This window comes from Alosa pseudoharengus, unplaced genomic scaffold (genome assembly GCF_046254945.1).
Source record: "Alosa pseudoharengus isolate Yale_2024_CS ecotype anadromous, Long Island Sound unplaced genomic scaffold, YU_APseudo_1.1 YU_APseudo_1.1_scf_1, whole genome shotgun sequence".
In the NCBI taxonomy this organism is placed as follows: domain Eukaryota; kingdom Metazoa; phylum Chordata; class Actinopteri; order Clupeiformes; family Clupeidae; genus Alosa; species Alosa pseudoharengus.
In genome coordinates this window covers 60,240,998-60,385,176 of record NW_027468564.1, presented here as the reverse complement: position 1 = coordinate 60,385,176, position 144,179 = coordinate 60,240,998, and the positions used below count along the sequence as shown (strand labels likewise).

Genomic DNA, 144,179 nt, shown 5'->3' with positions numbered 1-144,179 from the left:
ATGCATAATGCTATTTCAAACATATATTGCAGTGGTATAGGTATAAGTGTGCATTTATAACTGGAAAAAATGAAACATATATATTGTTATTTCAAACATGTTTGGTGCCGTGTGTAGTTTGAACAGATAATAATGGAGATTGAATAATTTTATTTCTTGAATTAAAACGAATGTATATACTGTAAGTTATAACTGATTATAAAGGTTGTTGGAATTTTGCCATATCATTGCAACTTTATTTTGTAATTATTTCAAGGTTCTTGGATATTACAAGGTTGTTGGAATGGGTTTTTATTGCAATTATATCCCAACTATATTTCAATATCATTCTGATGTTTTAGCCATGTTATCCCTATGATATTGCAATGCTATTCATACGTTTGTTGGAATGGTTTTTGCCAGGGCATTGAAATGATGTTGCATCGTTATGATATACTTATTTCAAGGTTCTTGGAATGGTTCTGCTAAGTTTTTGCAAGATAACACAAAGTTATACCATACTGATGTCAATGTCCTTGGGATGTTTTTGCCATATTATTGCAATGATATTCCAAGGCTGTTTCCAATATTATTATGTATTTATTACAATGTTGTTGGAATTGGTTTTTATTGCAATTATATCCCAACCATATTTCAAAGTCCTTCTGATGTTTTAGCCATGTTATCACAATGATATTGCAATAATGTATATGCTTATTACAAGTGTTTTGGAAGGGTTTTGCCAGGTCACTGCAATGACGTTGCATCGTTATGATATACTTATTTCAATGTTCTTGGAATGGTTCTGCTAAGCTTTTGTTTTTGCAATGATAATGCAAGGTTATTTGCAATATTATTATGTACATATTACAAGGTTGGTGGAAGGTTTTTTTTTAAATGCAATTATATCCCAACCGTATTTCAAAGTCCTTCTGGTGTTTTAGCCATGTTATCGCTATGATATTGCAATGCTATTATATACGTATTACAAGTTTGTTGGAATGGTTTTTGCCAGGTCAATGCAATGATGTTGCATCGTTATGATATACTTCTTTTAAGGTTCTTGGAATGGTTCTGCTAAGTTTTTGTAAGGTAATCACAATGTTATACCATACTGATTTCAAGGTCCTTGGGATGTTTTTGCCATATTATTGCAATGATATTGGAAGGTTGTTTGCAATATTATTATGTACTTATTACAAGGTTGTTGGAATTGGTTTTTATTGCAATTATATCCAAACTATATTTCAAAGTCCTTCTGATGTTTTTGCCATGTTATCACAATGATATTGCAATGCTATTATATGCTTATTACAAGTATTTTGGAATGGTTTTGCCAGGTCATTGCAATGACGTTGCATCGTTATGATATAATTATTTCAGTGTTCTTGGAATGGTTCTGCTGTTTTTGTTTTTGCAATGATAAAGCCATATCATTGCAATATTTGCAATATTATTATGTACATATTACAAGGTTTGTAAGGGTTTTTTAATGCAATATTAAGCCAATTTTCAACACTAAAATACTGTTTTCATGTTAAACAGTTCAGTACTGTAATTAGCAATGCATTGTGGGCTGCTTAACGGAGCAACAGGACAGAAACAAAACAGTATGCTGATGTTTTAAATTACAGGACACTACAGTATTTTTTGGAAACTGAGAGGTTTTGCTGGGGAATCTGGAATACGGTCAGAAGTTTGACACGTTAGTCTTTTACTGCTGGGTCAATTTTCTTTAAAAAAAAGTTACAGAAATACAGAAATAATTTGCCATCAACTCATTGAGGGACTTCATGAACAATAATTTGGATAGATTTTCCAGAAGTTTCCAGAGTTTTTATCGCTAGGGATTTGATTTGGATGACATGTGCTACACATCATCAAATATTCTTCATCTAAATACATCGGGTCTGACATACAAATTAAACGGTAAGTCTAGATTGATAGATACTTTATTGATCCCCAGGAGTAGTAGTTGGCACTCGGCAGATGGAGGGATAGCAGGAAAATAGCATTAGCTTTCGTAGCATTATTATAAACGTGTAGTTAGGCCTACTTTGTCGGTGTTGAAATTAGATGTCATGTTGATTTCTGTAGTTGCAAGATTTGACACTTTGACAGCATTTTATTCTCATTTGAAAACACACATTAGAGAGAGGACACTGTAACAAGAGTTTTACAGTTTTACAGTCGGAAACATAAAAATGGTGCCGAGCAGGGGCGCAACTACCCATTTTTGAGGGGTATGCAACAACAATATTGGCGCCCCCCCCCCCCCCCCACCCAAAAAAAAAAAAAAACACAAACTAATGCAAAACAAAAGACCAATAATTTACACTATACACACTATTACTGTGTATTAGTGTCTATTGAATATGTTTTTAAAGAAATGCTGCCAATTTGATGTTTAACTTGATGTTATACTTGATAAGTATGCTGCCCTACAAAGGCAAAAGGCAGTAACTGCATTTTTGGTCAAAAATGAGTTATTGTCATTTTTGGGACTTCCTTAATCATGTGGATAAATATCTATACTCAATTTGACTGTTTTTTCGAAAAAATAGAGGGTTGTGTTCTCCCAAAACCATACTGCCGTACAAAGGCAAAAGGCAGTAACTGACCAGTGTCAAACTGAGAAAAAATACTTTTGTTTTGTCTACAAAAATGTAGAGCAATGAAAATCTGGTGACATGTTGCCCTGATGAAGAAATGTGTGTATATAAAAAATCGTTTGCTCAAAGTTGACCTTCAACCCTTATTTGTCAGATACTGTACTCTGCCTTTATATTATGTACTAAAAATAAGGAGTCGTGCAAAGGCAAAAGGCAGTAACTGGGGCATTGAGGAGACAAAGAAAGAAGACTGTAAAAAAACTTTGTCCATTTATGCCCCCCAATAGAAGGGCTTTCTGGCTCTCACTTCTTGTGGAGGAGTGACAGCATAATTCAAGTCAAGTTTATTGCATCCAAAACAATGGAAATTACATTGCTTATGTTATGCCCACTGTCATAAGAAACCTCAATTCACTTGTTTTTATCTCCATACTGCCCTACAAAGCCAAAAGGCAGTAACTGCATTTTTTGTCGAAAATGAGTTAATGTCATTTTTGGGATATTAAAGACTTCCTTTATCAAGTGGATAAATATCTATACTCAATTTGACTGTTTTTTAAAAAAAATAGAGGGTTGTGTTCACCATAACTCCCAAAACCATACAAGCAACCATGGCAGAGAGCCACAACTGCAGTTACTGTTCTTTGGCTTTGTTCTTTGACGTGCAAGTACAGTTACCATACTCTGCCTTTGGTAGCAAATATTGATTATATGTCAGTTACTGCCTTTTGCCTTTGCACGACTTGCAGAGTACAGTATCTGACAAATAAGGGTCAAAGGTCAACATTGAGCACAAGTTTTTTTATATACACACATTTCTTCATCAGGGCAACAATTCACCAGATTTTCATTGCTCTACCTATAATAAATTTGTGTACACAAAACAAAAAACTTTAAAGTCATTTTTCTCAGTTTGACACTCTGGTCAGTTACTGCCTTTTGGCTTTGTAGGGCAGCATACATGGATTGTAAACCATCCATTAATTTGATATCTTTGCGTTCTCTTTCAAATAAATTATTGTTTTTAATTATCAGAGATAGTTGTTGTATTTATTCATACTGTACACTCTTGTGTCACCTATCTGCAGTCACCCTGTTGGTTTTGCTGCACACAAAATTGAAGTTCTTTAGTTCTTTTGTCTCCAACTGAATACACTCCCAGCACTGGATAGCAACAACTAAATGTCTTAAGTAATGTCTGTCATCTTAAACAAATGCCATGATTTAGACCTTATTGAAGGTGTTCAGTTAATGATCTTCTATATGGTGGTAAGCAAATATTGATTATTTGTCAGTTACTGCCTTTTGCCTTTGCACGACTCCTTATTTTTAGTACATAATACAAAGGCAGAGTACAGTATCTGACAAATAAGGGTCAAAGGTCAGCTTTGAGCACAATATTTTTTAATATACACACATTTCTTCATCAGGGCAACAAGTCACCAGATTTTCATTGCTCTACCTATAATACATTTGTGTAGACAAAACAAAAACTTTAAAGTCATTTTTCTCAGTTTGACACTCTGGTCAGTTACTGCCTTTTGGCTTTGTAGGCACTCTAGCCTTGTTTGTTTGCACCACATTGACAACACAATATTGAGTTATTGGAGCCTTCATTGTTAGGATATGGAAAAATGTTACTGCTAGCATGACATTTCTGTTCTGTTGGCCATTAAAAGTGCAGTATGAGCATGGTAGCCACCTAGCTATCTGAATGGAATAGACTATGTTTCAATCGGTATTATGCTTAACAAACGCTAGTTAGTCTGTTAACATTCATATTTGCAAGACTCCAAGTACAGACGTCATCACTTTAAATCCTACCTGTTGCCTTTCATCGTCCACTTATTTAACTGCTGTTGAATCCCTTGACCTGCCATCTCTTTTTCCCTCTTTCTTTTTCTATTTTTAGTCGTCAACAGCTTTTTTTTTTGCTCTATCCATTTTTTTCCATAGACGGCAACTCACTAGGCCTATCTGCTCGCCCAGCACTCACGGCGCCCCCACTCCCTCTTCTATGTCAAAATTCTATAATGGAATCTTATGAGATAGGGCGCCTACTCTAGCCTGTTAGTCCTCTAAAATGTTATAGAACATTGAGAAAAAGTTGAAATGATTTAGAAACGGACAGCAGTAGTTACATATAGAAAATACCAAATATATTACCATCGCTTTGGCGCCCCCACGGAGCTGCGCCCCTATATAGCGCATACCCACTTTTTGTGCCACTGGTGCCGAGGACAGTCCGTTGTGAATCCTAGTGTTTCCCATGAGAGTGAACAATATCAGTCTGATATGCAGATTGATCCTCCCCGTGATGAACAAGAGATTTACCCAGAAATTTTCAGGAAATACATGATATAAGCCATTTGCTTTTCAAACTAAAAGACAAGTTGATTACACTTGGGATTTCTGAAGCTGACACAAACAATGTGATTGAAGTCATGAAAACTGAGGATCTCTTTAGGACCTGCAACACGCAACCTCTGAAAACTGATCTGAAAAGAAAACAGTTTTCAAGAACAGCTTCAACTATGTTGAGCCAGTTCAAATCTGTCTAGGTCAGACGAGGCAGGTAAAGAGTGTTTTGCCCAGTATGTTCCTATTAAACAGACAATTGATTCTCTATTCTATTACCAATTAGTGCAGGAACCTTAAAGATCTTGAGCTCAATGGTGTTACCCTGTCTGATGAAAAGGTCTACAAGGGAACTCTGTGTGCCATTGCAGGTGACAACCTGGGCTCACATAGCATAGGCTTTGTGGAGAACTTAGATGCAGATCCTCTTATCCAGGTCACAAAACACACAGTGCAGTCATACAATGGTCATGTTCAGAGCAGTGAAGGGCAGTCTACATCTAGTGGAGGTGTTTTGACTCTGTGTTTAATACGCTCAAATACTTCCATGTATGTCAGCCAGGGTTGCCTCCATGTCTTGGCCACGATCTTTTTGAAGGCATTGTATCCTCTGATCTGGCACTGTACATAAACCATCTTGTTAAGGTGAATAAAATTATAGCCTACACCTAAGGCTGATGATACATGGGGCAACATTTTCAGCAATTTTCATTATTGTGCTTCTGGCATGTTCTCATTGATATTGGGCAACAGTTTCTTTTCTGGAGAACTTTATCATCAGTAGGAAAGTTGTCATGATTATCCAATCAGAATAAATGGAACTGTTTATGTGGTTGCCCAGCAACATTGCTCAAGAAGTAGCCCCATGATATCCTTAAGAGTTTTGATTGATGAATATTGCATTGCCGAATCAAAACCTTTCCTGACAATCCACTGAAGCCCAAACATCATTATGTCAGTCATTATCCTGAGCTCATTATCCAGTTTGGGCCACTTATTCGCTTATTGACTTTAAGATTCGAGAGCAAACACACATATTTTAAGCAGTGTTTGAGAAAATTGCACAACTTTAAGAATCCATGTTCTACTCTTGCATCAGCTTCTGCAGGACTTTCTGAGTGCTGGTACCTTCTTCCCTCCAGTTGTTTCCGTGGAGAGGGGCACACAGTTTTTCTCGGAGATGTAATCAGAGAGGCAGTTGCACATCATAATTTTGAGTAAACAAACACTCTGATAGCCAATGAAGTAACTGTGAAGGGGACAACATACAGAAAGAACATGCTCATTGTGATTGATGATGATGAGGAGCTAAGGATTCAGCAGTATATTTTATTGCTGAAAAGTATCATGTCCGGCATATTCCTGGCATGGGAGTTTACAGCCTCACACTGATGTAGATGCTACTGTTGTATTAATCGGTAGAAATTGCTAGATTACTATCCCTTGCCTGAGTACATTGTCCATGGCACACCACTGATAATTCTTCACCATTCTTTCCCTCTAGTCCAGAATGATGGCGAACATGAGTGAAGAAATCAAAGAGATCATCTGCAAGACTTTGCCAAATCTGTCTGAAAAGACCCAGTTGAAAATAATATTGATAATAATATCTTCACAACTGAGGCTTGGAGTCAAAAGAAGAATTAAAATATATTCAACAGGAAGACATTGCTGATCTGTTACCTGTTATCCAGCGCCGAAAACTCCTGGATGCATTTAAATTAGGTAATGTATGGTTAATTTACGGTTCCTGGGAAGACGGAGGAAAAAAAGATCGGTTTAGTACGTGTGGACTAGGCCTTAGTGTGGCAATCTCTTGTTATATTCTCTTGTTTATTCAGATGTGACATTTATTTGTCTAAAACTACATAATGTACCTTTAAACTTTTCAAATATGCCTAATATAAGGAGAGTTAAGTAGACTTTTGGCCAGATGTCTGCAGTGATTGATATAGCTTACTATGTCCTAATTCTTTTTTTGTTTGTTTGTTTTTTGTTTGTTTTTTAGAAACCGAGACATTTAAATTGGATTTGGAAGTCATTCCAACTTCGTCACCACTGAATAGTGATTGGTCGGTGTCTGGGTCTTCATTACCATCATTATGCACTCCACCTAATTCTAGCTCATCACAGCTATCGACCATTTCATCATGTTCAAGCTAATCAAGAAACAGTGAGCCAAGCAACAGACCTTCCACGTCTCAGATACTGAAACATTCCAGGGGCCCTATTTATAAAGCGTTCTTACGCACAGATTTGATCTTAGACGTACCTTGCGTGCGCTCAAATCCATGCCAACGCTCAGATTTATAAAAACCGTCTTTGACGTGGAAAAGTGCTTATCTCCACGTCAGGTTCAAACTTGACGTACGACCATTTCCTTGTGGTAATGCCGGGGTACTGCAAGTAATCTGAGGTCTAAGTGCGATGCATTTTCAAAATTCCAAGACCAACGATCTCATGTCTTTCTTTGCCGTTTTTGGACGCAGCTTAATATTTCATGGTTTGGCATAAAACTGCTAATGAGAACTATAGCCCACTTAAGAAAGTGAAAAGACGTATAGCTTACTTATTTCACAATATCTAAAAAAAAACCACCAAGACCTACGATAGAATAATTGAAACATTCTTACAGGTGATCTAGTATATTTAGTGTTCTCACCAATCTAATATTGACCATCAAATGTCCAATTGCCCTCGTTTAGGAGAGGACGGCATTCAAAAGGCATTCAAACAGTTTGATAATGTTGGTGGTTATTGTGCAGTATTGGGAATATAGTATAGAATACAGTATTGGGAATATAGTATAGAATACAGTTTTGAATGTTAAAAGTGAATAAACTTTTTTGAGAGGTGGATAAACTCTAGTAAGAGGTGGGTAGGCGTAAACTCTATTTCTGAAATTTCAAGATCAGATGAATCTTGAATAATGTAGGATAACATATAAAGGTAAGCCTAAAGCAAACAATAAAGGACAATGTTTAAACCATTGGACTAATGTCAATAATTTGAAAGAAAATGATAAAAGAAAGATATGCACAATGAATGAAAAATTACCGGCGAACTAGGCTACTTTTTCAGCAAAAACATAGCCTACCCTAAAAGAAACGTTAAGCCTACATGACATATCACGCTTATTAGTCCTCTGTTTTGTAGGCTAAATCAGCATATTATCCTGGGTCATATTGGAAACGTACAGTAGCCTACTGTACCATAACGTACAGGATTATATAGGCCTAGAGGTCTTTCCTTCATAAACTAGGCCTACCCATTTTTTTTCTACAAAGTAGGCCTAAACATACGAAATGTGGATTATTCGTTTTCTCTGAATCACACGTACAATCATTTCAGAAATGATCTAAGATCAAATGAAGGATGGTTTCTACGCAACCCTTTTATGAATGAGGCCCCAGAAGTAGCCTATTAAAGTCCTCCAAGGCCTTGCCGCGGAGGGAACCACTATTATGTGCTGTGGTTCATAGGCTGCTGTTGAAAATGAGTGCATCATGCACACTGTCTAGACATGAAATAAAAAATAATTTGGACAATATTTGACAGATTTTGAAATTTGACAAAAATCTGTTTCCTGTCCTGACTGCAAACATCATGCGAAAACTAAGAAAATCTGAAAAGTACGAAAAAAAATCGGAATTTCTTTTTAACATTTTTTGCCCTAGTTCATGCATTTCACATGTCTAGACGTGAAATAAAAAATAATTTGTCAAAAATCGGTCTCGTCCTGACCGCAGAAACGCTAAAGATAGGTCTAAAAGTACCGGGGCATTTAATTAAAGATGAATAATTTTTTTTTTTAACCAAAGACAGCAATGCACTATCAATGGGATATAATCAATTCTACTATACGTATGGCGTACATGGAGAAAATAAGAATAAGTCTTACTCAATGGGAAACAGAAATGCCATGGGTCAGTACAGCCAACCTGATCCATTGTAGTGTTGTACAGTGCACCGATACTACAAAAGTATCGCAATACTCTGAAATTAAAAATGTCACGATACCTAATTTGATTAGTATCGATACTTTTTAAAATGAATGTGTTCGTTTAAATTAACATGCATGTGCGGAAGGCATGCTTTTAGTGCCTCCTCCGTCTGTGCGTCATTTCTCCTCACACACGTCGTGCCATAAACAGCGACATATTGCTACTAGTTTAAGTGCTGTTGTAACACATAATAATAGGCTAACATCAAGTTTGCATCTCTCAAGTTTGTGTTGCTAACATATCTAGGCTATGGGATTTAGGTAATTTAGGCCTACTATTGGGTCATTTAGAAATAGGCTACGCAACCATGGCAAAGACTTTTACACCTGGAGAGAGCTCCTTGCTCATTATCCCGCTAGCTCGGGTCATGTCTCATTCGTGGAGAAGTCACTGAAATCATTAATGAACATTGCAAGACACTTAGCTCTTCTATGATCCCAGAAAGATTTTCTTCGACTTGTTAGTTTTTTGAACATTTATTTTATCTACTGACATAGAAAAAATAATGAATTGCATCCACATATCCATACGCACTATGCGCAACTATTATTCTCCACTAGCCTAATACCGTGAGGCTGAGGGCTAATTAACTCTCACGTATTTCTTAAAGTGACAGGCACTCAATTACACTATACACAACCAATGTGCACTCAATTAGCAATACACACCACATTAAAGATATAATGTGTAATACTTTAAAAATCAATATAAAGTATACATATTCATTTGATGCAGATTATAAAATACCATTATTAACAAAATAACTTAAATGAATTCCAAAATATATCAAATAGAAACATATTTCATAAGCCATCATTTTCCGTTTGTGTTTGTGTGTGTGTGGAGAGTCAAGCAGAAGAAGGATGGCCACTGGTGTGGTGATCACACTATATTCAATATTACTGATGACGTGGGTGGGGGCCCTCAAATCAAATACATTTTTTAAAGTGCCCATATTATGACTATTTTTCAACAAGTTAAAATAGGTTTTTGAGTTCCAGAAAACATGTTTCTGAAGTTGTTTGCTGGAAATAGCTTGTAGGAAAATATTCTTACCTACCTCTATTACACTCTTTTTCAGCAAAGTGTGCTGTTTCTGCTGCTCATTACATATTAAATCAAAATCAACACATGCCTGCAGCCTAGCCTGACCATCTTTGCTTTGCTTCATACTTTATATCAATAATGCTAAATATTACCCAACAACTACTGTGCAAAGGTTTAAGATTGTATCTACATTATGAGATATGTAGGCTTAAAAAAACAGTTAAAACTCGTAGGCTTGGTGTGGAGAGGTGGGGTGTTGATTATGCAACGTCTGAAACACGCCAATTCAAAATCAATAACACGGTTAGCTTGCTAGCTAGCTATCTAACAGTGGAATTTCAGTAGCCTACAACATTTCTTAGCTACATTGCTACATTGCTTAGCTATCTCACCTAGTTGTAGGAAATGGAATTAGATGGAATTAGAATGAATCCCATGGACAAACAGATAACTCTTACACCAACCTTATTTTGTGCCTTTTATTCACGTTTGTTCAACGACTTAGTAAGTATAAATCCTTTTCCCTGCCCACTTCGATGCAGCTCCATAGGTTTCCATTATATCCACGTAACGTAATTGCCCTAAAAGGAGGTGGTGGGTGGGAATATTGAAATGTTTCGGCTTGTGACGTCAAAAGCCTTGCTGATTTTGACCAGCTCACCCTGGAGGCTGAAGGCAGGATACATCCAGAAACCCTTATCTCACTCAAAACAAGTTGGTATGCGTGTGGAAGCACCAGAGACACACAATAACACATCAAATCCAAGAAAAAGGGATTTTTTCATAATATGGGAACTTTAAAAAGTATCGAAGTAGTATCAAAATCGCAATTCTTGACCTGGTATCGGTATCGAAACAATAATCTTGCTATCGTGACAACACTAATCCATTGACAGTCTCTTTGCCATTTTGGAGGGAGAATTATATTTTGGATTGGAACGATCCAAAGATGGAGTAATTGTACAATTTAGATCTCCTCCAAAAATGAGAGAATGGGAATTGAGACTTGGCATTGATGCTATCACTCTTTCTATAAATCTCTCATCGTCCCAATTAGGAGCATATACATTCACTTACTTACCCATGCTTTCCTTAATCTGAGCTGATCTATGCCCTGATAGCACAGGGGCATTGAATCCACGTTGAATCAACCTCCGCCGCTTCAAACAAACGTGGATTCAACGCCCCTCAACGCCCCTTTGCTATGCTGAGGTATGCTGGGGAGGAAGCACAAAGAAGAAGGATGCTGGGCGACTACCCAGCTAACACATGACATTGCAGCAACGTCGCCATAAAGTTGTCATTTGGTCACAGCGACATTACCTTCTGGCTACGTTGTTGCAACGTCACAGCTACTTTGCAAGACAATGTTGTCACTTGGTACCATTAGTGACATTGCAGCGACGTTGTGACCTGTGGTCCGTTGCACAAAAGCAGAATTAAGACATCCGGGATAAGTTACTGAGCTGCGCTCAATGAATCCAAAACAAGAGCGTACAGGCTTAATTGGTTGCACAAAGACCAAGCCAGGATGAGCAGACACGGATTCATCAAGCCAGGTGAAACCTATCCTGGATAAGTGCGCGCTCACGGCTCCCTCAAATAGACCCCGCCACCGATCACAGATTCACTGATTCACCATGGCAACTAGCGGCTTCATTGCTTCTTCTACGGTGTGAAGTAGGTAGCGATAGCCTTTTCACAACAGCAACAAACAGCAACACCTCTGTTTAGGAGAATATTGCAACTACTTCCGTGACCACCACGTGCGAAATGGTTAGGCACTCCCGTGATGTCACATTGTCGCATGACAAGTCGGGAATGGCGAGTATGTAAAAGTTAATTGATGATCACAAACGTTTAAATAATGACAATGGGTCTAGGTATATGTGATAACAATGTGTAATGGGCAGTGGAATAATTATTGGTTTCCGTTTGTGGTGACTGCTGACTGAGATAAGGGATGAGATTAAATAGATCCTGGAACTTAGCCTGGTCTGGAGCAGGCTAGCTCCAAAGAATAAATCGCCATGGTAACTTATACCATAACATATCCTGCTGCCCCCTATCCCGCTCTTGTGCAACTGGATCACGGATAAATTGAGCCAGGATAACCAAGATATCCCGGCTTAATCCCTTATCCTAGTTTTGTGCAATAGGCCCCAGGTCAGCATTATACCTATTGGTCGGGGATCGAACCAGCAACCCTTCGGTTTCAAGTCCTGACCAGTAGGCCATGACTGCCCCAAATTAGTTAGAAATATCCACCATAATGTATTCAGATGTATATGGGGAAATGTATTGGTAATATTTGTAAAGATATATGTATATGCACAATATATGTACATATATGAGACCATGCACATACAATGTATGCACAATACATATGTGGTGATACAGTATATACAGTATATGTATAGTACATGTAACATCTAAAATATATGAGTACTTACAGTTTTTCTCAGTTGCTAAAACACTAAAACCCATTGGCGGAAGAAAGTTCTCAGTTGCTTGAACTCATTAAGCTAATTATTCAGTCTGTTGTCACAATTTTTAGAAAAACTTTAAACACTCATTCTCAAAACACATTCTGCACTAATGCTTATGTACTGTATCCAGACTGGTAAACACAAGTGGCAAAAATGAAATACAAATAGACATACACATATCATCGATTAAACACAACCACTCAAAATTTATTTCACTTGTTTCAAATGATGTGACAAAACCAATATACGCCAGTTCAGAGAGCAAACAGGTTGTTGAAGGTGGGAAATGAAAATGGATAGAAGAAACTATGTAAGAAGACGAGTGCATATGCAAAGTGGGGGATGAGGAGGAAGAGGAGGATGGCAAGAAAGAGGATTTTTATTGGACACTGTGCATTGTAGGCTGTATACTGTACAATACTGTAAACAAATCGTACGGCCCTGAACATTGTGCTTTCCATTTTTTTACAGTACTGACTGCTCAATAGATTTTGACTGGTGCAAGTTCATATCAACAAAGAACAAGAATCAAAGGACAAGTTTGTGAGATGCAGGATACTGTAAAAATAGAGGTTCAAGGAGGAGGAAGAACAAAAAAATGCAAAGAGCAAAGTAAAGTAGTAATTTCTACTTGATGTTTCCTGTTTTTAGGGGGGAAGTTTGATTTTGCAAGAGGAGTCAGAGGTTTTGTAAATAGTGCTTGTAAATAGGGTTTTGTGTTTAATGCTTTAAGAAAATGGAGCAAGGGTTCAGAAATTGTGTTTTAGCAATTCAAAAAAACTGTAATTGTTGTCATTTGTGTTTACCAGTATGGATGACATGTGCATTAGAGTTCAGAATGTGTTTTGAGCATGCGAATGTGTTTAGAGTTTTGCTGAAAAGTGTAAGTGGGATCTGCAAATTGTGTTTTACCATGTGAAATGGTTTAAGGTATTGACAACAGACTGAACAATTACAGTAGCTAAATGAGTTCAGGCAACTGAGAACCTTCTTCAGCCAATGGGTTTTAGTGTTTTAGCAACTGAGAAAAACGGTGAAAAACTGTAAAAAATTGTTATTGATTTTGAAACAATATGGTTGAAAAAGTTTAGTTTGGCTCAACTCTTACTGATGTTTTGAACAATAAATTGAATAGTTTATTTTAAAAAAAAGAAACCGTGGACGTGAAACTACTAGTTCTAACCCAGTATAAAAGTCCAGCTGACAATTCCATCGTGTATCTTGTCGGAGGACATAAGCATGAATGGTTGAAAATCCGCTACACACATAAGGTAAGTTCATACATAGACTGTATGTAATTAATAGCAAAATGGATAACCTTGAAGATGTGATCTGATGTTACATAGGTTGTCTCTCTCCCACAGTAACAGTAATATCACCCGGATCAAAGCATTCGCTGTGCCTACAGGTATTAATTGGCCTATGTACAAGTGCTGTAAGAAGGGTAGTTGTCATGTAAGGCACACACTATAATTTTATTATTGTTGCGGTTACGGATTGGCAAGTTACGTTGCGGTTACGTAATGAAACCTTCCACTTGCGACGTTGCCGCAATGTTGCCTGAAGTTGTTGTTAAGGACTGGCGACGTCGGTAACTTACGTTATGGTTACGAAACGGCAACTTTCAATTCCATGTTGCTACAACGTAACCTGATGTTGCAGATATGGATTGGAAACGTTGGGGAGTTACGTTGCGGTTACAAATTGTCACCTTTCACTTTGCATGTTGTGGCAACGTTGCTAAACAGGACTGGTGGCGTCGGTAACTTACGTTACGGTTACGGAACGGCAACTTTCAACTCCACGTTGCTGCAACGTCACCTGATGTTGCGGTTACGGAGTGGCGACGTTGGGGAGTTACGTTGCAGTTACGAATTGTCACCTTTCACTTTGCATGTTGTGGCAACGTTGCTGAACAGGACTGGTGGCGTCAGTAACTTACGTTACGGTTACGAAACGGCACCTTACGTAACTTAATGTTGCAGTTACGGATTGGCAACGTTGGGGAGTGACGTTGCGGTTACGAATTCTCACCTTTCACTTTGCATGTTGTGGCAACGTTGGATACGACGTTGTGGCAATGTATTGGGTCATTCAGTTACATTGCAGCAACGTACTGGCAACGTAACTGTGCTAGCAGGGTAGACAGGCTAGTAAGGAAAGCTGGCTCTGTCATGGGGGCTGAACTGGAGTGCATCACTTCAATATCAGATAAAAGGACCCTGAACAAACTGATCAATTTATTTTTATTTTTAACTACATTTTTAATTTATCCTTGTCTCAGCAGAAGGTGCCTAACCTGTGGAAAATGTCTACTATAGTCCCTGTTGGCAAAACTAAACATCCGAAATCCTTAAATGACTTCAGGCCTTAGACATTAGTTATGAAGTCATTCGAAAAATTGATCAGAGCCGAACTGCTGAAAGCTACTGAACACCACTGGACCCACTGCAGTTCGCATATAGGACCAAGAGAGGGGTTCAGGATGCCACCATAACTCTGTTGAATTACATCTATAAACACCTTGAGAGCCCAAAAAATCATGTTAGATTGATGTTTGTTGACTTCTCATCCGCCTTCAATACTATTCAGCCACACCTACTAATCCAGAGACTAAGGGATAACTTTGGTCTGGAAGGTAGTATTGGTGGCTGGATTTTGGATTTTCTTACATTGAGGACACAAAGAGTCAGGGTAAATGGCCATTTCTCTGATCTATCTGTAACATATACTGGCTCACCTCAAGGGTGCGTTCTCTCTCCCCTGCTGTACATAATGTACACAAATGATTGCCGTAGCAATTTTGAAAACCATCATATATTGAAGTTTGCGGATGACACAGTTATAGTGAGCCTGTTAAATAGCACGGAAACATCGCATGGTCCTGTGGTTGATTACTTTTTAAAATGGTGTCAGGAATCTTTTTTATCCTTAAATGTTTTAAAGACAAAGGACATGTGCATTGATTTTAGAAGTGTGCAGCCTTCTCCGGATATCATAGTGATTCATGGTCAGACAGTCAAATCTGTAGAGTCTTATAAGTACTTAGGCACCTTTCTTGACAACAAGCTGACATTTGAGAAAAATACTGACTCGATCTATAAGAAAAGCCAGCAGCGTCTTTTTTGTCTTAGAAAACTCTCCAAATTCCAGGTTTACTCTACCCTGATGACTATGTTTTATCGTTCTTTTATTGAGTCTGTTATTACATTCTCCTTTATTTGTTGGTTTCAGTCCTTGAGGGTAAAGGAGAGGAACCTGCTAAACAAGGTTAGTGTTAGTAGCAAAATTATGGGGCTTGGACAAGAAACTTTACAGGATCTCTACAACAAACAGCTATTTAAGAAAGCAAACTCCATCTTGTCTGACTGTTCTCATCCTCTACATCAACAGTTTCAGTTTCTACCATCAGGTTCATTGCTCAGACTCCCATTTGCCAAAACAAATAGTTTTAGAAGGAACAAACACTCCTTTGTTCCTTCTGCTGTCTTCTAAACGCGAGGAGGTAGTTTACCCACCTATGATAATGATGTGCACCATGTTATTTATTATATTATGTGTATTTATGTATTTTTTGTAATTTTGTGGGCTCGTACTGCTGCAAAACTAATTGCCCCACTGGGGGACAAATAAAGGCATTACATTACATTACATCAACATCTTGGACAATGAATGTCATCCACTCCACAGCACTATTATGAAGCAAAAGAGCTTGATCAGCTGGAGACTTTGCTCACTGCCATGCACAACTGAGAGGCTGAGGAAGTCATTTTTCCCCAGGGCCATTGAACTGTTCAATGCTTCACTAAAGGGAAGAGGAGATATAGACTTAACACATTTTTCTAATTTCTCTCCTTGGTTCTGAAAATTCAATAGGAGTGCATGTACTTATCTACAAAACTCCCAACATCTGTCAATTTACATAAGTATGAAAGTGGCATACATTTTAGATAATAATTACAGCCAGTGTGCTTTTATCAATTAACAGCAGAGTACCTAGTTATCGTGCAGTCTAGGTCGATTCCTCTGAAATTGTATTAAGTCCATCGCCTCCCTTCACTCGTTGGACCGAATACGCTTGGTGTAGAATTCCTGCGCTTCGTCTGGTGATTCAATGGTAAGCAGTCTCTTCCCCCAGAATCTCTCTCAGGTGGGCTGGATACACCAGGCGGAACTCATACTTCTCTCATACAACTTATTTATTTAACTTTGTTGAACGCCCTGAGTTTTTTCGCCAAGATAGCACTCATTCGGGATAAAACCGAAGGCTAGTATCGTGGAACTGAACCTCATGCTTCCTTGCACTGCTTCTTTTTGTTGAAAGCTTCGAAAACACACCACAAATGCGCTATCAGGCTTCCCGTGCACTGGTTTGAGTTATAGACGTGCTAGAAGTGCTATTTCAAGAAAAAGTCGTTGTATAAGGGTCTAGAGGCATTTCCTTAGTACAATTTGGGAACAAAACTTTTTTATCATAATTAACATGTGCTGAATCCAACTAGCCCTGTTCCCAAGCAGAATTTTGAGTTTTTGACCATCTAATTAGCATAAACAAAATGGCTGCCAAAATGGCGATTTTGGGCACTTTTTTCGGACGGGCATCATTATGTAAATAAATTAATATTGTTCACATCTGTGCATCTCAGAAATCTCCCGTGGGCAATAAATAAAAGGTAAAGGCTATAAAAAATATAAAAATGCAAAAATTATCACCTTATTATACTCTTGACTATGTTTACGGTCCTCTTTGGCAAAGAGTGTGGCCTGACTTGGTAAACATCTTCTTCGTGGTGGGTGGACACATGTTTGGAGTTTAAAATCATTGGAGTTCCTTTGAACTAATCATGAACAACCATAGAAATATCAGTAGAATATCGCTATGTTTAAGTGTAATAAAGTGTGTACATTTATAAATATAAATAGAATACTATGGGTGGGATAGGGGCAAAATGTTCGCCTCCTTGTCCCTGTGAAGGTTGCCATGGAAATGGACAACTCAACAGGCACAGGCAAGGAGGCACTGGGGGGGGGGGGGGGGCGTTGATGGAGGGGTGTGAGGAACCAGTGATGCGCTGAGCAGTTTTCACCATCCTCTGCCGTCCTTTCCAGTCGGAGGCAGAGCAGTTGCCATACCATACTGTGACACAGTTGGTGAGGATGCTCTCAATGGTGCAGCGGTAGAGGTTTAGAAGTTCACCAGGATCTGAGGATAGAGGTTGTGTTCTTTAGTCTCTTCAGGAAGAAGAGATGCTGGTGAGCCTTCTTGATCAAGGTAGAGGAGTTGAGGGTCCAAGAGGGGTCCATAGAGATGTGGACACCCAGAAACATGAACTGGTGACATGCTCCACCTCAGTCCTGTTGATGAGGATGGGGCTTTGTGTGCTTGCTTTTTGACTTCCTGAAGTCCACAATGAGGTCTTTGGTCCTCTTGGTGTTGAGAGCCAGGTTGTTGTCAGTGCTCCGCGATGTTTAGGTGCTGGACCTCCTCCCTGCAGGCTGTCTCATTATTGTTGCTGATGAGAGCAATCACCGTAGTGTTGTCTGCAACCTTGACAATGGTGTTAGAGCCATGTACATGTAACCTGCGTTGTGTTGAACCTGCGCGAATCAGCCCTGCACATGCCCGGACTCGAACCCGCGAACAGCAGCACCTCGGGATCGGGAGGCGAGCGCGCTAACAATTGAGCCAATAGCCCAGGCTCGCATGCCAGCAGCACTCTTGAGGCGTCGGGGAGTGAGGTTTACCTACGTTCCACAAGCACAGCTAAGCTAGCTGGCATCCGTTACAGGAGGGCTCAGCACACGCCAGGGTGAGGGTTGAGTGGGTGAGGTTATCTAATCTAACAGACTGCTGTTGGTTAGGAAGTCCAGAATCTAGTTTCAGAGGGAGGTATTGATGTCTAGTTCACTCAGTTTGGTGATCAGTTTGGAGGGGATAATGGTGTTAAATGCTGAACTGAAGTCAATGAACAGCATTCTCACATAGGTGTTGCTATTGTCAAGGAGGGACAGGGCAGATGGCATCCTCTGTGCTCCTGTCTGGCAAATTCTCTTGAAGCATTCTATACTGCAAACAAAATCTACCTCTGGGTACAAATAAAGTAACTTAAACTTGAACTTGCACTAGTTATACAATTATTAATCTAGCTATTAATTCACAGGACATGCAATCATTTTACTAACACAAATAGTATGAAGAAATATTGGTAACACTTTATGGTAAAGGTACATGAATTATCATGAATTCATGCATGAATTAATTCATGATTTATGCATTACTTCATTCCTTTATATAATAATAATAATAATAATAATAAGCTTTATTTGTTTCATACACAGAATGCAGCTCAAAGTGCTTTACATTTGAAGCATGTAACAAAATAATAGTCAGTCAGTCATTATCAATCACATTTCTTCATTGCTGGGGCCGTTTATGATCCACTCAGCAACATATCAAAAATATAGAAAATGACATGTCATAAGACTGGCAGCCTTAACCCTCTTACCCCCCACAAGCACGCCATATGGCAACTGTGGCAAGGAAAAACTCCCATATTCCAGGAAGAAAATGTTACTTTTGGTTTGACCTGGGGCCTCATTTATAAAAGGGTTGCGTAGAAACCATCCTTCCTTTGATCTTAGATCATTTCTGAAATGATCGTACGTGTGATTCAGAGAAAACGAACGTACGCACAAAAAAACGTGCGTACGCCACCCTTCCAGATGTGCCCATTATAAATCAAAAATGAACGTCAACTTGTGCGCAGCCGGATGGTTTTAGGTCTCCGCCCTGTAAACACCCCCTCATCAATATCATTAGCATATGTGTTAATGAAATCAATGGCCTAAAAGCTGTAGCTCAACTCACGTATTGTCATCTGATCTTGGGCACTGCCAGTCAAAAAAAGCAAACAGGTGCGCGCTCTGCACCTCTTTATGCAACTCCGACGCAACACTTAATATGAAGATGCCCTGCTTTCAGAGGATAACTTCCGTCCCATAAATAGAGTTTAGGCCTACACACCTCTTATTAGAGTTTATCCACCTCTCAAAAAAGTTTATTCACTTTTAACATTCAAAACTGTATGATCAAATACTATCCTATATTCCCAATACTGCACAATAACCTCCAACATTATCAAACTGTTCGAATGCCTTTTTGAATGCCTTCCTCTCCTAAACGAGGGCAATTGGACATTTGATGGTTAATATTAGATTGGTGAAAACACTAAATATACTAGATCACCTGTAAGAATGTTTCAATTATTCTATCGTAGGTCTTGGTGTTTTTTTTTTTAGATATTGTGAAATAAGTAAGCTATACGTCTTTTCAATTTCTTAAGTGGGCTATAGTTCTCATTAGCAGTTTTATGCCAAACCATGAAACAATAAGCTGCGTCCAAAAACGTCTTTAAAAATCTTCTGATATTGATCATGCATATGGCAAAGAAAGACATGAGATCGTTGGTCTTGGAATTTTGAAAATGCATCGCACTTAGACCTCAGATTACTTGCAAGTACCCCGGCATTACCACAAGGAAATGGTCGTACGTCAAGTTTGAACCTGACGTGGAGATAAGCACTTTTCCACGTCAAAGACGGTTTTTATAAATCTGAGCGTTGGCATGGATTTTAGCGTCTAAGATCAAATCTGTGCGTAAGAACGCTTTATAAATGAGGCCCCTGGTGTGCCAAGTTCCCCAGATTACTAAGAACAATATCTCGCTTTAGTTTTGGTCCCACCAAAAGTACCTCTGTTTTGTCATCATTTAGTTTCAGAAAATGTTTGCTCATCCACTGATTGATGGAGGTTAGGCATGCAGTGAGGGAGCAAAGGCCATCTGGGTTAGTTGGCTCCACAGAAACATACAATTGGGTATCATCTGCGTAGCTATGGAAGTTTACATTATATGCTGACTTATGACATTTCCCAATGGAAGCATATATAGGGAGAATAGCAGGGGACCAAGGCAGCTCCCCTGGGCCACACCAAAAGGCAAGTCATGTTTTTCAGATACATGATCTCCTAGACTGATATAAAAATCTCTGCCAGTAATGTAGGTTTGAAACCAGTTTAGAGCATTATCAGAGAGACCCATCCACTTCGCAAGGCGGTGAATTAGGATGCTATGATCAATGGTGTACAAATGCCGCACTCAAATCCAGAAGAATAAGGATTGAGACTTTGTTTGAGTCAGTAGCCAGTCTGAGATCATTGACTATTTTACTAGAGCCGTTTCTGTGCTGTGATTTGATCTAAAACCTGATTGGAATTTTTCAAGGATACTGTTTTCGTTGAGGAAGGTATTTAACGGATTACAAACAACGTTTTCAAATACTTTGCTCAGGAACGGTAGATTTGATATAGGCCTGTAGTTGCTCAGATTGGTGTGCTCGAGATTTGACTTTTTAAGTAAAGGTTTCACAACAGCGGTTTTAAAAGCAGTTGGAAATATACCTGTTTCTAATGAGGTATTTATTACCTTGAGAATAAAGGGAGCTAAGCTATCATATACTTTTTTGAGGAATCTAGTAGGGATTGGGATCTAAAACACATGTTGAGGAGCCGGTTTGAGTTATAATTTTATCAAGCTCAGATTGAGTAATATTGCTAAAGGACCTTCATTTTGGGGGGCTGTTTTTGGGTGTACTATCAAACATATTACTTGTGTTACCAATAGCCTCCCTTATAGAAATTGCTTTGTTTTTGAAGAAGTCTGCAAATTCTTCGCATCTTAGAGAGGATGCCTGACTGAGTGTATCAAAAGGTGTTTGATGCAATAGCCTATCAATGGTAGAGAACACCCTAGAGTTTCCACTGTTTTCAGCAATTACCTTAGAGAAGTGGTTCCTTCTCTCATTCCGAATAGCTCAATTATAATTGGCTATTTTTTCTTTTAGAATGGCACGGTGAACCTGTAACTTAGTTTTTCTCCATGTTCTCTCAGCTTTTCTACATGATCATGGATATTTTCGTTCATCCAAGGTGTCAGTTTGCTACAGGGCCTTTTTTTAGTCTTTAAGGGTGCCACTCTATCAAGCATAGTGCCTAATTCATGATTGAGAGCCTCTACCATTTGATCAATGGGATGATGTAAAATATCTAAATGTATGGAGTCTATAAGAGCTATGAACTGCTGTTCTGCTCTTATAGAGTCCAAGAGTCGCGATTTGAGTGCAATTTCGGGATGAATTTTTGGAGTATGTAGTACTATATTAAAAGATACACAATTATGATCAGACATATTTATATCATTTACTGATAAGTCTGTGACTTCTATCCCTCTAGAAATGACTAGATCGAGGGTGTTGCCAAGGTTGTGGGTGGGTCCTGTAACATGCTGCTTTAGCTCTAAACTGTCCAACACATTAAGGAACTTACTGGCTTTAGCATCAAGTTGTCTTATTGACATGAATATTAAAGTCGCCATTTACAATTATCCGATCATAGCTAGTGATGATGAGCGACATAAGTTCAGAAAACTGGTCGAGAAAGCCAGCCCATAGTTTAGGAGGGCGGTGTAAGGTTAATTAGAAGTACAGCTGGGTCAGCCTTCAGAGTGAGGGCAATGTACTCAAAGGAAGCGAATTCACCAAAGTTGACTCTAGTGCAACTATATTTGTTTGAGAGAATGGAGGCAATTCCACCACCTCGTTTGCCTTGTCTAATTGAGTGGAAGAAATTATAATTTGGGGGACAAGTTTCAACAAGAACAGCTTCGCTGTCTGAAGTCAGCCAGGTTTCAACAAGAAACAGAAAATCCAATTGTTTTTCACTAATAAAATCATTGATTGCAAAGGTTTTGGTAGTAAGTGCACCTATATTCAGTAAACCCATGTTGCTGAAAATGCCTCTGGCTTTTGAGGAATATGCTGAGGTATGGAAAGAAGATTTGTTAGGTTTCTAGTTTTTGTCTTTTCTTTTTACTATACGTTTGGTAGAAATCAACGTTGGAATAGAACTATAAGCATAAGTCATGCATGAAGCAGCTTGATCTATGGTAGTAGTATTGTATGTTACCCTGCAGAAAACATTCTCAGACCCATCCACATGTATAATGCCATTCGAATCAATACTTGGGGGGCGTGAATCTGTAATATTTTCTACAGAATGTCAATGCCTCAGTGTGGACGCTATGTTGTCAGAGCCTGGCTCCATGTTGGTTTGTGTTCATTTATAGTCTATGAATCATCAGGAATTGACATGAATTCATATACTCTCATTCATGATATCCTCATGTATGAATAACACATCAACTAAAGCATGAGGTGTGATGGGTATATCATTATGAGTTATGATTTCTTAAGCATGATCATCATGATTACATGAATTTTAGGATAATTGCTCATGCATTCATGTCTGTGGCCCCTCAAATAAAGTAGTGAATAATGACATGTACTCCGAGACTACATACATTACCAACCCAATTCGCTTCAATTATGTAAATGTAATGTAAATCAGGTTTTATGGCCAAGTATACTTGGGTATACAAGGAATTTGGTCTCTGCATGTATCCCATCCGTGAATTAGTGAACACACAGGTCACACATTGAAGCATACATTAACCTGGAGCAGTGAGCTGCCTTGCTACAGTGCTGCTCGGGGAGCAGTGAGGGGTTAGGTGCCTTGCTCAAGGGCACTTCAGCCGTGGATGTGGGCATGGGAGACTAGTGCTCAACCTTTCCACCACCCACATTTTTCCTACTGGTCGGGGATCAAACCGGCAACCCTTTGGTTTCAAGCCCGAAGACCTAACCAGTAGACCACAATTTTAAACTTTACATTTCATCACTACACATCTTTCTTGACCCTCAAAAAACATAAGTCTCATTCGTCAAATACCGTGTGCCTGCTCAGTTTTTAACAATTATATTTTTCAAAAGTTTTTTCAGGTAATTAACATGGGCATAATACTAGATTTTTTTTCTTTTTTTCACAGCCTGTATCCTTGATCTATTGGCCAAGGAAGATGTCTGTGAACAATATGAATTAATTTACATGGTATAATGACATCCGCCCAATGAAAGTGCCCAAAATCGCCATTTTGGCAACCATTTTCTTTATGCTAATTTGATGGTCATAAACTCAAAATTCAGCTTGGGAACAGGGCTAGTTGGATTCAGCACACCTTAATTATGTTAAAAAGTCCTGTTCCCAACTTTTACTAAAAAATGCCTCTAGGAAGCACATATCTCAAAAATATCACCTGTCTATTATGGATCGATGAGCTCTCTCCAATTCATGTGGCTCAGTGAAAACGCTCGACCTCAGACATTTCATAGTAGCTGAAGTAGCTCTTCCATTAATTTTACTGGATCTTTGCCTTTCTCACTGCCCTCCGGAATGTTTACAATTCTGAACATGTGATCTGTTTTCAAGATCATCCACCCGATCTAACAATTCCTGATTTGCTACTTTCAGCGTTTTTATAGTTGCTTCAGCAGTGTTCAAGCGCTCAAAGTTATAGCCTCCTTGGAAATGTACTCTTTTAGAACAGACCTCTGCTTAGCTAGTTCAGTCACAAGTTGAGGCATGGATACCATATCTTCCACCTTGCCACTAGCATTGTCCTCCGCCATAACTGAAGGTTTGCTAGCAAGACTAGCCTGCCGTGTCAACAGTGTTTGTTGTGAGGATTTCTGTTTGCCACTCATTTCAGCAGTAACATAAAGCGTAGGCCTAGTAAACATTATCTTGAAAATGTATGATCCCACAAAACCACAAATTTAAGACTAGGGTGGTGTTAAAACAGTATAATTTCACAAGTTCACTGGGAGCTTTGTAATGCGTGTCTCACCCCACAACGCCATACCGTAAGTCCCCCTATGAGGCATTTTTTGACTGATGCAACTTATACTCCCGATTGACTTATAGTCCGGAAAAGCTGTATGGCTTCATTCTCCTAACAAAACAACCTTACTTATACTCACTAACCATTCCCTGTCCAGTACTGTAATATCTTATGCATATTGCCAGTCTAACATAAATAATGTCCGAAGACATGGAAATGACAATGTGACTGTTGAATAACAATGTTGCCAGTAACATTATGATTTTATTCCATTCCCTTACTATGTACCTGTTGCATTTTATTAAGACATTACATACAATTTCTTTATTATTACGCATAGATCATAATAAAAGAAGCAGTACAACCTTTGCAAGACAAGAGTATCAAACGCCCAACAATTTGTGATTTCATATTTTTTGGGTTAGAGTCAGTGTTTCAGGCATAATAAGAAACATTCATCTACTCTACATGAAAACATAACAGTAAAACTTTAACTTTGTCATAAAATGTAAAAATGTCAAAGCTATACATTTATTCAAACAAAATTACCTGAAAATGTGGACAGTTAAAGAGGCGTGTAGTATAATAATAATAATAGTTAGGCCACCTTATATGTTTATGTTGTATACGTTTTGCTTTATCAACGTCACAAAGACGACATATATGCCATTGTCTTCATTAGAATACAACCAAATACAGGAAATATGTAAACAGTACTTAAAAACACCCACAAAAATGTAGGTGAAGACGCTTTGAATATAACATATGGCTGTGCCTTTCATAATGTACCTGAGCAATGAGCTTGTCAAGCTGTAGCTAATTGATGAGGTATTCGTCTTCCCAGTTCTGACACCAGTGTATCATGGCCAGAATCAGCTGGCTCCCTCAACAGTCTCAACATTGCTAGATTGGTCAACAATGCACAAATGCACAACAAATGTATTGGTTGTCCAATACAAAGGTCATATTTTTGTGCTTGTTAATACTGTATACATATTTGCTGTATCTTATGGCTGTATTCTAATAAGGACAGTGAGAATAAATATATGTGGTCATACTAAAACACTAAATTAAATGGTGGTCTAAGACTCACTCACTCACATATGTCTGAACTACAACTGAGTATAGATGTTTGACAAAGGCTGAGATATTGAGCAACTGATAGTGGAGTCTGTGGCTTGGTTTCCCTCATGCTGGTCTGGCTTGGTCTTGTTGAAGCATAAACATTCAACTAAAGTACATCAGCCTGGACTGCGTTCTGTGTTTGTTCTTCCTCTTCTTTGCGGCGCATGGCCTCAATCACTGCCATTTCTTTGGCTTCCTTTTTCTGGTTTCGAGCCTCAAACTGGAGCCTAGTGAAAGTGAATAAACAAAACTGTAAGTAACAACATTTACATGTGTAGCAGGTAGGACGTAGACAGCGGGAATTGCGCCTTGATTGAATCAGGTGGTGGCCGCTTGGCGCTACACCTTTAAATCCAGCAAACTTCCGATGTCTCTCATTAGTGTGTTTCGCTACCCAGACTCTTGGTTCCTTGGACTCTTGGTTGGTTGTACAAGTTGATGTGAGTTCCTCATGCTTAAATGTATTTTAGCCTCCTTGTAAAAACATGGTTGGCATGGATCTGATTTGACTCAGACTATTGCATTGTTTTGTAGCTTGGCCTGGTGTTTGTGCGGTTACTCAGTGCTGTGGTTACGTCCAGCTCCTTGCCTGCTTTTACACATGAGCAACGTTCAGCTTTTCTATCCTTAGGCACTGGCCGTAATGAATTCACATTCATTCACGTTCTGTCTATTACAGTCACCGGTTTAGAGTGTGATCACCACAAACTTGCTGAGTGCTGTTTGTTGTGCCGAGAATGTAAGGTCACTGGCTTCCTTTCTCCCTTGTGTGTACGCAAGCTCATTGATGCATAGGCTGCAAATTAGGCATAGGTTTGATTTGACCTATATAATTGCTTGTATGATATCGTAGCCATGTTTTCTTTGCAAGAGGACCGTTGTACGCCAACTTGGCCACTGTTTTTCCTGTGCCCTGTTTGTTAGTATTCAGTTGTGTGTGTGAGCGTGTGTGTGGGAGGGAGGCCCACCGTGTTGCCCATCAGTCTCTCCCTTGTGTGTGTTGCTGTATGTTTCATGTTTGTATGTTGTATGTTGTATGTAATGTTTGTATTCTAGGCCATTGGGTTATTGCAATATTCTGGAGGGGTAACAATCTTGTGTGGTCACTGGATTGCTGAGTATAAATTATTTGTGCGTGTGACCTGTGATGTGCCCTATATTTTCTGTGTTTGCTAATTGAATCTTGCTGAATCTTTATTGAGTGCTATTTATTCAAACACCTTGATTTTGCACTTTGTTTTCCCCGTCCCTGAGTTTGTTGCCCAGAGGCCTGTCTGTTTTTAATGTGTACATCTAACTTGAGAAGAAGAACAAAATAAACTGTTTTTACTTTTATAATACTCCTGTCCCTCTCGCTCCACTTATTTTATTGGTATAGCCTGCTTGTAACATCTAAAACTCAGATTGTTCAACCTGTGATATAAAACTGAAAATGAGTTCAAACTTTGGTTTGGTAGCAAAATTATGTTAATCGGAGGAGTTTTGAGTAAGACTATTGATTGCATTACAAACAATTATAGGATTATAAAATGGCAAAATGACTTATAGCTTGTAGCAGCAGGCATGGAGCCACATAAAAATAAATCACAATTTTCAAACCAATGACAGGGCTCAAAATAGCATTACACTTCAGTTGTATTGTGGGCAGTGATCGTAATAACAACGTTACAAATAAACAGCGTTACTACCTTTTTTCAGTAACAGGTAAACTAACTAATTGCTGCTTCAACTCTGTTACAACACCGTTTCTGTTACTGACAATAAAATGTGCCACGTCACTATCGCCTAATGAAGCTCATTGGAGCTGCAAAGTTTTTTTTTTTTCATATATTGTTGTTTTTAATATTTTGTCACTCGCAACCTACGTCTGTCCCTGTCAAATACAGTTGCATTTTCAGCTCTGAACAAAACCGTTCAAGAGTTATCTAAGCAAAAGTTGAACGTGCTTTTTGTTTCATTCGACCCTCATGGTCAGGACAAATGAAGTAGGCATGGGGGACGAAAGAAACATACAGTTTAAGCTGTGTACTTCCCACAACTTCTATATTTGACAACATATCATGAATGGTACTTCAAATAGGTGTTATTTTAGATAGATTAACAATTACCTGTTAACAACTTCTTGCCGTCATTGTGATGCACGTTTCTCGCGGTTATAAAAATATCATGCAATATGCCATTTTTGTATAGTTAGAACAATACATGTTTCCAATTATATCATGTTTCTATAGTGTTACATGTTATTTCACTGTGTTTTTACGTGGGTTAGAGCACCACACACACACACACATATATACTATATATATATGTATATGAGAGCTTTTAGTTAACTCATCTTATCTTGTAGACTACTTTTTCAGATTATTCTACATTTGACTGTTGTTATTAGAGCTGCAGCCAGCCAGAAGCAGATGGGCTCCCCCTATTAAGTCGGGTTCTACTCAAGGTTTCTTCCAGGTATATGGGAGTTTTTCCTGTTGCCATATGGTGTGCTTGTAGGGGGTTAAGGGTTAAGGCTGCCAATCTTCCAGTTGTTGTGTATAAATTCATATAACCACAACAAATACTACGGCTAACTGCTTAGAGTCCACATCAACAGGGCCCTAGCGCGTCGTGCCTACCAACACCTCTTAGCTGTTGTAGAATCAGAGTAACCTACAGTCTCTCGGGGCTTATTGCTTAATTGTAGTCCTAAAATCATGTTATTTGAGAGTAATATGCTTTCTAATCAGCGTCAACATTATGGCATAGTTGGGGCTAGTGCATCATCATGTAACTTTAGCTAGCTGCATTATTCTGAACTGCTTGCAATATTCTTGTTTGTTTTTGATGTCAGTTGTTTTCATTTGACAATTTCATTTAAAAACCTGTTAGTATATATAACCTGTAAGTAAGTTTGTTTTCTAGTACCAATTTGCTTGTTAGGTAAGCATTACATTAGGCAAGTCAGTGTAGCATACCGAAGCTGAATAATGAGTGAAATACAAGAGAAATGTAATTAACTCATTGCCTTTCCTAGGGTAAGGCAGTTTGTAAAGAACAATTTTAGCTTGCTAACTTCTAAATTTATCATAACTTTTGAAAGGTTAAGGATATTCCAATTCAGTCTTTTTTGTTAAATAGCACACAACTTGCTGAACATGTTATACACACTATATTTTTCTCCATCTTGTAGAGAAATATTATGAAAATTCATTTTTATGTGAATGAAATTACATTTTGACAAATGTTGGATATACATTTGGGGAGGATTTTCAAAGACTGTTCATTACTATATCAACATTACCATATGTATGTTACATAATTTCATAGAACTGATCCTTCTGATTACAATGGTATGTATATCCCATTGATGGTATGTATTATACTCAAGAAATAAGGTTTTTGTGTGAGGTCATCCAGCACCAAAGATGGAATGTTCGGCACGGACACGACAGGGTTAAAGTGATCCTCGACCCTTAGCTTGTGGTTGTGCTTGGCCTTTTTGATGTCCCTCTTCAGGTTAGCCCTAAATGAGCTATAGGGCTAAGCATCACCTGATCTGAAGGCGATGTTGCGTGCCTTCAGTCTCACTGTTCATCTATGGTGATTGGTTCCAGAACGGAGGAGGCGCATAAGTCAATGTCTGCGACGGACTGAATATTAAGAAAACATCTTCTTCATCGATTTGACAACACATGCACAGCATTTAGAAAACGCACAGTAAATTCAGACAACACTACCCATTATAGAAACACGATGCACATTCACGCAACACAACGGAAGTGTTTCCAGAGTAGGGATGGGCATAATTAATCGATCGATAGTTGATCATTAAGAATTTCGTTGATCACGTTAATTTGTTGTCGATTAAACTAATGCAGGTTGCGTTACATAGTCTTGAAGCAATTAAATGAATCACTGTGTGGCAGCAATTAAACATTATACCACCCGGGAACAATATTTTAAGTCAAGTCAAGTTTTATTTTTAAAGCGCATTCAACATGCACAGAGTGCAACCCAAAGCGCTCCACAAACAAGACACATAACAACAAGACAAAAGATGCCGGATGGAGCAGCGTAGTCGCCAGCGTGCCCATGACATCAAGACATGACAAATACATTCAAAAAATAACAAATACAAAAAATGCCGGACGGAGCGGCATTGTCGCCAGCGTACCCGTGACACCAAGACATACAGCTAAGACAGACAACAAAACAAATAAACAAATAAAAAGTAAAAAAAAAGAAAAGAAAAAGAAAATATATTTAAAAAGGGGGAAAAGTGATTAAAATTAGTCCAATTTCCAAACCAGCTGAAAATGTCCAAGGGCAATGATGACCCGAGCTGTGTCTTCACAACCGATGCAACGCCAACAAAGTTGCAACTGACCAACCCGGTGAATTCACTGGCAGTCTGGAGATAACGTTAACGTTAGGCCTTGTAGACTTCAGTCTGGAGATCACTGGAAGCACAGTCTGAAGTAGTGGGCGATCGTGTAGATCCGCAATTCGGTGGACTTTTAACAGCAACCGTTTGTTGCTCCTTGAGATTGCAGCTCTTCACCGTTAACGTTAGTCTGCAGTTGGCATGGCAGCTCGCAGGTCAGCAACAGCTCAGCCACGGCAGATCTTTCGCAGAGTAGCCTAGGTCCAGCTGTCCTGAGAGATCCCCTCGACCAGACAGTGAAGTGCACCGTTCACGGATGGATGGAAGGATGTCAGAGGCCCAGTCTGCAGTTGGCATGGCAGCTTGCAGGTCAGCAACAGCTCGGCGGCCACGGCAGATCTTTTCGCAGAGTAGCCTAGCCTAGCCCAGCTGTCCCGAGAGATCCCCTCGACCAGACAGTGAAGTGCAGCACCGCTTACGGATGGATGGAAGGATGTCCAAGGAGGCCCAGCTAGGGCAAAAGCTAGCCATAGCAAGCTCCCAATAGACAAACGTCAACGACATCAGCTGACTTAGAAGTAGTAAAAAGGACTAAGAATAACACGAAAACTATCAAAAATAACGTAAATAAATAGGTAAAACATTTAACTAGACAAACCAATACAAAAAAATAAACATGACATTACATAAAATTACGAGCATTACATAAAAACAAACAAAAACATGATGCCAGACGGAGCGGCGTCTCGCCAGCGTCCCCGTAACCTAGCAACTTGGTTAATATTTTTATTGGTTAATAATATTTGACGCTATATAGGCTACTCAGTTATCTACGAGCTTCGATGAAGAGTTCACGGTGAAGTGTGGCGTGGGACCATTTTATCGTTTAAAAAACGATAACGTTAGTTCACTGCAAACACTGCGATGTAATAATTGCCTACCAGTAGGGCTATCAGTGCACGAGCAATAGAAGACATGGTTTCGATTTAACTCAATGAAATAAGAGCTCTTAATATTTTATATTGTTGGTTGGTTTAATACCTTGTTGTCAATGAAAAGTCGTTGTCCTACACCATGGGTCTCCAACACGTCGCTCTCAAGCTCAGTCGCTTGCCGTCCCCTTCTGCTTGCAGGCTGAAGCAGTAGGCCTATGCTACTACATTTAAATTGTTGGCGCTACTGGAGGCATTCCAGCCTACGAATTTAATAAAGTAAATCATGCAATTCAAACTCAATTTAGGCTACTTGGCTACGCAATAAGATTTCCATTACAGCACAGCACACTTTTTGAATGAATGAAAGCGGCTGCCTTGTCTCGCAATAAACAGCGGCTGAAAATCTCGACTCTTTCAACTATACAAAATGTAATAGTGAGCAATCAAATACCCCCCAGTTTTTTCTAATCCCAAACCAAACGGAAAATCTTCTGCTTTTGATAGCGGTATGTGCTCCAAATGAAACGCATGTCTCAAAACGCACGTAGAAATAAAGGCCTGCTCAATATAGCCTACTTCTGCCCCAAATAAAGCCCTGTGCTTTGCGCAGCCTAAGTAAATAAAATACCCCGGCCATAATTTAAGGATTTACGGCAGTTATTTTTTTACGAGGCTTTGTTAAATAGCCTAATTAGGCTAATCTCTCACCCTCTTTCTCGACTCCCTGCCTGAAACTGAGAGAACGTTTTGACAAAACCTGTCAGCTCTAAGCATTATTATGTTTTTGGTTAAGTTATTGTTTAACATGATTCTTTTTTATAATTTATTATTTTGGAACAAACGAGGGTCTCTGTTTAATCTGAACTCTGGCTCGCATTCCGCTGCTTTAGAGCACGCAGCGCAGCGCTTAATATCTTCCAAGTTTAGCCTAACCGAACGTCCAGTTTAACTGCCACAAGTTATTCTTCTTGTGATAAAGATTTCATCGAGGAAAAACACTGTAGCGTGACTTTACAATGTGAAGATGTGATAATAAATAGATATAAATCAGACTCATGATTTATTATTAACCCTTAGAACCCGATTGACGCAAAGTGCGTCAAAAAACACACCCTTTCTTCTCTGTTACATTGCTCTGAAACGGTTCATCGCAGCGAGATGAAACCTTTATTGCACGAAGGAGCAGAAGTGGGGCTTTCCAACGAGACTCTGTATGATCAAGTATGAAAATTAAAAAAAATCATGAAATTAAATCAAATTGCATCATATTTACAGTCTATACTTCTCTGTGTTCACCTGCACACACATTACTCTAGTTTGAATTACTCGCGAACCCGTGATCACATCGATATGGCAAGCATATCAGATGAAAGAGGGGGCACAGAGCTATCCATTGGTACCATGTTTATCGATCCTTCTGGCTTATAAAACCAGACGAAGTGACTGCAAAATAATAACGTCATGTACACAAACCAACTGCACACTCATTACTCTCTAGTTTGAATTACTCGCGGACCCGTGATCGCTAAGATATGCCACGCATGTCAGATGAAAGAGGATAGCAGAGCTATCATTTGATACCAAGTACATCCTTTTGGGTTATAAAACAGACGAAGTGACAGCAAAATAATAACTTCATATAGCTGGACTTACACGTTTTTGTCTGTTCTTGTGGCAAATCATGTTTATAATCCAATGCTATCATGTGTTTCTCTATGGCAAAGCATGTTCATATTCCGGTTTTGAGATCCTAGCAAATGGATGGCATCCAATTCAAGGCTCACATTGCATCCCAATTTGTTCAACAAATAAACACCTTTTTTGCCTTTACTTTGTTCATGGCAATGCAGTAAAAAGTTGAGAATTATTATGACTGCATACACACAGGCACGCAGGCTAACACGCAACCTCGTGTCAAGTCAGGTCAGATCAGTGTCACAGATATGGAGCGCAGAAAGGTCATTTTTCATCACTAAATAAAAAATGGCATTTATTTCCGTAAATCACACAGCAAATATTTCTGTAAATTGCTCAGCCCCAGAGTATCCCTCCAACATGGCAATTATATTGCCCGATTCAGGACAGTCTGCCCTACACACACATGAAATGCATGTAGAGCTGTGAGCTTGCTGTGGTGAGATACATGTCGAAATATAAGAATTTTTATAATACACTTTTTATATTTTAATTCTTTAAAAATCAAAATAAAATCAATGCTAGTATTAATACATGAAATGATGGCAGATCTGAATAGCCTAGACTCTCCTGAAAAAAACAATATATAATATATGTGTGTGGCACTTACAATGACCAGAATAAATCCTTATGAATAAAGGTAGTGAAAATGCCCTAAAAACAGCTTAGGGTTCTAAGGGTTAAGAGATTTTTAATCATATAACTGCTTAAATCCAGCTTGCTCTAAAACAAATAAAAATGTGCAAATGCTGCAAGATAATGATAGACAACCAGTGTGAAACAAGTTAGACTTAGAAGCTTAGAATTGAAGTGTTTTCTTAATTAAAAGCATAAATTGTTTTTTTCTAGAATAATCTGTTATGATTTTGCTTAAACTTAGAGTGTTTTTTCTTAAATATATATAAGTATATAAAGTATATAAAGTTTGCTTATAAAACTTAAAATGTTTTGCTACATAAAATGTGTTTGCTTAGATATAAAAAGGTTGTGTTAGAATTAAAGTGTGTTACTGTATGCTAAATGAGATGTGCTTTGAACAAAATGTAAAGACAGAATGTAAGAACATAATGTACCAGCTGTAAGAAACTTTGTCAGCAAAACAAAAAGCTGACTCGCAACCAAACAAAAACAAAAAAGCAGAACCAATATTTCATGGCAAGACACAATACCAAATTTGGACATGTTCTGTCTGACCGAGAGGGGTATAAAAAGAGAACGGCCCCTTGTTCAGGGCTTTTTGATCTTCTTTTTTTCTTTGGATCGAGCATTTTGCTTTTAGACTTAGACAGTTTTCTTTCTTTGTATTTTTTTTTATTTGTATTTAATAAAAGTAAAAATGATTAGGGGTTTTGTAAAAAGACCGTCTAGCGTTTTCTCGTATTTTTCTGCCTCTCCTGTGTTGCTGAGAACCGCGGACGCCTTGCAACAGGGGCTCTGCCCCAAAAACCCTCGCTCCGGGTGAGTAAGCGTCCGTTTGAGGGCTACTTTCTAAGACACTGTATATGGGCAAAAAATATACTGCGCACGCACTGACACACACAGGAGTAGTGAACTCAGCCAGGCATTTAGGAAGGAAAGTCCTATGCTCCAGGGCAGACAAAAAACCAAATGGGCTTTGTTAGCAAATTTATTTGTTGTGAAAAATTGTTTGTGAAACTAAGGTCTAGGACCCGTTGTGGTCTAAACGCACATCACACACCCAAGCGAGGATACGGAAATCTGTCTGATAAATACATGTGTATTTAGAGATAGGACTTAAATGGTTATAGATCTGTTGTGGTCAATTGAAGTTCTTATATGTTACAAGAATTGTCATAAAAAGGAGCTTTAATTTAATTTTGACAAGAATCCCCAAATAATAGGGTAGTTGATTTTCTCTCAAATCTGGACGGCCAGACGAACGTCCGTAGTGAGTTTCTGACCTCTCTCAGATTTTGATGACAAACAACTCTTGCAAATACAGCTCTGAATTTCTTCCTGAAGTTAACCACATTTTGAAGTACGAACCAAGGGAATAGGGAACAGCGACTATGAGATAGAAAGTGACTCTGAAGCAGGGCTTTGAACCGATTTTTTTTTCCAATCGGTTCGTTCCGAACAGAAACGGAATTATAACGTTTCCGGTTATGAGTTCCACCAATAAATTGACGTTCCCGAACCGGTTAGAACAAAAAAATACTGTTCCCGGAACGGTTAATTTCGTTCCTGTCAGCTGTTTAATGCTATAGAATTATGTCACATCTTTCTCATCCAGCTTAAACCAAATGTAATAATATTACAACCATTATTACATAATAATAATTATATTATTAATAATAATAATAATTAAATAGGCCTACAATTATTTCAAATGTGTAGTTTATTGTTAAAAGAGAAAATTTCCACACAAACGTAACAACATTATTAAGACACATGGTTATGTCACTCGGGCAACAACAAATTGCAACTGTCGTCGGGGGAAAGGCCATCCAGTAGGCCTAATCAGGGGCGCCTGCAGGAATTAATGCTATGGTACACACACCCATCACCCCCCCCCCCCCGCAAAAAAAATCACTCGTGAACAATATTTGTCCGTTTTAGGTCCGTGCATTGGTCAGCAAAAAAGTAGCCTACATAGCATAACAACATCCACATGCAATAATACAACGACAATGTCTACAATGACCTATTCATTTGGACAACTTGATACAGCCCTATACAGGCTAAAGTTACCTTTAGTTTTGTTCTAGCGTAACGTGACGTCTGGCTTTAGCGCAGTCTAACGTTCTGACAAGCACACCAATTGCCTACCTTGCCCATCTGGAATAACTCCTAGCTTTGCTGCCACCATCCTTTCTGTTTTCATTGTTTAAACTTGTGATATCCATGATGAGTATTGAGTTAGTGAATTAGCTCAACATTGTGTGCTGATAACCATATATAGATAGCCGAGTAAAAGAAAACAACAAGTAGCCTATTGCGTGTCTGCGTGCGTATTCTCTCTCCTGCTCAAACAAAATGCGTGCATGTTAATTTTGATAACGTGTTCACTAACTTTACGTAATAGATGGTAAATAGCCCAATGGCATGCAGCTAAAGGGATACTGTGCATATTTGGGAAGGTAGGCCAATTTGGTGTGAATACACACACACAAGGGAAATGTTCTGTTATTGAGTAGCTTGATGGTACGCACAGTGCGTACGGACGTACACCTGCAGGCGCGCCTGGGCCTAATGTTCGCTAGTCCATTATTAACGTGGAGTCGACAAATATAGCTATTGATATTGTGTTTGGAATGAACGTTTTAATTAACGATGGATCGTAATTCACCTCTTATTTAAGATGTGGAGTGGAGACTTTGTAATCCATCGCTCTCTCTCCATTCAGTCAGTGAATGTCTGATGTGATGTCACACAGGAAGTGAACCTCAGCCTTCATGGTAACGTGCGCAGGAAAATAATGACTTTTTTTTTTTTTTTAGTTAATTAGGCAACGAAAACTTTGAGGAACGAAATAAAACCGGTATTAACCGGTTACAATTATTTTAAATAAGTGTTCCTGTTCCAGAACATAAAAAATAATAACGTTTCCGGTTTCGTTTCTGTTCCCTGTAAAATACAAAAAGTTCCCGGTTTTCGTTTTCGTTCCTTGAACCGGTTCAAAGCCCTGCTCTGAAGTAGTCCACCTTCCTCAGCCCCCAAACCCCAAATTAGGGAATTTGATTCAGATAGAGAAAACCTCTCAACAAAGTCAACCCTATCGTACATCCTAAACCCGTTGAAAAGGTGCCCTCGCATGAGACACATACACTGAAAGATACTTCCTCTTTTACCCTGTGATATTATCACAGTCCGAAGACAATTACACACAGTAGTAGCGATCTCAACTGTGTTAAAGGGAATCCCTTTAGACACCAGAGTAGTCACAAAACGCATACCTCCTCTTTTACCCTGTGAAATCCTCACAGTCCGAAGACGAGCGCACCCACACCTACAGGAGTAGCGATCTCTACTGTGTTACGGGAGCCCCGTAGACACCAGAGTGGACACAAAACGTGACAACACGCTGGGCTCTATTGTGCGTCCCAGCGCAATTGACTTTGTATACTCGCGCTTTTGTCTTTCCTATTTTGCAGTCAGCGCATATTGGAATTTTCCCTCCACAGGTACATGCCTGTAAATTAGGGAATTCGATTGCGCCCACCGGGGTGGTTCAGCGAAAAGACGGGGCGTGTTCTGGCGCAAACGTTCACTGTTGATATTTTGCAGTTTCAGAAAACAATTCCGCCACAGACCAGGAACTCCCTGGTCTAAAGTCTGTGATGCTATATGTGCAGATGCTATTTTAAGGGCGCATGGATGACCACAGGCCTGCATGAATGAATGCGTTGCACACTAATCTACAGACACCCCCGTGCACAGACGGAAACATTCAAAGCCTTGATAATATTTGTCCATTTCCCGGTAGTACAACATCTACATGCAAAATCTTTACAACAACAACGCCTAATTATGACCTATTCATTTGGACAACTTTATACAGCCCTATAAAGGCTAAAGTTACCTTTAGTTTTGTTCCAATTTACCGTTGTGTATGGCTTTAAACATCGCGTGCGCTTTAACATCAGCCTAAGCATTATTCCAGCTGCGCTAAGGTTTTAAGCACCACAATTTTGCCTACCTTGTTGTAGCCCATCTGAAATAACTCCAAGCTTTGTTATGTTCCCTCCATCCTTTCGTTATTTTCAAAAAACTTTTTATATCCATGATCGCCAAAGTCTTGAGTTAGTGAATTAACCAACCAAATTAACCTGTTAACCAGCAAATAGTACAAGAAAGCAGCAAGTATGGCTACAATTTCTGTAGTTGCTGCACCCATTCATTGTTATTCTCTCTCCTGCTCAAACGAATGTTGTGCGTGCATTAAGTTGATGATAAAGTGTTTACAAACTCTACTTAACAGAAAATATTGTAAATAGCCTACTGTCATGCAGTTAATGGGATATGTGCAGAGTTGAAAGTTAGGTAAACTTGGAAACTGTTTCTCACAGGCCGCCTGTGCTGCGCAACGCACACTTCGCTCCACTCATCTATACAACGTAGGCTAGTTCCCATTTCGCTAAACCATACATAATTTCAAAGAAAAATATTACCACTTGAGGGAAATCAGTGTGGTGTCCATTAAGATGTGAAAAAATAGGCATAAATCTAGCGTACACATTTTCACGAATCACGGATGTGTTGATGACATAAATTAGGAAATATTAGATGACTTAAGGAGACGTGATGTTGAATTGCATGCCGATGCCATTTAACCCAAATGCCCCAGCGGCAGCACGGGAGAGAAGAGATTAACTGACAGAAGATATGCATTGTCTATAGAGAGGTAATGTTAGATTAGGCTACATTGTACATAGCAAAAATATCACCATGCATTCATAATCTCGTGATTCAGTGAGAGTGATCCCAAAACATCGGAAAGTATGTCTTTGTGACAATTCTGTATTACATTTTGTCAAGAGGAAAAATCAATAGCTGACAGTTCCTAACTGAACAGTAAAATTAAAGCGCTGTGAATGCTCCTGGCTGCACCTGGCAAATACGCCACCGTAATAGCAATCAGCTATGGAACAAGCGTGCCTGTTGTTAAAGGGAATGTGAGATGACGCCCTGATTGGTTTATTGCATGTTACGCCCAAACCACACCCATGATTAATGTAGCTACTTCAGACCACCCCATTTTAGATTTGCGTCGGGCGCAACGGTCAAATATCCCGCCGGTAAAATAGCATCAACGCCCAAAATTTGCCCACAAAGTGACTTGCGTTTTGCGCAAAGACACTTCCGTTTCAGACCGTTAAAATATAGCCCGCTGTATTTTTGTATTTTCATTGCATTTTTAAATTTATAAAAAGTTAAATAAATAATTAATTTTAATATAGGCCTAGAAATATTAATGATTAATCAATAGTCGATCGTTAATTCTCCCGACGATCGACTAAGAAAATGTAATCGAATGCCCATCCCTATTCCAGAGGATACTTAAAAGTGATGAACACATCTGGATACAGCTTAGTGCAAATTAATTAAATGGGCATGTTACATGCACACTTGAGGCCAAAAATGTCTACAGCAAGTATTCTGGAAGGTTGTTGTAATGTATTTAATTTAAACATGCACAGATCACTTTTGCACGCTATCTGCTAGTTTCTTTGTCTCCCTCTCCCTCTAATTTAAGTAAGCTAGTTGAACTGCATTATTCTTTATCCTGCACTGCCACCTACTGTTACAAAAGGCAAATGTAACTGTGTTGGTTTTAATATCTTAATGGCATTCACTTACGTTTGAGCTTATTTGCTCATGTCCAGATGTGTCCATTACTTTTAAATATCGTCCGGAAACACTTCTGTTGTGTTGTGTGGATATGCACGTTTTCCAAATGCTGCGTATGCATTGTCAAATCAATGAAAATTATTTTTTTTTTTAAATTGTTTGTGCTTTGTCAATTTGCATGTATTTTCTTAATATGAAGGGTGATCAGATTGCATGTTCTGGGTATCTTCGTCATATGGAGAGGTGTGTAGCAGTAGGGAGGCATCACTTACCTGTTTTCAATTATTCTCTGAACAATATCATCTGTAGTTAAGCCATTGCCACTGTCCACTGTCCGGAATATTCCCCTTTTTTTTGGCTCCTGTGTGAGGAAGGAAAGGGTTGCATTAAGTAATTTTTTTCTGTGGTGAAACCTTTTCCATGTTCAAGTAAGGCATTTAATTACACTGTAACTGGGTTGTTGACGTGATATGGCATTTCCATAGTGATATGGAAACGTGTTGACGTGATATGGCATTTTATAGGGCTCTTTCTGTCACACCAAAGGACATTTAAGTTTTTGTGTATCAGACCCCGTTTACACGAAGGGAAAACGCAGATATTCCCCTGCGGTTTGGCCTCTCGTTTATACCAAAACCCCGTTTTTATTACAGAAAACGATTATTTCTAAAACCTCCGGAGTGGAGATTTCTGATAACGCCGGTTATGTGCTGCCGTGTCAACAGGGATAAACGGAGTTTTAGCTTCTTAAACGTCACATTATGTGCCAGAAAATCCTTAACGTCATGTGAGCGCCTGATGTTTACAGTTTCTTTGGCTACTGATCAGGATTATCATGGATGCTGTTAAGGTGCTACTAATTTTTACTTTTGTGCAAACGCTTCTGGCCTGTTTGCATTTGCAACAACTGCTCTACATGGAGGAGCAGAGGCGAAGGATCGCACGGAGGTCAGCATTTTTACTGCTCGTGTTAGTCGTTGGTGTCGATTCTGAGGATTTTGATTGGCCAGCATGGCTTTATTCCTTTCCCTACACTGCCACCCATAGGTTTGGCATAGTTATTATGGTGCTCGACAGCGTATTTTATGCGGGTTGATGTAAAGACAAGTTTTTTGAAAACAATGTTGTGTGCACGATGTTATTATTGAAAACGGAGGGGGGGAAATATTCGTTTCTCTAAATACCCGGCTATGTGTAAATGTGGCCTCAGTTAGTTCAGCTAGTGTTGCATGGTCATTATCATTAGCAGTTGGTAATGGGCTCCTTCAACTAAATGTAGTACATGTATGGAAGCCCATTTCCGCCGTGTAAAAGAAAAAGAATGCAGGTCACAACTCATTTTTTCACATCTCATTATTTACAGATAGTATCTGATTATTTTGAGATAACATTTTGATATTTTGAGATAACTTCTCATTATTCTGAGATATTCTCCAAAATTTCGATATTTTCGTGATATGAAATGTTTGCGCCGCCACCTCCCTCTGAGATTGCAAATGCACCCTCTTATCACTATACTCTACTGCCAATAGTCAGTTGGATGAACGAAGTTACCAGCGAGACTTGCAGCGAATGGCTGTGTAGCCTAAATAGTAGTGAATAGTCAGCTGGAGAAGTTAATGAAGTTACCAGTGAGAGGGGAGTAAGGGTGTTTTTTGACCAACAGAGTAGCGTAGTAATATAAGGCATTAACATATATTTTACACATTTCAATAATGAGCGTTACAATGCATTTTAACAGCAATGCTTTTTATACAAATTTATGCAAATTTGCCAACAACACAATGAGATCTGCAGAGGAGAAAAATTCCGGATCTGTGAAAACAATATGCTTTTGTCACATGTGATGCACAATCTAGACATGGCAGAAAGCGATGCACCCACGGATATCACCACTAGTGCTGGGCGATAAAACGATAGCGATATGTATCGCAATAGACATGTAATGACATCAATAAAAAATATGTTCGATAGAACATTCCATATTTAATAGCAACACACACCTCCCGCCTTATGTTGTCCATAAATAAATAGGCTAAATATATCTTGCATTGTAGCTAGTATATGCAACTCTACCAGAGTAGGCATAGAAGTAGGCCTACCTCAACACAGACTCTCAATGAGTCCTTGCCCTGTGCACTCTCTCTCTCTCCCACTCAACAGGCGCATCCCTCTCAGCATGCACATGTAATCCAAACATTCACAATCGTGCAAAACGACTGGCTAAATTGGTATTAAATCCGGTTAGCATCATTAGTACGCTGCACAAATTTGTTCAAAACTGTTGCATTCAAATTGACTGCTAAGTTTTAATCATCTCAATCCCGATGCAAATGGAAAAACAATTTTCCAAGAATCAAACGGGCCTGTCCCAAGGAGAAAAAGTATTCATTTGAAACTTAAATGGGGAAACTGAACAGTCTACCAGTAGACTATGATACACTAGCAAATTAAGCTACTTTGTTTACAATATTTCCAGGCCAGTGCTGCTTTTCATTCAGACTTATGTGCACATTTATTTATTTGAGTGTTTTTCATGATTGTGTTGCTATTTCTTTTCCCTGTTGCTTTGATTGATAACTGAGGTGATTAAAATCAGAGGAAGGTTAAGTTTAAAATAAAAGTGTTTAAATGTAACTTTTTTTCCCTTCTGGTCCTTATCTGAAATAGATTTAAAACGAAAAAAAAAAAAACAATAATTATCGATATGAACTGATATGAAATACTTATATCGTGATACAGTTTTCAGCCACATCGCCCAGCCCTAATCACCACCATTTAAGAAGCGATGTGTGGAAAGTTTTTTTGCCAAATATGCATTGTGGACATGTGAATAACATCATTACCATAACGAATGAATGATCTGTGAGGTTTGACCCATGTCAATCAATGCATGACAAATTTATCACACATTTCTTGTTTATATGGCGAGGTATGTAAATATCATGTCGCTATTTCAGCACAAACACACAAAGACGTGCGCGGAAGTGATGTGAGCCACAGTTTTGCACAAATTGAAGCAGAAATACACCAAATGTTGAAAAAAAAGTTCACATGTGATAGTCTTGGGTCTGTTATTCACCTATTCTAATTCTGAAGGAGAATATCTGCCTTTTGGAAAATATGATCGATTGTCTATTGACAGTGATTAACGGTACGTATGTGAATGGAGGTGCGTCTTTGCGACAGTGTCCACTAAGCATACCATGCTTATTTTGACCCTCTGCTCAACATAGCTGGAGGTGCCAGTGGTAATAGTGATAATAGTGTCCGTAATGGACATGATACAGACAGAAGTAGGGCTCTGAAGAACTACAAAGTTCCCTGCGATAGGAACTGATTTGACCAGGCTACTTTATTGTATAGTAGCATAGGGTTTGTGGTTATAACTATTGTTATAGTTTACTATTGTTGGTTTACATGTGACTGTTTTCCTGTTCATTTGTTACGTGGGTGAAATGACAAAAAATAAATGAAAACTGCTTAAATATGTTATGATGTCATAATATGCAAATTAGATGAGTAAAAGTACTAGACCCTATGCAGTCTGGTTTCAAGAGTGGTCATTCTACTGAAACTGCTTTTCTGTCTGTGACTGAAGCATTGAGAGTAGCTTAGCTAAGTCCGTTGCTCAGTCATCAGTATTAATTCTACTAGATTTATCTGCAGCCTTTGATGCTGTTAACCATGACATTCTCCTTTCTATACTATCTGAACTGGGAATTTCTGGAAAAACTCTTGACTGGTTTGAATCTTACCTTAAAGGGCGTTCTTTCAACGTGTCTTGGCAGGGACAGGTATCTAAGTCTCATGACCTCACCACAGGTGTGCCTCAGGGATCAGTATTAGGACCCTTGCTTTTCTCTATTTACACCACTTCTGCCCTACAAAGGCTAAGAGCAGTATCTGCACTTCTTCAAAAAAATTTTTTTGCACAAATAGTACATAAAAGGATACAAGGATACAAGGAAGTTTATTGTCACATGCATATAGTTACTGGAAGTAAGAAATGCAGTGAAATTATGTCTGGTGTCAGCCTATTTGTGCATTTATGGGGGGGGGGGGTAAAAAGTGCAGTAGAAGAGGGGTTTAGTAGATTAAGTGGCAAGGGCTGCATAAGAAAAGTGGGGGAGGATTGGGATTGGGGGGGCACCAACAAGGAGCACCCAAGAGCAACAGGAGCAAGGAAAAACTCCCTTACCAAGGAAGAAACCTTGGGCAGATTCACGGCTCAAGGGGCTAACCCAACTGCCAGGGGTCTTGGTGTGTGTGTTGGGGGGATGACAAGGGAGATGGGATAGTGTGCTGTGTATGTGGGGAGAGGGCAGTGTGCAATATGTGTGTTGGAGAAGCTTCCTCATGAGACAATGTGCTGTGTATTGGGGGGGGGGGCAGTGTGCTGTAAGTATGTTGGGGATGTGTGTTGGAGAAGCTTTCTGATGAACTGTACTGTATGTATGATGTATGTGAGTGATGACAGTGAAGATGTGTGTGTGGGCGGGAGGGGAGTGGAGCAGTGACTGTGCATGGTCTGCTCTTCAATCTGTTAAAATTTCATATGGCTACCTAATAAATTTCTTATACATTTCTTCTCATTTTTAGTTTGCAGTTTGTATAGAAAAGTAGAGTGAAACCAAGGCAGAGTGCAGTATCTGCCCCTTACTGCCTTGATTTCACTTGCCATTACTGCATTCTGTTTTACTTGCCCTTACTCTAATAGGGTAACAACTCACTTGAAACTGTGTTGGACTGGGGATACGTGGTGGTGGAACTGAATGTGCTCCTTATAGACCTATAAATACGTGTTTGTAAAATGTTGTTTACTTGTTTTAATTTTTAATTTTATAGGCCCATCTTCTCTTTTGTTTTTTATGTTACTTGTAGTGTACAACTGTTAAGTAGTGTACAACTGTTTTCCTTGATTTTGACATTTGTTTTTACTGCGGTGACGGTCAGTGTTTGAGTGTTTATGTTGTGAAACTTTCAATAAAAAGGGAAAGTTTGGAACAACCAACAGTCTTCCTAGATCTGGCCAAACACAACAAAAATAAAACTGGACTGGTCAGCCAACACAGATGCACTGTATCAGAAAGGGCAGAGTCGGCTTTAGTTCCTGAGGAGGCTCCTCTGGATGTTTTACCAGTCTGTCATTGCCATTGTCCTCTTTTATGCTGTGGTGTGCTGGGGAGGCAGCATTAAGAAGAGGGACGCTGGGCGATTGAACAGGCTGGTAAGGAAAGCTGGCTTTGTTGTTGGCATTGAGCTGGAGTGCTGGCGATCATAGACAATGACCGCTACCCAATACACAGCAGCATGCTTAATAAACAGAGGAGCATGTTCAGTGGCAGACTTCTGTCACTGTCAAGCTCAACAGACAGGTTGAGGAGGTCCTTTGTCCCCAGGGTCATGAGCCTATCTCTCTCAGCCCCTACCATCATATCACTTTGTCTGCTGTCCACCTGACTGTTTTACAGGCTATATTAGTCCTTCTACACAATCTGGACTGTGGTCATAACATCTACACTTTATAACTTATTCCCTGTTATATATTGTTCTTAATATATTCTTTTTCTTGTTTGTTAAGCAATTATTATGTTTACTTTATTGTATGTTCATAGTCATAGTTAATATTTAATAACAAGCAAGTTACAAGCAAGCAACTTTTGGACTACCACCATAGCACATTATCATGGTCAATGCATCACATGGTCAGTCCATACCGGACCTTTGTAATCACTTCACATGCTCTTCAATATTTAAATTTCTGTGAGTGATTATTATGTATGTGAGATATATGTGTGAATGTGTGTTTCTTGTGTTATGGTTGTAGCTACTGGATGCCTTAATGCCCATTTTCCATATTATTATGTCACCCTTTTTTTCATAGTTTGGCTGGTCCTGCAACTTGCAGTCTGGTGCGACTTATATATAATTTAACATGTTTTTAAATTTTAATTCATACTGACTGACATGAACCAAGGAGTAAACATTACCATCTACAGCCGCGAGAGGGCGCTCTAAGCTTGTGGAATGCAGAGTCGTATATATATATTTTAAAACGCACATATTTTTTTCTCTCTTGCTCTGAGAACATTTGCTCTGCTCTACATCGCCCAAAATGCTTGATTGCATTCTCCTCATATTTAGCTACATTTTCATGTACCACATCATCACCAGCGTTCAGTGGAGCGACTTATAGTCTGGAAAATACGGTATCTATCTATCTATCTAATTATTAACATCTCATTTATTTTATTAGAGGGGATGCATCCCCTCTATTGACATCCGGTGGCTTATTATTATTATTATTAGAGGGGATGCATCCCCTCTATTGAAATCCGATGGCTTCTTCTTCTTATTATTATATTATTCTTTTTAACCTTTTTGTGCGCACTATTCAGCTTGAACCGCTTAACGTACAAACTTGGTTGAGTTTCATTTTTGAGAAGTTCATACTTTTTGAGATATTTGCAATTAAATGTGTATTTTTTCCCCTATAGACTTGAATAGAGGCTGATTTGTAGGGCATCTAAGCAACAAGCATGTTTGAGGGAAATGGCCACTAAAAGGGCAGATTTGAGCAACCCGTGGAGCCATGCAGCTCGGAATCAAGCATGGGAAAGACAACCTTAACAGCAATGGGGGATCTGTTTGGAGACATCTACACAAGAGTGAATGACGTCGAAAGCAACCTCTTACAAGAGATGATGACTTATGAAAAGAAACCACCATTGCCAGCTGACAGTGATCCGCTTTTGTGGTGGAAGATTGAAAGTACAAATACCCCCACCTTGCGCAGCTGGCTAAGAAGTACCTGAGTGTCCCTGGGACATCAGTGTGGTCGGAGCACGTCTTCTCAACAGCTGGACATATAGTGAATAAAAAACGCTCTGCTGTGGACCCAAAAATGTTGACACACACAATGAGAGAAATTCCCACACATGTTACAGCGCTGTCTGATAATCTAATAATAGAGCTGCCTGAATGCGGGACTATTGACTGGACGGACCAACTCTGACTTCAATTGAACCCCATGCAGACACAGACACACACACACACACACACACACACACACACACACACACACACACACACGCACACAAGCACACACGCGCGCGCGCATGGACCAATTTGCCTCTCTCATTGCTGAAGTCAAATTATAGCCTGGGAGGTGCTTCTACATCAGAGGTTCCCAAACTGTGAGGCGCGCCTCCCCTGGGGGGCGCCAAATGATTTGAGGGGAAGCGCGGAAGGTTGATTCAAAAAAGAAGGGAAATCGTTTATTTCATGTTAGAACTATCTATGTTTTAGAAGAGATGTATACTAAATCTTTGGGATAGTGGAAAGTATTATTGATCCCTATCCTGAGTGAGAATGTATTGTGCCAAACTTCATAACGTAGGCTAATTTAGCAACAGTGCCGCCAGCCGAGCTAGCTGCAAGTTACCAGTGAACAGTAACTTGCAGCTCCAAGCGGATTTGCCTTACAACACTGTTTACAGCTCTTCGAGTCACGGTAAAATACATTTTTTGTTAGGCTACATAGCTAATTTAGATAAACTTATGGTGTGGTTGGTTGCGTTTCTTTAGGAATCCGCCGCCTTGGTTTGTATAGAAATGAATATTAAGTGACAGATACACGTAAGAGGTTGGACATACGTGGCGGTAATATGTGACGTTCCGATAGCTAACTTAAAATGGACAGATTTGTCACATTTTATCGCTGCCAGCCCGAGCCTGATATGGGCAACAAAGCCAAACGTCGAAAATATGTTGAAAACTAATTGCATTGCATACCATAGTATAGCAACTATTTAAGTGGCTTAACTGAAGTGAATATCATTATTTGAAAATGATTGGAGTTTGGGAACCCATGTTCTACATCAACCGCGATCTACATGAAAGGAAAACAAACGTTTAGCGATCAGGAACCGTCAGGAATTTTGTAAACACAGAAGGATGACAGCCTATAACGCTAGAGAACATGGATGTGTTCTCCATTTGAGGAACGTTATAATCAAATGCGGACGTAAACAGACAGATACAGACACGGAGCGCATAGTAGGCCCACTTTCACTTTTTAGTGTGCGTATTCAGTACGTGAAAGATAACAATAGTAGCAAAACAGCAATCAAATATTAGCCTACATGGCAATGAGTTTTGTTTTCAAATGTTTTCATGCATGTCTAGATAACGGGTGAGGAATGTTTAGGAGACAGGCAATCGTAAATCTTCAAATTATGGCTGGGGTCTTTTTATTTAGGCTGCGCAAAACACACACTTTATTTGGGGCATGGCTTACTTTTTGATTATATTGCTAAATATCGGGACTGATGACCACTGAAATCTGTGGGGTATTTGATGGTTCACTACTAAGTTTCATGTATGAAAGGGTGTTGGGATTTCCATCCACTTATTGCGAGATAAGGCAAAATAAATTTTGTTATTTTTTTAATTAACTCATTGAGTGCCAAAAACGTAATATTACGTTTTTAGCTTTTTTTTTAAATTACGAAACTAGACATTCTAACACACCGTATATGTGATTTTGGGAACTCTGTGATGAATGGAAATGAAATATATGACGATCGAAAAAACTCATGAAAACGCACAATCTGGACATTTTATCATAACTCGGTTGCCGCTTTGGGTCGAATCAGTGACGCTTGCATGTCAGCTCAAAACCAGGCCATTTTCGTGGGTCTATCACTAGGTGGCAGTCTCGCCAGGTCTCTCTGATCACTTCCCGGAAGGTTTACAGGCAACACTTCATATTACATGAAAGACGTTTTATCTCCATTTCTAGAAAAAAACTGCGATTTTGATGAAAACTAGCCACTGTTTAGCTTGGGATTTCTCAGGAACAGAGGCGTGGCGCTGGCACTCTAGGACAAAGCTTTCGAAAACAGCTTGGCATTCAATGAGTTAACCCTTAGAACCCTAAGCTGTTTTTAGGGCATTTTCACTACCTTTATTCATAAGGATTTATTCTGGTCATTGTAAGTGCCACACACATATATTATATATTGTCTTTTTCAGGAGAGTCTAGGCTATTCAGATCTGTCATCATTTCATGTATTAATACTAGCATTGATTTTATTTTGATTTTTAAAGAATTAAAATAAAAAAAGTGTATTATAAAAATTATTATATTTCGACATGTATCTCACCACAGCAAGTTCACATTTCATGTGTGTGTAGGGCAGACTGTCCTGAATCGGGCTATATAATTGCCATGTTGGAGGGATACTCTGGGGCTGAGCAATTTACAGAAATATTTGCTGTGTGATTTTCGGAAATAAATGGCATTTTTTATTTAGTGATGAAAATCTGCGCTCCATATCTGTGACACGAACTGATCTGACTTGACTTGACCCGTTGCGTGTTAGCCTGCGTGCCTGTGTGTATGCAGTCATAATAATTCTCAACTTTTTACTGCATTGCCATGAACAAAGTAAAGGCAAAAAGGTGTTTATTTGTTGAACAAATTGGGATGCAATGTGAGCCTTGAATTGGATGCCATGCAGGAATTTGCTAGGATCTCAAAACCGGAATATGAACATGCTTTGCCATAGAGAAACACATGATAGCATTGGATTATAAACATGCTTTGCCACAAGAACAGACAAAAACGTGGGGTAAGTCCAGCTATATGAAATTATTATTTTGCTGTCACTTCGTCTGTTTTATAACTCAGAAGGATGTACTTGGTATCAAATGATAGCTCTGAGTCTCTTCTTTCATCTGACATGCGTGGCATATCTATGCGATCACGGGTCCGCGAGTAATTCAAACGAGAGTAATGAGTGTGCAGCGTTGGTTTGTGTACATGACGTTATTATTTTGCAGTCACTTCGTCTGGTTTTATAAGCCAGAAGGATCGATAAACATGGTGCCAATGGATAGCCCTGTGCCCCCTCTTTCATCTGATATGCTTGCCATATCGATGCGATCACGGGTTTGCGAGTAATTCAAACTAGAGTAATGTGTGTGCAGGTGAACGCAGAGAAGTATAGACTGTAAATATGATGCAATTTGATTTAATTTCATGATATTTTTTAATTTTCATAACTTGATCGTACAGACAAGTGTGTAGTCTCGTTGGAAAGCCCCACTTCTGCTCTGTCGTGCAATAAAGGTTTCATCTCGCTGCGATGAACCGTTCCGGAGCAATGTAACAGAGAAGAAAGGGTGTGTTTTTTGACGCACTTTGCGTCAATCGGGTTCTAAGGGTTAAGCATGATTTACTTTCTTATAAAATTCGTAGGCTGATGCCTGGCAGCAACAATTGTGTTTAAATGTAGGTTACTGCTTCAGCCTCTGGCAAGCGGGGGCGGCATGCAACTGGTAGCTTGAGAGCAACGTGTCAGAGACTCATGGTGTAAGACAATGACTTTTCATTGGCAACAATATTAAACCAACCAACAATATAAAATATTAAGAAGAGCTCTTTTATGAATTAAATTGAAACAAAACTATTACTGGCCTTTTATTTGTCCGATTCTGAGGCCCAAACAGAATCCTGGCCATACCGGTAATTTGAGGATTATTTCAGGATTATTTCAGGCATAGTGCAACCACTAATCTCTGACTGAAAGTGCACAGAACTTGTGCATTTGAGAGCGCTCTCTCGTGGCTAGACAGTAATGTTTCATGTAGGGTTCATGTCAGTTAATATGAATTAACATTTAAAAGCATGGTCAATTATATATTTTTTCATATATAAGTCGCAACTGACTATCAGTCGCAGGGCCAGCCAAACTATGAAAAAAAGTGCGACTTATAGTCCGGAAAATACGGTACTCATATTTGACTGAACATTTCATTTTACAGCTCTAACTTTGCGGAAAAAATATTGGGATATATATTGTATATCGATATTCAACCTAAATATATCGGGATATGAGTTTTGGTCCATATCGCCCAGCCCTAGGGTCAAATGTGAGAAAACACTGGTAAAGAGGGTATTTTGCCTAATTTTTTGGGTGCTGATTCTGAATATCATATTTACTTAGCTGATTTTTTTGTTTTAAACCTGCTAATTAGCATGTGTGGCCTAAAACTGGCCTCCATAGGCAACATAGAACGGGCGAATAGGGTAAAAATGTTAACTCCTTGATATTCTTATGAAACTTTACTAGTTGATTATTTATGTAGAGATAATATTTTTTGCATTACAAGTTTTCTGAAAATATATGTTTATGGATGTAATTTAACAATATCTCATTAATTATGCACTAATTTGCATACATTTCAATTACAGACATCTGAATATTGGATAGTTAACATTAAATGTAGCCATTAAATGTAACATTCAGGTTTGTCTTCAGAACTTTTTCTGGATTCAGAGCCTTAAAAGAATGGCTTGTTCAAGCGCCAGTCCTAGGTTATGCCGATTTCAGTCGTCCCTTTATCTTAGAGATGGATGCAAGCCATGCAGGATTAGGGGCAGTTCTGTCACAGGAGAAGGATAGGTTACGGCAACCAATAGCCTTTGCTAGCCGGGGCTTGCGGCCAAGTGAGAGGAACATGTCAAATTATAGTGCCATGAAACTCAAACTCCTTGCAGTCAAGTGGGCAATCACAGCTGCAGTCAGCGAAACTGGGCGCTCTGGAACATTGTTGGGTTTCTCAGCTTGCCCTCTTCATTACAACATCAAATATCGTCCTGGGACAGCTAATCGCGATGCCGATACCCTTTCTAGGCTTCCCACAAGCCCCACTAACACTTTGCGATCTGTGTCACACGGCCTGGACGTCCACCTGCCGCTTGCCATAGCCAACATGCAAGCCTCGAGTGCACCTATCCAAGACTCTTGGATGACAGAATCTTGTATGGTGGACACCATCCCTGGTCGAACCAAAAGAGACCTGAAAGTCCTGCAAGGGACTGATCCCTGTATTTCCAGATACCTGTGGTTTTGGTGACAGGGACGACCACATACCCGTTAAGACAAGTGGAGTGAACCAAAGGAAGTCCACAGTTGATAAAGCAGTGGTCCCAGATACAGGAAGTGGATGGGACCTTGTACCGACTACCGAGCGATCCAGGCTCCTCCTTCCAGGGATCCAGTGCTGCAGCTTTTACTGCCAAAGGTGTTGCAAGTCGAAGTGCCTACACAACAACTACGGCCATCTGGGGGTGGACAGGACCACAGATTTGATATGCCAGAGGTGCTACTGGCCCCAGATGGCATGAGGTGCAAAAGTGGTGTTCTGAGTGTGAGCACTGTGTGGTTGATAAAGCAAAGACAACCCAAACCAGAACCTTCTTCGGAAATCTATTAGCCACTAAGCCTTTGTAGATAATCTCCATTGACTTTACTCTCTTGGATTGGGCTAGCACAGGACAAGAGAATGTTCTGGTAGTCACAAATGTTTTCTCAAAGTTTACCCAGGCCTTTCCCACCCCTGATCAGAGCGCTTCCACCGTAGCTAAGATTCTAACTGAGAGATGGTTCTATGTGTATGGCGTGCCAAGGAGAATCCACTCTGATCAGGTCTGATCATATTGTTGCCGAGAGGAATCCCAGCCTATGAATTCAATAACAAAATATATCATGCATAATTAAACATTACCGCGATTTAGGCTACTTGGGTATGGCTTAAGGCTTGGCTACACAGTGGTAACGAAAATCGAAATCTGTTTTTGATAGCCTACCGGTGCCGCTCCACAAAACGAACAAATATCTTCATTTGCTGTCTACATTATTGTCAGTGTTGGGGGTAACGCAACTACGCAAATCAAAACAGTGTCTTGTGCAAGAAGTGTTCATGCAGACTACAACTGGCGTGGTGTAGCCTACACAACTTTGTTCAAAATTGATGCATTCAAGTTAACTTTGCAAAGTTAGTGTTATAGCCTACTTATCACTAGGGATCGACCAATTATCGGCCTGGCCGATTATTAGGGCCGATATTTAGCATTTTTATAATAATCGGTATCGGTCATTTTTTCCACCGATAAGCCGATATTGAAATGGATAAAGAATGAAACGCGCTACTTTGTCTGTAAAGCATCTCTCACTCCCTGCATTTGCTACTCTGTGGTCAAGAGCATTGTCCCGCCCACTACACCGTTTGATTTGTTAGTTAGCACGAATGCAGCCAATCAGGATCGAAGACACAGACAAAGTTTAGGATTCTCACTGAGGCAGACTGTAGACTGGGCTTCAGCTGTACGGAGCTATTTTTCGAAGGTAAGGAAGGTAGCCTACATTGCTGAAGTTGCAATGAATTACAATCATCTACACGGAAGTTACAAAAACACCACTTTGTAAGCTATTGTCTCTTTGATCCGGATCAATAAGTAAAGCACCCACTTCGTTCATTTAGCGAATTCCCGATATATGCACGTTACTGATGCTGTTTACTAGTTAGCCTACAAACTCGGGTGCTGCGTGTCGGGGGAGTTCTCTGCCTCCGCCTCGTTCGTTAATTGTGAATAACGGGACACCTCGGCGGACATAGTACAGACAAGTCCTAAATTATGCGATAGGGAACGTCAAAAAGTCTAATTGCTCCTTTTTGAAACGGACTGTCAGAAAAGACAACATGCACCCAGGGCCAGCCGTAATTTAATCGGACCTGAACTAAATCGCGTCCTGAGCTTTAGGCTCTCAAAAGTGTAGCTTGTAGCCTACACATGGACACAGATTGCATACTTAAATAGCCTAAGAACTATTTTAAAACTGTTTTGTTAAACTATTCAACCGTAACACTTGCCATCACGCATGCAACTCTTCCTCTCCCTCTCTCGTGCACTCACACACACGATGGCAAAGCATCCTCTTTGTGACAGGTCCCTTAACAAGCACATAGCCCATTGTGTAGGCCTAAGTCTATGAAAATAATTGCTATCACTTAGCTCTTGGATTAACATGATACACAGGATTTACACTTGCAAGTGATGCAAGTTGATAGACAATTGTGTATCAAAAGAAGAAAGAAAAGTTTGCATAATTAAATGCTTTTAAATTAATTTTTTGCAGCATATCGCCTTTACTACCTACAGGTACCCCCCTTTTTGACAACTGACATATCGGTTTTACATATCGGTTATCGGCCTCCTGTTTTGGTAATAATTGATATCGGTATCGGCCCTGAAAAAACCATATCGGTCGATCCCTACTTATCACAACGTTGTCAATCGCAAACGCTAATTTATTCTAACATCTCTATACGGAACTACCTGCTTCATTTGCAGAGGACGAAGAGAAAGCACCTTTTTGATAATTGAGCCAGTAGAGAAATAACTGTTCAGAATTAATCTGTAGCCTTGGGTAGGTTTCTGCAGAAAACAATGTTGTTGGCGATTTAATACTATCTAGCGACGTTTTTAACAGGCTACGCAATAGAGGCTTAGACAACTATGACCCACGTTTTGGTTTCGTAAATTAATTTCCCCTACTTCTTGACTGCAATGTAGTCAATTGACTGCTTGACGTCATTTTTATTTTTCTGTACAATAAACAAATACACCTGCTTTATGCCGCAGAATTACATTCATATTTGGCTGACTTCTGCAGACACGCAAAAAAACACTGCTACTTCCTTCCCCATATTCCACTGATCACACATCAGGGGTGCATTTCCCAAAAGCTAACTACGCTTAACCCAGATTCAAACTTTTGGACAGGGGACTAATAACTGCTGCGCAACGGCGGCTGTCATCAGCTGCCCTTAACGCACTGCGCCACAAAATTGACGGCGTGTATGGGTGAATAGGGGATAAATAACATTAGCAATAGAGTACACAACTGTTTCACCAGCACATTTAAATGACACGTGTTAAACGTTAATTCAAAGCAGTGGTTAATTTACGAGGTCAGTCTATATGAACCTATGAATTCATTTGATGACCCTGAGAAAAACAGATTTCACGGATTAAACTAAGGTAGTCCATCATTAAGTCTCTGTTATGGGCAGGTGTGCCCGTTCACGTACTACTAAACGTCATTAACCACCTTAGTCCAGACTACTTTTATGAAGCCTATACAGTAGATCACCTGCCACATTCTCACTTGCAATAGAAAGAGGCAATAGCCTTTGGTCAAGTATTGAGTATAAAGCAATTAAGATAGTAGCCTATACAAAAAGTACTTCATACAATCATAAAAATATGTTAAAACGAATAGCAATTTGCAACTTGACAAAACACTGGATTAAATATCGTAGGCACAGGAGAAAACTTGTACATCCATTGGCCCGTGGGGAGATCACATGCCAGTTGCCTCTCCCATCAGTGCTATGACTCGTTCGGCTGTGAGCTTGTTTCGCCTAAAAAAAACTCTATTGCAGATATCAATGCGTCTTTGTTCATGGGTTTGGCCTCACAGCAGAGGCTTAGACAACTATGACCCACGTTTTGGTTTCGTAATTTGCCCTACTTATTGACTGCAATGTAGTCAATTGACTGCTTTTTATTTTTCTGTACAATAAACAAATACATCTGCTTTATGCCGCATAATAGAACGGGGACATTTTGGAGAGAATAGAGAATGTACACACGCAAGAATCTGTAGGCTATTTGTGGCTGGTTACCCCGCAAATAATGTTTAATGCATTAACTCAAGACGTCAAACATTTTCAAAACAATACAAACAGAAAGGATGCAGCAGGCAGCAAATGTAGAAGAGTCATTTCCAGTGGAAGAACAAAATACTGAATGAAGCCCAAAGATATGAAGGCATATCTGGCAAGTTGTTATTTTTTGAAGATGTAAATGGTTGGGCTATAGGTCTAGTTTGCAAGAAGGAGACATAAAGCGTGAGCATGCCACACTATCCACAGCTGTGGTAGTGGGGGTAGGAGGATTACTGTTAGCACAGGATTTATATAATATTCTTCAACAGAAGGCCTGCCTCGAATGCAGGCTTGCCCAAAAAAAAGGCCTGTGGTTTGCGCAGCCTACAGTAAGTAGGTCTTAGTGAGTTAGGAGTCCTCTAGACTTCTTTTAAGCTGTCACAGAGGTGGAAAGTTGCATTCGTTGGGGGCAGGGCCGGATTAACAATTCATAGACCCTTGGGAACAAATGTCTGATGGCCCCCCCTGCCCCCCAGCCAACATGAATCGGGCGGTCAGTTAATAGGCCCATTTAAGGCACGAGCGCATCTGTGAGGCCAAGCCTCACCAAGTAGCCCGTTTGTTTGCAACTAACATTACATTTAATTAAACTGCTTATAGGCTATGCCGAAATAGTTTCAACATTTTGAATATCAGTGTCGGGTGAATTAGGAAATGCCTTATGGCTGAAAGCTGCTTGGGATCCCCCCTGTCAAGCAATAACCATACAAAAAGTTAAAAACAGATGACATGATGCGCGTCACTGACATAATGCGCAAATAATATTGCCTAGATATTCCAATATATTAGAATACATGTGTTTATTTTAGAGGGGATATTCGAACGTCATTTTTGAGCAATTTTGACAGCCCTAGTCCACTGTAGGCTACGCCAATCGTCTATTAACACCTTCCACCTAACCCCGGTGAGTGGAGGTCGCTATAATGCGTGTGAAATAGCACCATTGAGTAGCCTATGCGAAATAGCCTTAAAATCGTTCCGGTGTTGTGTGCCCTCTGGTTTCTCCACCTACTGGTTTCCTTGCAGCAGTTGTCAGACTGTAGAAATCTGGGGTATTTCTGTATGTATTCTGATGTGTTCATCTGTGTTCATCTGAGTTACTTTTGTGTTACTTTTGTGTATAGTAGAGACGTGGAGAGGTACATGCCATTGTTTCACTCCCTAGTTCTAATCCTTAGGCGCCTGTGTGGCTGCACATAGGATTTACCATCAACAGGTCAGACTGCCATGTTAATGGCCGTAGTGATAGCATGGGCAGAATGAGATATCACCTTGTTATTGCTAGTACTTTTCCTATTATTTTTGAGCTATGGCTGGTACCTTCCACGTTGGCATGATTTACGTTGATATGATTTTAGTATAACAGGCTTTGTCTCAGGTTTGGACTTCGAGACGGATCGAGGAAGCGACTCGGGGAGCATCTTATGCCAAGACGCTCAGCAGCAGCCCGCTTCTACTAACTACCACACCTGTTAGACTCTGTGCAGTTTTACTGTTTGAGACTTAGCCTGTGCTCGGTTAGTGAGTGTTGTACCATCTACAATAAATTCTTTGATCACCGATCCTGATCCAGCCGTCAAGCTTTATTGACCATCTTCAATACAGACATCAGAACTAAAACACAACGCAAAACGATCGTGAATCCAACAGACATTCACAAACAAGTTGTTTTAGGCGGTTTGAAGTCGCTTTTCATATGCCATGAGCGCTCGGCTACATTACAGCCACTTGGACAAAAGACATGTAAAAAAATATATGTTTTGAAAACTAGCATTAAACTGGATTCGATCCCGCAAAAGCAACACACGCATGACTCTCCATCCTGATTCCCTACTCTTTGATCCAACTAATATGTTAGGCAAATCAATTAACTATTGTAGGCTACCATTAATTAATAACGTAGGCAACACCCAGGTAACATGTTGTCCAGGCTATCTGAAACAAGGGGTTGCCTCTCATCTACAACAACTGGTTACCTTGGGCTGCTACAGTCGTCAGTGCACTGTGCACAGTAGGCCTATGCTACTCTTTGTGGTTGATCAACTAAAAATAAAAGATGTATTTGGTGATGACGTTATTGTAGGCCTAGTAGGCCTAAATTCTGAGAAATTAAATGGTACGAGAAACGATCTACATAGCGCACCAGACCGCGATGTCTTCAAGGGTTGAATGAAGGGAGTTTGCAAAAATTAGTGTATCTTTCAAGTCAATAAACATTCTTAATTTTCGAATGTCTTTTGTCAGGGAACATCTGACTTTTAAAAACCATAGGCCTGGTAGTCGCTCAGACAAGGAGTTATAAGATAAAGGCAATACCATTTGTGTCACCTAATACAGTTCAGTGAATTAGCAAGATACCATCAGAAGCCAACAATCATAAGCACCTGTGCGCGCGCGCTCTCTCCCCTCCGCATGAAGCTGTCTGCGTGTTGTAGGCTAGATTTGCGTGAGTTCTTTCTATCTGCTTTACTTTTGTGAGTTGCGACCACCTAGGCTATGTTATAGACGTTCTATGAGGTACCAGTGTTTAGCTGTGTCACAAAACAATAAGCTTCCAAATGATGTCTGTCTATCATCGTTGCACTCGGAGAAAACCAGAATGTTTAATTTGTCCTGCGTTTCTTCTACGGCTGCAAACGGGATTCACTCGCCGTTAACCAAATATTTCTTTATTAGGGCAGGGCAGGCATATTTCTGGCTATTAAATTATTTCTAAACCAGTCTGCTAAAGTCTGTAGTGAAGTCTGTGTAGGGTTTTCCAGCTCCATTTCTTTTTACGAGACACCTTGCTCACTTGAGACCTCTGCCAGTTGTTGCAGCGTTGCTGCAGCGTCACTGGAAAAATACAAATTAAAGTCGCGTGATGCTGCGTGATCCCGCGCGCGGACTGCGAGGGAAGCTGGCCAAGTCGAAGCACTGCCCACTGTACATTGTCCTCATAATTGTCTTCAGCCCATCCATTAGACTCTATTTTTTCAAACTTTTTCTGAAATGCCTCATGAAATGTGCAACTATTACATTTGCCTAGCTTTTAAAGCCTGCTGTTGTGACCACGCTTGGGTAGGTAGTTTTGTGCTTTGAAGAAAGCATTTTAAGTTTGCTAGCTAGCAAAACTGGCTAATTTACATGTAAATAAAACACAGTGTTTCCTATACGTTGAGTAATCTGTGGCGGGGCGCCACAAAATCAAAATCGGGGCCCCGGCCATGGCGCGACTGACTGAAAAAAAAAAAAAAATCAAAATCGGCCGCCACACATTAATGTTCTTTGTTGTACTATTTAAACTAAAGATAAAATCCTTTCATTGAGCTGTGCTTTTTACGCACGCAGCCTTTTCTTGCCCTGCCCTGCTCTCTCTCGTAACGAGCCAGCTGCCCCTCCTCTGCTTGTGCATTTAACAAAACATTAACGATTGTTGAATGATTGTTGTTGCCACATAGAAGCATTGCATAGAAGACGAGGGGCTAAATTGCTATTAAATTCACTTAGCATCGTGACAATGCTGCGCAAATTTGTTGAAAACTGTTGCATCAGAGTTAACTCTGTTAAGGTCACAACATAGTACATTGAGGAGACTAAACTAAATTAAGTTATGCAATCAAGCAGTATCTCAAAGATAACTTTAGAATACTGTTTGGATGTCCAGTTTAGCATGCTTACTTACAGCTGCTTGTCAATTTCGTCACTCATGCAGGGCTTATTTTATTGACTCTGACACTGAATGTTTGCAAAATCCCGATGTAAATGGAAAAGTGTTTTCCAAGACTCCAAAGTGCTTGTCCCAAGGAGAAGTATGAACCTTTATTTTAACTAACTAGGTAGACAACGTTATAAATGGCATCCACACATCAGCAGCCTTTTAACTGTGTTACAATTGCAAGGGTTCCCTCACGAACGTCTTAAAGTGACAGGCACTCAGGCACTTAGACCTATACCCCCCAACCCCTTGTCCAAGTCATGCTACCGCCACAAATTCAATCAAATTCTGTGGGAATCACTGAAACGAGTAGCCTAAGGCTAAGTTTTAAAGTGCTATCAACTTATTCCTAGGAGGCAGTGACATACAGTTTGAGGTAGTGTGTAGTGGAAACTTGACTTGACTCAGATTGATATGACATCAGCATTAAAAACTCTTTCTATCTAGGTCTACGCCTGTGTGAAGTTGTAATCTGCTGTTACCTAAACAGCCACACACTCAAAGCAAAATACTGAGTGGATGAGTACCATAGTGATGTTAATATAAGGATATGGGTAGTTCTAAATAGGGCTGTCACTTTAGTAATTGGGCATTACTTTGAAATGGCCACTTCATTCGCGCATTACGTGACGTGAAGCTGTGTGAAACTTTAGTACCACTTTCAGCCACTGTACGTCGCTATGTCAGTAGCCTGCCTGCCGCCCCTTCTGAAAAAGCAGGAGGCTACCTTTAAACATAGGCCTAATTGTTGCCGAGAGGAATCCCAGCCTACGAATTCAATAACAAAATAAATCATGCATAATTAAAAATGACCTTGATTTAGGCTACTTGGGTATGGCATAAGGCTTGGCTACCCAATGGCTAACGAAAATCGAAATCTGCTTTTGATAGCCTACCGGTGCCGCTCCACAAAACAAAAAAATATCTTAATTTGCTGTCTATGTTATTGTCAGTGTTGGGGGTAACGCGTTACAAAGTACAATTCCAATTTCAGTAATTCGTTACAGGTACTGAATAACTGTAACGTCCATTCCTGCATTACTCTTGATATCTCTAATATATTGACTTATTGTTTCCATAGGCATACAGTGATTGCTTATTGAAAATATAGATTAGCCTAGACACATTATTTCATTGTAGAGATAATGCAAGCACGCATTCTCTCCTTGCACCGCTCTCAGGTTGGCTTCAGCCCGCACCTCCCCTACGCAAATCAAAACGTGTCTTGTGCAAGAACTGTTCATGAAGACTACAATTTGCGCGGTGTAGCCTACGCAATTTTGTTCAAATGCGTTCAAATGCATGCATTCAAGTTAACTTTGCAAAGTTAGTGTTATAGCCTACTTATCACAACGTTGTCAATCGCAAACGCTAATTTATTCTAATGTATCTCTACGGAACTACCTGCTCAATTTGCGAAGGACGAAGAGAAAGCACCTTTTTATGGAAGCATATGTGTAGCTCAGGGTTTCCGTTGTCCATTAATTACCGGACATTGGCCGGAAAAAAAATGTCCGACAAAATTAGATCTCTCCGGTCAAATTGTCCGTTTGAAATTGGCTAATAATCCCGTCCCCTAACGCAATCTGAATTTGAGAATAAGCCTTAATATGTAAGCCTATATTATACGTCCTCTGGCTATGTTTTTAAATGAACAGGCTCTACCGTTTGAAAAGAAGGCTATTAAACAACACGCATAGCCTATGCTGCATTTCAAGTAGGAAGCGCACGCGGCTTAAAACGTCCATGTTAAACAACGAACAAATGAGTGAGGCGGTTCAAACATGGCCAGGCCCAGGCAGACTAGCCTTGAAAGTTTTTCAGAGGCCAGACGCGATGGATGATGATAAATTGGTAACGTCTGAAGCCTCAGATGTCCGGTCAACTCCACCACCACCAGATAAAAAGCAGAAGTGTCGGTATCTGTCGGAATCAGTGACATTGGAAGTGGAGTTGCGGGGGATGCGGCCGCTCCAAGACACTGTCATTCTCCGTGTACAATGGACATGCAAAGTGTTCTTTACCCAAAGCATACAGTAGGCCTATGCGTTCTCTGTCTATGATCTGCAGGGTTAGGGCCTCCTCGACGAGGCGATTACTGGTCCGCGGATAATTTCTGGCACAATTAAACGGTATCATTGAACCGCGGCCGAAAGAAAAAGAAACTAAACATTTCCCAGAATAGGAAACATTTCTTAATTTATTGTTATCAAATAAAGAGGCATAGCATTAGGGGGTAGTGGTGTGAGCACTCATTCTTATGTGTGCGCATCTGTGTAAGTTAAACAGTCACCACTGGAGATAACGTGGGTAGCAGCAACAAACAACGTAGCCTTTTTAAAACAACGAACGAAGCGGACTCTTGCTGTCCATGAAAATATACTGGCTAGATCTTGTTAGGCATGTTTAAGTTAGGCTAATGAACATGTTGCATTCTATATACAGCCTGATTATGTCATTCTTTAAGCTACATAGCCTGTCTCCAGTTTTTCTCAATTTGACTAATTAAGAAGGGATAATAGGATATTTGACCGGCATATCATCAAATTGTCCGGAAAACGAAACCTCTGCCGGTCACTTTGACCGGCACCATTTTTTTCTAGCGGAAACTCTGGTGTAGCTTAATTCAAATGAGAATGCAATCTCCAATATGCAATTCAAAAAGACATTACATTATGCAATTGCCAATTCATTATGTAATTTAATATTGCAATTTGCAATAATTTCCAACAAATTGTATTTTAATCTGCAAAGTGACAATGCAATCCTAAAATCAATTTGAATAATTTTGGTTAAAAAATAGAATAAACATGGATTGAATTGCATTCCATTTTGCCATGGTACTTCAGTCTCAAAATTCAAATGGCAGTTCATTTTGCATTTCAATTTTCAATATTCAGTTTCATCATTTAACTGTCAATTCGTTTTGCAATTTAATATTCAAAGTTGCATATTGAAAACATATTTGGCAAAACTGACAATGCCAGCCTGAAAACAATTTGGATTATTTTGGGCAAAACGTTTTGCCATCGTTTTGAGGCATTTTATTCAAATGGAAAAGAAATAGCACCCCCCGTGATTGCATTGCACTTTGCCACGCTCTTTGTGTTTCAAAATTCAATTCAAATGGCAATTCGTTCTGTAATCTGTCAAGTCACTCGTCAAGGCGGGAACTAGGCTACGTGACTTCCGTGTTTACGTCTTACCCAGTTAGCGTTTGCAATGGAGGAGTTTGCAGCTGCACTAAGGTCTCTGGCCGACAGACCCGGCTGTAGAGTACAGAGGCAGAGGGGGCATTTGCGGTTTTCAAGGGGGCACAATTTTTTTTATTGGGGGGGGGGGGGGGGAGTGTTGGCGGCACAAACATATCATGTCACAGTTGATGAATAATGTTAACCGTGACCGCGAGTAGGCCTAGTGTCCGCGAGACCCAGCTGTGTTCTTACATTTTTAAGGCTCTTATGTTGCTGCTGATAACTTTGCCTGAGTTTGAGTTCAACAGAGAAAAATGGGTGAATTTGGACGCACTTTATCTATACATATTGCTGTGTAAAAAAGTGAAGTGCTGCGCCAGCTGCAGGGAGACTGCGGCACAATGATAGTTATTATAGGTCACTTCAAATCAGCGCGATTTATCCTTATAGGCTACTGCACATTACATGATCTGTCCGATACTCTTATTTTTAACCGTCAGGGCCTATACAAATTCCAATGTATCTGATTGTATATTTGGGGTATGCTAGCTTTTACCTGCCCCAGTGGTTTGTATGTGACTTGTCTGTTCTGAAAACCTATAACCCTTATGAAAAACAATTGGCCTATTTTAAGGAGCTCCAAATAAACTAACAAAATCTGCTGAAGTAGCCTAAAGCATGTAGGCTAATGATTCCTTAAACATACCAAACTAAGTCCATTCTGTGGCTATTGAAATTTGGGTACTATCGTGTTAACTGTAACCCACCCTCTGAAGCCTTTCCTGACAAATACAAAATACTTTTTAATGAACCTGATGTGTTCTTCATTCTCTGATTCTAAAAATGTTATTTGAGTAATTAAAACTTAATAAAAAGTGGTTTTGAGCCATTTTAAATCGCTGAGCTGCAGCGTCACGCGTAAGACTGTTCGCTGTTACTGACAGCCAGGGTGTATACATTTCTTCTACGGCTGCAAACGGGATTTACCAAATAATAATAAAAATACCTGGTTAACCAAATATTTCTTTATTAAGTCAGGGCAGGCATACTGGAGAAAATACAAATGAAAGTCGCGTGATCCCACGTGAGGTCACGTGCGAATCACGCGTGAAGCTGGCCAATTTGAAGTAATGGCCACTGTAAGTGTTCACTGAATCGATTGTAAAATCGATTTTCCATGTTTAAAGATATTTCCATTTTCAATGCCAAATATAGGTCAATCCACGGACATAAAGAGGGCACTTGAGACGCACTAGTCAGCAATATTTCTGATGATTTATTGGCGTGAAGTTTTGTGCACATAGTACAGTACGCTGTGTTTGGAAAATAGGGTCCCGCTGGATTTTCATGTAGAAATTGATTTGCATATTTTGCTAATATAGAGTCTAAGGAACAAGATTTTTTTTGTCTTCAAATTTTCACGATCCATCTTTAGTGTTTTTATTTGTAAGTTTTAAAATAAGCGATTATATTTAGTCCGAAAAGTGATTTTCACATTTTCTTCAAATTTTTTGACAATTAATTCCACTTTTTGCACACAAATCCCCCAGATAATGTAGAAAGGTTGTTGGTTCTAAAACAATATCCATAGTTTTCAAACTTTGAGGGTCTGAAAAGTGTAAAAACACCTCCACCCTTGTTGACTATGTCAAAAACGATTTCTTAACCTTTGCTTTTCTTGATGCTTTCCTTGACCTGCCATGTCATTCTATTGTCTACCTTATGGGAAATTTGTCTTGGAAATAATCTATAATAGTACAGGCAACACTAGGTGTCATAGGCATGGGTAGTTGAGTAACAGTAGGCAAAATTAACAAACGGTAACACTTTATTTTAATGTGTCGCTGTTACAGTGTACCTACCTAATTAGCTATAGTGGTACAACCTGTGTAACAACATGTACTATCAGGTACTATCATTGTACTTGCATTATGTATTTGTGGGTACCTACATATAGTTGTTGCATTGTAATACTGAGTGCTTTTACAAAACTTTGCCAATTTGCCTACATTTTCATCAGAGGTAAAGAGCTGACCTGAGACCTGCTGGATGGGTTAAATCTGGTCATGATAGATTTGATATACAAACTATTCTTAGCTCCAGTCAAGGCCTCATTGTCTTCAATGTACATGTAACAGCTGTGCTGCTACAACCTTGTTACTCTTTGATACAGTGGAATAAACCTATTAAGTGTACCAGTTAATTACTTACATGTACATATGACATGTATGTTGTGTCTTCGATGTCTTGGAACAGGTCTACTAATTCACATGTACTGTGTGGTGTAACAGCAGACACGTTTCAACACATCAATTACAAGATGCATGACATCATTGAGAGAATGTATATAATATGTACATGCAAGTACTTAACTGGTACACTTTATTTTAATGGATTTATTCCACTGTATCAAAAGAGTAATAAATGTGTACCAACACAGTTGATACATGTACTACAGTATGTAGGGTAATGGCAGACATGTTCCAAGACACCAATGACAACATACATGTAATATGTAATTGTAAGTACTTAACTGGTACACTTCATTTTAATGGGTTTATGCCACTTTATCAAAGAGCAATAAGTGTGTACCAACACAGTTGATATATGTACTATGTAGTGAATTAGTAGACCTGTTCCAAGACATCGAAGACACAACATACATGTCATATGTACATGTAAGTAATTAACTGGTACACTTAATAGGTTTATTCCACTGTATCAAAGAGTAACAAGGTTGTAGCAGCACAGCTGTTACATGTACATTGAAGACAATGAGGCCTTGACTGCAGCTAAGAATGGTTTGTATATCAAATCTATCATAACCAGATTTAACCCATCCAGCAGGTCTCAGGTCAGCTCTTTGCCTCTGATGACAATTTAGGCAAATTGGCAAAGTTTTGTAAAAGCACTCAGTATTAGAATGTAACAACTATATGTAGGTACCCACAAATACATAATGCAAGTACAGTGATAGTACCTGATAGTACATGTTGTTACACAGGTTGTACCACTGTACCAAATTAGGTAGGTACATTGTAACAGCGACACATTAAAATAAAGTGTTACCAAAACAAATGCCCAAACATGGCACATGTTTTTCAAGCCGTAAAAAATTTAAGAATTTCAAGGTCTGAAAAAGATATGAAGACAAAAGATTTGCACAGAAATATTTCACAGGCCTTGGTTTTAGGACCCATTGATGATATAGACAAGGTTTGAACAAAATTTGAGACGGTGCAGCAACAACCTTATCTGATTTTGATCCATTTCTGATTCTAGTCACTAAACAATTTTGAAAGTGTAAAAATAGAAAGAGTGTAACAATGACAATTTCCTTACAGCATAAGGATCAGAGGAGTCTTTATCTGGAAACACCTCAGTCTTCCCATGACACACAAGGTCCACCTGTAAAATTCAAATTCAAATTCAAAGAACTTTATTTTTCCGTTAGGAACTTCATGTGTGAAAAGCGTCAATGCATACATTTATTAAAATTAGTCTAGCTGGTTTTCTGAAAGAAAATTTCACATTCACGTTGAGCACATCCTACAGCAAAAAACAGTGTGATGGACATCTGGGACAATTCCTCTGGGTGATGTTGTACAGATTACACAATGTGGTGATACTGCATTATACTGAAATGCTGGGCCTCTAAAAGTACTTGTTGCATACCTTGAAATGATCCAGCAAGTCTTTCCCCACAGCATACGGTGCTCCAATCACGACCTCAGACACATACTAAAAGAGGAAGAAGAAAAATGTCATACAACCCCAAACATGGCATCCGCAAAAAAGTGGTAAATCTTTGCGATTGAAAGTATTGTTGCAACTACCACGTTTGAAAAAGAATAATGATTACATATGTAAGTTGGAACAGTTGGAAGCTATCCTGCTTTCACTATTACATTTAAATGGTAGCACTATATTTTATGTTAGCCATTATTACATAATTAATATGTGTATGTATTAGTGCTCAACAAGGTCTGTATTAAGCACCATTGCACATGTACAGTGGGCAGTGCTTCGACTTGGCCAGCTTCCCTCGCGGTCCGCGCGCGGGATCACGCGGCATCACGCAACTTTAATTTGTATTTTTCCAGTGACGCTGCAACAACCGGCAGAGGTCTCAAGTGAGCAGGGTGTCTTGTAAAAAGAAATGGAGCTGGAAAACCCTACACAGACTTCACTACAGACTTTAGCAGACTGGTTTTGAAATAATTTAGCTTTTTACTAACAGGATGCATCGTTCAACTAACCAACATGTAAGTTACGACTGTTTCCCAAAACTGTCGTACTTATATAGTACTGTAAGTTTGGACCATGATAGTTTCCAAACTTCACTAGTCTGGACTAAGGTGGTTAATGACGTTTAGTAGCACGTGAACGGTCACCTGCACATACTTCTGTGGCGCATTGCGTTAAGGCCGGCAGATGACAGCCGCCGTTGCACAGCAGTTACCAGTCCCCTGTCCAAGAGTTCGAATCTGGGTTAAGTTAAGTTTATCTTTTGTGCAGATCATATTATCAAAATCAGAATCAGCCTTCTTGGCTTGGTTTGCGTAAACTAACAAGGACCCCCCCCCCCTCCATGAAAATCAAAGGCTACATATTCTCAGCTGACTCGTCAAAAAGTGCGCTCCACCTTATTATTATCTGCAGGTGTGTGACTTTTACTTACGTGCACATGGCTGCAAATTGACTTTTAATTTATGTATTTTCTGCCTTGTGCATTTTAAAATATGGATGTATGGTGATTAGAAGTGTAAATATCAATTAGAAACCTAAATATATTTATAATTATTAATTTGCAAACAGATAACTGGCATCAATGACGTCTTTGACATGAAGATCCCTGGAACTATGCTTCTACTAGCATTCTACCACAGGTTGAGAGGTGTAGTTGTAACTACACAACTTTAGGATAGTGGTTGCGAACGTTCGTTGCTACTATGGTTTTGGGAAACACTAACGTAGTGTAACGATGCATTGGACTATGTAAGTTCCAAATATGAATGTAATTCTGCGGCATAAAGCAGATGTATTTGTTTATTGTACAGAAAAATAAAAATGACATGTCAAGCAGTCAATTGACTACATTGCAGTCAAGAAGTAGGGCAAATTAATTTACGAAACCAAAACGTGGGTCATAGTTGTCTAAGCCTCTATAGCGTAGCCTGTTATAAACGTCGCAGAAGCCTACCCAAGGCTACAGATTAATTCTGAACAGTTATTTCTTTACTGGCTCAATTATCACACCACTGTTTTGATTTGCGTAGTTGCATTACCCCAACACTGACAATAATGTAGACAGCAAATTTCGATTTCGATTTTCGTTACCACCGTGTAGTCAAGCCTTAAGCCATACCCAAGTAGCCTAAATAGAGGTAAATCGAGCTTTTTCAGAAGGGGCGGCAGACAGAGCGATGTACAGTGGCAGAGCGACGCACAGTGGCTGAAAGTGGTACTACAGCTTCACGCAGCTTCACACCTCGTAATGCGCGACTGAAGTGGCCATTTGAAAGCGATGCCCAATGTATTAGGTCTTTTTTGAACAAAGACCTAATACATGTCCCCCCCCAGGTTATGACTTCAAAATCCTTTTCTAAAAGTTAGTTTTACCAGTTACACCGGGTGTGCGTAAGACTGCAACGTTGTGTTCACTTGAGCTGATAATAGTAGCTAAGGTTGTCACGATTTCGATTTTATTTCGAAATCGATCGAAATGACATCTCAATCTCGAACTTCGAACTTAAAAGTAGAATCGACGATGCAGCCACACCCCCAATGTCACGTCCATCATGTATGCCAAGACGCACAAACACACATGCACCTGCTGAACTGCAGCGTCACTCCTCTAATTTTAGGCTACAGCCAGTTAAAATATAGGCCTACACATCAACCTACCGAAATCAAAGCCCCTCTTGCTACATTGAAATCACCGGTGTGGAAGTATTTGTTCATTCACGTCAATTAAAATTAACTTAGCCTACTCAACTTAGCAAGAGAAAAGATGATCTAATTACAGTCCAAAGTTACTTTAAGGCTTAAAATGCACATTGATAAGTACATATTCCATGAACACTAACCTTGGGTCTCCTTGGAGTGTGCTGAAACAATCAAATGAACATTCTGTGTTGTTTCATTTCATATGTTCACGTCTGTTTTAGCCTAATGTTAGTTCTGTTTACATTACAACCTCGCGGTTGGAACGTTTCAAAGCGGTTTCAAAATAAAAGCCCCCCGAAACAGAAAAAGAAAAGGCCAAAAAGAGTAAATAACATATAAGGAATGCATTAATAGTAATATTTTAAAAAGATCGAAAATCGAATCGAATCGTGAGTTTAAAATCGAAAATTACATCGAATCGAGGATTTAGAGAATCGTGACACCCCTAATAGTAGCTGGTACTTGGTAATCTTTAGCAAATTGTCATTATTTTCAGTCATTTTTTGGGGGTTACTATATGTCAACCAAGGTTAGACAACTACTAGGACTGGCACTTTAGAGATTTCTTCCATTTCTTCATTGAATTCTTCAATTCAATGATGAAGTCATGTACTGTTACAGAAACCAGCTGTAGGTAGTAGGGGTGTGTAGCAGAGCAATTATTTGTTAAAATTATGTTGAATGTTTTTTTTGTTGTTGTTGTTTAAAACTCCTTTAGCGAATAGCTACACAAATGATAGAATGTCTGCTCTAATATTTGTTATATAGTATGCATTTATTTTATTTACCAAAAATGAAATAAATATATAGTTATTCAGTATCCATTGTTGCTTGCAGTGTTGCTTGCAGTGCTTCATTTGTAGGCCTAAATCAAGAGGTAGCATAGCAGAGCATTGAGAGGCTGCTGCTTCGGCAGGATATGAGAAAATAGTAACGGAGGGCATGTTAACAAAAATATCCACAAAACAACGCTGAAAAAGTCATGTGTTTTTCCAATCACTTAAGTGTTGCTTTTTAAAAAAAATAGACACGTCTGGACTAACGTGATGTAACAACGAGCCAGTAGACACTTGCACAGACGCAACTGTCGCCAAGAAAACCACTTCCAAATAGTTAGGCAAATGCATGCTAGCAGAACTCGAAATTAGCACCCGCCAAGTGCCAATGGCGACTATATTTTGCATTGACGGCTGAATTATGGCAGGTAGTGCTCCACTTTGGCATGTGGAAAACGGCTGCTTATCAACAGCGAGCATAGACTACTTAAGTCTTGTCACGTTGAATTGGCTTGCCATATCAAATCTGCTTTGCATCGGTATCCTGTTCGCCCAATGTTGACATGGTCAGGATTTATTTTCCAATAGGCTATGCAGCTACTTGTGAAAACAACAAAATGAAACTTCACGAGTTTCATTTTGTTATTTGCTTACCATTTCATGCATCTGCTGAGAAAACAACTTGATCGCCACACAAATAGAACTAGAAAGTTTCAGATGTTGCATAGAAGCGTAGTCTATTTCTCGCTTACTTTCACTTTCAATGATGGCGAACAAACTACTCACGGAATGATATGAAAGACGTGATTCATAGCTCAAAACCCGTTGCCACCGTCATATTTTTGCAGTGGTCATTATAGCAAAGACCCTTGATTACTGACCAAGATAGGCTTCTTTCAAAATAGTTATGAAAAGGATTGTTTAGTTTTGGCCGCTAAAAAATGTATGCCGCTTGAATTTGATCTGATTATCACTGTAACTAAACTGTTAAGATTATCATAACCACAGCAGAAAACAAATTTAAGTTTAGGTTACCTTTTGTTTATTTCTCCAAAACATCAAACAAAACAGAGCCCTCGGGCTCCATTTCCCTGCTTATTATTTGGGGAGAGTGGGGACATCATTTTTGCAATTAAACATCATTTACACATTTTTCATATAATTTACACTGAAAGCTAATAGTTTGTCACTAGCAACCTACATTTGTCCTCAAATGCAGTTGGTATTTGAGCAAAAGTGGGACGTGTGTAAAATGTAATTCTTCCCTCCTGATCAGGACGAATGAAACAGGCATGGGGGTAGGGTTGGGTATCGTTTGGGTTTTATCCGATACCGGTGCTAAATCGATACTTTTAAAATGGTGCCGATGCCGAAACGGTGCCTGAACCGGTACTTTGTTTTTAAATTAAAATGGTCTAAAGCATGAATTTTTTTTATTGATAAGACAAATTTTAACATGAAATTTAACTGTTATATTAAATTTACTATCAATATCTCATTGCTCCTATGCATAATACATTTAAATGTTAAAACAGCTTGCCATGGATGCACACACAATGGTAAGCTCTGCTTTCAAGTTTACCCAGTGTAGGCGGTTTGCCATAAGGTATGTTAAAACTGCTTGCCATAGAACTTCCAGGTCATGGACAACGGCATTTGCAAGCAAGCTAATCTAACAGGGACTCTACTTTCCAGTTAATTCAGTGTGTTCCCAAATGCTTCAAGAAATGTAATATCTTCCCCCATAACACACAATAGTTTTGAACATATTAGGCTACATGTTGAAGTGATTAGATTCCCAGTGCAAATTTCACGGAAACATGAGAGTGTGCTACGGAGAGCAAAGAAAAACGTAAGCAATTTGAAAATGCTTCATATGAAGTAGAAGGATGAAAGTAAAACTTGGATGCTAAGCCTGTATTCTTTAGGCAATTAATCCCACTGATGCCTTTAGTTTTACACTTATGTGTATTGACGTTGCCAAGCTTGTTCGTTGATGCACTATCGGTGTTGCATTTTAAAATAAATATTCTATGAGTGAAATTGCCGTTGCTCTTAGTTCTTTGGGATTTAAGTTTTCTGTTTAAGGTGACAATTCGGTTTGTATTTATTTCTCCCTCTTTTAAATTGGAGCGAGCGTGGAGCGATTTCACTGGAGTGGGATGATTTTTAAGTGAAGCGGGGAGAGAAATTGAGCGGAGCGACCTGACGCGAATTTGAGCGGAGGAGCGGCCGTGTAAACAGCCACCTACGTGAGGTGTGTTGAATTGCTCGGACAGCCGCTTGATGACTAGGGTCTAACTCGTGCCGTGGCAGCACTTTTTTCCCTCTAGTTTCATATAATATTTTCCTTGCGCACAAAGTGCAGAACCATTCTCCTGATTGCCGGAGTTTTTGACACCAGCTTCCAAAGGGCTTTTCGTCTCTACCCACCTCCTCTATCCAAGACCAGCGCCATTTATTCTTTATCGACAAGTTTGGTGGCTTCATAAAGTTGCACTCTATGGGCCCTATCATAACAGTGCATTGTCACTAGTCAAAAGCTTATTCAAATTTAGTAGGATGTCCAGTCCACATTGGGAGTGTTTTCATTATCAAACGTCGAGCGCATGGTGCAACAAGGTGTTCCTAGGTTTTTTAATCAGTCATAGGTGTGTTTGGGGCTTAACATCATTTAAACCAATGAGAATGACATCTGTCATTCCCTTTAACGGCGCAAAGCGTGATGTCAAAGAATGCATCGGTATATCGGCAAGGAGTCTGCTTGCAAGACCATATGGAACGATAAACCATGCTAAAACCTAGCATAGCTTTTACGCATTTGCACTCGTCTATTATTTGAACTCATTGGCAAAGTGAAACTAACTTCACCATGGTGTCAGTCAATGACAAGGCAGTTATACGCAGTAAGTTACTTTCACTATTGACTGTCAATGGGTTACCATCGAAAACATAGGTTGGAAAAAGCAACACTTACCCTAATATTTTTCGAATGACTGAATAAAACAACGTTTATCCTGCAGAGGAGTTGCTTATATCTCGTGATAGTGCGTCTTCAGCTGTGCTCTCGCCTAATCACTTTTAACCGTCATTACCCATTTGCAAATGCATTGTGAGATGTATTTCAGAATATCATTATTCTAATTACGTTTCCAATTGTAGCCTAATCGTGTAATTTCTAATGTTTTGCATGGATGTGCGCTGGTGGCGTTTATGGAGGATAGAAGGATGGTGCGTTGTGCACCCGCCAATATGACAATGCGCTCTTAAAGGAACACGCCACCCAATGTCAGTAGTAATATATGTTCTTACCTTAACTTTCACGAGTTGAGTCATATCTCTCCCGTGTCGGTACGTGCACTCAAACGCTCTGGTGCGCGGCACAAATGTGTTAGCATGTTGCTATGCTTGCTCAGACGTAGCCATAGAGGGAGGAAGATAGCAGTAATCAAAAACATCCACGTTATCACTACTTAAATACAGTTGCACGAGTAGTTGATAAAAATGTGTAAGGTCACACAACATGAAATGTGGCGATTTTCCAAGCGAATAAACAGGAGAACTACAATGTGTGGCGCAATAGCACTTGGGAGTACTTCGACGTTAGCGTAGTATCCACCACAGAGTTTAGAATCCATGATTGATCGCACACACGCATTTCCGTAAATAGAGACAACCTGCCCTGCTGGCGTTAGTTTGAGCTGACTTAGCAAAGTAGCAGGTAGTGGTAAAACAGATTGTGAGCAATCATGGTTATAACATGCATTGTGAAGGGTTTGCTCTCAGCATTTCTCACTGGAGGATTACACCACATCATTGCTGCAAACGCATCGCTTTTTGAGGCACAGCCAGGGTCTTCTAGATCTATGACCCCCGCTACCGATGGCAACACTATCCCATTCTCGACAGCACAGGCTCTCCACCAGTTGCTGTTCGCCCGTGTTCTTTCACCGTCTCACTCATCTTTCCTGCCTTTCACGATCCATAAAAGCTAGTTCCTCCTCTATGTATTCGGGTTCAAACAAATATGGTTCTGGGTCTGCTACAAGCCAGTCGTTATCATCATCGTCTATTAAGTCAGCCATTGAAAATAATTTCTTGGTGCTTCCTAGCACAGGTTGAAGTCAACGTCAAGTTGGTTCTATTTATGGAGGTGAATGTGTGTGTGTGTGTAAACATCTCGTAGATGAGACTGCCTGGGTTATTTTGTTTGTTTTAAAACACATAGTAGGGGAGAACCGGGACGAATTAAACACTTTTTAATTAAACATAATTTACAAAGACATCGTAAAACACTGAAAGTTAATATGTTGTCCCTAGCAACCTACATCTGTCCTCTGTCAAATACAGTTGCATTTACAGCTCTAAACCAAACCATTCAAGAGTTATTTAAGGAGAAGTCAAACGTGCGTTTTGTTTCATTCGTCCCTTCTGGCTGGGACAAATGAAACATACAGCTTAAATTACGTAAACTTGACACAACTTCAATATTTCACAACATACCATGAATGGTACTTCAAGTATGTGTTATTTTAGATGGATTGCTGCTGGGCTATATGTCTTGGTTCATGTCTGTTAACAACTCATTGCCGTCATGGTGAAGCGCGTATTTCGCGGTTATGGGAATAGCATGCACTACGCCATAATAGAATAATGCATGTTTCAAATGATATGTTTCTATAGTACAAAATGTTATTTCACTCTGTTTTTACGTGGTTAAAGCCATAACACATCCAAATAAGTGTCCTTCATGACCCACAGGCCGTCAGTCTCCATACAGTAGGTTAACATGGCAAAACTCGACCCCCTACCTGATAGCCCCAAATATATTTGCATCTTTCTAAAACTGCTTTTCCATGTCTCACCTGCATAAAATATAGTATAAACACAGATATGTGTGCATTGACTTAGAATAAATGGGGTTTACTGCCTGGTCGGGACAAATGAAACAGGTGTTTCAATCGTCCCCCCATAAACATTTAGCATTATAGGCTGTTTTGCATCCATTACAAACAAACATACAATGTGAACGTCTGGGATTGGGGAGAGCACTAAATGCTCTACTGAATAAGCATGAAGTCAAACCTTTAAATGAAAAACACTCTTTAATAATCCAAAAAAAATAAACCGCTAATGAGGTAAACTTGTGACCATCAAAAATCGTTTATCGCCTGTAACTCTGTGATAACAGGACGTAACAGGATGGCATTTGGCTGAGCAACGGAGGTTAATATGCTCTATGTTTTGTCCAAATGATATCTGTCTATCATCATTGCACTCAGAGAAAACCGGAATGTTTCATCTGTCCCACATTTCAATCGTCCCGGTTGTACCCTAGTAGCCTACCATTCAGGGAATAGGCATTTAAGGCGAGACACGGCAGGTGAAAACATCGTTTTTTCATGCACTGGTCAATTTCGAGATTTTGGGCTAATTTGCTACCTTAGCATGTATTCTTTCACACTACTACAACAACAAAGCCCGATTTACACATTTAGGTGTTTATTTCATTACATTTTGTCTACTCGCGCCTGTATATTTCTCCTAAATTCACCAAAAGTTAGTCTTCTAACGTTTCATGCTCTACCGCGACCGTGATACAAAACATAACATGTGTAGTACCGTTGGAAAGCTCTGTTTTTCCTGCATGATGTTATGCTATCCAAATATGGACACTTCCTTTGTAACCGCAACCAATCGCGAAAGTTCAAAGGCGAGTCTAGGCTGAGAACGGAATCTCTTGGCTGTGTTCCGAGGCTGTTTTCTCAAATTGAGTTTTTATCATTTTCCAGTAGAAACATCTCAGCCTATGTAGCACCTATGTACACCAAACTTTCCAGTTATACACTTAGCAGTATTCTGAAGATATTTACAGAGGGATTTGTTAATAAATCATTCCTGGCCTGATTTATGTGACATTTTAATCAAAAATATATTTGATTTTTTAAGGCTATGGACAGTATATTCTGATTTCCTAGGTAATGAAAGCAGATATCCTGAAATCCCTCTGTAATTTTATTTTTATCTTGTATGCAAACAAAATGAAAGAATAATTGTGTACCAGGCTTTATCATATGTTCAGATCTATCTACCGAAAATATATGCAAATGTGCGCATATTTAATGAGATAATGCCTAATTTGCATAATTAAACATTCGTATTTCAAAAACTTGTAATACATTTTTTGTTCATACTTGTGTAAGCAATCAACTGAGGAAGTTTCATGGTGATGTCTATTATTTAAAAATTTTACCCTATTCACCTGTAGTGTCTCGCCTTAAAAGAGAGGAGTGATATGACTCAGAAATGACATCGGGCAATTGCAGTGCGAGATGTTCAGAACGTAAGAGCTAAAACTTCTACAAGCTCAATAACATCCACAGCGGAAAAAAGGAGGTAAGAAAAATAGTCGGAAAACTTAGATGTGTAATGCAAGCAAGCAAGTTTGGCGGTGTTACTAAAAATGACAGTGCGTAAAGTAGCCTAAATTGTGAATGACTTGTTATTTTATCAATGATTTCTTTCTTTTTGCAAAAAATAAAGTACAATAGGCATTAATTAGTAGGCCAGATAGCAGCATGTTGAAATTATGTGCCAAACTGCGTTTTTTATTACAATGATAAAATTGTAGGCTACAGGCCGATTTACAGGCGTTTTATTTGGAGACTGTTTTGCGAGACAGAGACTGAGTTTGCTGCTGATATTCTGGGGATAGGCTACAACATAGCCAATGTAGGACTTTAGCCTTTTATATTTGATGCATTGGATCAGTCTTTCTAGAACAGGCAAGAGCTTTCTAGTCTCACGTCAGCAGCGCCGCATCACCCATATACATTAAAACAACCAGTGGACGGCGGGCGGGTGCTGTTTTGAAAATTGGTCAAAAAACTTTGGTACGGAAGGATGATAAGTTTTGCTATGCAGTTACGGTTGAAATAATAACCCATCTGGGCATCTCTAGTGTGGTAGCCTCTCTCTCGCTCAGAGGGGAGGGTGAGGCTGAGGAGTGCATGGATTCTAAACTCTGTGGTGGATAGGATCTACAATTAGTTAATTAGTCTACAATTAGTTAATTAATATTACTACGCTAACGTCGAAGTACTCCCAAGTGCTATTGCGCCACACATTGTAGTTCTCCTATTTATTCGCTTGGAAAATCGCCACGTTTCATGTTGTGTGACCTTACACATTTTTATCAACTACTCGTGCAACTGTATTTAAGTAGGGAAAACGTGCATGTTTTTGATTACTGCTATCTTCCTCCCTCTATGGCTACGTCTGAGCAAGCATAGCAACATGCTAACACATTTGTGCCGCGCACCAGAGCGTTTGAGTGCACGTACCGACACGGGAGAGGTATGACTCAACTCGTGAAAGTTAAGGTAAGAACATATATTACTACTGACATTGGGTGGCGTGTTCCTTTAAAATAACATATAAACAACTCGCCATACACTTCTGACCCAGAGGGTATTCCATCAACTTCGCTAATGAAGGCGGCGCTTAACAGAAATAGCCTGGCTTGAACTAGCGTAGACTTTCACTTGGTGCTGAAGCCGTTCCATTAACTCAAGTTAGCGGCATCTTGGCTTCGTTTATTCAAGCGAGGTTTAGGCAGAGCCCGTTTACGGAGAGCCGGATCACTCCCTATTAACTCCATTGTACCTGCAATCTGTTGCAGTTCCGCTAGGGGCGATCACGAATAAGTGCAAAAACAATGGGGGTCTATGGAGCTAGACGGCTAAATGTGTCTCTACCTGGTTGTAGTTGAGAAATCAAAGATTTGATTGTGGTTTCTGCAAGCTCAATATGGATTATATGTCAAAAGTTGAATGAACGAGTAGTCACGTCCTTTCGATTTCTTACAGATTGGGTCGTTGTTGCCCACAACTAGGGGTCGACCAATTATCGGCCTGGTATCGAAGGTAAGGAAGGTAGCCTACATTGCTGAAGTTGCAGTGAATCACAATCATCTACACTGAAGTTACAAAAACACCACTCTGTTAGCTATTGTCTCTTTGATCCGGATCAATAAGTAAAGCACCCACTTCCTTCATTTAGCGATTTCCTGATTGATGCACGTTACTGATGCTGTTTACTAGTTATCCCACAAACTCGGGTGCTACGCGTCGGGAGGCCTCCGCCTCGTTCGTTAATTGTGAGTAACGGGATACCTCGGCGGACATAGTACAGACAAGTTCTAAATTATGCGATAGCGAACGGCAAAAAGTATAATTGCTCCTTTTTGAAACGGACTGTCAGAAAAGACTACATGCACCCAGGGCCAACCGTAATTTAATCCGACCTGAACAAAATCGCGTCCTGAGCTGGCTATTAACGTGCCTTTTAGGCTCTCAAAAGTGTAGTTTATAGCCTACACATGGACACAAATTGCATGCTTAAATAGCCTAAGAACTATTTTAAAACTGTTTTGTTAAACTATTCAACCATAACACTTGCCATCACGCATGCACCTCTTCCTCTCCCACACTCACACACACGATGGCAAAGCATCCTCTTTGTGACAGGTCCCTTAACAAGCACATAGCCCATTGTGCAGGCCTACTCTATGAAAATAATTGCTATCACTCAGCTCTTGGATTAACATGATAGGCCTACACAGGATTTACACTTGCAAAGTGATGCAAGTTGATAGATTTTGTGTATCAAAAGAAGAAAGAAAAGTTTGCATAATTAAATGATTTTGAATTAAATTTTTGCAGCATATAGCCTTTCTACCCCCCTTTTTGACAACTGACATATCGGTTTAACATATCGGTTATCGGCCTCCTGTTTTGGTAATAATTGATATCGGTATCGGCCCTGAAAAAAACATATCGGTCGATCCCTACCCACAACACACTAGCTTTCTGCTAATGAATGTCGTCATTGACACATTTGAAAGGCTTTTTAGAACAAAACTGTGACTCAAAAAATATAATACTCAGCGGTTTGTATTTTTTCTGCCCCCTCTTTCGACTGCAACATTCGAATTTCTGGGCAAAAAATTATATCCCGAGAAAAGTGGATTTGAGGGGTACAGCTCCATAGACCTCTATTCATTCTGCACTTATTCGTGAGCGCCCTCATGTGGAACCAGAAAAGGAACTGCAACCAGTTCGGAAACCGGAAGTTTCCCGAGAGTGGTGGTTCTCCCCTTATTAGACATTCTCTGGTTTAGGTCAGCTTCATCTCTGCTCATGCACGAGGTAGAAAAGCAGACCAAAACAGTAGATTGACGAAAAGAGGATATGTGTCGTAAAATGAAGGCAATACTAGACTATTTCTGTTCGATTTACAGGATTTTTACAGGAATTTCATTGGAAGATAATGAAAGCATACATTTAAACAATGCTAATGGTTTGAAATCAATTGCGAGTTTGATTGTCTTCACTCTTGAACAAAACGAGTGAATTAATAAATAGTATGAACTCAAAAACAACTTCGGCATATATTCAAAACTATCTATAGCCTACATTCTTAGATTAAAAGGGTTCACTACAAATTATTGTCTAGGTGTAGGTGGTCATAAAATAAATTAGTATCAACGTAATATAGCCTATTGTCTCCCATAAGTCCCAAAGTGTTTCAATTCGTAGTCAATTTGTCATTTAGGCCTAATATTTAATCTGTGTAGCACACAGTTGATTTGACATTCATGAACAATCGTCGACACATGAAGCAGTTTTAATTATTAGCTGCCTATAGGCCTACAGGCTACAGAATTATCCTTTGGCTTGCATCAGATATAATATAGCCCAGTGGCAAAACATAAGTTACTGTCACTGAACAGCCTACCAAATGTGCATGACCCTTTATCAACAGTAGGACATGTCTTTCATTAAAGAGTATAACTAAAAGTGCCATTTTCAAGATAATAAATGTAGCCTACATACTTTCCATGGGAAGCGAACCTGTGAACACGCAAGACTATAATTCTTTTCAAATGCTGTCTCGCTACATGTTACACCATCACAGAACGTAAATGACACAGAGTAGCGAGATTCCTAGAACCACACGCATGTCAAGTGAAAACAGTCGCATAATCTTCATAAATTCTTTGGAGCTAGTGAATGTGTAAATCCATGCTTGGTGACACTGTCGGAAAAAAAACATTTCTACTTCTATTTTTGAAGTTGTATGCTACAGGTGATGAAAGCACAGGTTGACGGAACCATCTTTTTTGACTCGTTTTCCGAGTGATTGTTTTTTTTGCAACACAGTTTAATTTAGCTTGAAAGTTAACCTGCTAAGGACCAGGTTAGTTTTGTGGTATAAATTCCCATAGTTACCAAGCTGGGATTCACGTTAACCTTATTAATGGAACGGGACTCTCACTAAAATTAGCGAAACTTATCAAAATAAGCCAGGTTTGGCCTTTAGCGAGGTTGATGGAATACCCACCAGGTTTCTCTTTGTCAGTGGCGTAATGCGTTTTAGGTGGTGTACAATAACGATTTTTAGACAATGCGCTAGGCCACTCCCTAGGTTGTTAATTACCACACCCCCCATTGTTTAAAATATAGATGTGCAAAATAAGAAAATAAACTTTGCGCCGAGTGGAAAACAAGTTTTACGCCATGTGCCAGGGTGCAAAATAGGGGCCTATGAGTTTGGCTACGTTTCGCCTTGCCAGTGTGGGAAACACAATCGTAGTGTATGGGTAAACACAAAATTCTCACGTGAGATCAGGCGAACGCAAACCTGATTTTTTCCCCCGCATGACACATTGGTACACCAGAAATCCAGCGTGGCGCCAGAGCGCTATCAGGCCGGCAGTATATTACACAATAGGCCTACTCACTGAACCACATTGCTTATTGTCTTTGCACCTTGCTTATTATGTCAGGATTCATAACTGGCGTAGCTTACATAGGCAGTGTTGCAGAACTGGATTTACATACAAGTTGTTTCAATATTGCAAACAACTCATCTATATTATATTTTACCACTGCTAAGGGACCACTTGGGATAGCTTGTGGACCACCAGACCACCATTTTGAGAAACACTGGTTTAATACAGGCTTAGTCTACCTCATATATCATTGTACCAAGTAAACACATTTGCCTTTGGAATCACAATCTAAAGTTGGTTACATAAGGCAAAAGGATTGGAATGTTTGTGCCTATGCAATAACTGGTCAATCCATATTCTATACAACTTTAGGTATGAATGTATACAGACAAAGGACATTAGGTATTAGTTAGGCAAACCTTAGACAGGAAGAGTGCATGTGTGTCTTACCCTGCAAGCCAGCACGCTCAAAGTTCTTTCATGAATATTCATGATAGGATAATTCTTTCCTTTATAGCGATTCACTTCCTAAAGACAGAAACAGGGGAAAACAATATTACATATATATCCATACAGTAATGTAATGTGGTTGGATTTCCTATTGTAAGGAGTTCTTTATAACATTTATTTGAAATGGCTCAGGTCACACAGCTGGCCAACCTCTGGCTTCCACTCAAGTGCCTCAATGTGGCTGAAAACTGTATCACGATAGAATTGTTTCATATCATGCTTTTTTTTACCAATTTGAAATAAGGACCAAGTGAAAAATGTTCAATTTAAACACTTTTATTTAAAACTTAACCTCCCCCTGATTTTAATTCCCATATCAATCAAGACAAACAAGAACAGAAACCATGACAAACACTCAAATAAATAAATGTAGGCGTACACATAAGTCTGAAAGAAAATCAATGAACACCGAGCAATTAGGCTCTCTTCATATTACAGTGTTTCCCCGCAGAAAATTTGTTAGTTAGGGTAGTGGCTGTATAATATTAATTAATTACATAATACATATATCATATTATATTAATATAACTATTATTATATAAACTACTGATATTGTTATATGATTATTTATCCATATAAGCACACTTTATGCAGATATTATAGGTAGGCTACTGTTACTATTACAATAGGCTCCAACAGCTCTACCTCTTTCTAATTCTTGATGTGTCAGCTGCAGCTTTACATCAGGTTTGAGATGGTAAGAATTTAGCAGTCTCATTTTGAGAAAACAGCCTTGAAACACAGCCAATGAGATTCCGTTCTCAGCCTAGAATAATCGCCTTTGAACTTTCACGATTGGTTGCTGATACAAAGGAAGGAACACATGATATATTTCATTTTCACGGTCGCGATAGTGCTATACATATACATACATACCATTTTAATCAGAAGGATCATATCTATGAAATGATGTAAAATACATATGATAATGTTGATATACAACATGTTCAGCAAGTTGTGAGTTATTTAACAAAAAAACTGAATTGGAATACCCTTAACCTTTCAAATATTATGATAAATTTAGTGATCAGTGTAAAAAAATGCAGGAAATGGGATTTAGAATATTTCTCAGCAATAACATAAAAGTATGCATAAATACTAATAATGAAGTCAGACAGAGTGGTTTAGATTTATGTGGTGTATAAGAATAACCCATTTATTTGTATATGAGCAAATACAGCCAATAAGAATGACATAAAAATACATTACCAGTAATACAGGAAGTAAAAACTGTATATTTATTTAAGACCATTTCAGAAGAGACATAAAATACATCTGATTCAACAGATACAACTTCCTTATATAAATCAGTATAATATGAAAACTATATACATATATAACACATATTATTATTTATGAGAAGCTAGGAATACAATCAACTTCAACATCACTCAAAAATCAATGTGTTGTAAACATTTGAAAATAGATTACATAGTAGAACAAGCCTGTGGAGAATACACACATACACACTAGGGATCGACCGATATGGTTTTTTCAGGGCCGATACCGATATCAATTATTACCAAAACAGGAGGCCGATAACCGATATGTAAAACCGATATGTCAGTTGTCAAAAAGGGGGGTACCTGTAGGTAGTAAAGGCGATATGCTGCAAAAAATTAATTCAAAAGCATTTAATTATGCAAAGTTTTCTTTCTTCTTTTGATACACAATTGTCTATCAACTTGCATCACTTGCAAGTGTAAATCCTGTGTATCATGTTAATCCAAGAGCTAAGTGATAACAATTATTTTCATAGACTAGGCCTACACAATGGGCTATGTGCTTGTTAAGGGACCCGTCACAAAGAGGATGCTTTGCCATCGTGTGTGTGAGTGCACGAGAGAGGGAGAGGAAGAGGTGCATGCGTGATGGCAAGTGTTACGGTTGAATAGTTTAACAAAACAGTTTTAAAATATTTCTTATGCTATTTAAGTATGCAATCTGTGTCCATGTGTAGGCTACAAGCTACACTTTTGAGAGCCTAAAGCTCAGGACGCGATTTAGTTCAGGTCGGATTAAATTACAGCTGGCCCTGGGTGCATGTTGTCTTTTCTGACAGTCCATTTCAAAAAGGAGCAATTAGACTTTTTGACGTTCGCTATCGCATAATTTAGGACTTGTCTGTACTATGTCCGCCGAGGTGTCCCGTTATTCACAATTAACGAACGAGGCGGAGGCAGAGAACTCCCCCGACACGCAGCACCCGAGTTTGTAGGCTAACTAGTAAACCGCATCAGTAACGTGCATCAATCGGGAATTCGCTAAATGAAGGAAGTGGGTGCTTTACTTATTGATCCGGATCAAAGAGACAATAGCTTACAAAGTGGTGTTTTTGTAACTTCAGTGTAGATGATTGTGATTCATTGCAACTTCAGCAATGTAGGCTACCTTCCTTACCTTCGAAAAATAGCTCCGTACAGCTGAAGCCCAGTCTACAGTCTGCCTCAGTGAGAATCCTAAACTTTGTCTGTGTTCAGTCTTCGATCCTGATTGGCTGCATTCGTGCTAACTAACAAATCAGACGGTGTAGTGGGCGGGACAATGCTCTTGACCACAGAGTAGCAAATGCAGGGAGTGAGAGACGCTTTACAGACAAAGTAGCGCGTTTCATTCTTTATCCATTTCAATATCGGCTTATCGGTGGAAAAAATGACCGATACCGATTATTATAAAAATGCTAAATATCGGCCCTAATAATCGCCCAGGCCGATAATTGGTCGATCCCTAATACACACACACATATACACACAAACTCCATTTTTAACCTTTTTCATAACAAAGCCAACAATTTCTCTGTGGCTCCTGCTGTACAAGAATATGTACTTGATGGAAAGATGACAGAGTAGTAGTTGGAGCAGCTAAAGGCGAGGCTGAAAAACTATATCAACAGAAAATGCCTGCCAGCTGTCGTGATAGATTTTCTCGAAAGTCTATCTGGCTGTAGCTACCTAACCTAGGTTCAACACCAGATTCTGCATTGCATTGCCAAACTTGAAATAATAAGAAACTATTGACAACGGCAATGTCCACAAAGTGGAAAAAAGGCGTTTTACACCACTTCTGTATTTTTTGGAGTACACAATATGTATTTATCATTTGATCAACTGTAACTGTAACGTAAATTTAGAGATGAAATGGTCTCTGGGGTGCCAGGCAGTATTTGCTGCAAATTCAACCTTAAGACACAGTTACAGCTAGCCGATCACAAATCAAACAACACAAAACAAGTTTTATAAATTTCAAATAATATATTGTAATAGTTCAAATATTCATACAACAACTTATATAGGCAAATATACTTTGTACAAAATTAAAGTCAGTCAGTCTGTCTGTCTTAGTATGTCACACATAGGGTTGGATATTGTTTGGGTTTTAGCGTTTTAAAACGGTGCCGGTGCCAAAACGGTGCCTGAACTGGTACTTTGTTTTTGCAATATATATATGTCATTTTATGTATTTATAATACATAAAAAATGTAGGCCAACACTGACACACCAGCAGGCACATTAGGCTATATTTCAGCCCTACATTAAATTGAAGTTAATTAAAGATGTGCATTTAACTTCATGTGATCGACTACTGTAGACAAATACCCTCCACACATTGAAATCCTGTAAATGTAATAGCCTGATCAATTACTAATCAGCTCTTCTTCAGCTCTGTAGGTTCATCATGACCAGTATCTTTATTGCATGTTTGATTCCTGCAGCTTTGTAGCGCCGCACACACTGGCTAGTGAGATGCAATGCTGAAGTAACAGGGCTGTAGCCTAAAGAACCCCAGTAGGCTACCGCGAACGCAAAATGCCATCCAGCTGCAAAATTGTGCCTACATAATTTGTTAGCACACTCGCTACTGACATGCTGACGGCAACCCATCCATGTTTCTGAATCTTCACAAAATTGACTCGGCAACAGTAAAAGAGATAATCTCAATGCAGGGCTGTACAGTGCGACATATATGTCGCACATGCTACAAAAAAATTCGTTTGTGCGATGGATGATTTACCAACGTAGCACTGGTGCTACAGTAGGCCTATACAGTTTTGCTTATGGCAATACAATGCATGCGTGTGAGACTGACAGGGAGGCTACAGCAATTACCTTCTACTGTGATCAGTGCAACTGGCTACACCAGATGTCATAGCGGCTCGTAGGCTACGTTAAAAAAAAAATAGACCCGTCTTCTGTTTTTGCGCGTCGCGAACGGAGCTCTTCGTTACGCGCCCAGTGTAGGCTCCCGGTGAAACGCTTGTTTGTTTGTTTGAGGTGCGTATGTATAGACTACTTCTGTGAGAGGGGAATCTATGTAGGCTACTTTGATTTCAACTTATTTGCAGTCTATGCGATTAAAAACTATGTCTACTTGTTTGTAGGCATAGTATCCAAACAATCCAACTCCAAATCAAACAACACCTTAATTATCCTCGCGAATCAAACAAGTGATGGCTATGTTTAGCCTAAAGCGAAAGTATCTTCCGACCGGGCCGGGCTGAGGTGATTAGATTAGGCAAGCAGAGGTAAGTTTGTGGCAATCGCCTTGTTGCTTTGCATTTTTAGTTCAGTTTAAAACGAACAACTTATCCAAACAACACCATTCAGATCTAAAACTTAGAAGAAAAAAGTCCACCGGGACGTTCGCTTCTATCTGTCAAATATAAGCCCACTTCATCTCGCTTAGTCCTTAATAACCTTTACAAGATCGGTTCCGAAAAAACCTTCACGACACTTTAATTAGCCTACGACTGCGTTAGCCACAAACCTTCAGCTATCTTTAGTAGGCTACCTATGTAGCCTATGTGTATGGAACAGTCTAGGGATGCATTTGACATGTCAGTTAGCCTACTCATTTGCACCACTGGTTAGATGTAATTAGGGTATTTCACTCGTGCAATGACAATAAGGTTGAATGTAGGGTTACACTAATCTAAAAACTTAGAAATATGAACTAAACGTGAATTAAATCTTAGTGGAATAAAATCTTCAGCATATCTTGTACTTATTCAAAAATAAATGAACTGACTTCCAATCCATGAATAAGAAAAATTAACAAAAAATCAATGTCATGACCTGTCTTCCTGATACCCATTGAAAAGTCTAACTGCATGGAACTGTCATGGATTGTTTTTTTGTTTTTACAAAAACACAACAACCAAATAACATATCATGCTGATAGCTTTTGTTAATATCAAACACAATGTAGCCAGGTGAGATGTTTACAACTACATGACCTTTTATCAATCCAGTTGCAGTAGGCCTAGATCCCAAACACAATTGATGAACTGTGATGAACTGATTGTTTTTAGAGATTTTAGAGGTTTTATATCGATGCTACAGAATTTGTGGCTGGTGCTACAAAACTTTTAACCTCTGTAGCACCAGTGCTACTTGCAAAAAAAGTTAACGTACAGCCCTGCAATGCAAACAACGTGGAATAGGCTACAACGTTGGTGTGCATGACATCGACTGAAATATTTTCGGTCCTTGCATGACTAAACAACTGATTAAAAGGCTAATGCCAAATGCACCAAATGTAAGCTGACATTATAAAAAAAAACTGTTTTATTTATTTATTTAAGTGAAGCTAGACGTGATTAAATTGGTAGCCTATTTTCCTGGCATAGCACATAGCCTAGGTCTACAACATTGAATTTAAAAGATCAACCGAAGATAATTGGGCTTTCCGAAACAAGTTACTCTGCCCTCTCCCCACTCCCTTCCACTGTGTTTTCTACAGCAATGGACAGGGTTGGGTCAGATTATTTTGAAATGGTAATCCATTACTGACTACAAATTACATGGCAATTTTTGTAATCAGTAACGTAATCAGTTGGATTACCAAAAACATGGAACGTAATCTGATTACTTTAGGATTACTTTTAGATTACTTCAATAAATATGTCCCATAACTCATTGAGTGCCAAAAACGTAATATTACGTTTTTAGCTTTTTTTTTTAATTACGAAACTAAACACTCTAATACACCTTATATGTGATTTTGGGAACTCTGTGATGAATGGAAATGAAATATATGACGATCGTGAAACTCATGAAAACGCACAATCTGGGCATTTTATCATAACTCGGTTGCCGCTTTGGGTCGAATCAGTGACGCATGCACGTCATGTCAAAACCAGGCCATTTTCGTGGGTCTATCACTAGGTGGCAGTCTCGCCAGGTCTCGCTGATCAATTCCCGGAATGTTTACACAAGTAACAGGCAACACTTCATATTTCATGAAAGACGTTATATCTCCATTTCTAGAAAAAAACAGCGATTTTGATGAAAACTAGCCACTGTTTAGCTTGGGATTACTCAGGAACAGAGGTGTGTAGAAATACACGGTTTGCACCCACCGAGAGCTTAAAGTCTCACCTTTTAATCGAGCTATTCTACGTGTTCATAGCTATAACACAGAATATGCTGTGGCGGTAGAAAAATCATCAACAATGGTCTAGATTGCTGGCACTCTAGGACAAAGCTCCCGAAAACAGCTTGGCATTCAGTGAGTTAAGTAAAAGACACCATCACTGAATTGATGAAAGAATTCTCATTTTATTTTTCTCTTCATTATTTCATTACATCTAAGAAATCTCTTTGCTCTGAGTAAAGCATTCCTGTGTGAATTAACTGATCTTTTCCTCCAAAAATCTTAATGTAGCCCCTTGTTTTAGTGTTACCATTTACTTTGAGGTCACCAGGTCCCATTGTCTGAAAAACACCCAAAACTAATACATTTTTATAGCTATTCTCCACTTTGAGGTGGTGTTTTGGTGGTTGAAATTTTCACCCCATCCCAAAATTGATCACTTAGTCATCATGGATATGATCATGGATCACTATTCTCCTAACATGCACAACTCAGCTTAACCTTTATAAGGGCACATCTGGACAATGAATTTAGCTTTTTTGACCCAGGGACATGGCCTGAGATTGAATGACACCATGTCCATTTCAATTGTGGGGGTGAGACAATTATTCCTTTGGGATGTTTTTCAACCAGGGGGACCTGGTGACTTTCTCAAAGTAAACGGTAACACTAAAACAAGAGGCTACATTAAGATTAGGAGGAAAAGATCAGGCAGTGTGCTGAGAGACCTGCCCCAATAGTAAGTTAGTAAGTAAGTATAGATACTCTTTTGATCCCGTGAGGGAAATTTGGTCTCCCAATCCGTGAATTAGTGAAGCACACAGAGAACACAGTGAGATGAAGCACACAATGAGCACACAGTGAGGTGAAGCACACACCAACCCGGAGCAGTGAGCTGTCTGCTACAGCGGCGCTCGGGGATCAGTGAGGGGTTAGGTGCCTTACTCAAGGGCACTTCAGCCATGGATGTGGGCATGGGAGAGCAGTGCTCAACCACTTCCCCCACCCACATTTTTTCTACTGGTCGGGGATCGAACCGGCAAGCCCAAAGCTTGTCAAACTAAAAGATAGCTAGGCTATCATAAAAAAGTTGCATTGTTTGCATGATAAAATGTAATCAGGTAATTCCCAACAATGTAACTGTAATCTGATTACACTTTTTTTTTTATTGTAATCTGGGCTGATTATAGTTACTTGATTTTTGTAATCTGATTACGTAATCCAGATTACATGTAATCCGTTACTACCCAACCCTGGCAATGGATTAAGCAAGTCGAATGAGTAGAGGGAGGGCAGAGTAGCTCCTTTCAGAAAAGGCCGATCTCTGGTCTCCACGAGACAGACACAAGGAAGTGTGTGACATGATCTGCCTAAAAGTGATACATTTCTCAGTTGAATTGCAATGGGTGAAGCAAATTTCCATGACTTTTCCAAAACTTTCGGGGTGTTTTTTATTTTTCCAGGGAACAAAGCCTTGAGATGATTACGTGGCATAAACAATTTGGCCCACGATCCCTACAGAGACTTGGTTCCCCAGTAGCAATGAACGTTAGGGAGGGAAGTGAACCCCATGTAAATTATCAATCCCAGAAATTTATGAAACTCTTCTGGGGTCTCATTATCCCATGCCCCTGCACTGTTTGCATACGACACACAACTCCCACCCCTTCCGGTTTGTAAAACCACATATGCCTGGGACAATAACGTGAGTAAAAAACAACATAAAAAAGTCTAGTGGCAGTCTGCACTGCCTTACGCACACCACCTAAATCTATATCTATACCTACTTCCTCCATCCCCTCATGGTCTTCAGCATTGTGAGCGCAAGCTCATCAGCAGTCAGCTGCCTCTTCCTCTTCAGGCTCGCAAGAAGGTCTGTGTAGGTCTTGTTATCCTCCATCTGAAACAACAGCAAAACCATACAAATGTAATACTTTTTTAAATAAAAAATAAAATGCCCACACACACACACACACAAAGAGGTAGCCTGAACTATTGAAGCATTCTGAGTTACTCAAAATAATTAGGACAGCTGAAAAAATAATTGGTGCCCCCCTGCCCTTCCTCCAGGACTTGTACACTGGTAGGACAAGGAAGCGGGCAGAGAATATCATCAAAGACCCTGCAATACACCCTCTTTAACCTCCTCCCCTCTAGCAGGTGCTACAGATCAGGGCTCCAGACTGAGACCAAATGGTCGCATCTTGCGACCAAAATCCAGTCGCACATTTGCAACCAGTAAATGTGTCCCTTATTTATTGAATCTGGAATGAATCTGGAATCTGTGGCAGGCCAATGAGAGAGTGAGAAGGATAGGGAATGGCCTCTGTAAGTGGCTAATGTGTGGAGGAGGAGGGTCCTAATCGAGCGCACGTAAACGTCTGTGGGAAGAAGACAGATATCACAACCTGCTATGTGCGTCTGAACAATGAGCAAGCGAACTATTGACTCGTTCTTCCGACCCGCGGCTAGTGTGCTAGTACCAGAGTCTACAGTGTCACAGTCGGATGATGATTCAGAGTCAGAGGTTTATGTGGTGAAAAAGGCCCGAACCCACCATTTTTGGGAAGACTGGCTGCGAGAATTCAGCTGGTTGAGGTACTATAAGGAGACTCCATGAACTGCAAATGTTTCGTTACGTAACTGCGGGGAACACAAAGTTTGCCGACAGTGCAGGCACTTCGCAGTTTAAACACAATACACTAGTTAAACACAATCTTAGCCTCAAGCAGAGAGTATGCCGTGACATGTTAAAAAATGCACAATAAAATGTGACACTAAATTTGAAACAGCACATTGCATCTATTATCAAAGTATGCAGGGTGGGAATTTCATAGTGGCCAGACGGCCATGGCCCCTTGCGTTGGCCGTGATGCCCCTTTGAAAATCGAAGGTTCACAGGCCACTGTGGCCTTGGTGCCCCCTTCTTTCAATATTATGTTTTGCGTCTGACTAGCAATTTTTTATTTAGCCTATGGCCTGTCAAATTAAGCTTAGCATTCACATCACAAATTAATTTAATCTTTTACGCAGTGGGGAAAGTGACAAGAAAGAAAGTGCCTCCAAATTCACCCATTCTTTGCTGAACTACTCGCGAAGTAGCCTACTCATCACACAGACATCACATCACACAAAAGAGCTTTTTCTCAGCTTTTAAACAATGTTAGCTGCTAGTTGTTGTGGTAAACGGTGTAAAGCATTCCCCACAAAGGTGTAATGCATTCCCCTGTACAGTTAGCCATTCCAGAGTAATCCAGTTTTAAATTTGTAGCAATGTCAACTTCAAGTTTATTATCATGTACTCATAAATAAGCATTTATCAGCATTGAAATTCCTTGTGCTCAAGTGTCCATTCAACTTCAAGAATATTTAAAAAATACTATAAAAATAGGATTGAGAGAAAAGGAGGAAGAGGGTAAAACAAAATTCAAAAAACTAAGTGCCATTATGTGGGGATTTCCAAGGACTGTTCAGCATCCTGATGACTTGCGGGTAGAAACTATCCCTGTGTCTGCTGGTACGGGTCCTTATGCCCTTGTATCGTCTGCCAGAAGGCAGGAGGGTGAAAAGACAGTGGCTGGGATGACTGGGGTCAGAAAGTATACGCTTGGCCTTCCTTTTGCAGTGCTGGCTCTAGAGGTCCTGGATGGATGGTAACTCAGTCCTTGTAATGCGCTGTGCTGATCTGACAACTCTTTGTAACGATTCTCGATCCTGGGCAGTGCAGGTTACCATACCATGTTGTTATGCCACCAGTCAGAATGCTTTCTATTGTACAGCGGTAAAAGTTGGCCAATATTTTGTAGTCCATGGCAAATTTCCGCAGACGGTACAGAAAGAAGAGCCGCTGTCTAGCTGTCTTTGTGACCACACCAATAGTGACCCTGCAAGGCGAAACAGTCGCTTTGGTAAAATTTACCAAATTAAGTTATTGTGAACGGCCATTAACGGAGCTTTCCAACAATATGTATATTGAGGGTATTGCAAAAAGTATCGCTAAGATAACCGCATCCAAAGTTGGCAAATTGGCATGGTTCTCCTGTCACAATACGCCAGAAGAGGAGAAAATCACCTTTTTAAGTAAATTGTCACGTGTGATAGTGTGAGGACACAGCTATTATTAGCCTGCGTGACTTTGAAGTGGTTGACTGACTATGTCCAGTTTCATCAACCGAATGAGTGTCTTTTTCTGCCCCCTAATTAATACCTGGGACGGTCATTAGGTGTCACTATAGAATATAATTAATGTATTTCGGGGGAAGTAAGGTGAGTTCTGTGTACACAGATTGTGTATAGGCCTATTTTAAAATGCGCTACGTCAAAGGAAAACTTCTACTGGTCCAAGTTTGTGCTTTGGATCGTTCGTGCCCTGAAAGGCAAGTCTTTCACAAATTCATATTCGGTTACATCTGCCAAGAACGATAGAGAGCTGACACATTGAGTAACAAGTGATGAGTCAATTTTAGCTCTACCGTAAAACTTTATAGCGGTGTGGACAAAGGGAATGACTGCTAATGTGTTGAATCTTCACCTAAATAAAGTCAGGATTTAACAGTCAAAATGTATGTTTATCCATGAAATTTGTTCACAATATGAAAGTGTAGACTGTCACTGTATACTGTTGAATTATCAACTGACAAACTGATCAACATCTTGGACAATGAGTGTCATCCACTCCACAGCACTATTGTAAAGCAGAAGAGCCTGATCAGCTGGAGACTTCACTCACTGCCTTGCACAACAGACAGACTGAGGAAGTCATTTGTCCCCAGGGCCATTGAACTGTTCAATGCTTCACTTAAGGGAAGAGGAGAGATAGACTTCTCCCCATAGTCTGCCTCTTCACCTCCTCCATGTTTGGATACTGTCTGTCAACTAGCCACTTTTTACCACTGTCTTTCTGCCTCACTCTTTGCGTGCTATATTATCACATATGCATAACCCCTCCCCCCATGCCACAGCCGAACTTAATATAATATAGTTATACTTAATATATATATATAGATATATATTGACTTAATTCTTGCACTGTTGGACTTACTCATTTGCACCATCACCATGACACTCACTCACACAGAGCACCTTACCTTACCTTACTATGCACAGAGAATCACAGGCTCAGTCCCTGCCTCAGTCATTGCAAGCGCCTCTTGATTGATTAATCACCCACTATGTGAATACTGTTTTTAGAATTGATTTAGATTAAGTGTTATTTAGTATAATTTGTATTTTAGTATATTTAGTATATTCTTTAGTATATTCATACTTTTAATTACTTTTTTCTGCTGTAAGTGCATGTTGTGTGTGATGTCTGTATGCTACCGAGACCTTGAATTTCCCCTGGGGATCAATAAAGCATCTATCTATCTATCTATCTATCTATCTATCTTATGCGAAAACGTGAAATTCGACATTTTAACCCGTACGTTTGTTTATCGTGGATTTTCTCAAAATAGCACTGTGCTCAAAGCGACTGGTTTCGCCTTGCAGGGTCAAATACAGTGTGTCCAGCTTAGATTCTCACTGATGTTTATACCCAGGAATTTGAAGCTTTTGACTCTCTCCACAGCTGCACTCCCGATGTGAATGGGTGCATGTTATTCTACCTGCAGCCGTCTGTAATCCACTATCAGCTCCTTGGTTTTGTTACATTAAGCAGCAGACTGTTATCCTGACACCAAGATGTCATTGTTGCCACCTCTGCTCTGTAGGCAGACTCACCATTCTTGATGCAGCCGATTATGATGGTGTCATGAGCAAACTTAATGATGGTGTTGGAGCGGTCAGTGGCTGCACAATCATATGTGAACAGTGAGTACAACAGGAGGCTTAACACACAACCCTGTGGAGCACGAGTGCTGTGTGTTAAACTGGAGGAGGTGATGTTACCTAGCCGTACTGCCTGTGGCCTGCCTGTTAGGAAGTTTAGTATCCAGCTGCATATGGAGGGACTGATGTTCAGGTCTTGCAGTTTCATGATGAGCCTAGATGGTACTATGGTGTTGAAGGCGGAGCTGAAGTCGATAAAGAGCATCTGTACATACGTGTTGTTCTGATCCAAGTGAGAGAGAGCAGTATTCAAGGTCAAAGCTACAACATCATCTGTAGACCTGTTAGACCTATAAGCAAACTCTAATTGGTCTAATGCAGTAGTCAGACAGGATGTAATGTGGTCTTTGACTAAGCTCTCAAAGCACTTCATCACAACAGAGGTCAGAGCGACAGGGCGGTAATCATTTAGACTGAAATGATTGTTTCTTAGGGACTAGGATGATGGAGGCCATCTTAAAGCATGTGGGGACAACAGACCAGTGAGAGGTTGAAGATGTCTGAATATGCATTCACTCTTATGAAGGATTTGCACACATCTGTCACAGATACCTGAAAAGGGCAGCAGTCTTGCTCTAACAGTACCTCTGACATGGTGGGTGTCTCAAAAGGAGCATAGAAAGAGTTCAGCTCCTTTACAAGACAGACAGAGGTCGCATCTGCGACTTCGTTCCAGCATCTCCGTTTCAGCTTCTGCCTATAGGCTGGCATTAAGAGGACAGAGGAATGATCAGATTTGCCGAAGGCTGGGCGGGTGTAGGCGTGATCCAGGATGTTTTCACCTCGAGTTGGAAAGTTAACGTGCAGATGGTACTTCGTAAGACTTTCTTGAGGTTGGCTTTGTTAAAGTCGCCAGCTACAATGAAAGCAGCCTCTTTCAGTTTGCGGTGGAATGTAAACGGCGACTAAAAAAATTGCAGAGAATTAGAATAAAAGGGTCTGCACTTGACCATTAGATGTTCGAGGTCAGGAGAGCACCCCAATGATGATGTTTACACATCCACACACCACAGCTTGTTGATTAGAATGCACACACCACCTCCTCTGTTCTTCCCCGAGTCAGTAGTTCTGTCCTGTCAATGAATGGGGAGGCCCTCGGGTAGGATGGCAGAGTCTGATATTGAGGGGTCCAGCTAGGGGTGGGCGATATGGACAAAAAATAATATCTCGATATTTGTTGTGATTTTGACGATAACGATAATTAGTCGATATCCTTTTAAAAAAAATTGTAAAAGTCTGAGTTACTTTACAGCTCATTATTTATGAATAGCATCAATACAATAATAACCAATAACCTAACCTGTGACTTTTTAACCAAATCAACCACCATTGTCACTCTATGACACATTTCCAATTTTGCCCCCACTTGTGTGTGTGGCAATGACAAGGTCTAGCCAGCTACATTAGAGAAGATGACTAGGCCTAACAGTTTCCCAAGAAAAAGTCTGAAGCTGAAGATCCTTTCAAAAACCTTTACTTAGGATTCACTGTAAAACTAAGCAGACCAACAGAGTACATCTCGGTTATTTCCTTCGATCTTTTGTTTAAGAGAAAGCATTCCAAGTTACAGAATAGAAACTAATGCGTTAGCTTATGGCTAATGTATATGAGAAATCCCATAGAGATGCTAACGGTTAGCATAATCGATACGCGTAGATATTTAGAGCGAACTTCAGTCCATTTACAAAAGGGTTACATGAGAAGAGTTCTTTGTTTACAACTGACTATTAAAATACTCAAAGGCAAGTGTTTTCTCTCCATATAATACCATGTAGGAAAAAATGTGACTGTCTCATCAATGCTATGTGAACAGAAGTAGCTGCACAAAATCCCAAGTAGGCTATGTCTTGATCTCGCTACACAAAATAAACATTAGGCCTGCCCTGCGTGTGACAACATGGACCCACTAGCGATCATGTGACACTTGCTCTGCAACAGGGCTTCTCTTGCATACACCTCCTGGATTTAGTGAATGTATGGGGTTTCAATGCGTGATTTCGAGTGTTTTTTCCCCATAAGTAATTTAAATACTCGATAATTTAAATTTGCACATCGTTAAAACAACAATCACGATATTATCGCAGACAATATATCGCCCACCCCTAGGTCCAGCCATGTCTCAGTAAAGACAAATGAATTGCAGTTCTTAATTTCCTGCTGAAACACCAGGCTGATTCTGATTTCATCCAGTTTGTTATCGAGTGACTGTACGTTAGCAAGGAGAATGTTAGGAAGCGGAGGACGGTGCTGTCATTTTCTTAATTTCACCAAGACCCCGTAACCACATTATTGAACATGACCGGCAGTAGCCTACAGCAATAAACAAAATATGCGTCTAAGTGCCTGGATGAGTCGATGTGAGGGGCTGTTAGCAAAGACGAAGTCACATCCAAAGCTGGCAGCGCCTAGGCTACGGATCCTTCAAGCGAACTGTTACGTGTTGTCTGCAGCTGTCTGCGTCTGCAGCTAATAACGTAGGCCTATCAACAGGAGCTACTCTGATTTTCAAGTGAAATCCGGATTACATCTATTTTTTTGTTAGGCAAAACTGACAATGTGTTGACTAGTTAGCACTAGAACAGCTGTTAGAACTGATTTGTGAACGTCAGCTCAGCTGGCTAGCTTTCAGACAAGGTAAGAACCTGAGTAAGATACCTCTAATTTTTTTTCCCAGTGAGCTAGCAAGGGCAGGCTATTGCTATCCAGTTGTTGTTATCAATTGCCTTTAAATTGAGTAAACAGTCTATATCAACTAGAAAAGAAACTAAAAGTTTCTCCAATCAGGAAATACTTTTTATTTGGTGCCATCAACGATATTTAAAACAACACCGACTTGGATTCCTGTAACTATCCTGTAACTTCCGTTCGAAACGGAAGACAGCTGCCTGCTACCTCCCTCCCTACATAGAGAGCTGTCGCACTAGACATGACTTGTCAGATATCTTAACAGACAGTTAGTTTCGAACTCTCTATTTAGATAGCGACAATGTGTGGTGTCATCACGTCAACGTTGTCATGTGTGGTGTCATCACGTCAACGTTACGTCTGTACTAGGGATCGACCGATATATCGGCCAGCCGATATATCGGGCCGATATTTGGGTTTTTTACGTGTATCGGCATCGGCCGATAAGCGGCTGCGTTCGCCGATAGTTTTTCCCCCGCATTATTTACATACAGGCGTCCACAGGCAGGTCTGTGTTGCTGGAGACGCTGCAATTTACGTGCAGACTGCCCCTCCCCCAAGAGCAGAGAGCTGAAAGCCTGCTCTTCAAGACAACAGTAAACTTTAAACTTTCAAAGCATCTTAACTGTTTGACTTAGCTGAAATATTGCCATACACTTTGAAGGTGGAAGCAAGTTTGTGGGTCCAAATGGAAAATGCGAATGATATAGGTAGCCTACTTTATTTAATGCTTAATGCCTCGTTTATAAAACTGCTTGCCATTGTATTTAGGTAGCTGCAAATAGCTAAGTTGTGGGCTAGGCTATCCATATGCATGCGGTAGCTAGCTGTTACAAACACTGATCATATGTAATGCCAACGTTGTTCCGTGGTATTTGTGGGAGTTTTATTCAGCGACCACCTGGCTGAGTGTTGGACGCGTGTGGTGTGTCTTTCTCCCTGAATGCCCCTCTTCTATAAAACTGCTTGCCATTGTATTTAGGGAGCTGCAAATAGCTAAGTTGTAGGCTATCCGTATGCATGGGGTAGCGGTGGTCAATCATATGATTACAGTAAGTAATGCCGACGTTGTTCCGAAGTATTTGTGGGAGTTTTATTCAGCGACCATCTGTGTCATCGAGTTTTGGACGCGTGGTGTGTGCGTCTCCCTTCAAGCGGGCGGAGTTGCCATCGCAGTGATATCAGAGCTTTAATAATGAGAGACGTGTTATATGTAGTTGAATATTAATTCGTGTTGTTTAGAGCCGTTTGCTAATGTTATCATTATCAATCCAGTTCAATGGTGGTTCGTCAGCTACCAAACAGAAGTTTGTGTATGTGTCTGGTCTCACCCAGTGGGACACACGCATCACAGCGATATGAGAGTGCTGCGCTACCTGAAGGAGAGATTTTAAAACTGAGAGATATGTTTTTATACCTTTTGACGTTGATGCCGTTTAGAACAGAAACATTTGACACCACGTTATTTTCCTCTGCTGATTTATGTTCTGTGGTTGACAAATCTGGCAGCTTTTTTTAGAAAAATATACACATAAAAAATTGAAACCATGCAGTCTTAAATTACAAATCAAGCACTTTATTTCAATAGCTAATTTTCAGGCTTATTGTTTTCTTAAATTATTTAAATGTGTTGACAAAGGACATTTTGTGATGACCTGAATTATGTCTTATAATATGTCAGCAAGCAATGCATCATCAAGGCTGTCTTGTAAGATGTTGATGAAAGCATTTTGCACAGTTAACCATTCAGTGCACCCATCCATAAGTTCAATGTTGCTTTTTTAAATTGAGACTTATAACATTTGTTATCATCATTTGTGTAATTATGTGTCATTTGTATGATGTAAATTTAGGGAGCAAAATAAAAGCAGTATCGGCTCAAGAAAATCGGCAGCCTGTATCGGTCATCGGCTTAGGCTGATGGAAAAAAATCGGTATCGGTATCGGCACTAAAAAATCCATATCGGTCGATCCCTAGTCTGTACCTAAACATTCTATACTCCGCTCGAAGATCTTTGGGTCCCTACCGTCAGACGTCCCCGTCATTTTCCGACTGTCACCACCACTTTTTGTGTACCGGTACCGTCAGTATGGAGACTACCGTGACTGCCTTGGTCCTTCACCAGCTAATGGAGTTGGAAGAAGAGGAAACCCTGTCTGTTAGGCTAAAGTCGCAATTTATTGTAACAGAGGTAGCCTAGATCATTGGTTCCCAAAGACTGGGTCACAGGAGATTTTATTTGGGTCGCCAGCATAGTCACAATTTATGTTGTGTAGGCTAATAGCTTATAGCCTACCATTCAGCCAGGGAAGCTAGCACCTTTCTTTTAGGATCTAGTTCGTTTACTACCACAATCTAGTGGTGTCATGTTTTTTGTCAACTCAATAACTCATAACTCAATCTGTGCATTTTTGCATGTAGTATAGTTGCACAAACAATACCAGATAGTCTACCAGCTCTTCAGCTTGGCCGAATAAAAACTAAAATGTGTCATTTAAAATCTCAAAGACTGCACTGTCAAAAACGAAGCAAACATCCACAGACCGGATTATGCTATTGATAGTTTTGATTGTAGATGCACTCTTTAGCAGCCTCCTCACATTCCTCCTTAGTTCTGATTTAAAATGCACAACAATGCATCAGATTATGGTACCTTTTAAATGGACATTTTAAACGCTGTTTTCCTGACGTTTTCCGTCTCACGAACTCCACTACAGTAGCCTAAAGGCGCATTATCGTTGATCTTTCTGTATTCTTCACCTATTGCACAAAAGCCTCTTGTTCTGATATTAATTCATTTCATAGTCTTACAACATGCAACACCAATACAGCCTTAGCACAAACAATCTCAATTTTAAAAATGCGGATTTAAATTCCAAATAAAGAAACCTCCACAATTAGGCTACAATATAACAACGAGTTATTTGCATAGGCTATGTTTACATCGGAATCGACGTCCACGGTGTTATGGATCCAAATGTCTGCAACACAACGTAGACTAACATCTCTCTTTAGAAATTGAGGAACAAATTATTATGCTGAGAGTGACTCGTAGCATGCGAGATTATCCCCAAACTCTTGGATGCGCATTAAAACTGATCTTTTCTGATCTTTACTGATCCATTGTAGAATGGTTTGAAGGGGCCCAACATAGAAAAGTTTGAGAAGCCAGGGCCTAAAACATCAACAATTTGGGCAGTATTTGGTGGTTGCATGTTAGATCTGAAGTGAATTGGGTCGCGATGGTCTGTCGTTTTTAAAAAGTGGGTCCCCAGAAAAAAAGTTTGGGAAACACTGGCCTATATCGTAGCAACAGCAGCAAAATTGTTTTATTTGGACTATTTGGACCCAGAAATGGTCTAAAAGTATGCCTCCTCCCTACCCTGGAAACTCCAGAGTTCTCACAAGAGCACAATTTGAATTGTCTCTGCGAGACACTCTGGCAATAAGTAATGAAGCACGTTACTTTTGCCACTTGTATCGTGGAGAGCCCATCACATCGGTGTATCTGATATAGGCGGGTCAGAGGCGAGTTAAACAGGTGACAGTTGTAGTGTTATCCAATTGTGTCGAAGTCCGGAATCAGTCAGTAAACGTTGGTCGTATTGTGTTATCCAATTCGTGCAGTGAGATTTTCAAATGCACGCTTGATGCCGCCCCTCAGGTTGGACCATTACATTATTTGTAGCCAGACCCTTAATCTTTCTAGATTACCAAAATCTGGAATCTCCAGGCTACCTCCTGCCAGGAAGAAAACATTTCTGATATTTGATTGAAAATGACTGCACACTCGAACATGGGGGCCGGGGGATGTTTACTTTTGCAACATAGGCAGTCAATTTTTTCCTTGTGCCCTGTCATACATTTTAAGCACATTGTTTGATAGGCTTTCTATCACTGTAAGCTATATATAAAGAGATTACAGTTGACAAAATTGTGGTAGCCTAGTGACGAATATGCTGCTGCAATTGCCTTGTCTAATTCTAAAATAGATTTTACACTACTCCAAATGAGACACCTCTGCGCACGCACACAGCATATTAAAATTAAATCGGTTGAAAAATAAAGACTTGAAGACTTAGGCTAAATTTAATTGAGACCTTTAAACTTGGACGTTGGAAGTTAAGTTACAAAATACTTAGTTGACTCCCAAAATGGCAACACTAGAATTCTTGCGTCTGTGACATCAACTAGGTATCCTCAATAGGCCTATAGCCTGGAAAGCCAGACCCACATTAAGATGTTGGGTCTGGGAACACACTATTGGCAGGGCTCAATCCGAGGGGCAGGTTGTCTTTCAAATTCCCTCTGCACGCAATAGGATAATGCTACAACTAACCTTTTTTTAGAAAGGACTTCAGTGCCTTTCTTTGTTCTTTTCTCAAAGAAAAGCTTAACTCCAAGTCTTTAAGCGTCGTGGCCAAAGCCGATTCGAAAGACCGCTGTTCGCCAACAGCAGCAGCCATCTCCTTTGTTTTCAAGTAGCAGGGAATTCACATGGAACCGTTGCAACTATGTGTTAAGCCCACCCACCGACTCTATACATGATGTGATTGGCCTGACCAGAGTTTGGTTTTTCCAGCTTGCAAGCCAATGGAGAGTTGCTAGGCTAATAGGCCTACTGACTTACTAACATAATGCTTAGCCTACCTAACATGCAAATTGGTACTAGAAAAACAAACGTACAGGTTATACAGTATACTAAAAGTTTTTTAAATGAAATTGTTAAATGAAAAAGCAAACACTAATTTTGCAAGCAGTTCAGAGTAACACAGCTAGCTAAAGTTTACATGACTGTACACTAGCCCAAGCTATGCCATAATGTTGACACTGATGAGAAAGCATATTACTGTCAAACAAACAACAACAATGATTTTAGGACTACAAATTAAGATAAACCATAACTAGAACTGATGTAAAAAACATATTAACAATTACCTCAATGTATCCAGCTGTGTGGTTTTCGGTCGATGTAAACTCCAACGAAGTGCAGGTGGTGTCCGGCTGTCCACGTCAAATGTACTGACTGAAGTGACACTATTTTTTCATGACTCATCTTCAAGTATCCAAGAGAAAATGTGCCATAAACCTCTTAACTAATCATATCAAATGGAAGCTTATGTTGTCAACACTAGGGGGGAGATTTCAGGGAAAAAAATCAGTCATTGGACGGCTGATATAGAACACATTTGGTCATCGTTAAAATTTCGACCGGTAGAACGGTTGGGCACGTAAGGGTAGTGCCAAATGGCATTTTACATTAATGAATCTCTCATGTGTTTGTTTTTTCCGGTGTGAGCGGTGTATGTTGGGTAATTTCTCTTAACCCTAGGTTTCAAATAAGCCTGTGGAAATTCTTGCTTTTAAAGGTAAACTATGCAGTATTGGCAATTTCCTTACTGTTTTCTCGTTTTTTGCTTCTTTTTCGCTGGCTCTGTCATGACGAATGTCTGAGAAACTCCATCGCTACCTTTTTCTAGCCGGTGCCTGGCGCGTATGTGTATTTGAATGCAGTAAAGCAATTCGTTACACTCGTTATACTTCCTGACACTGAGGCCGTCGGCCCGCCGGCCCACAGTTGCAAGGGTGGTTTTACCGCTCACAGGCGCTAGGGGGAAGCGAGACGGCCACCATTCAACCCGAAAATATATAATATCATCATATTATATCATATAACCATTCCAATGACTCTGAAGCTGTTAAATGAAGGTAAATTAAGCTAAAAAACTTGCATATTAAGCTAAAAAAACCTGCATAGTGTGCCTTTAAGGGGTACCTAGCCCTTCCCCTTAGCCCTACCTAAGGATCCAAAAGAGAATTGGGATACCCCTTCCTCTCACGTGCACGTGTAAAACTAATGGGAAGGGGTAAGACAGAGAAATGGGATTGGGCCTTACGGTACCGATCCACTTGTACTTCACTTCTTTTTGTCGTGTCGCATAGATGTCGCGCTGCCTCCCCACGTTCAGTCGTGTGTGGGCGTTTTGTTTAAAATGTCAGTTACCAGCTCATACTCAGTTCGTTTTAACGTATCTTAAGTGTTTTTCCACAAATGGACCACAATTTTAGGCATGTACTTAACAGTATACAACACATTAATAGCCTAAACAAACTATGCAAGCCATTTGGAAATCTTGTTTTATTTAAACTACTCAATGCAATCTCAAATCCTTACCAGAAACACCAACAGTCAATATATTCATCCAAATCCTAGTTTCATTTGTTTTATGGACTACTAGGTGGTCGTGGAAGAGATCGTTAAAACATTATTTGTCTTGTAAGCGGAACCAAAGTTTCACAGGCACCGTTGTGGTAGAACAAAGGACCTACAACCTCGTCCTTTCATTGGAGAGTCGCCTCGCGTTCAACGGATTCATTTGCATAAAGATGGGCCTCGGCCAGCTTCTTTGTCGCGCTACATTATTTCAAATGCAGCGCTGCCTTCCCGGGATGCTTTGCGGGCGCGTTAAAGTCGATTGACGTCACCCATAGGACTAGAGTGGAATGCGACACGACAAAAAGAAGTGTCGTGCAAGTGGATCGGTACCGTTAGCCTATCCACCTTGGAGGCTAAAAATATCCGTGCAGGTTTTAAACATCAACATTGCAACAGCTAGAAACGTAGCAACATTTGACTTCTTCCAGCGTTGTGCAAATCTGGCTCAACGTGATGCATGTTTGTATTGTAAGATTCAGTCAGATCTGCACAGAACGGCCCCAGCTGTGGCGCAACTGGCTGGGGCACCTGCACTGTACGCCGGCGACCCGGGTTCGATTCCCGCACCTTGGTCCTTTCCTGATCCCACCCCGACTCTCCCGCCCACTCACTTCCTGTCGTTCTCCACTGTCATATCTGATTAAAGACATAAAAAGCCCAAAAATATACTTTAAAAAAAAGATCTGCACATAACTGCAAGAAGTCGATACTTCAATTTGTCTGTAAAGATCTCCACGCTACAACCAAAGTGTAAGGCTATTTTAAGCCATGTCAGTAGTTTGAAAATAGCGGTTTATTTTGACGTGGCTCCATGCCTGTTGCTAATGTAAATGTGGTCTAGCTGAAAACTCCTCAGAGTAATGTAATACCCTGGGGGCATGTTCGTGAGCCGCCATGCCCCCAGAGTGTAGCACTGTAGCTACCTAGCTGCGACTCGAGCAAGGTAAAACCGGAGATCTATGTGAAAAATTGACAGAATTCCCCTTTTAGCCGTGCCCCGGAGCGAGGGAGAGACCCCCACAGGAAGGGGAATGCAGAAGGAGGCTGAGCAAAGTTACACAGAAAAGGGGTGTTTGTTGCAGCCTAAGAAGCTAGGTTAGAGGCTAGTGCTTACGGAGCATAGACTGACTGAATTTATGACTTAATTTAGGATACTGTAATACACACATTAATGTCACACATACGTTGTCATTAAGGGTGTCACGATTTCGATTTTATTTCAAAATCGATCGAAATGCCATCTCAATCTCAAACTTCGAACTTAAAAGTAGAATCGACGATGCAGCCACACCCCCAATGTCACGTCCATCATGTATGCCAAGACGCACAAACACACATGCACCTGCTGAACTGCAGCGTCACTCCTCTAATTTTAGGCTACAGCCAGTTAAAATATAGGCCTACACATCAACCTACCGAAATCAAAGCCCCTCTTGCTACTTTGAAATCACCGGTGTGGAAGCATTTGTTCATTCACGTCAATTAAAATTAACTTAGCCTACTCAACTTAGCAAGAGAAAAGATGATCTAATTACAGTCCAAAGTTACTTTAAGGCTTAAAATGCACATTGATAAGTACATATTCCATGAACACTAACCTTGGGTCTCCTTGGAGTGTGCTGAAACAATCAAATGAACATTCTGTGTTGTTTCATTTCATATGTTCACGTCTGTTTTAGCCTAATGTTAGTTCTGTTTTCATTACAACCTCGCGGTTGGATGGTTTCAAAGCGGTTTCAAAATAAAAGCCCCCCGAAACAGAAAAGGAAAAGGCCAAAAAGAGTAAATAACATATAAGGAATGCATTAATAGTAATATTTTAAAAAGATCGAAAATCGAATCGAATCGTGACTTTAAAATCGAAAATTACATCGAATCGAGGATTTAGAGAATCGTGACACCCCTAGTTGTCATCCAATGTTGAGCAAAACAGTGCGTTTCACTAAATTCAGCTTCAAATTGAACTAATTTGCTGTCACTACTTGAAGGCTACCAGATGCTCTATAGATGTGTTAACAAATCAGAGTCGGTCAAATCATTATGAAAGTAACATAATTTGTAACGTTAGGCTTTCAGCTGCAGGTTTGCTTAGCAGCAACCGATTGCAGGGGTGATAGTAGAAAAAAAATCCTGAGCCTGAACTTTTTTCCCTGGGAGGTAAGCGGGACCCTAAACCAAGATATGCCCTGATCAACATAATTGTCAAGCGGGATCCGGGGTTGTGGTCCCCTGGGAGAAGATTTTGATAAATAGTCCCTTAGATGATAGATTCTGGTGACTTTTGTGGAAATATGGACATCATTTAGAAATGAGATGAACAAACCCAATACAAGCCTATATTACAGTAGCATCTTTGTGTAGAGCACCAGAGCTCCTGGGACCCTGGGCCTGGGACAGCTTTCTTTTAAATTCTGGTGAGATGCCGTGTGTAATAATATAGCCTGCATGCCTCGAGACAGACAGATGCCTAAGGGCGAGTTTATCCTCCGCTAATATCTGACACAAAGTGACGAGTGGATGAGCGATTGTAAACGACAGATCAGAGCTAGTGAGCGGAGAGGATGGAATTTTGTTGGAGCGCGGAGTGCTTTTTAATTTAGAGGCCGGAGCAGCCGCTCTGTTCCGCTCCAATTTTGCTTCAATACCGCTCACACCATGAGTCTGAGGCATGCCCATCCACCCAGAATTCATGTCTTCCTAATAAAACCGACTGTTACATTTCAAAGATGTTGGTCTATAAGTTCGTTGATGGGGATGGAGTTCGCTAAATATTTAGAGGAAACTGATAAGTCATACAAGTGTATTATTCCTACAAAACAACTAGATACAATGTAGACCATGGTGACATAGTTTCAGTGAGTAAAGATTCATTTTGGAATCTAAGAAGACACCTTTCGCGGAGAGTGTGCTATGGAGAGCAAAGAAAAACGTGAGCAATTTGAATATGCTTCATATGAAGTAGAAGGCTGAGAGTAAGACTTGGATGCTAAGCCTGTATTCTTTAGGCAATTGATCCCTTTAGTTTTACGCTTATGTGTATTGACGTTGCCTATAGCTTGTTGGTTGATGCACCGTTGGTTGATCGGTGTTGCATTTTAAAATAAATGTTCTATGAGTGAAATTGCTGTTGCTCTTAGTTCTTTGGGGTTTAACTTTTCTGTTTAAGGTGACAATTTGGCTTGTATTTATTTCTCCATCTTTTAAACTGGAGCGAGCGTGGAGTGATTTCACTGGAGCGGGATGATTTTTAAGTGAAGCAGGGAGCGGAATTGAGCCGAGCGACCCGACGCGAATTTGAGCGGAGGAGCGGCCGAGTAAACAGCCACCTACGTGAGGTGTGTTGAATTGCTTGGACAGCTGCTTGATGACTAGGGTCTAACTTGTGCCATACGTGGCAGCACTTTTCCCCTCTAATTCCATATAATATTTTCCTTGCGCACAAAGTGCAGAAACATGCTCCTGGTTGCCTTTGTCACCAGCTTCCAAAGGGCTTTTCGTCTCTACCCACCTCCTCTATCCAAGACCAGCGCCATTTATCCTTTATAGCCTACCTTTATCGACAAGTCTGGCGTCCTCCCCTGGTTTCAAAAAGTTGCACTCTATGACATTGCCTATGTTTCGCGTTGCCAGTGTGAAACACATTTGTAGTGTATGGGAAACACAAAATAATTTCTCACGTAAGCACGCGAACGCGAACCTGATTTTTTATTTTTTTTTTGCAGACACGGCGGTCCGCCGCAAATCCGGTGAGCGCAATCAGGCCTGTATTAGTCATTTTCAAATCGGGTCATCAACCGGTTCATAATACATTTAAACTGACCCAAGGGTTTGCGTATTGATGCACTTGCATCTTTACCGTTCATAACGGTTACCGATACGTATTGGTGAATCTTTACACCCCTAATATACCTATGGATATCTGAGATGGCATTTAATTTAGATCTGACATTTAGTTTGGTGAAGTTGTCAGCTTGGAAGTTCATATAACATTTCTTACATGTACTTTATATCAAAATGGAATTTACCTGATCAAAGTGTAACCCCACAATGACATATGGTCTCTCTGCCTGCTTGTATACAGTTTCCAAGAAGTCAACATGACCAATGTCTCACAATGTTACAGTCAAGAAAGCTACATAATTTCAAAGGTACACAGAATGAACTGACATGCATTACAAGAGCTCTCAGATCCACATCACTCACAATCACCTCAGCCTTTGTTGTCAGTTAAATTTGTGAAAAGGAAACTTAAAGCAGACCCCCTCCTCCCATAAAAAGGATACGGAAGAGATCAAATGCTCCAGCCACATATATGATTGTGTCTCCCAGTTGTGGCTCTTTCCCAGAAGCAAACTGAATGATTTTCTGGGATGTCTGCAGAAACTGTGACACGCCGGTCCATGGACTGTGGCCTTTAGGACCCTGGGCAAATAGTAACAAAACCACCTCAGAACCATTTCAGAACACAATTAATTACAAATTACTTCCACCAATAAGAGCAACTCACTTACTTTAATATACAAGTAAACATCAGCACCAGATGTACAGTACAATGCGAGTAACATAAGCTTACTTTCAACATCAAGTATATCCTATGTTCCACAGTCATGCTGTTTTTTTATTATGATTCTTACTCAAGAATAAATTCTAGCCTCTAATGTCTTTGCCACATCCAATTCCAATTAACATCCACTAGTCATGGCTGTAGCGTCGTGAAACAATAACATTATTTAACTCATATGTGCATAGCTTGATCATATAAATTATGAATAAACGTCACCTTTCCAAAGTTGTCAGTGTGCTGTTGATAATCTGAATTATCCTGTGCAGGAGACAGAGACAGAGAATGACACAATAACAAATGCAGAAATGCATACATAAGGAAGTAGAGACCACTTGCTTACCATGTTACTGTGATGTGCTTTGGTCATCAAAAGCATACGTCCCACCAGGTCTGTTGTAGACACACCCTGGGTTCGTTTACATTCTCTGCAGAAGAGGGAGAATCATTACCTAGGATAACATGGCATATTTCCATGAAAAAGTTAGTCCGATGTCCTTACTTGTATCTACCCATCTTCTTTACTTCATCATATGTGTCCTTCCCGTCCACAGTCAGTGTGATATCATCTGAGGAGACATGGCATAGCATAAATCTTTATACAGTGGAGAATGATAATTGTGAAATAAATTAAAACAGGAAAAGACATTTCATTCCCAAAAAAAAACAACAAAAATGCACATTTGATGTATGTTAATGGTACAGTCCTCAATCCAGGTGAAAACCTGATGGTATCTGAACTCAACCAACACCAGAGTTTCCGCTAGAAAAAAATGGTGCCGGTCAGACGTTTCGTTTTCCGGACATTTTAATGATATGCCGGTCAAATATCCTATTATCCCTTCTTAATTAGTCAAACTGAGGAAAACTGGAGACAGGCTATGTAGCTTAAAGAATTACATAATCTGTATAGAATGCAACATGTTCATTAGCCTAACTTAAACATGCCTAACAAGATCTAGCCAGTATCTTTTCATTGACAGTAAGAGTCCGCTTCGTTCGTTGTTTTAAAAAGGCTACGTTGTTTGTTGCTCCTACCCACGTTATCTCAGTGGTGACTGTTTAACTTGCACAGATGTGCACAAGAATGCGCGCTCACACCACTACCCACTAATGCTATGCCTCTTTATTTGATAACAATAACGCGGTTCAATGATACCGTTTAATTATGCCAGAAATTATCCGCGGACCAGTAATCGCCTCGTCGAGGAGGCCCTAACCCTGCAGATCATAGACAGAGAACGCATAAACCTACTGTATGCTTTGGGTAAAAAACACTTTGCATGTCCAATGTACACGGAGAATGACAGTGTCTTGGAGCGGCCGCACCCCCCGCAACTCCACTTCCAATGTCACTGATTCCGACAGATACGCCCGACACTTCTGCTTTTTATCTGGTGGTGGTGGAGTTGACCGGACATCTGAGGCTTCAGACGTTACCAATTTATCATCATCCATCGCGTCTGGCCTCTGAAAAAACGTTTAAGGCTAGTCTGCCTGGGCCTGGCCATGGTTGAACCGCTCATTTGTTCGTTGTTTAACATGGACGTTTTAAGCGTGTGCTTCCTATTTGAAATGCAGCATAGGTTATGCGTGTTGTTTAATAACTTTCAAACTGTAGAGCCTGTTCATTTAAAAAACATAGCCAGAGGACGTATAATATAGGCTTAGGCCTACATATTAAGGCTTATTCTCAAATTCAGATTGCGTTAGGGGACGGGATTATTAGCCAATTTCAATCGGACAATTTGACCAGAGAGACATTTCATTTTTTTTTCGGCCAATGTCCGGTAATTACCGGACAACGGAAACCCTGACCAACACACAAATATTCTTCCCTTCAGGGGTTGGTGTGTGTGTGTGTGTGTGTGTGTGTGTGTGTGGGGGGAGGAGTAATAGGGTGTTTGGGTATGGTGTGTGTGTTTGGGAGGTATGGTGTAATTAGTGGAGAAGTGTAAATCCAGAGGCTTTTCTAACCTCCATGTACACAGAAGTCACAGTTGTACTTGTCCAGGGTCTCCAAGGTGGTAACATAGGGTGCCCCCTCTACAATTTCATCTACCCATTTGATCGCACGCACCATCTTATACCGTTCAGCTTGTGTGAAAACTGGAGGCCCTTTATGCTTTGCAATCTCTCCTGTGGAAACGAGAGAGTGGAAGAAACAGAGTGGGAGACATAATTCACAACTACATTCCAGATAAAAAGAGTGAATTTCAGTACAAAGTATTTATTAAGAACAGTGAAATACAGAGGACCAAATGCAGTCCATATGTAAGCACTCAAAGATGCATAACTCACGATCAGTGTGCACCCCCACTATAAGGTAATCTCCCATGGCTTTAGCTTGTCTCAGTTGATTGGAATGGCCGTAGTGAACCATGTCGTAACTGTAAAATGGGGGGTATGTGACAATGATATAAGTTTGTAAAGTTCTAGAGATGACCTGCATCACATACTGTGTAAATACAAACATACAATATACTGTATGTACAATATACCTTGGATAATTCCCCTTTTACAGTTTTATAAATGGAACCTCGATCAATTTAATTTGGCCTTTTTACAATCATTTACAATCCCATCTTTAATGTCAAAGTCAAAGCAAATTTCTACAAAGTAATGTTAATTAATTAAAAATATGTAATGCAAAATAAATGATTGCATAAATACACCCCCCCCCCCCCTAAAGTGACTGAGCTAAATCAACAGTTGTCCCGCCAATTGATGCTGGGTAATTCTTAGAAATGGGTGCCTTTTCCACTATTCCACAACATTTTCAGAATGTTAAAGTAAACTTCTTTTCAATTTATCCATTGCATTAAATACATGATAACCCTCCAAAAAAATCATATTTGCCTACCTCAGGCATACATTTTTTTTTCACACTGAAATATAATGTATTGAAATATAATAAATGCGAAGGGGTAGTATGTGACGGGGTGGTACATTTTATGATTAAATGGCTCGTCCAATAACGCTTATTAACTTACGTATTAACAATAACGTTATTGACTTAACATACATGCCTTCAATTAGAAAAGTCATTTGGTTAGCAATGAAGGGGTGTTAAAACTAATGAAAAATAGTTATTATCGTCTAGTTTGCGTGACTGGGTGGTTGGATTAAGCTTGGCAATCTGTGTCCATGTGTAGGCTACAAGCTACACTTTTGAGAGCCTAAAGCTCAGGACGCGATTTAGTTCAGGTCGGATTAAATTACGGCTGGCCCTGGGTGCATGTTGTCTTTTCTGACAGTCCGTTTCAAAAAGGAGCAATTAGACTTTTTGACGTTCCCTATCGCATAATTTAGGACTTGTCTGTACTACAGTGGGCATCGCTTTCAAATGGCCACTTCAGTCGCGCATTACGAGGCGTGAAGCTGCGTGAAGCTTTAGTACCACTTTCAGCCACTGTGCGTCGCTCTGCCACTGTACATCGCTCTGTCAGTAGCCTGACTGCCGCCCCTTCTGAAAAAGCAGGAGGCTACCAAACATAATTGTTACCGAGAGGAATCCCAGCCTACGAATTCAATAACAAAATAAATCATGCATAATTAAACATTACCTCGATTAAGGCTACTTGGGTATGGCTTAAGGCTTGACTACACGGTGGTAGCGAAAATCGAAATCTGCTATGTTATTGTCAGTGTTGGGGGCAATGCAACTACGCAAATCAAAACAGTGTCTTAATTTACCCTACTTCTTGACTGCAATGTAGTCAGTTGACTGCTTGACATGTCATTTTTATTTTTCTGTTTCTGTACAATAAACAAATACATCTGCTTTATGCCGCAGAATTACATTCATATTTGGCTGACTGCAGACGCGCCACTTCCCTCCCGATATTCCAAGATTAAGATAGTAGCCTATACAAAAAGCATAGGCTACTATCATAAAAATTAGTTAAAACGAATAGCTATTTGCAATTTGACAAAACACTGGTCCTCATTTTGCGAATGCGAGGAAGATATGAGCCTGTTGCATTTAGTTAGATGTCCGAGTCACGCATGTTTGAAAACCACTGGCTCGTAATCACAATAATTTAACACACGACAGTTGGATAGCCTACTTCATCACGTCCCCATGCCTACATTTTTGTGAGTAGCATAGAGATCGTTAAAAACAATAAAGTAGCCTATGTCTCTCCGTTTGGAACATCGAAAACGTATAGCCTATTTTTAATAGGGTAGACTACCGTCGGAGATGCTGACTGGCAAAGGCCTCGGGATAACACGTTATCTCCACTATCATCAGTAATGCCCCTTGATCAAAGTGGGGAATTAAATAAAAGTTTGAGAACCACTGGGTTAACAAGTTACCTGCAGTCCAGAGCAATATTCTGATGATCGGCGATGATATCGGCAAATGTTTGTTTTCCAAAGTAAGAATTTCACTTGACCATGCACCTTCGACAATGAATAGCTCATTACACTTGTTACTGTTAAACGTAGGCCAAACTGGTATCATTACAAACATTATTCTGTGTCCTAAAACTGGCATATTTTATGGCATTGTGTCATGTAAATTCGTTGCAAAATCTAGAGAAATGTGTGAGGTGGTCTGGTCAGCGGGGGACAATTGAGACACACATTGGATTGTGTTATTACTTGAACATTCCACACATATCCACAGCTGTGGTAGGCCTATCAGGGGCAGGAGGATTACTGTTAGCGCAGGCTTTATATAAAAGTCTTCAACAGAAGGCCTCGAATGCAGGCTTGCCCTGTGGTTTGCGCAGCCTACAGTAAATAACAGACCCGCCACAATGTGCGGTATGATGCTTTTTTACGAGCAAGATGTTTTTGGTGCCCTACGCACACTGCATGTTCTTAAATAACAATGATCATCAGTAATATTCGACCATTCATTTGTGTAAATGGGCAAGCGTGACCACCTTGATTGGCTGATGATTGTAACGCGGGCATGATTCCAAACACCTCCCTTACGATAATGAGTGACAGGTGACAGGTCTCAGAATGCGTGCGCTACACAAGGACGGAAGATGATGAATAACTGGGGCCGTAGGCTATTCACAAAGGCTTTTATCTTACCACTAGGAGTAGGCTACTCCTAAATCGCACTAAAAGATTTTAGCTTGGAGTTTTCTCTTAAAAGTTATTCACAAAGCCTTTCAGACAACTCCTAAACTAGGAGTGAGTCTTCGTTGCTATAGATGACGTCATTACTCATGCACGAGCTTGACTGAAGTGACCACCTTGATTGGCTGACGATTGTAACGCGGGAATGATTCCAAACACCTCCCTTCCGATGATGAGTGACAGGTGACAGGTCGGAGAATGCGTGCGCTACACAAGTAGTGAGAAGGAAGATGATTAATAACTGAATAAAAAGGCCTAGCCTAAATGAATAATGAGTAAGGCAAAACAAATAGCCTAGTAGCCTAATGAAACATACGGATTGATTAAATTATTCTGTTACTATGCCTACGTTTGCAAAAGAGAACATTTTAATTTGATGCACAATAATGTTACATTTAATTTACATTTTGACAATGATTAGCCTAGTTTTGGTTGTTGTTGGTGGCGTTATTGCATGTTAGTTATGCCTACAATGCAAAATTGCTTCCTATCCTATCACCATAGGATTTCAAAACACGGCAAAATGCCGCAGGTTTGTGAATAGGTGTGAGTTCTTTTAAGCTGTCAGAGGTGGGAAGGTGTGATTTGTTGGGGGCAGGGCCGAATTAACTGGTCACAAATGTCTGATGGCCCCCCTTCCCCCCCAGCCAACGTGAATCGGGTGGTCAGTTAATAGGCTGAAGATTTTTCCTGCCATCTAAGGCAGCGGTCCCCAAACACCGGGCCGCGGCCGGTACATTCCTAACCGGGCCGTAGCCTACGACATGAGTTTTAAAAAAATGCATGCAAACTAAACTCAATTTAATTCGCAATAATGTCACGTTTTTACATGGCATAGGCCTATATGCAGTTGTTTGATTGCACACATGTTTGCATTTTGCCAGGTCTATTTTCTTACGTCTGTCCCGCCTTCAACACTTTACATATTGCCTTCAGCGCTGCGCAGCCTCAGGTCAGCTCACTTCACTTGATCAGTTCTTGGCGAACGGTAGTGTCACACGAAGTTAGCTAAACTGCTAGAATGAGCATCAAAAAACAAGCATCTTTAGCAGACACTGGCCAGGGTGTTTAAGTTGCGAGAGCCGCTGCAGAGATTTCTTACAGAAAAAAAGTCACCGTTAGCTGCACATTTTAGTGATGAGGACTGGGTGTCAAAACTCGCTTACCTATGTGGCATATTTGGGTTGCTTAATGACCTCAACCTGTCACTCCAGGGGAGAATGACGACTGTATTTAAACTGGCAGATAAAGTCGCTGCATTTAAAGCCAAGCTTGATTTGTGGGGACGAATGGGGACGGGGTGTATTTGATATGTTCCAAACAGTAGTGGGGGTTTTGGGAGAGACTGAGGCAGGGCCCTTTCTCTTGCAGCTGGTGCGCGATTACCTTGTTGCGCTTTCAAATGAGTTTGAGCGTTAGGCTACTTCCCATCCTCCAAAGATCCACGGCAAACCAATGAGTGGGTCCGCAACCCATTTGTCAATATCCCGAATAGTCCAAACATGTCAGCGCAGGAGGAAGAGCAGTTGATCGAAATTGCAAATGACGGTGGTCTTAAGAGCAGTGTTGGGAGGGTTACTTTCAAAACGTATTCCGTTACAGAATACAGAATACATGCCCAAAAATGTAATCTGTAACGTATTCCGTTACGTTACTCAATCTGAGTAACGTATTCTGAATAGGCCTACTTAGATTACTTCTGCATTGAATTGCATTTTATAAGTGTAGGAATGCGGCCATCAAATCCTGCTTAGGCCTACTAGCCTAAACAGGCCTATTCTGGTGTGTTCTTCTGTTCCAAATGGCTGAAGTGTTCACATAGGGCTCACAAGGGCTCACATAGGAGAATGTAAAGTCAACCAAACTACCTGATAGGCCTACAACTTTAAAATAGCAAGGTGACCATTAAAACTACAGCAGGCGACTAGGCTACTTAAAATAAACAAATAAATAGGCTACTTTAAGGGCGTAGCCAGAAATTATCGATCCAATGTGTGTCTCAATTGTCCCCCGCTGACCACCTCACACATTTCTCTAGATTTTGCAACGACCTTACATGACACAATGCAATAAAATATGCCAGTTTTTAGGACACAGAATAATGTTTGTAATGATACCAGTTACGTTTAACAGTAACATAAGTGTAATGAGCTATTCATTGTCAAAGGTGCATGGTGAAGTGAAATTCTTACTTTGGAAAAAAAACATTTGCCGATATCCTTGGATGGGAGATACTTGTGTAGTTCAAATTGCTTGGGCAAGCAAGATATTTCAGGTGTCTCAACTGTACACATGTCTCAACTGTACTCAGTCTACCCTAATTAAGGTGTGCCTGTGAGATTTTTCGGTGGCATCAATCCAGTAGGCTACAAGTGAGGGGCGCATATGACAGGTGGAACGCAAATGACCTGTAAATGTAAACACTATGGGCTAGGCTACTGTATATCAGTGCTTTCAAAATGAACTATCGCGTAATGACAATCAAAAACCGCACGTTAAAATATGCTAGGCCTACTCGCAAGAATAATTCTTCAGAGGCTGCACCATATAATACATTTTAAAATAATAATCTATAAACCTATTTTAAGTTAAAATAAAAAACTTAGAATGCAGTGCCTATTATAGAGATTGGTTTTATTAGGTCAAACAACACGTGAACTAGGCTTTGCTTATTGCTTAGCAAACTGTGTAACCGATTGGCCGAAGTAGCCTGAGCTATTAATACTTGGGAAAATATCCTTTGAACAGACATCAGGAACCACGATCAGTGAGGAACAGGAGTTTACTCAATTTACTTTACTCAATTTGCTGTGCAAACAGTCATTTCAGGGTCTCCAATGACGCTTCCATAATGCGCGCTGGCTGCATTTTGAGGCTAGTGCAAGACGGCAGGGCTTGGATTTAAACATGCAAACAATTTCATCATAGCTTTCAGGAGCTTCTGGGAAATGGAGTTGCCTTAATTTATTTAGAGAGTGAACAAACTTATGAAACAGATAAGTATCGTCATGTAATCCATTGATTTCAACAATGTAACTGTATTCTAAATACCAACTATTTAACTTGTAACTGTATCGGAATACAGTTACTCATAATTTGTATTCTGAATACGTAACGCCGGTACATGTATTCCGTTACTCCCCAACACTGCTTAAGAGTGTGTATGAGGAAACCTCTCTGGCGGGTTTTTGGATCAAAACCAAAGCAGAATATCCCGAGATAGCCGTAAAAGCGCTGAAAACGTTGCTACCATTTCCCACCACGTATCTATGCGAGGCCGGGTTTTCTGCAATGACTGCAACTAAAACCAAATTGCGCAATCGACTGGACATTTCAAACACACTGAGGATGTCACTGTCTTGTTGCAGGGAACAAGCACAGGGCTCCCACTGATTATATTCATAATGCATGTTTAGTTCCCATGTTTTGTTCCCATATTTTGTTAAGCATGTTCACACTTGATAGATGTAGCTTCAAGTTGTTCAATTTTCATAGTTCATATTGTTACATTTTCACTTCTTCAAGTTCACGTTTTTCACGTTTTTAAGAGTTCGTTACCTTCACTGTTCATACATAACTGGAGCTAGCTCTTTTCAAGTAATGCATGCACAACACATATGGAACATGGAACCCCCGAACCCCCAATATCCCCCCCCCCCCCCCACGGTCCGTGAAAAAAAAAATGGGAATCAAACCGGTCGTCGAATCAAAGTTTTTTGAATATTAGTGTCGGGTGAATTGAAATGTTCTCAAAGTAGCCTTATGGCTGAAAGCTGCTTGGGATCCCCCCGTCAAGCAATATAACCATACAAACGCGCTCCCTGCACTCATTGTTTCAAAAAACTGAACTGAAGAGCTGTGAACGGCACGGCACGGTATGCCCAATGAAAATAAATTAACGCAACGCAATGCAACACAACACAGACACCGCTTCTCTCGCGTCAGTCACTGACATGAACAAAACACAGAACCCGCTTCTCTCACGGCAGTCACTGCAGTAGCCTAGAATAAATGCATGGGGAAAAACACTTCCCCATGACAAAGACATCGTAACACACTGAAAGTTAATATTTTGTCACTAGCAACATATCGGAACTCCCCCTATTACCGTCGGTCCCGTATTTCCACCGTCTTGCGTGTATGTGTCACTTATATCCATTTCTATACAAACCAAGACAGCGGACTCCTAAAGAGACGCAACCACCCACACCATAGGTGTATCTAAATTAGCTATGTACCAAAAATGACATTTTACCGTGACTCATAGAGCTGTAAACAGTGTTGTAAGGCTGCGTGTACACAACCGCTTGGAGCTCCAGTGGAATTTTAATTTCACGACAAGAATTCTCGGTCTAACCGTCCATGTGCCGTTAAGAACCAAACCAGATTTTGTTCAAATCTACACACCTATGGCTACTGAAAAATGTAAGGTTAATTTAGCAAATGTTATTTTGAAGTGTTAAAAAACATCGTTGTTTTAGAATTTCTGAACAAAAGTGGTGATAAATGGGGGTGTTACGATACATCTGTCCTTTGTCAATATGTTATGTTCCAAGTAGCCTATGCGTAATTCTGCTGTCTAAAGTTGTATGTTTATGACATTCAAGCAAGGAAAACGATGATTTGAAGACATCTGTTTCGTTGGAATGGCAAGGGGTAGCAACAGGGCAACACAGAGACAGGCCCGATGGCAGGGTTGTTATGCACAGCAAAATTCTCAGAGTTATTTTCCCAGTGTAAAGCAAAAGTGTTAAAATACAGAGTTAAAACTACACTGAAAACAGTTAGATTAACTGTTAAGGAGTCAATTTTGTAAGAGAGTTAGTGTCATTGGCCAGTGTTTGGGACTCAACTCCTTCAGTGTTATGAAACCACGCCTCTCCTAACGTGACCTCACGGATTTCAGCCACATTTCAGCAAGGTCTAGAGACGCCATCTTTCTTTTCGATGGAAACCGAGTATATGGTAAGTCACGCTATGCTTTATAGTTGTACAAATATATCCAAATAATTGTTTCTCATTATTTTAACCTACACCTGAAGATTGAATATTGTTAGTTAACTAGGAGTATGTTAGCGATGATGCAGCTAACTGAACTAACTGATAAAATGTTAGCTATCGCTAGCTAGCTAACAACAGGCTAGTTTTGGTTAAACGGAGTAATATAAGGCTGCATTTTAGCGAATTTATGAGTAGTCGATGGTCTTTGTCGGATAAAAAAGGTATTGGGTCACTAATAATCCAGCCCTCTCGTGTATTTGTAGTCATATGTGCCTTTCTCATGTTCGTTTTTTATTCTGTAACTGCTAGTGTCTGTGGCAGATTCTGAAGTTGCTAACGTTAAATCTGATTGACTAACGAAATTCTTGTAGACATGGGCAGTCATTCCAAGACAAATGAATGATCCAATAGTAGGCAAAACTTTCGAATTAGGTTTTTTTTAGTTCATGCCTGCACTAAAATGCCAACAGATTGGCATTCAGTTACGATAGAAGAATAGCTAACTGAGTAAGTCGACTGCAGTGACAGTGGAAAGGGGAGGGAAAGGGAGAGAGATTATGTGTGTGCGCGAGTGAAAGGGTGCAAAGCGAGCATTCTGATTTTATCGTCATCGTCAAGTTTGCCCTATAGATAGAACTATAACTTTATAGCCTACGGCTATTGACAAACCATAAGTTATGTTATATTTTGCAAGACAGCATCAGCTCTGTTTTTTTAATAAAAATGTGCAGTGATCTAGATTTGAGATCTAAATTGTTCCTTGGAATGCTCTGGTAAATTTCTGCTGTACTTTCTTCTGTTTGCAGTACTGGATAATTATCTTGACAGTTATCTTGGTCATAATTACCCTTATAACAACTCTGTCAGTGTTGTGGATTTTCTTGTGTCATTCCTAGCTTGGGTAAGATTGACAAAGTATTTATTATAATTTTTATTATTATTATTATTATTATTAGTAGTAGTAGTAGTAGTAGTATTCATTAAAATCTTAGTAGCCTAAACTTGACTATACCTTTGTTGTTACATTTAAAATTACCTTATTTTCTAGAGAATGCTTGTGAAAGTAAAGTACAGAGAAAAGGGGTAATTTACAAAGATTCTTCTGGAACAGAAGTTGACCCGGACATCTTTTCTGAACTGTTGAAGAAGGGGGAGGATTTGTTCAAGGTGTATGTGAATGATGGTAAGTAATTGTAATGTAATGCAGGAATGTCATATTTTTCTATTGCATGAAAGTTTTAAATATGCATTGTTCTTGACATTTTTTTGCTTATTGTTTTACACGATTTAGATTTAGAGGATATGTCAGTGTCTTCTGAAGCATCATACCCCTCAGATGCCTCCACTGTTGTATTGGATGACAGTCCGTGTGAGACTCCAAACAAGAAAATGAGAAGGGATGACCAGAGTTGTAGAGAAGCAGTCAAAAATGTAAGCAGTTTTGATAAATGTAAAATTACTGTTTTCCTTGAGTGTTCGTTGTTGATGTTTGAGTGTAATTGATTGTAAAGTTGTGGTATGTGGTTATGTGTTATATGTGCAGATGGTTAATGAAGTTCTTCAAAGAAAGCCAGGGGGGGAGAAGATTTTTCAAGAGTACACTAAAACAAAGTCACTGTCAGATGGAACCAGGAGACAGCTTGTGAATATCTTGGTTGCTGACATGGTGGAGGTGCATGGGTATGTTTGCAGAGTTCTTGATGGTCAAAATGCCGTTATGATGTCCCAATACCTACTTTTAACACCTTATACTATTATTTCAGACGGATCCCTTCCCAAGCTGTTCGAGTGAAGTATGCCCAAGGCATTGTGGCCTTGTTCCCATATCTTGAGGACCCATTGTCGAAGCATGGATATGTAAGTTTGGTATTGTGAACTAAATTGCAGTTGTTAAATATAAATTTAGCAGTCTGAAAGTGACTAAATTATATTTTTATTCCCAAAAGGAACACTTTTATGATGCAGCATCAGGCTCTGGGTACATTGCATGGCGTCTTAAGACTGTACAACGAAGCCTATCTGATGGCTCAAGGTCTCGGGTAGCAGTGGAACAATGCAATGGTGGTCCAAAGGCTGCAAGAGACTCGGCTTCTACCATACAACAGTTGACTGATCAAGAGTGCGAAGAGGCAATATCTACGATGAATCATTCTTCCGATAAAGCACTAGTTATGGAGAAAATGAAGGCCACTTTTGAACACTGACAGAAACTTGACTGTGATCCTGACAAGTCAGTAGATGTTCTGGACACCTTCCCAAGATTTCTTGACATACCTGGCCTTGTGAGTTTACATTTAATTGTGAAATATGATCATGCTAATTTAAAAATTAAGGTTCATGTTAAGATTTGCTCAGCCATACCCAATTTGTACTGTAATGTTGTAAATGTTTGTGCTTTCATGGTAATATTGTACATTACCTAAGAAATGGGAGAATGTCATCAAGTACATCACGTTAATGCTTAGTTCCGTAAAAGTGTGGGTATTAAATAATCTATGGGTAGAAGGGCTGAACACCATGTATTAACATTCTATTGTTTTAATATTAGATTGAGCAGGACTTTCTGATGCTTTTTGGAGAGGAGGCATCAGGGAAGTTCTTAGCCAGATGGCCAACGTTTTTCAGACCACACATCACTGAAGATGCAAGGGGCTAGTACCAACTCTACATGTTGAGGAGCTCCTTAGCTCTGCACAAGGAAATGATGGTGGTAGGTTAAGCTCATTTGAAAATTTTATCAGTCTTTACTTCCTGTTTTATACTTGTAACACTGCTTACTTTGTCAACACTAAACTGCTTAGGATGGGACCGTGACATTGCTTCACTGTGCTTGCTGCTGCATCTCATTCCTCCCAACATCTAAGGGCCACAAGAAGTCTGCGAAAATCAGTGCCCTCCAAGCAGAGGACTACTTGGTGAGGTATCTGCAGGTAAGTTCTTAATGTTAACAGTTCTTCCTAAGCAAATAGACTGCCTGTTCAGAACAACTAAGGGTTGCAGAACTTGTAAAACGGTAATTTATTGCCATAAATAAACTCAATTTGTCTGTAATAATTAAATATAGTGTGGAGAAAAGGATTGAGAGGGGGAAAAAACACAATTGAGCGAAACTGCAGATAATTTAATGCAAATATTGAGTTGGTATATCTTAATGCATAGTGAGTTCCTTTTTTTGTGTTGGTTTTACAGGTTGGTGCAAGCATTCAAATCTTCTTGACCAGTCTCGAACCGTCTCAGCCCTTTCTGCTCTGCATTGGCGAACAGAAGAACAAGATACAGAAGTTCTACATCATCGTGGATAGCAAGGCAATTCCATGCATATATTATTGTGTTCTCCCCTCGTGTAACTGAAGGCATGGCTTGTTTTCTAAAACATTTAATTTCAGAGCACCATAGCCTTTTCAAGACTGTATTCCCAAGCAAACGTCTCATACCCAAGCACCATTTTTTAGTTCACTATCCCCGTTGTGAGGTTCGAGGCTAAGCATAATTTTTTTAAACGCTCCGTTAAGAACTTCAAAAATTTAACCAAAACTATGGTGAAGGCACATCATTCACAGATGGCCGTTTACTAGAAAACATTTAATTTTGAAAGATTTGAGCATGGACCAATACATATTGAAGTGGTTTCTAATTTGGAGGGATATGAAGTTATATGTCAGTGTCTTAATATCAGCTCACAATATGATGCCCATACAACTAGCTGGGTAAAATATTTTGGAAGAGAGTATCATTTAAGTTTATTTGTGTGCTGTGGCATTCAGCCTGATATGCCTGTGCTATGCCTGTGCAAAAAATAAATCGAAAAAAAATTGGAAAAAAATCAATATAATTTTGAAAGATAACTGTGCTTATCTTGTTCTTTGTGAAGTTGTGACTTTGGGATTTCATGACCATTTCAGTGCATTTTGTATAGAAGAGAGACCTGGACAGTTTCATATTGTAAGCATTGATTTATTTTACCACAAAGCTTTTGACAAGCAATTGTATTACAATTCTGATGAAAACATTTACTTGGTCCCCCATTGCCACCTGTGCTAATGTAATGTTTTGTACTAGTATTACATTTTGCAATAAAATCTCTGCAAGAGTTCAGTGTATGGTGTTTTTTAGCTAAATAACTTTTATAACTAAATAACAATTATTTTCAGAAAATGTTGTTGTATTAATCAGTATTGTACTAAACTATTCAGTAGCAAATAATAACACTAATTAGTGTAAAATTAACCCATAAGCCGATTTGAAATTGAACTCTGCACTCTAGTGTAACAGGAAGTTAACACCTCCTGGTGTTAATTGTTAACTATTTATAGAGGTGTTCCAACACAAATTAGTGTAAAATAAACACTGAAACAGATTTGAAATTTAACTCTACACTCTAGTGTAACAGGAAGTTAACACCTCTAAGTGTTCATTTTAACTCTATACAGAGGTGTTCCAACACTGTATCTGAGTTGGATTATTTACACTCGACAGAGTGTTAAATTAACACTGACAAGATTGGGACAAAATAAACACTGATCTAGTGTTAAAATTGACTCTTACAGAGTTGTTTTAACACTGTAAATTTTGTAGTGTGAGAGTATTAAAATCTGGGATAGCCTATTCTACGGCAAGACAGCGGGGGAAAGTTAAAATACGTGATAAACACGGAAAAAGTTGGCATGCATTGTTTCGGTCCCCATGCACAGGGATTATTTGTCATATTATTAATCACATATGATTATTTGTGAAATTGTGCAAACAGGCGCAACACATTTGAAAAGGAAGGACTGGTAGCATGCAAGCTCACGAACGATTGATTTAAGAACGTTATCACAGTGTGTGGCTGTGGCGCAAAGCAGCGCGGGCGGAAGACGGCAAGGGGGTCATGTCTTTTTTAACAATTCTGTCGGAGGGTCATTGAACAATTTCTAGCAGGCAAGGGAGGGTCATGCAACTTTTGACTGAAGCACTCAAAATTCATCCGGTGGCCCCTTCAATAAATAACGAACAGTCCCTAGATTGCTGCTGGGCTAGGCTATATGTCTTGGTTCATGTCCGTTCACAACTCATTGCCGTCAAACGCGTAGCCTATCTCGCGGTTGCATCCATTACAAACAAACATGCAATGTGAACGTCTGGGATTGGGAAGAGCACTAAATGCTCTACTGAATAAGCACGAAGTCAAACCTTTAAATGAAAAACACTCTTTAATAATCAAAAAAATAAACCGCTAATGAAGTAAACTTGTGACCTTAAAAAATCGTTTATGCCTGTAACTCCGTGATAACAGGACGTAACAGGAAGGCATTTGGCTGAGCAACGGAGGTTAATATGCTCTATATTTTGTCCAAATGATGTCTGTCTATCATCGTTGCACTCGGAGAAAACCAGAATGTTTAATTTGTCCTGCGTTTCTTCTACGGCTGCAAACGGGATTCACTCGCAGTTAACCAAATATTTCTTTATTAGGGCAGGGCAGGCATATTTCTGGCTATTAAATTATTTCTAAACCAGTCTGCTAAAGTCTGTAGTGAAGTCTGTGTAGGGTTTTCCAGGCTCCATTTCTTTTTACGAGACACCCTACTCACTTGAGCCATCTACCGGTTGTTTGGGTTGTTGCAGCGTCTCACTGGGAAAATACAAATTAAAGTCGCGTGATACCGCGTGATCCCACGCGCGGACCGCGAGTGAAGCTGGCCAAGTCGAAGCACTGCCCACTGTATGTCCGCCGAGGTGTCCCGTTATTCACAATTAACGAACGAGGCGGAGGCAGAGAACTCCCCCGACACGCAGCACCCGAGTTTGTAGGCTAACTAGTAAACAGCATCAGTAACGTGCATCAATCGGGAATTCGCTAAATGAAGGAAGTGGGTGCTTTACTTATTGATCCGGATCAAAGAGACAATAGCTTACAAAGTGGTGTTTTTGTAACTTCCGTGTAGATGATTGTAATTCATTGCAACTTCAGCAATGTAGGCTACCTTCCTTACCTTCGAAAAATAGCTCCGTACAGCTGAAGCCCAGTCTACAGTCTGCCTCAGTGAGAATCCTAAACTTTGTCTGTGTTCAGTCTTCGATCCTGATTGGCTGCATTCGTGCTAACTAACAAATCAGACGGTGTAGTGGGCGGGACAATGCTCTTGACCACAGAGTAGCAAATGCAGTGAGTGAGAGACGCTTTACAGACAAAGTAGCGCATTTCATTCTTTATCCATTTCAATATCGGCTTATCGGTGGAAAAAATGACCGATACCGATTATTATAAAAATGCTAAATATCGGCCCTAATAATCAGCCAGGCCGATAATTGGTCGATCCCTAGTTTGGACCATGATAGTTTCCAAACTTCAGTAGTCTGGACTAAGGTGGTTAATGACGTTTAGTAGCACGTGAACGGGCACCTGCACATAATTTTGTTTATTGTACAGAAAAATAAAAATGACATGTCAAGCAGTCAATTGACTACATTGCAGTCAAGAAGTAGGGCAAATTAATTTACGAAACCAAAACGTGGGTCATAGTTGTCTAAGCCAGTGGTTCTCAAATGGGGGTACGTGAAGGCACTCCAGGGGGTATGTGAGATTTTAACCCTTAGAAGCCGATTATGCAAAGTGCGTCAAAAAACACACCCTTTCTTCTCTGTTACATTGCTCCGCAACTGTAGCCTGGGTGTTCCCATGCTGCCTTGCGCGCGATTTGATTCACGCTGCTAAGGCAGCCTGGAAACTACCGCCCTAATTTTTGCCTCAGATAGGGAACCAATCGCAGAACAGGGGGGAAAGCAAGACGATGATGAGCTTTGCACAGACGCATTTGATAGACATCCGTGGCACCCAATAAACGGCTCTGGGCATTTTTTTCAAATACATGAAAATGAACGTTTGGTTCCCAGACCACGTCTCATTGAGAAGTGGTGGCGCTAACCAGGCTACCGCAACTGTTCATAGCAGCGAGAAGCCTTTATTGTGTGACAGAGCAGAAGTGGGGCTTTCCAACGAGACACGCACTTGTCTGTATGTTAAAGTATGAAGATTAAAAAAAATCATAAAATTAAATCAAATTGCATCATATTTACAGTCTCTGCGTTCATCTGCGCACCCATTACTCTCGTTTGAATTACTCGCGAACCCGTGAACGCATAGATATGGCAAGCATATCAGATGAAAGAGGAGACACTATTCATTGGTACCAAGGATGTCGATCCTTCTGGCTTATGAAAACAGACGAAGTGACTGCAAAATAATAACGTCATGTACAAAAACCAACTGCACACCCATTACTCTCGTTTGAATTACTCGCGGACCTGTGATCGGATAGATATGCCCACTGGCGCCTTAATGCAGGGGCTTACCTGGGCTTCAGCCCAGGGGCCTCGACCAATAAGGGGCCTCCTAATAATAATAATGATAATCAATAATAATAATAAACGGCATGTCCGTATTCGCGGTGTCATTAGCCTACTCTGGAGCTAGCCTAAATAATTGAGCACATCATACTGCTCTACAATTACATCCATGCAGAGGCCCCCTTTGTCTTCTCCAATTCTAAAGTGTAACAAAATGTAACAAAACGTAATAAATCCCAACGGGTGTAGAGGAGCTAGAGGAGAGGCTGAAACTGACTGACAAACGTATCATACAAACTCTGGAGATAACGTGGGTAGGATTGAAGCAACGATAAACGAATGACGTGGATTCCTGTAACTGTCCATGAAAACAGAAGGCATAGCAGGTAAATATCGTAGCAAATAGCCTGGAAATGAAACGGCTTTAAAAACATGTATTTCACGTGTCTCATGAGTGAACGCAGAACATGGGCTGTGGCGCAAAGAAATGAATTAGTGATCTGCATCTCCGTTCACCAACAGCTAAGTTTGTGCTAACCCATTCGCACATATAATAGTCTATGTTATGTTTCCATCTCCATTGTTAACTTGAGATGTCTCCATGTAGTGTAGTGATAATGCATAAGGTAGCCATGTTCACGTCACATGAGCCAGCTTGTTCTGTAGGCTAAAAGTATTTCTGTCCCTCCCAAACTGCGTTAAACTGGTGTGTTAAGTAGACAGAATTTCAAAAAAACTCCTGGGGAACCCCCCGACACGACAAACACATGCACTTTTGAAAAGCTTTTAAATGTCCATATGTGTACCCATCTTTTACATTAACTTAGCCTACAGCCAGTATTGTAAAAGTCCAACGCTTGTTTTCATGCAGTATAGGCTAGCCTTTTTGATAAGCGATGTCATGGGTAGGCTGACGTGATTCGAGGGCTTTCTGTTCCTGTTTATGTAAAGGTTTTACATAGGCTGAATAATTATAGGCTACACTGCATGTTATTAACCAAAAGCGCACGTTATGTGTCGGGTCAGATCGCGGGCCGGGTATCATTTAATCACATTTTGACAGCAAAATAATAACTTCATATAGCTCGACTTACCTCACGTTTTTGTCTGTTTTTGTGGCAAAGCATGGTTATAATCCAACGCTACTGTGTGTTTCTCTATGGCAAAGAATGTTCATAATCCGGTTTTGAGATCCTAGCAAATTCCTGCATGGCATTCAATTCAAGGCTCACATTGCATCCCAATTTGTTCGACAAAGAAACACCTTTTTGCCTTTAATTTGTTCATGGCAACGCAGTAAAAAGTTGTAGAGAATCATGAGTGCAGACAGGCACACACACGTAAACTCGGGTCAAGTCAGGTCAGATCAGTTCATGTTCCAGATATGAAGCGCAGAAAGGTCATTTTTAATCACTAAATAAAAAATTATTTCTGTAAGGCACACACCACATATGTCTGTAAATTGCTCAGCCCCAGAGAATCCCTCCACCGTGGCAATGATATTGCCAGATTCAGGACAGTCTGCCCTACACACACATGACATGCATGTAGAGCTATGAGCTTGCTGTGGTGAGATACATGTCAAAATATAAGATTTTTTATAATACGCTTTTTAGATTTGAATTCTTTAAAAATCAAAATAAAATCAATGCTAGTACTAATACCTGAAATGATGGCAGATCTGGATAGCCTAGACTCTGGCGGAAAAAGAAAAGAATATATAATATGTGTGTGTGGCACTTACAATGACCAGAATCAATCCTTATGAATAAAGGTAGTGAAAATGCCCTAAAAAAAACTAAGGGTTATAACATATATTTAAAAAGTAGAATCCATGCAAAAATATACTTAAAAAACAATTATTTCATAAATATTTCAGGAAAAAATAAGTTGTATGTGTATTTGTTTATTAGTTCCAAAGTTTAATAAATTAGACACTGATGGCACAGTGTTCTGTTTTAAGTCTTTTGCTTTGCGCTGGTTAGGGGGTACTTGGCTGAAAAAATATTTCACAGGGGGTACATCACTGAAAAAAGGTTGAGAAGCACTGGTCTAAGCCTCTATAGCGTAGCCTGTTAAAAACGTCGCTAGATAGTATTAAATCGCCAACATTGTTTTCTGCAGAAGCCTACCCAAGGCTACAGATTAATTCTGAACAGTTATTTCTCTACAGAAAATTTCGATTTTCGTTACCACTGTGTAGTCAAGCCTTAAGCCATACCCAAGTAGCCTAAATCGAGGTAATGTTTAATTATGCATGAATTATTTTGTTATTGAATTTGTAGGCTGGGATTAGTCTCGGCAACAATTATGTTTAATGGTAGCCTGCTTTTTCAGAAGGGGCGGCAGGCAGAGCGATGTACAGTGGCAGAGCAACGCACAGTGGCTGAAAGTGGTACTAAAGCTTCACGCAGCTTCAAGCCTCGTAATGCACGACTGAAGTGGTCATTTGACAGCGATGCCCACTGTAGTGTTGCACGGTTCACCAATACTACAAAAGTATCACAATACCCTGAAATTAGACACCTTACAACAGAGTCCTGCAACGGGTCGGGTACCCACGGGTACCTGCATAAAAGTTGCTCAAACAGGTGGATTGTGACATTCCTAAAATTCACGGACGGGGAGGCGGCTGCGGGCGGATAAGGAATTCCTTGCGGGCGGGTAGCCACATGCAGAATTTTCAGATGATACTGCAATTGTGGGGTGTATCAGGGATGGGCAGGAGGAGGAATACAGGAGCCTGGTGGAGGATTTTGTGCAATTGTGCAAACACAACCACCTACAACTCAACACTGTGAAGACCAAGGAGATGGTGCTGGATTTCCGGAGGTCTAAGCCCGCTCTGCTGCCAGTCACCATTGAGGGGGTCAATGTGGAGGTGGTAAACACTTACAAGTATCTGGGGATACATCTGAACAATAAACTGGACTGGTCAGTCAACACTGAAGCACTCTACAAGAAAGGGCAGAGCAGGCTGTACTAAGGCTGGGCGATAAAACGATAGCGATATATATCATGTAATCGATATCAATGAAAAAAATATATTAGATAATTAAAAGCAACACACACCTCCGACCTTAGTTTGTCCATAAATAAAGTCTAAATAGCTCTTGCATTGTAGTTAGTGTGCAACTCTACAACTGAAGTCATTTGTCCCCATACAACTCTTCAATGCCTCACTTAAAGGAAGAGGAGAGGTAGACTTCTCTGCATAGTCTATCTGCCTCCACACCTCCCTTTTCACTTCCGTGACCTCTGACTGTACTGACTGTCCACTAGCCCACTGTGTTACACTGTCTACACTGTTTTCTGGCTATATTAGCCCATATACAACCCCTCCTCCATCTCCCAGTCTGGACTGTGGTCTAACATCACATTGACCAATGGCTGATACCCAATTACTGCAAAGCTATCCATGCACTGCTGCGATCATTCTTATATTACTATTACATTTTTCTCCATTTTGTCCATAATTATACTATAACTGTTATATTACTATGCTTACATTTTTTTTTATTATATTGTCCATATTTAATACTGGTCTCTTATATTGTCCACATTTATTGCTGGTCGCTAAACTTTAACCCTGCACTGTTGCACTTATTTGCACTACCACCATGACACACACCTTACTGAGTTACATGCTTACATTTACATTCATCATTCATATACAGTAGCCTACAGGATCCTTGTTTTAGTATCTTTAGTGTATTTTACTGTTCATTTTAGTCTTGTGGATTTCGTTTTTTTATCATCTTGTTTATGTTGTTGTGTGTGGTGTCATACGCTACTGGGACCTTGAATACCCCCTTGAGGATCAATAAAGTATATCTATCTATCTATAAAACAAATTGCACTGGATTTGAATCGCTGATTGCAGCTTTAGCTAAATTCTTGATGAAGGTGTCTGGTGTAGCTACGATAGCACCTGTTAATGTTACATAAACACAACTTATTTTGGGACTTGAACAAGACAAGGTTAACAGTTATTAGTAAGAGAGCTGACATTAGCTGCCATAGGTAACTTACCAACCATCGCACCACAACTGGACAATACGTTTTCTTTTTTCAGTACCAGAGGCGGTGACTGCTGGATTTGCGACTGCCTCCTCGCTAACAGTAGCGCCGTGATGGCCGTTCTTGATCATTGTCAGATTCACGTTTAAGTTTATTTCTAAATACACAAATAAGTACTCAAGTAAGATGGGCCAGACCGACCGACCGTCCGACACAATAGTTTTCGGTTCACAGTTCACAGAAAATGTATAAGCCGACAGGGCAAGCTTCCCGAGCTTCCGGGAACGAAGAACTTCCGTCAAAGATAGTTTGACGGATTAGTTTTCAAAATAAAAGTAAAAACTTTTTCCAAATAAAACTTGAAAGATGTTGAACAGTTTTTTAGTGGGGTTGAACCATAGGGTTGAACCTGGTTTTGAACCCAGAAATCGTGGGGTTGAACCTGGTTTTGTCGGATAAAGTTTTTTTTTTCTGCTTTATCTTGTAGACTTGGGGTAACTTTTTAGGAGGGTGCCTTGGGCAATATCCTATTCTAGCCTATGGCAATTTCATATAACAATCTTATTGCCCTATGGGCCCAAATCATGAAAATGTAGGAAATAGGCTACTCTTAGTTTAAAGCTGAATATTAATATGAAATGCATCAAGTTCCCTGTTTGGCATTTATTTACACAGTACGTTATATACAGTATATTTTTTAAAAAGCTTCAAATGTGGAAAAAAATAACCCTTTTTCTCTCTCAAATGAACTTTCTTATTTCAGATAATGCCTAGAGTTTTTTTCCCCATATCAATTCACATTAAAAAAAAATATTGGATTCGACATCCTAGTCTAAGATTTAACAGTCTCCCATGTCTAAGACTATGATAGTAAACTCTCAGCCTGACATCTTATTTCGTTGCTGAGATATGCCTTTTCAATTATGTATTGACACTGCATAGAAAACCGCACTGAATGCCATTATGTGTAGCCTAACATTTTTTGAAATATTCCTCTCATCTCTCAGCAAAACCATTTTTTGCCAAAAATGTACACTCTGGAGAACACTGAAAAAACACACAGGCAGACAAATTTACTTAACGCACTAGCAGACATATTTGCTTGTTTTCAGGATGAGATTAGAATAAGACAAACTCTTTTAAAATCAAATGATTCTATGAGAAATCGCTAGGTAAGTCTCTTTATACTAAAAACATAATCAACTAGCACTTGGTTAGATTTTGTTAGATGAGCAGTTTTTGCTTATCCTATTCTATCCACCACTGTTGTATTATTGAAAGAAACCCAGATATTTTTTACAGCAACTGGAAAATGCCTATTTTTGTTCTCAAGTCATTTTGAACTTACAATCTGAAAACCTTGAAGAAGTAGACTCCACGAGGAAGGTATACTGAAGATGTTTACTTTGAGAAGGTCACCAGGTCCCATTGTTTGAAAAACACCCAAAACTAATACATTTCTATAGCTATTCTCCACATTGTGGATGGTGTTTTGGTGGTTGAAATATTCACTCCATCTCAAAATGGATCACTTGGTCACCATGGATGCTGATCATGGATCACTCTTCTCCAAACATCCACAACTCAGTTAAACCTTAATAAGGGCACACCTGGACAAAGAATTTAGCTTTCGCTGATTTTTTGTTGACCCAGGGACATGGCCTGAGATTGCCATAAAAAAGAAGCATTAAATTCCAATGACACCATGTACATTTTAATTGTGGGGGTTAGAAAAGTATTCTTTTGGGATGTTTTTCAACCAGGGGGACCTGGTGACCTTCTCAAAGTAAACGGTACCACTAAAGCAAGAGGCTACACTGAGATTCTGGAGGAAAAGATCAGACAGTGTGCAAAGAGACCTGCCCCAATAGGCATCATTGGACCATTAAACAATGATCCAAAACATACAGCCAAACAAGTCAAGAAATGGTTAACAGAGAACATATTTTCATATTTTAGAGTGGCCCAGTCAGAGTCCAGACCTCAATGCATCAAAAAAGTGAGTACATGGCCAGAGTGATGGCAAATAATCGTTCCTGTCTCAAAACCCGGATTGCAGCTAAAAAGGTGCGGTCTACAATCATTGTAGAGACATGGAGCGACTTGGTAAGTAAGAACCATTTTTTGAGAGCTTTGATTGCAAATAAAGATGTTTCCAGTGATTTTAAAAGAGTATGAATAATTGTGGACCGGATTTTCACAAATCAAATGTGGCAACCCTATTTCCCATACTGCAGAGCTGATTACAGCAAAGACATCTGTGAATTACCTTTGTTGTGTGCTTGATAACAACTTGTCTGGAGATCATATGTTTTTTGTTCAAATTAACAACAGAATCAAATTTCATGACAGTATATCCAAGTTTGTTGAACAATGAGCCATGAAAACAAACAACTCTTATAGAGTGCCATTTTGACTGTTCTGGTAGTTCCTGGTTTAGCAGTGCCTCTAAAGATCTAAAAAACAAACTGTAAACATAACACAAGCTAGTCAGGCTTTTTTCAGGACTCCCAACTGGTTCATTCCTTGACACCCTCACATTAGGAATATGGCTCAAGGTGAATGACAGAGTGAAGCAGATAAAACTACTGTATACAGGGTACATATGATTGTGTATTGTGATATTCCCAACTATGTTAGGGGCTACTTTAACCATCTTTGGGACATACATTTATATTCCACTAGAGATAGCTCTACACATGTTGTACCAAACATGTAAGTAGTCATTCTTATATTCTGTAGCAGTTTGCCTAGGAACTTGAAAATAACAGGACATTTTACTGATTGTCATTGTCATTTATGCTATTAATAGTAAATCATTACTAAAATATCTTCTGATAATGCTGATGTTGTGGTTGGTGATATTTATTGTGATAATTTATTGTGCTATGTGGTTATCACTGTCATGGTTCCTTATTGACTTCTCCCTCCTTCAATCTCACTTCCAACCCCGTTGAGGATCACATTATAGCAGTGTTTTCAGCTTTATTGTGTTATCCTTGTTATCTGTGTTAAATAATGTGCATGAGAAGCAGATATTTGTATGTCTGCTGTGCTTTGTCTGCAGTAGTTTTTTTGTTTGTTAGCATGTATGAATGGATGGGAGGAGTGGGGGAATGCATGGGGCCTTTTCTGTAACAGAATTAAGGAAACATCAGAGTGGGGGAAAAGATGAAGTGAGATGAGAGGAGCAGAGAGCTGCATGAGTCTGACAGTTTCTTACCTCCTCTTACCCTCTGCACAATGGAGGGGGATATAGTCTAGTGTTATTTGTGTGGACAGGCCCTCTCTGTCCTGCTGTGACAGTCTGTGGCTAAGTCTGAGCCAGAAAACACCCTTTATGACAGCTCTTGGAATGGCAAGAGCATTTCACCTCAGGGTGTATGTGTCTCCCACTGGTTGCCTATGAGTTGAGACAAGTCTATAATGTCAGAGAATCACTTAGTAAAAAGATTAGTGTTTTAGCAAACACTAGCCAATGTAAAATATATGCCATAGCAGGAATAATTATGGCTTTTTTATGTAGATATGGTCTTTCAGATCAAAGGCTGGTAATTGTTGCTGAAGGTACAGTATATTACAGTATTAAGTCAGTAACACTATGGTAATATCTTGTAACCCGAGGAAAACGTAATAATAAAAAGAAGCCACCAAATAACAATACAGTGCAATGCTTTGCCCCATTGGGACAAATAAAATGAAAATGAAGACAATGAAAAGAGGAACAAACATTTCACAACTTATTACGGTGAACTGGAACCAAAGTGGAATGGCCAAAGTGCCCTTTTGAGTGGGCATTTAAATTATCAATGCTTCGTAAAATTACTCATTACATTTAAAAATGAACGTGTGAATAAATTATTTGAGAATATATATTTTTTAAGTAATATAGAAGTTAAGGTGGTAGCCTCGTCCACCTGCGCTGCTGCCGGTATGTGATGTCATAGGCTATCAACGTGACCTTTGAAGCATGCCAGGAACAAGCTGACAAAGGAGATCAGGGTAGCCAAAAGAAGCTACAGTGAGAAGTAAAAAAATAGCCTCTCGGACAACGATCCTGCAACAGTTTGGAAAGGCCTGCAACAGGTCACAAATTATAAGAGACCATCCCCCCATCCTGAAGAAAATCCCAGACTGGCTGATGACCTGAATTACTTTTACTGCAGGTTTGAAAAGCATCCATTATCACACCCCTCACGCACAATAGGTTTCCCCTGAACTCCTAACCCCTCCCCCCACCTGCGTTAACAATCTGCTAGAACAGTGGTCCCCAAACTTTTTCTTCCGAGGGCCAGCTCACTATGCCTGGCTCTAAGAGAGGGCCTGTGACTCAGAGTATATCAACCATAAATAGCTTAGTGCTGTGAACAAAGGCAGTCTACCTTAGTTGAATATTCCATTACATTTAATCATCACTGCAATTTAATACCATTGTTAGCTGTGTTTATGTTGCCACCATGCCATATCAGTGTAAAATGTAGCTCAAATGAAATAATACTAATAAAAAGACTCTGTTTCTTTGCATACAGTACATAGCTCAAGTTGTGAACAAGCAATATCCTACAAATAATTTAAAGTTATCAAACTATGAGAGTTTTATGAAGTGCTGGCAAACACATCTGAAAGGACCACCATTCTAGCTTTCACTCACCTGATGAGAACTTTGAACTCTGTATGAACATTTGAACGTGTGAATAAAAAATAGAAATAATTATCCCAGAAAGTCCAAGAAATATGACTTGAATAGAAGTTAGTTAGTTATTAACAAATAATCGATAAACTTTTAGAATACTTTGAGCACTGATGCAGTCAGCATAGGCCTCTTACATTGTTTGCAGGTAGGCCTACATTTTATTCCGTTTTCGATGGCAAACGCGAAACAGCGCCAAAACAACCACCAGTGGACAAAAAGAGTATTACATGTGTACTGTTAAGACTCGCCATAGAGAATGAATGGGGAAATTACGGAGGTTATAGTTTGACGATGTCGTACTCCCGTGCGGGCCAGATGCTATATACCACGGACATGTTTTGGGGGGCCACCCAAAATGAGTTGTTGGGCCGTAGTTTGGGGACCACTGTGCTAGAAGGATGTGTGCCTCCTCTTTCAGAAGCAGAAGATCAAGAAGGCTTCAGGACCTGATGGTGTCCCCCCTCTTGTCTGCGTGTCCGAGCTGAACAGCTGGGCCAATCTTCGCAGATCTTTAACCAGTCCCTGGAGCTGTGTGAAGCGCCCTCCTGCTTCAAATGCTCCAACGTCATTCCAGTCCCCAAAAAACATCCATCACAGGATTAAATGACTACAGGCCCGTTGCCCTGACGTCTGTGGTCATGAAATCCTTTGAAAGGCTGGTGTTGAGCCAACTGAAGGACATAACAGCCGTGGCCTACTGGTTAGCACTTCGGACCTGTAACCGGAGGGTTGCCGGTTCGAACCCCGACTAGTAGGCACGGCTGAAGTGCCCTTGAGCAAGGCACCTAACCCCTCACTGCTCCCCGAGCGCCGCTGTTGATGCAGGCAGCTCACTGCGCCGGGATTAGTGTGTGCTTCACCTCACTGTGTGTACACTGTGTGCTGTGTCTGTTTCACTAATTCACGGATCGGGATAAATGCAGAGACCAAATTTCCCTCACGGGATCAAAAGAGTATATATACTTATACTTAACAGGACCCCTGCTGGATCCCCTGCAGTTTGCCTACAGGGCAAACAGATTGGCGGATGATGCCGTCAATATGGGACTGCAAATTGCATGATGGTTTTATTGTTATTGTTATGTTATTAAACCCATCGACAATACTATGACAAATGTAAAAATACATTAAACTAATCCTAATAATTATTTTAGCCAGAAGCACTTCGCAATGGAGCATACAGTGTGTAAAAATTACATTTGGGGCTTTCTGCTATATGAGAGCTATCACTCTACTATTATTCCCAGTCATTATCATGGAGAATATAATGTTCAGATATGCAACAAATTATTATAATGGGATTGTATTACAACCCTCATAGTAATAGGTATATTTTACATTTTTCAAATGTATTTATTTGTTGCTTTTATTTTTCCTTCCAACTTGCTGAGGCCCCCCAGGGGGCCCCGGCCCCCACTTTGAAAACCACTGGTTTAGACGTCCCGAAAAAACGTCCGCAGGAGGTCAAGGTACCCTACACAATGTCGAGGAGGGGACGTTCGGTGGGGACCTGTAGGGGATGTCGCCGGGACTTCATTTTGTTTGCTGGGATGTATGTCTTGTAAAGTAAAGTAGGCTAACATTAATTTTGGCTACATGATATTGATGCAACCATGTATCATTAAAATTAGGAATTTGCGGTTCGGGTATTGTCGGGTTGGGCAGGACGGATTGGATCTCCAAAATGGGTCGGGTGGGCGCGGGATATATAAAACCCTGACCCGTGCATCACTAATGGCCAACCATGAGGACTTTGTGAGTTGTGCACTCGGCACATCCTGTGCTCATTCCAGGCAAGTGTAACCTCATCCAGTTAGGCTCAATGTGAATACACATGCATTACTGCATGTGTATGCATTAAACTACATGAAACATTAAAACAGTGAATAGTCTATTACAGTTTTTTCTGATTGCTTAAGCACGGAGGCAGCCGTGGCCTACTGGTTAGCGCTTCAGACACAACCGGAGGGTTGCCGGTTCAAACCCCGACTAGTAGGCACGGCTGAAGTGCCCTTTAGCAAGGCACCTAACCCCTCACTGCTCCCCGAGCACCGCTGTTGTTGCAGGCAGCTCACTGCGCCAGGATTAGTGTGTGCTTCACCTCACTTTGTGTACACTGTGTGCTGAGTGTGTTTCACTAATTCACGGATTGGGATAAATGCAGAGACCAAATTTCCCTCACGGGATCAAAAGAGTATGTATACTTATATTTTTTGTAACTATTGGCTATTTTTGCAAAACTCTACAGACAAATAAGAAAACCTTTCACCAAAAAAACATTGTAGTTCTCTTGCAAAAGCTACCTTGCTTAACTCTTCACACCTTCGTAAAAATTGTATTTTCGTATCAAACAGTTAACACAAGCCATCACATTAATAAGCACACAATGCGGCAACTACACACTGATGGTATGAATAAAAACACATCTTGCTTTAGCTTTCTCTGTGCACAAGGTAGGCTATGTCAGTTTGAGGTCATACTTTTGTCATAGTTCTGTAAACATATAGGGATCCAAACATCAAGTATTGGTGTTTATTTACACACCTCAAATCTAGTTTTTTTCCAAGTCGAAACACAAAATAGTAATTTCACTGAGACAAAAAAAATCAGTCTACATAGTGTCGTCTCCCTGGGTCCGGCCACAAAATTTTGTTTACATCACATGCAATGTCCTCTAGTCCAAGCTACCGGGAAAATATCTTCTGGAATGCCATATCCAGGGGCCTCATTTATAAAGCATTCTTACGCACAGATTTGATCTTAGACGGTGCGTACGCTCAAATCCATGCCAACGCTCAGATTTATAAAAACCGTCTTTGACGTGGAAAAGTGCTTATCTCCACGTCAGGTTCAAACTTGACGTACGACCATTTCCTTGTGGTAATGCCGGGGTACTGCAAGTAATCTGACCAACGATCTCATGTCTTTCTTTGCCATATGCATGATCAATATCAGAAGATTTTTAAAGACGTTTTTGGACGCAGCTTAATGTTTCATGGTTTGGCATAAAACTGCTAATGAGAACTATAGCCCACTTAAGAAAGTGAAAAAACGTATAGCTTACTTTTTTCATAATATCTATTAAAAAAAACCCACCAAGACCTACGATAGAATGATTGAAACATTCTTACAGGTGATCTAGTATATTTAGTGTTCTCACCAATCTAATATTGACCATAAAATGTCCAATTGCCCTCGTTTAGGAGAGGAAAAGTACATTTGTGCCAGGGATGTAGTGGTAAAATAAGAGGTCGGTGAACTATGAATTCTGCAATCTCGGTGAGGTGGACTGCGCCATGCGGTATCGGATTTTTAAAAAAGGCATTCGAACATGTTTGATAATGGTGGAGGTTATTGTGCAGTATTGGGAAAATAGGATAGTATAGACTAGGCAGGATTTTGGAAAATGTGCTTATTTAAAGTCCCGAAGGCAAATCATGTTAATTTTTGGCATACAACATTTTTAGGGGTTTTGAAGGGTGCTGAATTCAAATCTTCTGATGCCAGGCTCAAAAATGTCCCATAATGCCTCAAAATGGAGGAATCCAATATGGCCGCCGCCGCCAGGTCAAAATCGAATTAATCACTTATCTTTTAGACTGTACAAGGTAAAAACCTGAATGTAATATGCTTTTATAGGTTTTCACATATAGGGAATTCAATGTCATGCTCAGATTTAAGATCAAGACTAGAGAAAATGCTTGAAATTAATGTACATGGTTAAAATTGTTGTCTCGGATAATGAATAATTCATGAAAAAAGAGGACCATGAAACAGGTTGATGGCTTTCTGAAGAATTTACTTGAAACATGTTTAGAAGCAAGGTTGATTACCATATTTCAATTATATATTTATATTATTTATCTGTATTTATCTATTTATCTGTATTTTAACCCAGTACACTACGGGTGACCCGTATTCGGGCAAATACAGTGCCCCCCACCTCCCCCCAACAACCCCCATGCATTTCTTTGCACCTTATCATGAACTACCATAGTCATGCTATATACCATTTTAAAGCTGAGAAACTCAAGAATCGATATATGTAAAGCTTTCCATGAATTAACATATATTTCGTGTGTAAAATATAAGTTTATCCCGATATATAACATATCAGAATACCCCCCTCCACCACCCCCCAAAGTTGCTGCGTTCATATTTTGTCACTTGTCTGTATGGCCGTACCAATAAGTTAGCCCAGCATGCTTGGTCTTGAAATTTTCGTAAGAATCCATAGATGTAAAATATCTACATTGTTATATTGCCAATATATTGAGTAGTTGTACACGCCAGTACAAACAAAACAGATACATACGAAAAGAAGCGAAGTAAACACTTATTTTTCGCGGAAATCCAGATATTTCGGTTTTACTTCCATTATTGTCGCTGGATTCACGGTACTCCGCGTGTTCACGAGGCTCTTCTGATTCCATCGATACCCATTACATGTCTGTAGGACCAATGAGAGTCGAGATAGATGCCATCAAAGCCAATGAGTCACGTAAGCGATGAATCTGACAACCAGTCTTTGAATGGTCATAGCGCTGCGTCTGAGTGAGCCAATGAGATGGACCCCGATTTTGAGCTGTGAGTAGACTACTTATATCCATATACAGTTACAGATACAGTTTAGTTTGCTTTTGTAATGTTTAGTGCATAGTTTTTCATTTAGCTTTGTTTCATAGTGTGAACAGTGTGAACAGTGTTCTGGTACCTGGGGGGGAGGGGAGTTAGGTGAGAATGCAGTGTGTGTTTGTGTGTGTGTGTGTGTGTGTGTGTGTGTGTGTGTAAAAGAGAGAGCAGGGGGGGGTGTGACCTGAGTACACACATTTATATCATTTGTATAAGTTGTTGGGAAGGGTTTTCATATACTTTAGTGGGTCCGAGCCTAACTTCCATCTGTACAATTGTTTCAGTGACAGCGATGAAGACTGGGCCCCGCCAAGCAAAAAAACAAGAGCTGAGGATCCTGTGTCTGAGGAAGAGGAGCCGGTGGCCGAGACTATTTCAGTTGTTCATAACACGTTCCATTTTGTTGACCGTGGTTGCCAACACAAATACATTTCTATTGCATTGAATGTGAATCATTTGATGTTTCGTTTGCCAGGGTATTGTTATTTTTTACCTTTGTTTCATTTTATAATACAAATGTTCACTGCATTACCTTGTTTGTCCTTTTTTCATGGAAATCTCAAAGGCGTAGGAGCAAAAGTAAGAGTTTCAGGTCAGATAATGCTTCTCTGGACTCATGGCACAGCCACTGCAAAGCACTCCAGGTACAAGCAACATGACACAGAGAGTGTAACCTTTCATTTGACACCAAGATCATGGTTCTACATAAAGGGGTTCTTGTATAGAAAGCATTTTAGTTTTGGGTAACCAAAGGTCCTTTTGGAGTCTCCAAATGGACACTTAGCAAAACGCATGTGTATGCCCACACAAATATGGGTCCCACACAGTCATACTTCATCCTATAAGGATCTACTTTGACATACAGATTCACAAGACCTGGTAGTGGGCCTCAGTGGTGTTTTCAAGAGAACATAAGTGACCAAGAGGGCAGAATGTGGTCATTTCTAGAGATGTACATAACCGCCTATAAAAAAAACTATCATTCTACCCTTTGCCACTCTCTGATAGTTCATCACACAGTCAATCTATTGGTACCAAAAAATTCTACAAGGCCTTAGCTTTCCAAAGAGGTCAGGCACTTGATTGTAAGTCAAAGTATGTGGCAACAGGGCCATTTTAAGTAGGCGGTGTGCAATTTCGAGGAAAAACTCAAAATAGGGGTGGAAATGTATAATGCATATTTACCTATTTATTTAGTAATTAATCCATTCTGTTCTAATCAATTCTTTAAACTTCTTGGTATGAAGAGGTAGGCTACACACTTAGGCTATCCTAATCATCCTCATCCTCCTCCTCTCCAGCAGTGTTCTGACAGGTGCTGCTGCAGCTGCATGACTCCATGCATAACATGCAACTTTTCCTGCAACTGTAGCGCTGACTTAGACATCCCTTGACGCAACCACAGGAGGTGATCTCCTTACAAGCTTTTGGAATTGGTGGAAAAGATAGTAGCTGTGGCATTAACTGATCATGCACATTTGGATGGCCTGATAAGTGTGTGTTGTGTTTGGGCCACCAACATGCTTTCTTGGCAAGGGACGCCCCCCAGTCGTGCATTAATTATTTAATTATGCCTACGCACACAAGGGAAGCCCGTTGTCGTTTTTTCTCTGGTAAACGTGCGGGTTCTCCTGTTTCCGAGGGTCCGTCAAGGAAGATGGCAAGAGTAGCCAGGGCGCTTGGGGAGTCCTCAGCAGCCTTACAAGCCTCACTTTTTTCTCTTAGCACAAGGCCTGCAGTTCCCCAACCTGCACTTTCTACCAGTCCACATGAGCTGGAGGAGGAAGACGAGGAGGCCATTGTGGACGTTGAGACTGTTCTTGCGTCTGAGGGAGAGGAGCTACCTTGTGCACTGCCCTGTGTAGCCAGCCCCGTGGGAGGCGAGCTGGCCCGTCTGTTTGAGGAGGTCGTTGGCAGGGCATCCAGATATTCCCCTTCCAGAGAAGCCCCTTGCCTCTGCGTCTAGGTTCCACACAGACATGACTGAGCGCCCAGTGGCGGCGCTCATTCCCCTCCTACCAGACTTTAGTGACTTGGTCTGTCGCCAGTTTTCCTCCCCAACTACTTTTTGTAGGTGGTCTGGCCAGGCTAAGGTGCTTTCCAACATGCACGGTGAAGGGCTGATAGGTTGTGGCTCGCTCCCCCCAGTGGATCAAGCTTTGGAGCCCCTCTTCAACTCCCCCAACTCCCTCTTTGGTGGTCCCTCCTGCCTCAGTGCCAATGGCAGGACTATGGAGGCTCTGCTGGGTAAGCTGCATAGGCCCATAGTGATGCAAGCCCGCCTGGCTAACACAGCGGCCATTCTGTCCCTGTATGTTCGACACCTCTCTGGTCTCTTGCAAAGTAGTGCCGGTGATCCCACTCTTTTGATAGAGCTCCAGTCAGCCTCTGTGTGCCTCGCTGCAGTGTCTAAGGAGCAGGCAGTGGCATCGGGCCGCTCCTTGGCTCAGTTCTAAGTAGCTAGATGCCATCTCTGGCTGTCTTAATCTCAGCTCCAGCAGGCAGACAGAGAGCGTCTTTTGAGAGTGCCGGTGGAGCCTGGGTCCATGTTCGGCCCACAGCAGGCGTGTGACAGCTGGCCCTGTGCAGAAGAGGTGAGAGGGTCTCTTGGCAGGCGTACCAGGGGCGCTAGGCGCCCTAGAGCATTCACGCCTCAGCCAACACCTACCTTGGGGCATCCGTCTTGGGGGCCGACTGATCTCATGCAGCGGCTTCAGACATCCCAGGGGCGGGGTACCTGCCCACAAGCTGGCTAGGGGGGCCAGCGTGCTAGTGGCCGTGGCCTCTCCAGGCGCCCTTGTCGTTCCTGACAATCTCCGAGCCAGCCAGCCTCACCTCTCAGCTCGATGCATTAAGGCTTGGCTGGAGCAGATCCATGGGTGCTCTCCACCATGACCCACGCTCAGACCTTATGTGCAGAGCTGTCCACCCTCCTGGACAAAAGGGCGATAAGGGAAGTGAGGAGTTCAGACCCCCAAGCGGGGTTCTTCTCCCGTTATTTTCCTGTACCCAAGCACACAGAGGACCTTCGTCCTATTTTAGACCTCAGGGCTCTCAGCGTACACCTGTCTCTGAGGTGCAGGTTCATCACAGTTCCGAGGGTGCGGCAGGCAATCAATGCAGGGGACTGGTTTGCTACCATCGACCTACAGGATGCTTATTTTCAGATACCCATGGCCAGGGCATTGGCAATTCCTGAGGTTTGCATTCGAGGGTCAGGTCTTCGAGTTCCAAGTCCCCCCATTTGGAATCTCTCTGGCCCCCCGAACCTTCACCAGGTGCATGGAGCCAGAGGGGGCTCAGGATATTAAACTATCTAGACGACTGGCTCATCTGTGCAACCTCAGAAGTGCAATGCCGCCTACACGTGGCCTTGCTGTTGAAACACATTCAGGACTTGGGCTTGCGCCCCAATCCCAAGTAAAGCAGGCTCCAGCCTTCCCAGGTCACCACCTTCTTGGGCATGGTCCTGGACTCCAGGAGGGCAACCGTCTCAATGTCTCAGTTGCTTCACGTTGCACGCCCAGGTGGAGTGGAAACTCTGCCTTCGCCTCTTGGGCCTTATGGCCCTTCACATGCGCCCAGTCCAGAGGTGCCTGTTGAGCCTTGGTCTGTGCCCCCAAGGGCCCTCCCAGGCCAAGGTGACTGTGTCCCGCAGGCTTCACAGGGCCATATACTGGTGGAGAGATCCCGCCAACACCGAGAAGGAGAGTGCCATGGAACCAGAGATTCGTGACTGGGTCGTATTTACAGACGCATCCCCAGTAGGCTGGGGCGCCGTTCTCGATGGTCAGGTTATCAATGGTCTCTGGACGGACCCTTGGCTATCCCAGCACATCAATGTCCTGGAGCTGAGGGCTGCTCTCCTCGCCCTCCGGCACTTTCTACCGTGGCTAAGAGGCCAAAATGTGATGGTGAGGACCGACAGCATGGTGACTGCGGCCTACATCAACAGACAGGGGGGCTTGGGGTCTCCAGGTCTTTGCAGCCTGTCGACAGACCTGTGGCTCTGGGCTCATCCCCTGTTCAGCTCTCTCAGAGCAGTTCATGTGCCGGGGGCCTTGTATGCTGCGGCCAACATCTTGTCAAGAGGGGGCCCACATCCCGGAGAGTCGAGGCTCTAGTTAGCTTCTTCCTATTCACAAAGGCTAACTAGCTAACGTTTTTTTAGTTTCTTACGATATATTAATTATTCAGTTAGCCTATACATAATCCTCACATAACAATATTCACATGCTATTATAGATGTATTACATGGTCCTACATGGAACAAATTGTTGTGATATTAAGTTATAGTTTACCTGTTACTGCTGAGCATCATGTGAGAGGAGCGACATAATTGCTAAAAAGTGCCTCCTCAGTGTATAGGTAGAGGGTGTGGCCTCATTCAGGGTTACATATGGGTATTTGTGTGTGTAGGGGTACGGGTAGGGGTGGGATGGGCAAACATGTCATCATAGCACACTGACATCAAAACAATAGGCTCAGGTACAATATTTCAATAGTAGGCAAATCTAGTAGTAATAGCTTAAGAGTTTCAAGCATTTTCTTCAAATACTAAATAAATAGTTAAAATACAGATAAATAATATAAATAGATAGTTAAAATATAAGCCATCAACCTGTTTCATGGTCCTCTTTTTTCATGAATTATTCATTATCCGAGACAAAAATTTTAACCATGTACATTCATTTCAAGCATTTTCTCTAGTCTTGATCTTAAATCTGAGCATGGCATTGAATTCCCTATATGTGAAAACCTATAAAAGCACATTACATTCAGGTTTTTACCTTGTACAGTCCTAAAGATAAGTGATTAATTAGATTTTGACCTGGCGGCGGCGGCCATATTGGATTTCTCCGTTTTGAGGCATTATGGGACATTTTTGAGCCTGGCATACAGAAGATTTGAATTCAGCACCCTTCAAAACCCCTAAAAATGTTGTATGCCAAAAATTAACATGATTTGCCTTCAGGGTTAATTTATTTTCAAAATTGACCTAGACTAGTATTGGATAATACAGTTTTGAATGTTGAAAGTGAATAAACTCTTTTGAGAGGTGGATAAACTCTAATAAGAAGTGGGTAAGCCTAAACTCTATTTCTGAAATGTCAGAGGTGGATAAACTGTGTTTACTGGTGTTTGGCCTCCACTACATCCTAATTTGCGCTCATAGGCCTATTCCCAGCTTCGTAACAGAAAGGTAATATTTGAATGTAAGCTATACAATGTAGGCTATAGATAGTTTATATCATATATAGCCTACACAACCAAGGGACGGAAGTTATCCTCTGAAAGCAGGGCATCTACATATTTAGTTTTGCGTCGGAGTTGCGTAAATAGGTTCAGAGCGGGCACCTGTTTGCTTTTTTTGACTGGCAGTGCCCAAGATCAGATACGTGAGTTGAATAATGTAGGCTAAAATATAAAGGTAGGCCTAAAGCAAACAATAGAGGACAATGTTTAAGCCATTGGACATTGGATAGCATGCAGAGTGAAGCGAACTACAGGAGCTGGAGCTGGGAGAAAAATAGCTGGGCCTATAAAGGGGAATGGAAAGAAAATGTCGCGTTCATCTTACCTGGTTTCACAAATGTAAAGCCTGTGTATCTGATATGCAACAACGCTGTCGCTGTTTGAAAAGAATGTCATACCGCATTACAAAACGCAGCGACACCTTCAAGGTGGTCTATCTGCTCCAAACCGAGGCACAAAAGCCCAACATTGAAGCGCTGGCCGAGGGCTATGCACAGAGTAGGCTATAGGATCCAGTGCGTTCTGGTGTTCTTTCTCATAATATTTGTTTAAGCACCCATTCACAGTCTGATTGGTGAATAGACTATTTGTAAATCGATATTGTAAATATCGGACTGCCACAATAATTTGGCTAGGCCGCCCCATAGGCCTAATTTGCCTGTTGCCGACCCATGTTGTAGATTATATCTTAACCTGTTGAGGAGTGAATTCTTTAAGACAATGCCATTCCCCAGAGAGTGAATTATTTTCCTGGCTCCTTCTAGAATTCTACACGAACGTTCTATAGTTTCAGTGTTCTTAAAATTCTTTAATGGCAGAAAAGTCCCTGAGGGTAATTGTTGCATCATGTTATAGAACCTTTTTTCAAAAACGTTCTAATCACATATTTGTGATCGTACTCCCAGGGGCCCAGCTGCATCTGATCACATATTTGTGACCGTACTCCTCAACAGGTTAAACTTGAGGTGTTTCAGTTATATTTCAATTCCATGTTGACTGAGCCGACAGGGAGGTTTTTTTTTTACAAAGTAAAACGCCCATTCAGCCGACCGGGAGTTCAGAACTGCGTTAATGTTTATTATCTTCTAGCTAGAGTTTGTGTTAGTTTGAGGACAAGACAACGATACATCAAAGGGTCAAAATATTAGCAGCCAAAGAGAATCGTTGATAACAGAACAAGTGATGATGTAAAATTAAAAATCTTTGGCGGCACATGATTAATGCGATTTAAAAAATGAACGCATTATGCTTGGTCCTTATTGCATCGCGGTTAATAATGCAAACACAATGTTAACCATCTCCTTGCTTAACTAGTTATAGGCCTAACTATCGCTAGGTAGCTCAAGTATATTGTCATTTAGATGTAGCAAACCATGTTAAATCTTTTAAATCGCATTACTATAACTTCATTGAATCAATGCCAAACTCCAATGTTGCTCTATCATCACTTTACACCCTCGACTGACGTTAACCACAGTAGGCTATAGCCTAAATATGTGCAGATTATTTGAACTCTTTTGAACACAGATCCACTGTTTATATGCCAAACATGTACAGATGTAGTGGTTATACAACAGGACAGGAGCACGTAAAATCACGTAATCCATCATTCCGGATGAAATTCTCGGTTGTGCACCGGAAAACGCGCTCAGACCAGGTCTCGGGACCCTAGAAGCTCGGGGCTCCAAGCAGTTGCCTGCCTTGCCTATTGACAAGGTGCGTCTCTGAGTACCGTGAAGAGTGGGTGTTCTGTAAACCAGTTGCTGATCAAAGCAGCCCTATGGAAACTAACATTGTCCCATACAGTGGCGGAACAAGTCAGAGCCTGGCCGGGGGCGGGGCACATGACCGGGCCCTTTATTTAACTCATCATAACATAATTTTACAACATAGGCTACACATGCCCGCAACATCGGGTCTTACAAGCGTCAGCGCCACGGAGAGCAACTATGTAATTTTGAAGTCCATCGAACGTACATGAAGTGTAACCAAGAGAACAACAACAACAACATTTAGACTACATGACCCCTAATAATAAAACAACAATAATACGCAGCAGCAGCACTATTTGAAGGGCATACGACGAGCCTTGCGCTCCGTGAACTCGTCCACGATGCTCTGTGTATGTCCATTTTCTTTGCTCTCTCATTCTCTATGGTGGTTTTTGAAACCACCACCACCTTTGATCTTTAACTTGGAGAATGAGCGCTCAGAGGTTGCAACAGTGACGGGAAGAGTCAAAAATTAAATTAGGGCGGTGAAAATCTCACTGAATGCAGAAGTTACTGCTGGGTGGTTGCATTGGGGGGCTCAAGCCCCGAATCTCTTTTCAAAAGCCCCGAATCTTTTTTTGTATGTGTTTTCAATTTCCAACGATTCTAATTTCTAATCAGTAGATATACCTGTTGTCAGTTGAGTTCGTTCAATTTATTGTAGGCTAGTAGCCTAGGCAAATGAAACGGAGATGTAAGGTGGCTACCGGCGGGATTTTGAACTTGCATGTTTCATGCATTTCAGGGCAAAAAATACCATGGGATTGATGTGTTCTCCATTTGAGGAACGTAATCAATTGCGGACGTGCACAGACAGCTCAGACACAGAGCGCATGCCTAGGTTAGGCTACTTTCACTTTCTAGAGCGCATTCATTAGGCTACGTAAAAGATGCTTCATACCAAAACAACGATCAAACATTATCAAATGTATCATGACGTGTTGTCACAAAGACTTACTCCAATTAGAAAATCGAAACCAAAAGCATGTAAGTGTAAGTGTTCTCTCATTGACGCCTGTAGGAGACAATATCGTTGATCCAATTTTGTAAATTTGCACGTCGTAAAGTTCAATATGAGAGTTAAAACTAGAATTGCGGTTCCGAGGAACTGCAAGAGTGGGTTTGATCAGTGGCATGGAACTCATCCAAGGATTCCAACGGTACCTCATTTATGAAAATCGGGCACACGGATCAAAAGTTATCTGCATTAACGCAACATCCAATAAGCTAAAACGCATAAATAACATGGTTGCTATGCTGGTTGCTATGGTGGTCGCTAGGTTGACATTACAGGGGTGGTTTCTAGGTTGTTGCTAGGGTAATTAGTTAGTTGCTAGTAAGCCATCTTAAGCTGATGGCATAAAGTGATTATTTTAAGAGATACATTATCAAAATAAAGCCGCAAGCGGCAATGGCGGGCCCGAGCACCTGCGGGCCGCAACCCGTGACATGTCGGAATCCAACAAAGCACCGACGTGGTGCATTTGT

The 144,179-nt window shown here is 40.2% G+C and overlaps 2 protein-coding genes across 3 annotated transcripts; one reads left to right on the top strand and one right to left on the bottom strand.

The window, feature by feature from the left end:
• Positions 1-24,525: 24,525 nt before the first annotated feature.
• On the bottom strand, positions 24,526-126,618 carry pcyt2 (phosphate cytidylyltransferase 2, ethanolamine). 2 transcript variants are annotated; one of them, XM_076295967.1, is made up of 13 exons: positions 126,351-126,618; positions 107,190-107,278; positions 106,866-107,027; positions 105,391-105,457; positions 105,232-105,316; positions 105,108-105,149; positions 104,611-104,749; positions 104,353-104,435; positions 79,164-79,241; positions 64,869-64,934; positions 64,536-64,601; positions 38,990-39,078; positions 24,526-25,633 (listed from the first exon to the last, which is right to left on the bottom strand). In XM_076295967.1, the coding sequence occupies exons 1-13, from the start codon at positions 126,467-126,469 to the stop codon at positions 25,513-25,515; spliced, it is 1,206 nt and encodes a 401-aa protein (XP_076152082.1). In that variant the 5' UTR covers positions 126,470-126,618; the 3' UTR covers positions 24,526-25,512. The 2 variants fall into 2 exon arrangements, with proteins under 2 accessions (XP_076152082.1, XP_076152088.1); XM_076295973.1 differs by lacking the exon at positions 126,351-126,618 and adding an exon at positions 123,983-124,015.
• On the top strand, positions 115,837-118,735 carry LOC143116626 (uncharacterized). Its single transcript, XM_076277857.1, has 9 exons — positions 115,837-115,890; positions 116,038-116,172; positions 116,281-116,420; positions 116,533-116,669; positions 116,753-116,846; positions 116,936-117,271; positions 117,538-117,699; positions 117,791-117,919; positions 118,179-118,735. The coding sequence occupies exons 3-6, from the start codon at positions 116,292-116,294 to the stop codon at positions 117,191-117,193; spliced, it is 618 nt and encodes a 205-aa protein (XP_076133972.1). The 5' UTR covers positions 115,837-115,890; positions 116,038-116,172; positions 116,281-116,291; the 3' UTR covers positions 117,194-117,271; positions 117,538-117,699; positions 117,791-117,919; positions 118,179-118,735.
• Positions 126,619-144,179: the final 17,561 nt, after the last annotated feature.

Excerpts from the sequence above, each read along its gene's own strand:
- LOC143116626 (XM_076277857.1), top strand. The coding sequence starts at position 116,292 with ATGTCAGTGTCTTCTGAAGCATCATACCCCTCAGATGCCTCCACTGTT. Across the intron at positions 116,421-116,532 it reads GTAGAGAAGCAGTCAAAAAT|ATGGTTAATGAAGTTCTTCA; the intron begins GTAAGCAGTTTT and ends TTATATGTGCAG. Across the intron at positions 116,670-116,752 it reads GACATGGTGGAGGTGCATGG|ACGGATCCCTTCCCAAGCTG; the intron begins GTATGTTTGCAG and ends CTATTATTTCAG.
- pcyt2 (XM_076295967.1), bottom strand. The coding sequence starts at position 126,469 with ATGATCAAGAACGGCCATCACGGCGCTACTGTTAGCGAGGAGGCAGTC. Across the intron at positions 105,458-106,865 it reads TGACTTCTGTGTACATGGAG|ATGATATCACACTGACTGTG; the intron begins GTTAGAAAAGCC and ends ATGTCTCCTCAG. Across the intron at positions 39,079-64,535 it reads ACTCCTCTGATCCTTATGCT|GAGCCAAAAAAAAGGGGAAT; the intron begins GTAAGGAAATTG and ends TTCCTCACACAG.